This window comes from Pinus tabuliformis, chromosome 1_1 (assembly GCF_031772625.1).
Source record: "Pinus tabuliformis cultivar Carrire ecotype Pingquan chromosome 1_1, CPIR1, whole genome shotgun sequence".
In the NCBI taxonomy this organism is placed as follows: domain Eukaryota; kingdom Viridiplantae; phylum Streptophyta; class Pinopsida; order Pinales; family Pinaceae; genus Pinus; species Pinus tabuliformis.
The window spans coordinates 285,391,818-285,535,996 of NC_142297.1; the positions used below are offsets into that span (position 1 = coordinate 285,391,818).

The 144,179-nt window shown below is 39.6% G+C and overlaps 1 pseudogene; it reads left to right on the forward strand.

Annotated features, from left to right (window-relative positions):
- The first annotated feature begins 13,031 nt into the window (after positions 1 to 13,031).
- Positions 13,032 to 120,706, forward strand: LOC149212649 (putative cellulose synthase A catalytic subunit 1 [UDP-forming]; annotated as a pseudogene).
- The last annotated feature ends 23,473 nt before the right edge of the window (positions 120,707 to 144,179 follow it).

Sequence of the window (144,179 nt, forward strand, 5' to 3'; positions counted from 1 at the left end):
ATGGAATGCTTGACTTGACATTGCAGAGGAACCCCTGCGAGGGAGGTTAAGATGTCCTCGTACTCCTCCACGATCTTGTCCATCTCTAGTTGTCAGGCGGAGGGGCCATGTCTGGAGGTCATGGCCACCGTCTTCTTATTTCCTTGAGAGCGTATCATAAGGAAAACACATTTCCCGGTTTTGGAAATGTGCTTAATGCATTGTTTTGCAGTAACCAAAGAGATGGCAGTAGGTGGTGCTACCTCGGGTATCCTGTACAACTTATTTCCCAAAGTAATAATAACAACACATGGCCTTGATTCATACACAACATGTCGCTTCCACAAGTATGGTTGTCCTAATAATACATCACAAACTTCAAGGGGAGAAATGTCACACAATACCTCATCCGTGAAGAGCTTGATGTTGTATGGAAGGTGAGACTGCTGGCTCACGTGAAGATCTCGTCCTTGGTGAAGCCACCTAATGGTGTATGGTTGTGGATGTGTTGTGGTTGGTAAGCCTAGCCGCTTCATGGCCTCTTCCGAAATGAGGTTCTTTTGGCTCCCGCTGTCGACAATGAATTGTAGTGGGGAGCGCTTTACCCACATCTCGGAGTGGAAGAGACACTTTTCCTCCTCTGGATCTTCGGGTTCCTCCTTCTGGATCTTTATAGTGGCAATGCTGGCGTTGGGCTCTGCATCGATAATCTGCTTCCCTTTATCATTCCCCTTGTCGGGTTCTGACTCAGAGTTGGAACATGCATCTAATTCGGAAACCTTTAGCTTGGCCACCAGCGACTACTTCACCTGAAACTCACTTGTGTTGTGCGTGGAGATCTTATGGAACTCACACCACTTTCCCGTGTCCTTTTTTGGCTTCACGATGTTGTTCTTTGCTTGCAGCTTTGGCGGGTTGTCTTGGGCCACCCCGCCTTGGCTTTGTCCTTCGTTCTGTGGTTTGGGGCACCTTTCCCTTGCTTCAGATTCACAGATCCAAAGTCTCGCTTCTTCTGTTTAAACTTTTGCTCGACCTTGATAGCATATCGATATACTGTGCCGAGTGACGAGATGTTCAGGAATTCTATTTCTTCCTAGACGTACTTGTGCAAGCAACCATAGTATTTGAGTACCAAATGCTACTTCAAATCCTTGATACCCAACTTTGTGTGAAGGGTATAGAAAATATTGGTAAACTCTAGCACGTCTTGGTCCCTCCCCTGCCGCAGCATGGTCCACTTTATGTATTGATCCTCATAGCTTCTGACAGGGTAATACTGCTTCTTGATGGCATCTCGGAATGAATCCCAAGTGGTTGCAATTGAAAATAGTGAGCCTGTACTTTCATCCTTCTACTCGCAGTAGGTTTCCCACCAGTCATTAACGTGGGGGCCTGCTCTCAGAAGAGAGAAGATAATCTTTTCCCGACTGGAAAAATCATGAACACAAAATAACGCTCTAATAGATTTAACCATTTATCGACGGCATTTGCTTCCATTTGACCCTCGAATATGGGGATTCCAAAATTAACTTTTACCTTAAATGGTGTGGCATTTCTAGAGTAGCTATTGGAAGCCAATGCATCCCCCCTGGGTAGTTGCTGAAGGATATGGGAAAAGTTGTCCATTATCGCATTCATTTGTCGCTTGATGGCTTCTTTGAGCAAGATTTTGATAGGATCTTCTGCCGCCTCATTTTTCTTTTCATCTGCCATGGGAGGCCGTCGGGATTTGCGAGGCTGGTCTTGTAAAGGTTCGATCAGTTTAAGCCCTAACTCCTTATATCCTGACCTCGTTGGGGACATGCAATGTAAAACAGAGAAAAAGCAGACCGCTCTGATACCACTGATCTGGGTTTAAACAGGAACACAACAAATTACAAAGATAACCATAAACACAAAGATGCAGCAGAAATACTACTTCATTTCATTAATGTAAAATACTGAAATATGCTTACAAATAACAATGGAAATAGATTAGCTATGGCGATGGTAGCTTATCTCTGAGAAGAGATGTGGTAGCTATATGCTTCTGAACTATCTTACAATGAGGCTCAAAGGCTTATTTATTGTTGAGAAACAATGGAAAACCCTCAACATCAAAAAACCTAACCTTAGAAGTTGAAACACCAACCATGGGCCCCGTTTGGGTAAATTGGTACATCAACTTCCCGGGGTTGTAACTTTGGCATACGATCTCCATTTGACGTGTACAATATCTCGTTAGAAATATCTATCCAAGAACTACAACTTTAGGAAGATCAAAATCAGTCCATGGGCCAACGTTGCTCCTATTTTTCACAAAAAACATCGTTTACGACCTGAAAATGGCTTCGGAAGTTTAGGACCGAAAAATGCTAAAAATAGTAAACCATGCTACAATTAAGGAAACTGAAAAGTTGAAAGAAACAATGGTGGGGGTCCAAGTGGACTTGGCATGTGGCCACCAATATCCACCGAGATCAGAAAACCTACAGTAAAAATCAAAACCATTTCTTTTTCATTACCATTCAACTCCTTTTCTATGCATTTCACATGCCAAGATTTCGGACTACGTAATTCGCGTAGAGTTATAGGGAAAGTCGGTAAGTAATGAGGTTGATCATTATCCAGTCTTGAGCCTTCTCTCCATAATAAATAGCCCTCAGCACAAATTCCTTTTTGAAAACATAGGCCACATTGAGGAGTTTCCCTCATGGTTCTTGTGCTTCCTGAAAGTAATAAAGAGATTGATTTCATAATACTTTTTCGCCATGAATGTGCAAAGCAAATTCATCGAGGCATGTTGTGAAACTGGGGAAGATCGCTAGAAAATGGAGGAAGCTCGCTAGCGTCCGCAATGTGGCTCAGGCTCTGGCTGGGAAGTTGCTTTTCTCGCGGTCATGGCCAGTGACTTATGTTTCTGGCAATACATAGGTCGATATCATCGGGTTGATCAAGTCGACCAACAGGTATTGTCAGTCGTTGTCACCCATTCCACCATACATGTAAGGTCCCCGAGTTGTGCACGGTTGAGCTCCGAGTGAACGAGTGCGCACACACAACGAACGCGACCTACGGCAGTGCGACAGAGAGCGGAAATGTGACGATCGTGCGAACCATGTGCGACGAAAGCAGAATTGATATACGACACTTGGAAAAATAACGAAATGAAGAGCGTGGTTTATACTCGACTTGGAAGGAGGCTGCGTGAGGGCGTGGCCGACTTGTTAATGAAGCTTTGTGGGCGTAGTTGTGGGGTCGGCCAAGGGGTTGACACCCCCATGTAAACCCACATGAAGATGCATATAAATGAACGTGAGGAGAGCTCATTTGGTCAACGAAGACTTCGCTCATAAAGCCTTCACATAAGACAAGAAGGTGCGTAGTTTTGGGTGAGGAGATGCGCACATCTCATGCGCATCAGACTTGGAAAATTGCGCAGGTTATCTTGGTGGAAGGTTGGCAAGTGTGCCACAGGTTGAGGAGGTTTTAGTGTACGACTTTATGCAAGATTTGGCAAAAGGGTTTTGGGTGGCTTGGGTGAGCACCTCCCTTCGTGCAAGGGTGCAGAACATGTTGTAAAAGGCAGGTGGCCTGTCTTTTGTAAAAATTGGTTAAGTGTGAGACTTGGTTCAGCCAAGACACACTGTTGTATTGTAATCTGATATTCTTAATAAAATTGTTGGGCAGACTGTTCGGGAGTTGCCCCTCCCTTTATACTTGTTTGCAATTGTTGATGTTCTCAGTTAATTGCATATGGATAATGAATGAGTATGGGCTTCATTAAGTATAAAGGATAAATAAGTTTACTTGGTTGCAAAACACAAACTAAGTATGTTAATGAGTAAGTAGGCGTAGTCCACGAATGTTAGTATTGGTGAAAAGAACGCGTTCGGTGGTGCCGCACCTTGCTACAAGCGGTTGGAAGACTACCGCAGGTGTAGGGGCATGACAGTTGGTATCAGAGCTCGGTTGGAGCTGGTGTTAGAGCAGGGTTGCTCGTGACGAAGTGCAAGTGTGGGTACACTTGGAAACTTGACAGTTGATGATAGTGGAAGCAGGTTTAGCAGAGGTGAAGCTCAGTGCTTGGACCAAGCTGAACGGCGAGGCATGGCAAGTTTAGGAGAAGGTGGAAGGAAGCTCTTGCTTACCTTGGACAGGTTGAAAAGGTTGAAGGAAGAGAGGCCCTGAATCCGGAAAGAACTTGAAGCCTTGGAAAGGAATATTGAAGAAGAGCTTCTTCAACTTGGTTGGACAATGGAGCAAGATGAAGTTGCAGATTGTGCTAACAAGGAAGAGGAAACCGTGATAGTTGAAGATGTTGTTGACATGACCATGATGGAGGATGAACTTGAGGATGATCAAGTTGGACCAGGATCGTGCAGTTTGCAGACATGGATGAATGAGGAAGAGCCTCATGATGATGATGTAAGTACCATTGATACTTGTGTTTCATTTGGGCATTTGGTAGATGGACTGTATGCAGGGAGAGGCAAAGCCAGTTTGCCTATGCTATGGAGGATCTTACCATGGATGGCTAGGATGGAACCTTGTATGGAGAAGCAAGGATTGTCGATTGTTGCAGGACTTGTTGGGGCTGCTTGTGACCTTATGGTAGAAGGTACAAAGGCCCTTGACAAGGGTGGAACTTGATGATCGTTGTGAAGGATTGGGTCATGCTTTAGCCACATGGCTAAGTGCCCGACATGACTCATGGACAGTTGAAGAGGGCACACACTTGTGATGTTTTGGGTGGACTTCTCATGGCCGAGACCAAGAGATAGTCTTGGTGGACACTTTGGTGGAGGAGCTATGATGGAAGGGACTCGTGATGATGTGATGATGATATGGTTGAGTGACCGAGTTCACTAGACCGAAGATTGTAGACTTGGATGAGGATGACCGATGGTTGTGATGAGTCTACTTGGTTGGACTACATGGGCAACATAGTCATGGACATCAGGTTGGAGGCATGGAGCATGGCAGTCTTATGCAGGGACATTATGTGGGAGCACTTGTAGAGGTGTCATGGACATCCAATGAGGAGTGCCAAGGCAAGGATGTTGTGCAGATGGATTTGCTAGTGTGACATGGAGACTTATTACTTATGAGCCTATGGAGAGGTTGTACATTCATGTGCAACGAGACCGTGGACTTGGATGGAGTTGTGAGCAAGTTATGGAGCATTCCTACTACATGGAGATGTTGGTTGGAGATGACTCATGGAGCTCATGATGACATGAGATTGTTGTGACTTTTAGGGACTTCATGTACGGTGGACTTAGAAGATCTGATGCATTGAGGAACTGAGGTCAGGAGACTTTGATGCAGTATGGGATGCATACTTTCAAAGTACATGTATGGGCATGGCTTGGAAGAGTGACTTGATGTAGAGGATCGGTATGAGGCACTTTGGAGTGATGGAGTTACAACGATGATGATGATGATGCTTTGGTGATACACTTGAGCATGGGTTGAGCCGAGACTCAACTACTTTCTATACATGAGAGCTGATCTGATCGAGGATCATGGGCAGCACATGGATAGGTGAGACAAGTGCATACTTGTTTCTATGGAGACTTGAGGGATGGCACATTGCAGATGATGAAGAGGCTTCATGGACCTGAATGGGGCACATCGAGAGTTGGTTTGAGGAGATGGTCTCTTCACATGGAGGAGACACACATATGGACAACATGTTGCAGATGAGATGGATGGAGTTTCCATGGACCTGAGCATGGATTATGGAGATAGATTCTTGATGAGTCAAGGATGTGACAGGATGTTTTGAGAAACAACTGATGTGGGCATCGTGTTGGAGTATCATGGCAGCAGTTCACATGAGGACACATGGTGAGGACAAGAGGTCGGTAATCATGGATCGAGATGACATCTGATGAAGATACATACCTTGGTATGGTGAGCTTAGTGGCAGTGGTCATTAGGCCGAGACATAGTGGAGAAAGAGTCTCTACATATGTTGCAAGGATGTTTGCCTTGTGTAGAAAGGTCGACATCCTGGATGATGATGATCTTGGTGGAGAGCTACCAAGATGGTATGTTGTCGAGGACGACAACGATTTCAGGTGGAGGAGGATGTAAGGTCCCCGAGTTGTGCACGGTTGAGCGCCGAGTGAACGAGTGCGCGCACACGACGAACGCGACCTACGGCGGTGCGACGGAGTGCGGAAATGTGACGATCGTGCGAACCATGTGCGACGAAAGCAGAAATAATATGCGACACTTGGAAAAATAACGAAATGAAGAGCGTGGTTTATACTCGACTTGGAAGGAGGCTGCGTGAGGGTGTGGCCAACTTGTTAATGAAGCTTTGTGGGCGTAGTTGTGGGGTCGGCCAAGGGGCTGACACCCCCATGTAAACCCACATGAAGATGCATATAAATGAACGTGAGGAGAGCTCATTTTGTCAACGAAGACTTCGCTCATAAAGCCTTCGCATAAGACAAGAAGGTGCGTCATTTTGGGTGAGGAGATGCACACATCTCATGCGCATCAGACTTGGAAAATTGCGCAGGTTATCTTGGTGGAAGGTTGGCAAGTGTGCCACGGGTTGAGGAGGTTTTAGTGTACGGTTTTATGCAGGACTTGGCAAAGGGTCTTGGGTGGCTCGGGTGAGCACCTCCCTTCGTGCAAGGGTGCAGAACATGTTGTAAAAGGCAGGTGACCTGCCTTTTGTAAAAATTGGTTAAGTGTGAGACTTGGTTCAACCAAGGACACACTGTTGTATTGTAATCTGATATTCTTAATAAAATTGTTGGGCAGACTGTTCGGGAGTTTCCCCTCCCTTTATACTTGTTTGCAATTGTTGATGTTCTCGGTTAATTGCATATGGATAATGAATGAGTATGGGCTTCATTAAGTATAAAGGATAAATAAGTTTACTTGGTTGCGAAACACAAACTAAGTATGTTAATGAGTAAGTAGGCGTAGTCCACGAATGTTAGTATTGGTGAAAAGAACGCGTTCGGTGGTGCCGCACCTTGCTACAAGCGGTTGGAAGACTACCGCAGGTGTAGGGGCGTGACAATACATGTCGTTGGCACACTTGGTGTTTTACGTTGGATGGCATTGCAATAGGCAATTTGTAATCTGGGTGGCGTACTTCAACCACCCGGTGTTTAGGGCACTCCTTGAGCAGACCAGGTAGGAATTCGGCTACTCACACTAGGGAGTACTTGCGATTCTGTGCGACGAGTTCCTGTTCGAGCACATTTTATGACTCTTCAGCCGAAAAGGCCATGCCGCCGTGAGGCCTCGCGACCTGGAGGAAGTTAAGAACAATTTTTGTAACGAATGGAATTGCTCGTCTGAGGTGAATGGAAAACCATTGAATAATACAACTCTCGGGTGTAGAACATTGAGAGCTCGACAATGGACACTGTTGAGCCATAAGTAATTGATTCTTATACTGTTGCTGATATATCTATTCCACTGTATAAGGAATTATATGGGGGTGGAAGGATGAGAAATCAGCTCGAAAAACCTGCAATTGTTGTAGGCACTGCAATGATAGCTTGCAGAAAACTTGAGCAAATGCATGCTGGGTGTTTAGTTGTTTGGCTATAGCTAATTCATTTTCTATAGCTCTTGATATATGCATTCTACTCTATAGATAATTTATATGGCGAATAAAAGGGCACTCAGCTGGAAAATCCTTCACTTGTTGCAGACCCTCCAATGATACCTTGCAGGAATTGATAAAAGGCATCCTGGGGTTTCAGCCGTTCGGCTTTAGAACATTGTAACAGTTATCAGACAACTGCAAACACAAGTTGTATCAAATCTTAGAAAATACAAAGGTAGCACAAGTTTGCGTACCTAGTCGTAATATTAGGATGCGAATAACGAATACTATTCAGCTAGCAACTTTTGCACTCGATTTTGGAAGAAATCGAATATCTAAACGATTGTGGGCTTTTGAAAGCCTGCTTAATTTCAAACAGATCTCTGTATATCCTTGTGAATATGTGGTGAGAAATAGAAGCAGTACCATTTCATCCCAGCCCAACTTCTAAATGAATATGAGGGTATGGTTTTACATTTTAACTTTTTTCTATTTGCATTCTCATTTCACGTGAAATGATTAAACATTCGTTGTGTTACGCAATACCTTTCTCCATGAGGAAATTCAATTCTTGTGTTCGTATTTCGAATGATCCTCCTTTATTAAAATGTTCCAGAAGTTAGGCACAAACGCTTATAGCCTTCAACGTATCCTCTTCTACATTATAATCATTAATTAATATTATTTGATTTTTACAAATAAGTAGTAAGCTGGTTCATTATATTGATTTACTTGTCCATATTTATTTATCCATGGCCAACCATGTTAATTCATAGTAATGTACAATTAACTATAAATTAGTATGTTGAAAAAAAAAAAAGTTACGATGAGACAAATAAATATGAAGATCATAATCTACTAAAACAAAAATCAATATTACAATTTGATGAACAAAAATCACATCTTAACATAACACAAAAATTGATGTCACAAAATCGCATCTTAAAATGATACAAAAATTGGTGTTGCATGTAATAAGCAATATGATAGACAAGAAATGAACTTTGTAAAGTGACAAACAAAAATCAAAACATGTTAGATTATGGTTGGCCAAATTAATCAGAGTTGACTAAGATTAAATATAATTAGTTATAGTTATTCATGTCAATATTAGTCAACCATGGGCAATCATAGTCAAATATGGTCAACCATCCTCAACCTCAATCAAGCATGAACAAGCATAGTCATATTTGGTTAACCATAATAACCATATCCGCCTTTAGTTAAGCTTAGTTAATGTGATTAGCCATAGTCAACTATGGTCACCATGCTTTACTATGATCAACAGGGGTAAATCAATTATGGTAGCCCATATATAACTATGGTCACCATGGTCAACCATCATCAACCATAGTTTATCATAGTCAACCATGGACTTCAATAGTCAACTTTAGTTTTCAATAATTATATTATGGTCAAATTCCATGGTCATCTCTCTTCAACCATAGTCAACCTTAGAAAGTCATGGTCAATCCATTCTCAACCATGCTCAACATGAACCATGATCAACCATGATTAGACTGGTGAAGCATGCTCAACCAAGGTCACCATGGTTGAAAATGGTCAACCGTAATCATCTATTGTTAACATGGACAACTATAATCTATAATAGAAAACTATTTTCAATCATGGTCAAATTAGTCAAACCATGTTCATTTATGGTAGACATAGTCAACTATAGTCAATCATTATATGTCATAGCCAACTATAGTTAGTTGTGGACAACCATGGTCATCCATGATCAACTATATGTTAACTATAATAAACCCTCAACCATAACTTGAACATAGTTAGCCATAGTAAACCATAGTCTCAAAGAATATACTAAACCTTCCCATGCACCACAACCACCAACTACCAAAGCTACATTAATAAATGTAATTGATATACATATATTGAAATAAACTCATAAATTTATATTAATCAAATTTACAAGTATATTAAGTATTAATAATTATTTAAAAAAAATTAGAATCCTACGTATTAAATCAACGTTTTCCAATTTTCATAGAAAATAAAAAAATAAAGAAAACAAGCTTTAATGCTCTTCTTGTTGAATTGAAAAAAGATCTTTGGATAGGACATTCCATGTTTGTAAATATGTTCATGGTTATGTCCTGCGGAGAGGCGTTTCTAAGTACACTATGTTGGTAATAAATAAACGAAAATCGTTGTCGTGAATCTCTATTCCATTAATTGTAATGGAAAGAAATTGTAACGTAAGTAATGTGTTTCCTCTCCGCACTTCAAAGATGCATGAAATTGTGGCATATTCAATCTTAGATATACAGTTGGCAGTGCTCTTCTAAAGAATGCATTGAACTAAACTACTAAGACATTGAACATGAATCATTATGAAATTGGTGACAAAAGCTTAATGCAAATCAGTGTTTCATGTCACAGGTAAGACATCCATTCAACTGAACCAAGAATAAAGTAGGTGAGCCATCATCAAATGAGGCCATGTTTTGAAAAATGGTAATTTTAATATTTAAATTTTTTTATAAAGTATATGTATTATTATATTAGTAAATATGATTAATATATGTAAATAAATTTTTATCAAATATCTCAAAAAGATCAAATATAAAGTGTAATAATAATTATCAAAAGTTAATTATCTATAATTATTTAATTATATAAACAATAACAACCTCAACTCACATATTAATCTTATACTATATATTAATACAACATTATATTATTATATTATATGTTAATACAACACTATATTATATACTAAAATAGGAAAGAAAGGTGCACTTTGAGAATAGTGGATTTTCCTTCGGGGGGGAGGATGGCTTTGACGGCGTTCGTCAATCTAAACCGCGAAGGGTTAGGGTAGCCGCAGACCGCAGCTGCAGGACCATAGGCTGGAGCGGATTTCGGGAGGTAGGGCTTCGAGCTGCCGACAGATCGACTCCATCGACGGAAGGCTGCAGTCACTGTCCGGTATGGAGTGTCAACGTGAGACAGACCTCGTGGATTATTCCGAGGATCCGTTGGAAGGACAGTTAATTTTCCATAACCCTAATCTAGCTACCCCGGGTTTCGTTCCACCGACTACTGAAGCTTCACGCTCTCAGGTTTACTTGTCGGTGGTCTCCTTGCCGGATCCTTCTTCATCGTCCATCGGTCTGGAGGCACCGCCTCTCTCACCCGGTACAGCGTTACTCCTTGCCTCTCTATCGCCTGATACATTGGCTTTTGATCAGATCCCATCTCCGCGGCCTGATTCTCATCCCGCTCAAGAAGATACGAGGGTGAATGCGACTAATCCTCTCCCGGATAATGGGGCAAAACCCTCAAGATGCTTCGGTACTCCGGTTATCAACATAAAACCCTCAAAGCCCACAACGTCTAGGGACACAAGCCCGCTTGTTGAACATCCATCGGCGCCACGCACCAAGAAGCAGAAATCGAAGTGTGTTAGGGCAACAACGAAAGACATCACTGTAACCTTCAGCAACTCTTCGGATTTTGAGGAAACTATGGCTATAGCGCGCACAGGGTTGGTCGGACATGTGTGGGGGCGTACCTACACGGCGGAAAGACTGATGCGCTGGATGAAAGAAATCTGGGGAGCCCTGCTCACACAGATGTCGGAGGTACAAGTTCTCCCACGAGGGTGGTTCTCTCTCCATTTTTCAAATGAAGGGCACACGAATGCGGTACTTGAAAGATACTGGCATATTGAAACGACACCTGTGCTATTAAAGAGATCGAGCCCGTTATTCGACCCTGAGCGCGAACAAATTGCAGCAGGGCCACTGTGGGTGCAACTTCCGGGGCTTCCTTTACAATACTGGAGCGAAGAAGCTTTCACCAGGATCGGAAATGCATTGGGGACATATTTGGATCATGATCGATCCTACATCGACACTCAGAAGAGAACAGTGGCTCGAATTCCGGTACATCTGGATACCCAAGAGGGATTGGAGGAAAGAATCACTCTGCAATGGGGAAAGCACAGGCGTATTCAGATACTGGATTATGAAGGAGTCCCCTTCCGTTGCAACCGGTGCCATCAAGTGGGTCATCTCTACAAAGATTGCCCATTGATCAAACGTCCGGATAGCTCTCTGAAGATCTCCCCCATAGCATCCAGAGGGACCTCTCCATACATTCCACAACAGTCGCATGGATTCACGGTATCCCAAGGTGCCCAGGAGTGTCCAGAGATGAAAAAGAAGGACGCTTCTTCGCCTCCTATGACTCCGGCTCAGGCAGCTGCAGCAGCCGCACTAGCCACGGGTACAAATCTTATCTCTCCCTCTATCTCTATTGCACATTCATCAGAATTTGTTAATTCAATAACATGTTCTATGGCACATTGCATTATTCCCCCACCCCCATTGATTCCTTCCACTGCTCCACCCTCCCTGCCTCTCTCTTCGTCGCCTCCCTCATCGCCTCCCTCTGATCCTTCTATAAGGAAAATCCCCCCCCACCCATATTCCCTCCGTCCCCGGACCTCACAATCGGAATCCTCTGAATCCCAGATAGGGTTGGGCATTTTTCCCTTGGGTGCGGGATCCTCCTCCACCAGGGGAAGGAAACCTGATCTAAACAAGCCTATCAGACGTGCTAGAGCTGAAGTCGCATCAGGACGACAATCCACCATTGATGGGGTCCTTAGAGCAACAAACCCCCCGAAGAGGGGTCCCCCATGAAGTGCCTCTCCTTTAATTGCAGGGGTTTGGCTAGTTCCCCTAAAAAACTAGCACTCAAACGACTTTTTGAGGTCGAATTCCCGGATGTCATTCTCCTTCAAGAAACCCTAGGCCCCACTGAGTCCATCACCCACACCCTGAGTATTATATCTCCCAGATGGAAATACATAGCTATGGATGCCAATGGTAGATCGGGTGGACTGGCGATTGGATACAATCCAAAAACCATCAGATTGGACTCTTCCTGGGGAGGTCTTGGATTTATGGGGGCTGACATCTTCTCAATGGACCTGGGTCTCTCCCTTCGCATCATCAATATCTACGGTCCATGCCAGCAGAGGGAAAGCTTTTGGAGAAAGCTTCTCAGCAGGAGCCTGATGTCTCTGGATCGCATCATTCTGGGGGGTGATCTGAATTTCTCTTTAGGGTTTCGTGAGTCATGGGGCTCTATGGCGCAAGTAGATTCCATCACAGATTTTATGAGAAGCATACTGGAGCAATATGATCTCATTGACATCCCCATGCAGAACCCCCTCCCAACATGGAGGAACAGAAGGGTTGGGACAGGGGCACTGGCTCGCAGACTTGATCGATTCCTGATGAAAGGCTCTCTGATCCACTAGCTACACCATTATAAACAGTGGGTTGGATCCGGGGGCATTTCTGATCACTCTCCAATTTTAATGGAGATCATGGGCCCCCTCCCAAAGCCAAAAGCCCCTTTCAAGTTTAATCACCTATGGCTTCTGGATCCAAGCTTCTCCAAAATAGTCTCGGATTACTGGCAAGCTCATCCCATTGATAGAGAAACCTCGATGGCAAGGGGTTTTGTCAAAAATCTGACTGAGCTCAAACACATTGTGATTGAGTGGGCCAAGGCAAAAAAGGCAAGGGAGGATGAACAACTCATTATGGTGGAAGAAGAACTTAAATCCATCCTAGATGAGAGAAACCTGGGGTTTGTCTCCGGGGAAAACAGGACTCGTCTAGTAGATTTGGAGAAGCAAAAGAAAAATATTCTCAAGCTCAGGGAGGAATTGCTCAGGTTGCGGAGTAGGGCTTTGTGGCTAAAAGATGGGGATGAGAACTCAAGATTCTTCCATAATTTCGCTAAAGGAAGGAGAGTGGCAAATACCATTTGGAACCTCCCCCTCCCAGGAGGAGGATTGGCGGATACCTTTAATAAACTCTCTCAACTCGGTACGGCTCACTTCAGAGGGATATTCAAGAGTCCTGCTGGAACAAATCTAGCTGAAATCATCAATGTGGCCTCTCACTTTCCCAGGTTTGTAAACAATGAAGACATTGGCGCACTCACTGATCCTGTCACCATGGAAGAATTAGAAAGTACTATCAAGTGGTTTCAGAAGGAAAAGAGCCCGGGACCTGACGGATGGACCATTGAGTTATATATTGCATTCTTTGACATCATTGGTGGAGATATCCTGAAGGTGGTTGAGGAGCGTAGAACTTCGGGCCAACTCTATCATGCTATAAATTCCACCTTCATTGCACTCATCCCCAAATCAGACTCCCCTTCATCCTTTGATGACTTCCGACCTATCTCCCTGTGTAATGTCCTATATAAAATCATCTCTAAAATCATTGCTAACCGGATCAGGCCCATACTGTCTAAGAATATTGCTCCCCAGCAATTTTCTTTCTTGGAAGACAGACAGATCCACGAAGCCATTGGATCTGCCCAAGAAGCTATTCATTCCATATGGACCAAGCACCTCAAATGCATTCTCCTTAAGATCGACCTCTCCAAGGCTTTTGATCAAGTTAGTTGGCTCTTTATCAAGATGATTCTCATCCATCTGGGCTTCCCCCTCACACTCATTAATTAGATTATGGCATGCATTACATCCCCCACCTATAGCATCCTAATTAATGGAGCAGCCTCACATTTCTTCCACTCTGAGAGAGGGTTGCGACAAGGCTTCCCTCTATCACCTCTCCTTTTTCTCCTGGTTATGGAAGCTCTAAGCCGCCTAATTATCTCAGCAAAAAGGGAAGGTTCTATCAGGGGCCTTAAAATATCAGATGAGTGTTTTCTTACACATCTCTTGTTCGTTGATGATGTCCTTATCCTTCTAGACGGTAGCATACAAGATACCTCTACTTTCTACAGGATCCTAAAGCTATTTGCTCATGCCACAGGGATGGAGGTCAATCGGGCGAAGTCTACTATTACATTGGTTGGCACCTTTGTCAACGAATCTTACACAGCTAGCCAAGCTTTCCCTTACTCCACTCAGCCCCTAGACAGGGGGTTAAAATACCTTGGTTACTGGCTAAAACCCACCACCCAAAAGATTGCGGACTGGGTCTGGCTGGTCTCTAAAGTGGAAAAAAGGATAACCTGCTGGTGTTATAGATATCTATCCAGAGCAGGTAGATTAACATTGATCAAATCTGTTCTGGAAGCCACGCCGGTCTTCTGGATGGCACTCGCCTGGATCCCTCGAAATATCCTTTCAAAACTTCAGCAACTCTGCAACAGATACTTATGGGCGGGCAATAAAGAAAAGCACACATTTGCATGGATTGGATGGAACAAGATTGCCCTACCCAAGAAATGGGGTGGCTGGGGTTTGAAGGATCTCCCCTCTTTTGCTAGTGCCCTGGCAGCCAAAATGGGCTGGGCCCTGCTGACCTCTCATAGCTTATGGACGAATATAACCTACCACAAATACATTTGGCCCCTCAACATTATGGAATGGGCCAGACTCCCATCATGGAACAAAACTGGCATATCTCTCATATGGAAAGCTCTCCTACACTCTCTTCTGCTCATCAGGAACAACATAGTATGGCGAATAAGAAATGGAAACAGAGCACGTATTGGAATAGACCCTTGGAGTGGCAGTGATGGGAGACATCTACTTCCACAAGCTCTGGTGGAATTTCTTACAACTCATGGCATCAGGGTGATTGCACAGATAACGGATCAAGAGCAATCTGATATCTTCCATCAGGCTTGGAAGACAGCCACCCAACTTAACCTCCCGCAGAGATGGCACACAGCTTGGCGCGAATACTGTGCGGCCCTGATGGAGTCCCACATCAGAATAATTGAGGGATCAGATGAACTTGTTTGGCACTAGGCTGACAGCGGGATATACACTCCAAAGGAGGGTTACATCCAGTTAATCAAGCAGAGAAAACCTGAAGTCTTAGATAGATGGTGGCAGAATATTTGGAAGCTAACAGCCTCGCCTCGATCGAAACTCTTTACATGGTGTGTCCTTAGGAACAGAATCCCCTCGGGAGAAAATCTCATGCGCCGAGCCCAATATGGACTGACGAGATGTGTTCTGTGCAAAGCCGATAGTGAAACTACAGAGCACCTATTCCTGCGATGCAATTATGTACAGCTTGTATGGAACAATATAAAACCGTTTACTCACTTCACAGGGGAATGGGGCAGTACTGATCTAATAATTGCTTGGATAGAATGGGACAAAAGACACAAGGGTTCGAAGGCTGCAAACTTGCCCATTATAGTTAACTGGTCCATTTGGAAAGCAAGGAACCAAATGATCTTCGAAGAGAAGGCCATCCACTGGCCTCTCATCGAGGCTGGCATTATCTCTGCATTCAACGAGCTTCCGAATCTGCCTCCCCCAAAAATCCGCAGGCCAAATCCTCCCCCCATCATTGAACAGGGTACACCTTGGGCATATTTTGACAGAGCAGCCAATGTACAAAGCTGTGGGGGTGGTTTCATCCTGCACTTAACTGAAAATCACTCCTACGACATCAAAGCGGGATTGGGTGCTGGAACAAACAATTTTGCTGAGCTCATAACTCTGCGACACCTGCTACACTTTGCTTTAAGCCATCACTGCACTAGCATCAACATATTTGGGGATTCACAGATCATCATAAATTGGTTCAATAATATTTCTACATGTCACATGCACACACTCAACGTCATTCTTGATGAAGTTCTTCAGCTCAAAGAGGCATTTAACCATATCACTGTTTCACACATCTAAAGGGAACATAACCAGGATGCTGACAAACTTTCCAAGGAGGCCGCGCTGATGGAACAAGGATATTGGGAGATATCCGAGATTTTGGACCAACAGGAACAAAATTTTTATCATCGCCCATATATAGACCCGGGATATCCTACAGTGGGTCTACATGTGAATTAATTTATAACAGCAGTATGACAGCAGCGCTATATAGGACAGTTTTTTGTATAATATTTTTTGTAACAGACTGAAGGATGCCAATAAGGCATCAAAAACTCTACAGCCTACACAGCTCAAATCTGAGCGGTATAACAAAACAACACACTCATGCAATTTTTTGTAAAATGTACAGAGGTATCAGTGAACATGGCATATGCGATAAGCATCTACATATGTAATATTTCATATTAATGAAATGTTACGGATGTTTCCAGTGGAAAAAAAAACACTATACTATATACTATATGATATTATATAATATAATATTAATATATTAATTAATATATTTGAAATTATAAAATAATTAACATAACGTATTAATTTCATAATGTTATTATTATTAATACTTATTTATTTCTCACTATTATTTTGATAAATAATATACATTTATTAATATAATTATCAATATATTATATATAGTTAAATAATCTTAATATTATCATATATTAATAATAATAATAGATTACTATATTAATATGTATTAATATTGTTGAGCATTATAATATTAATATTAATTTAAAAACCCAAGGTATTATAATAATTCTATTATATTAATATTATTATATGTTAATGATGGTATTTGATACTTTGAATTTTCGATCTTTGAAGCTATAGGAGGCGCGGGTAGCGAAGGCGACTAGGGTTACAGTCTTCTACAGTGGGTTTCTCTTCATGGATTGGCGCAGAGGAGGGAGCTCCACTCCCTCCTACAAGGAAGCATTGGCCAACAAGGGTAAGAAGCCTCAGGAAAAAGAAAGAAGTGATGCGAAGGAAGGAAGAAAAAACAGGGAGGAGGAATCAGACAGTACCAAATCGAAGGAGAAGGAGGGCACAAAAGACAAGGAAGAAAACGAAAAAACACAGGGAGAGAAAGACAAAAATCAGAAGGGTCAATGCAAATCCAGAGCTGAAATTACTCCTAGAGTAGTTTTAAATGATCCAGCGTTGCAGGAGCATAGGGATCACATGTAGACTTACGCAATCATATCCAAATTCATGGGGCTATGGCCCACTGAAAAAGCTTTACAAATGTGGATAAGATACCACTGGAAACCCAAAGGAAGCATTGATCTACATCTGGGATCCAAAAGATTCTTTACTGTGGTGTTCACTAACATTGAAGATAAAGACAGAGCGTTTGAAGGCGGGCCCTACTTCTATGTAGTAGCAGGGCTCCATATGAGGCCATGGATGATAAACTTCGTTCCAGAGCAGGAAACTTTTACTTCAGTTCCGGTATGGGTAAGACTCTATTCTCTACCTCTTGAATATTGGAAAACTGAATCCCTTGCAGCCATAGGTAATAAATTAAGGCGGTACATCAAATCCTCTGAAGCCACAAGAAGGGGAAAATACACCCATTTTGCTAGAATCTGTGTGGGGATGGACCTTTCTAGAGCCCTTCCGGATGAAGTCATCTTGGAGGTTTTTGATGACGAATGGGTGCAAATAGTCGACTACGAACATATTCCATTTAGATGTCGCAAATGTCATGAACATGGGCACCTTCTAAGAGACTGCCCCCTTAGTAAAGCAGAGCACAAAAGAAAAATAAACACAATGAAAGACACATATAGCTTTCACAAAGTAGTTCATAAAGGGAAAAGCAGAAAAAAGGGCCAAAGCAACACCAAGCTGAAGGACAACAGATTAGTCAGAACCAGTTCCAAGTTCTTGAAGAGGATGAAGAAATATCAGTAGAAGATCAAGCAATGAATGAAGATTACGAGAAGAAGGAAAAGGAAAAAGAAAGAGATCAGACACAGGAAAACAAAAAATAGAAGGGGATCATGCTGAATGAATCAGAGCTAGAAATGGATCAGGAAATGATCGAGAGTGAAATGGACATGGAGGACAATGAGCTACAAGAGATTCTTGATAGAGAAAACCTGGATCTAGAAGGGTTCTTAGCTCAGGGAACAACTGGCAGGGTAGAATCACTACCACAAGAAGAGCTCGATCGAATACAGTAGTTATTCTTATGGAAAACCCAGGCAAAAGGTTTGGAGGGAGCAAACTACATAGAAAAATAGAGCGATGAAGGGGTGAAAGCAATAAAAATGACTCTGAGGTTAGCAGTGAGAAATCCAAGGGGGAAAGAAGAGGCAGGAAAAAACAAAACGAGCTACTAATGGAATGTGGAAAGCTTATGGTGGACTCAGGTAAGATGAAAGACCTAACCAGTTACTCCTTTACCAATCTTTAATTATGAAGTTCACAACTTGGAATATTAGAGGTCTTGGTTGCAAGAGAAAACAGAGAATGATGAATAATAGAATAAAACGGGCAGCTCCAGATATAATTTTTGTCTGAGAGACAAAATGCTCCATTCAGAAATTAAGGCAAATCCATAGTAAATGTCTCAGTAGATTTGAGTTTCTAGAAGTTAAAGCAGAAACTATAGTACGGGGTATCCTCACTCTCTGGAATCCATAAAAAATAGGAATAATTGATGCAGAGGCATCAAGGAATTATTTATTAGTTTTATATAGCCAGTAGGAGACAGGGACACTTACCTAGTCACGAATGTTTATGGCCCTCAAAGGTTAGATGAAAAGATCATGTTCATAGGTTCCTTGGTGGATCTACGCGCCAGACATGCAGGACTACCTTGGGTCTTAGGAGGAGACTTCAATATGATCAGATCTCTCTCGGAGAAAAAAGGAGGTACAAGAGCTCTAAATAAAGATTCCTTAGCCTTCGAAATCTTTTCAAAAAACATGAAGCTTGTTGACATTGAGACAAACAATGGCCTCTATACATGGAACAATAAAATAGGAGGGGACTCATATGTAGCCTCCAAGTTGGATAGATTCATGATCTCTGAGGATCTCATGCTTCTAGACAAGGAAATAATAGCAGGAATTCTTCCCTTTAGAGGTTCGGATAACTGGTCGATTCAAATGGAAATCAAGGGCATAGGTACCCTAAGAAATAGAGCTTTCAGATTTGAAAATATGTGGCTTTCTCACCCAAAATTCATCAACAACATTGAAGAATGGTGGGTAGAGGATTTGCAAACTCAAGGATCAACAATGTTCCTACTTCACAAAAGATTAAAGCACATCAAGCTGAAGCTTAAAGCCTGGAACAAGAATGAATTTGGTAAAAAAATTGTAGGAAAGAAAGCTGTAGAAAATAAAATCATGGATCTCAATCAAGCTTTGATCAAGGAAGGCTTTGATAAGGACAAAAATGACCAAGTAGAGAAACATCACCAAGAATGGGAAAAGTTGTGCAATCAAGAGGAAATCTTTTGGAAACAAAAATCAAGAGTTCAATGGCTAAAATAAGGAGAGTGAAATACTAAAATTTTCCATAAATCAACAATAGCAAATAGGACTCACAACAGGATCTCTTTGATCAAGGATGCAGATGCGAAGATACATCAATCTCACGAGAAGATAGAAGCAGTGTTAGTTAAGCACTTCCGAGGTATTGCTCAGGAAAAAACTTTAGACAGGGTTCCTTTCATCAAGGATCTAATTAAGCATATCCCCAAGTTGGTATCCAAAGAGGATAACGGGAATCGCAATAGACCTATAACCGAAAAGGAGGTCAGTGAGGTCCTCAAGGAAATGCAAAATGGTAAGGCTCCAGGTCTGGATGGATTCAATGTAAATTTCTTCAAAGCTTGTTGGAATATTGTCAAAGAGGATATTATAAGGGTAGTGGAAGACTCCAAGCTAAATAGAATTATTTTGAAAGCTCTCAATACCTCCTTTATCTCCCTAATTCCAAAGAAGGATAATGCCCAAACTCGAGAGAAGTATAGACCCATTGCTTTATGCAATGTTGTTTATAACATAATTTCCAAGGTTGTAGCCAATAAACTCAAACTTTTGCTGCCCTCACTAGTTTTGGGGGAACAATCAGGTTATATGGAAGGCAGACAAATTCTAGATAACACCATACAAGCTCACAAGGTGGTCCACTCGTTAACTAGTGAAAGGAAATCGAGTATGATCATGCAATTGGACATAGCCAAAGCATATGACAAAGTAAATTAGACATATATCGAGAAAGTGCTTGCTGCGTTTGGTTTTGATCATAATTGGATCAGATGGGTCATGGCCTTGGTGACTTCCTCTAGCTTTTCAATTTTAATTAATGGCTCTCCCTCTGAAATCTTTCTTCCTTCTAGAGGGCTCAGACAGGGAGATCCACTCTCTCTTTTTCTCTTCATCCTCATTATGGAAGGGCTGGGGTGGTCCATTAAGCATGCTAGAGCAACCGGAAAATTCATGGACTCCAACTTTCGGAGAATGGTCAGGTTCTGACTCATCAACAATTTGTATATGATGCCATGCTACAGGGAATTCCCATGGTCAAGCAAGTGCTAGCATACAAACAAATTTTGAAGGACTTTGCTTTGGCATCAGGTATGGAAGTTAATATTTCCAAATCAAAAATATTTTTCTTTAATACCCATATAGCTATCCAAAGAAATGTCTCCAGAATTATTGGATTTCAAAGAGACTCTCTCCGCTTTAAGTATTTGGGAGTTCCTCTAATGGCTAAACCTACGCTCAAAAGCATATGGGAACCACTAATCATTAAGATGCAAGATAAGGTCAGGAAATGGGTAATCAGGTCTTTAAATCTAGCGGGTAGACTGGTTCTCACAAAGGCAGTGCTCCAAGCCATCCATTCTTCATGTTATCATATCTTTCAGCACCAAAAGGAGTATTACAACGATTTATAAAAATATAAAGAGATTTTCTCTGGGGCAAAGAGGAGACAAGAAAAAAATGGGCTTTAGTCTCATGGGAAAAGATTTGTAAACCCAAGAACCAAGGAGGCCTGGGATTGGATGATATAGAGATTCTAAGTAAGGTTCTAGGGGCCAAACTATGGTGGAGGTGGGTTATGGATCCTAAGGCTCAATGGGAAAGCATCTCGAAGGAAAAATATGTCAGTGCCTGGCTTTCTCATGATCTAATAAGAATATATGGAAACATAAAGGGCTCTCCCATATGGAACAAGGCCTGGGAGAATAGAGAGGTTGTTCAGAAAAACAGTTTATGGGAGATCAAAGATGGAGATCTGGCACTATTCTGGGAGGAAAAATGGCAACAAGAACCAACTCTTTTGAGAGAGGAATTTTTGGGCCTCAAACAAGAGACATACAACCTAGGATTAGTGAAAGTAAAGGACTTTTGGGAACATTCTCACAATACAGAAAAATGGAGAACATGGAAAAAAGTAGATGGAAGAGAGAACAAGACCTTGAACAGTAGAGAAGAGACCCTTAAGAGGTTGTTGGGTCAGAGGATGATTTTAGTTACTGAAGGGCAGGATCAACTAAGATGGGGCAGCAACAAAGAGGGAAACTTTAACATTAAGGAAGCAAAAGGTATTCTACTTGGGCTGGAATCTCAAGCTACAGATAGAACTTGGCAGAAGTTATGGAGGCACAAGGGCTGGATGAAGATCAAACTATTCATGTGGCTGGTTCAACACATGATAATGTTAACCTCAGATAATATTAGGAAGAGAGGTATGTGGGGACCCTCTAGATGCCAGCTCTATGAAGACCAAGAGGAAACCATTGAACATCTTCTCAATAGCTGCATTTTCACCTCTAGGTTATGGGATTTTTTTGCTACCATCTTCAGACAGTCTGATAGAGACAAAGGAAGCATCACTAAAACCCTCAACAATTGGAGGAATAATTTTTCGGATTATGAGGTTCTTAACTCTACCTGGGCTCTGTTGCCAAGTTTCATCATATGGAATGTGTGGAAAGATAGAAATAGAAGAATCTTTAAAAAAGAGAAGAATACCTCTCTTCGCTTGTTGGAGAAAATCTCAAAACAGTGTAAGGAGACAGTCAACACTACAGTAAGGGATCTCCCCAAAAATCCTCCTTCAGAAGCAGAGTTATCAATTCTCAGGCAGTTAGGCATGCAGGGGCTTATTCCACAAAGTACAGACAGGAAAATAAACATGAGGGAACCAGTTAAATACTTCTGGAATCCTCCACCGGAAGGCTTTTTAAAGTATAATATTGATGGGGCTTCAAAGGGAAACCCAGGAATGGTAGGCTTTGGAGGGGTTCTTAGGGATGAAAACGGAAACATCATCTCCCTATTCTATGGCCATATAGGAAAAGACACTAACAACATGGCAGAATTATGGCTTTCGAACAATGTTTAGAATTTTTGAAGCAGAAAAATTGCCAAAATGTAATAATAGAAGCTAATTCAGAGTTAGTCATCAACGCGACCAAGATAACTAGTCATGGAACAGGGCCAGAGAATATCACAAAACATTAGAGATTATTACAGGTTCTCCATAAAATTCAGGGACTGCGCACACTAAGGTTTATCCATGTTCGTCGAAAGGCCAACAAGTTGGCTGATATTCTTGCCAACCAAGGTGTCAGCTGTGAGAACAACAGATTTTCGATGGATTGGCTCACAATGTCGCCAAGCAACCTTAAATAACTTTGCCAAAACCAGGAGGAAGAGGACAAAGAAGTGTATAAGAACAAAACTAAGGAAGCTAATTCGCAATGAGCAGATTACGGCAAGATTTATTTCCATGGTCTAACAAGCCTACGGTGGAAGACAGGTTAGGGTCAGCCTCTGCAACTATGGGAATCACTTCCTTGAATATCTCCGGTGTCGGGCGCAAGGTTATCTCGGTCAGAAGAGAGGTGGAAAGTAACAAACGATGGCTCCTATCGTGGCTGCACCATTTCTCAATTTTCAGTGGCGGGAGACAAAACTGCTTCCAAAGTGGTTTTGGTGTGATCGAACCGCTTTCAAGCTGGAGGCGGTATAATTTTTTGGGGCAGCGATTCCATTCATATCTTGACACGTGGATGAGGGTTGGACCTAAAAACCACCCTCATTGCATGCTTTTGTTCGTTCACTTCGGCCGCGCGATATGCAGATCCACCGTCCGATGGGATTTGGCCGATCAACGATCGGGATTGAACGTGCGGTTTGGTGGGGTCTGGGGGTTTTCCATCCTGCTTCTTCATGATGCAAAAAGGATCTCAGGCGTCGGATTTCTTGAGAAGTTTGGATGGTTGAAATTTAAAGGCATGTAAGGTTTTTGATGGTGCGGCTTTTTGCGGGGAGGGTTCTCGGACCCTGTGTTTATTTTTATATGTACTCTTTTGCTTAGTTTTTGTCGAGTTCGCTCCTAGCAAGCCTTAGACCACACAGTTTAGTGGCTTGGTGTAAATTTTGTAAATTATGCTTGATTTAATGAAATAGAAGGCACGACTCTTGCTTAAGCAAAAGAAATATATATATATATATATATTATATATATTAATAATGTTAAATACATATTGTATATTAAACTGAAATATAATATAATTATATATTATAATTATTATAATATTAAAATTTTAATCTTTTTGGATTAATACTATAAATGTTAAGATTAATATATCCAAATTAAGATTAAAATTATAAAATTTAAGATTGCAAATCTTAATATATTATTATTATTATTATGAATTAATATTTTAAATGCAAGACATTATTATTAAAAATCTTTGAGATTAATATAATAAACCGAAGGGATCAATAAATCCAACAAATTATTAATATTATAATTCCAAGAGATCAATATTATAAACCTAAGAGATTAATCAACCCAAAAAATTGATATCATAAACCCAAGGGATTTTATCACTGACCGTTCATAGAAGGTGTGTACAAAAGACATAGATTTCTCAACACTTACTATAATGGTTGTTATTTTGATGACATAATGCTTCTCCTATTTTTTTATCTCCTCTTATTCTCTTTTCTCAGCATATGTTATGGATGGACTCATCTTACATACTTTCAACTTCATTTTGGATGTAATTATTTTTTGAACAACTTTGTGTGGTTGCTCACACAAGGACTTAATATTAATATTAATATTAAAATCCCTTGCGTTTATAATATTAATATTATAAACACATGAGATGAATAAATCCAAGGGATTATTAATATTGTAAGCATAAGAGGTTATTAATATTAATAAATTAAAGGAATTAATAAAATCAAGGGATTATTAATATTTTAAACCCAATAGATTAATAAACCCTAAGATTAATATTATAAAACCTAAAATTAATATATCTAATCTAGGATTAAAATTATAAACTTTAAGATTGTGAACCCTAATATATTATTGTTCATGGATAAATATTATAAACCCTGAGGGATTGACAAACCCAAATGTTTATTGATATCATAAAGAGAAGGGATTAACAGAACCAAGGGATTAATAATATTATAAACCCAAGGAATTAAAAACCATAGGATTAATACTATAAACCCCATGATTGTAAATCTTAAGATGATGAACACTAAACTTAATATATAAATTAGAATATTAAACCCTAATTTATTAATTGTTGCAATGCGGCATTGAATAAATTGCATTATAATGTATCATTGTGACAAGTATTTTCATAATGTTGGTTTCCTTATGACAATACTTGTAACACTGTGATGTTGGATATAATTCAACACCTTTCCAACATCACAATATTAAACCCTAATGTTAAACCAAATATTATAAAATTCAACATTCTAAACCCTAATATTAAAATTAGAACCCTTAAGGTTAATATTATAAACCAAGATATTAATAAACCCAAGAGATTAATATTAGAAACCTAAGATATTAATAAACTCAAAGTATTATCAATAATTATATTATAGTATTATAATAATACTAAATATATATTGTGTATTAAATTGAAATATAACAAAATTATATATTATAATAATTATAATATATATATATTATAAACCCAAAGGATTAAAAACCCTAGGAGTAATATATCAAATCTAAAATTACCATTATAAAACATAAGATTATAAACCCTACTATATTATTATTCATATTAAGGTTCGCATTATAGATGGAATGGAATATTAATATTATGAGACCAAGGGATTAATAAAGCCAACGTATAAATAATATAAACCAAAGGGGTTTTACCATTGACCCTTCATAGAGGGTGTGCACACAGGGCCTTGACTCCTTGACTTCTAAACACTTACTATAATGGTTGTTGTTTTGATCGCACAGTGCTTCTGTTAATTTTTTTTTTTATCTATTCTCATTCTCTTTTCTCGGCATACATTATGGATGGACTCATCTAATATACTTTCAACATTATTTTTCGATGTAATTATTTTTTGAATAACTCTATATGGTTGCTCATAGAGGGATTTAATATTAATATTACTATTATAATCCCTTTAGCTTATTATATTAATATAATAAAACATCGGGATTAATGTTATAAACTCAACAAATGAATAAATCCAAGGGATTATTAATATTATAAGCGCAAGGGATTATTGATATTGTAAACTCTAATATTAATATATCATACCTAAGATTAAATGTATAAACCTTGATATTGTAATTCCTAATATATTATTATTCATATTAAGGATTTATATTATAAACCTGAAGGATTGATAAACCCAATGGATTGTTGATACTATAAACCCTATGATTATAAACGTTAACATTATGAACCCTAAACTCAATATTATAAACCAAAATATGAAGCCCTAATTTATTCATTGTTGCAATGAGTTATTGAATAAATTGCAATGTAATGTATCATCGTAACAATTTTTGTCACAAAGTTTGTCGCATTGCGACAATGCTTGTAATATAGCGATGTTGGATATATTTCCCCACCATTTCAACACCACAATACCAAACCATAATATTGAAACAAATATTATAAAATATAAGATTAATATTATAATCCTTAATATTAATATTATAAATCCTACCATAGATATTATTAACTATAAGAGTATTATTATAAGCCCACACTATTATTAATAATTTTATTATAGTATATTAATAAAATTAAATATATTTGGTACATTAAACTAAAATATAAATCAATTATATATTATAATTATTATAATATAAATATTATAAATCTAAGGGATTTTACCACCGGCCTTTTATACAAGTTGTGAAGACACGAACTTGATTTCTAACCACTTACTATAATGGTTGCTGTTTTGATGATATGATGCTTTTGCTAATTCTTTTTTTATATTCATATTCTCTTTTCTTGACATCTATCGTGTATGGACTTATCTTATATGCTTTAAACTTTATTTCGAGTGTAATTATCTTTTGATCAACTCTGAATGGTTGTTCAAAGATAGATTTAACAATAATAATAATAATTATTTTTTCTGGGTTTATAATATTAATATTATAAACCGAAGAAATGAATAAAACCAAGAGATTAATAAACCCAAAAAATTAGTATTATAAACCCGATGATTCAATAAATCAAGAGATTATTGATATTATAAACCCAAGAGATTAATATTATAAACCCATGGCATTGATATTATAAACCTTTTGTATTAATATTACAAACCCTTGGGATTAATAAAATAAAACAATTAGAAATATAAGCCGAAGGGATTAATATTTGAAATCAAAGATATTAATAAACGCAAGGGATTATGATTATTATAAACTCAAGAGATTGATAAACCCAAAGGATTAATATCATAAACCCAAGAAAATAATAAATCCAAGCATTTATTAATATTATAAACACAAGTAATTATTAATACTACAGTCCAAATTAATTAATAAACCCAAGGGATAAATGTTAAACTCTAGTATTAATATTATAAACCATAATATTAGTATTAAACCCTTGGAATATAAAATCTAAGATTAATATTATTAACGAAATATATTGTAAACATGAGGGATTACTATTAAACCATAGGAATAATATTAGAAGTAAGAGAGATTGCAAACCCTAGGATTAATATAAAACCCTAGGATTAATATTATTAACCCTCAGATTAATATATCAAACTAAAGATTAATATTATAAAGTCTAAGATTAATATATCAAAGAAAAGATTAATCTTATAATGTTATAAGCCCTAATATTAAACCATGTTATGCTCAAGCTATATTTAAAGAGGACAATTATGGATGGCTTTGGACTTTTATTAAATATGGTAAACATAGATTTAACCAAGTTTGATACTGGTCAACTTTTTAAGCACAGTCTATAAAGGTTAACTTTGTTTGACTATGTTTGACTATTAATACTAATGAATAGTATTAATAAGTGATTTTGTTTCACCCTATAATAATATAAAATGTATGTTATAAGCCTATATATTGAAGCCTTATATAAACCATAATATTAAACCTAATATTATAAACCCTAATATTATAAACCAAATATTATAAACCAAATGTATTAAAACCTAATATTATACCCAAATATAAAACAATCTTGTAATATAAGCCTCAAATGTTATGAATCCTAGCACAACCACATTCATAAATGTGGTTGATATAGATTGCAATGTAATCTAATATTGTGACAGTGTTTGTCTCATTGTGACATTTGATATATAAACCTTAAGATTATAAAACCTAAACACAATATTATAAATCGGAATAAACCTGAGACTCAATATTCTAAAATAGAATATTAAACCTTAATTTACTCAATGTTGAAATACGATGTTGAATAAATTGCAATATAATATGTCATTAGTGAGAATGGCTATCATGCTACTTGTCGCATTGTGACAATGTTTGTAACACTATGATTTTGGATATATTTTTATATCTCTAACGCCACAATATTAAACCCTAATGTTAAACCAAATATTATAAACCCTAATATTAATATTATAATCTCCAGTATTAATATTATAAACCCTACAATAAATATTATAAATAAATATTTATAATTTATAATATTATAAAGCCTATATGTCAAAGTGTACATTATAAATATTAAAGCATAATATAAATCACAATATAAAACCTTAATATTATATTTCATATAAATTGAACCCTATATATTAAACCTAATACTCTAAACACAATATTATAAACCTAGTAGAAAACCCAACATTATAAACCCTAATATTACACCCAAATACTAAAAACCATAATGTTATAAACCCAATATTAAGCCCTATTATGGTCGAGTTATAATGAAAGACGACAACTATGCGCGATTTTGGTCTCTTGTTTAATATGGTAAATATAGGGTTGACGAAGTTAGATCATGGTCAACTTTTTAAACATGGACTATAAAGGTTAACTCTGTTTGAATATGTTTGACTAGTAATACTAATGAATAATATTAATAGGTGATTATGTTTGACTTAAGTTGAAGACAGTTGAGTTTAACACATTGTCAAACATGATTGACCATGTTCTACCATGTTAGACGTAGGTTGACCTACAAATAATGGATGGAGAGATTGAGCATGGGTTAGCCATGGTTTTTAAACATTGATTATTAGAAACGAGAATAAACCCTAAATCATAAACCCAATATTATAAAACATAATATTAAACCCTAATTCATCATAGTAAGAATGATTGTCACACTACTTGTTGCATTGTCACAATGCTTGTAAGACTATGACATTGGATAGATTTCTATACCACTTCAACGTCACAATATAAAACCCCAATGTTAAAGAAAATATTATAAACCCTAAGATTAATATTATAATCCTTAGGATTAATATTATAAACTCTACAATAAATATTATAGATAAATATTTATAATATTTTAGATTTTCATTCTTGAAATATTAATGGAATTATGTTTTTTTTTTTTTTTACTACGGAATATTTTTTACAAGTATTATAAAGCATGTATTATAACACTAAATATTAAATCATAATAAAAATTGTAATATTAAATACTAATATTATAAGCCATATAAATTAAACACTATATATTAAACAACTTATAATAAGCACCCAATACTATAAACCTAAATATTAAACCCACTATTATAAACCATAATATTAAACCCAAATACTAAAAAACCATAATGTTATAAACCAAAATATTAAAGTCTAATTATAAACCCTATTATGGTCAAGTTATATTGAAAGAGAACAACTATGGGTGACTTTGGACTTTTGTTAAATATGTTAAACATAGGGTTGAACAACTTAGATCATGGTCAACTTTTAAACCATGGACTATAAATGTTAACTTTGCTTGACTATGTTTCACTATTAATACTAATGAATAATATGAATTATTTAAGAGTTTTGAGAATGATACATAGTCAAACATGGTTTATTATGTTGACCTAGGTTAACCATATCAATAATGGATGACCACGTTGAGCATGGGTTGACCATGGTTTTTAAACTTTGATTATTGTGACTATGGTTAAACAAATATGAGGATGATTAACCATGGTTGGCCTAGGTTTCCCATGGGTGAACATGATTGACCATGGTTGATGAAGCTCAACTATGCTGAATAGAGTAACTATTAATGAAATGGTTGACCATGGTGACCATAATTTACTATGCTCAATCAATGTAAACCATGGTGATGACAGTTGATGATGGTTGACAATGGTTAAACTATGGTTGACAATGTGTGACTATTATTAAGCATCACTAACTATCTTTTCACTAGGGTTAATGGTTGTTTGACTATAGTTGAACACGGTTGACAATTGTCCATGCTCACCCTAGAAAGGTCTGCTTGAGTATATCATCACATGGAATATTGTTAAATATGGTCAACATAGGGTTGACCAAGTATGATCATGGTAAACTATTTAAACATTGGTTATCAAGGTTTGGCTATGTTTTTCTAATGTGGTTGACTTTTTTCAACTATTAATATTAATCAATAATAATATGTGATTGGGGGAGAAGCATTCTACAACCCAGTATGGGGGTAGATCTCACGTAAAAATGTAAACATGTAAATGTAAACGTAAATGTAAATGTAAATGTAAGCGTATGTTTAACATTTAACATTTTTAATCTAATGTCTACGCTATTTAAAAACCATTCTAATTATTATTATGTATAAACACAATATAAATTTAAAACATAAAGAGGTTTACAAGCACTCAAAAATAGGCATGGCAAATAAATAAAAATATAACTACACTAGAGGTATTTTAAATAAATAAAACATTTTCTTATATTTATTACACACGTATGGTAAATAAATAAAACCTATTTTATATTTACACCATAAATACGAAAACTCAAAAAATAGGTTTTATTTAGGTGAAACCTAGGGGCCAAATACCATGGGACAAATAATTATTAATACCATGGGCCAAATACCATATTTATAAAACATGTATGGTAAATAAATAAATATATAATAGGTATAAATAGGTATGGTAAATAAATAAAAATATATCAAATATGATTAGAAATCAACATCTAATTATATATCAAGCATATGGGTCAAATACCATGGTAAATAAAAGAGATACGACAAAGAAATGAATATATAAATAAACGAGAGCTATGGTAAATAAAACTTGTTTTTGTATTTACTCCATAAACCTATTTATACTTACTAACACTCAAAAAAGAGGTTTCATTTCGGTGAAGCCTATGGGTCAAATTATTATTAATGCCATGCAAAAAAACATTATTAACCCTAATATTAAGATTAAGATTAATATTATTAATATTATTATTAAATCTAATATTCATATTAATATATTATAATATTAATAGTATTAAATTTAATAAGTTTGGATTAATACAATATTAAATTTTCTATATTATAATATATCATGATCTATATTAACTCCAGATATGTATGGGAGGGAAGAACAAAGAGAAAGAGTGATAAAGGTGTAGAGATAAGGGGAGTGGCAAGGGAGATATGGAGATAAACTAAAGGACATGGGAGAGGAGGAATGAAGAGAGAGAGAGAGAGGGAGAGGAGTGAGAGATATAGGGAATGGTAAGAGAGGGAAAGGGAGTCACAAATATGGAGGGGGGAGAGAGAAGGACAGAGGAAGGGATATAATGAGAGGCGAGAGGATTGAGAGAGGTAGAGAAGGGTAAGAGGGGGAAAGGGAGACACAAATATCGATGCAGTTGAGAGAGAAGGAGAGAAGGAGGGATATAGTGAGAGGATTTGAGGGCAAAGAGAAATATAGAGAGATGTGGGAAGAGGGAAGGAGTTAACATACAGAGGGAGAGAGAGGAAGGATGAGAGAGAGGATGAAATAGGAAGGGATAGAGAGATGGAGTTAGAGGGGAATAGAGGGAGGGAGGGAGAAAGAGATAGAGAGTGAGAAGTGGAGAGAGAGAGAGAGAGTGACAAGGGAGAGATGGAGAGAGAGAGTTTATGTTTAAGGGTGAGATAAAGAGACAAGGAAGGAGAGATAGAGAGAATGGTGGAGATAAGGGGAGAGGGAGGGATATAGTAACATAGTTGGAGAGAGAGAGGGAGAGATGCGGGAAGAGAGAGTGAGGTAGGAGAGAAAGTGAGAGAGGGGAAGAACGAGAGACATGACTTGAGAGAGAGGAGGATGGTGATGGGGGAAGAGAGAGGATTGAAGGGAAGAGAGAGAGAGAGAGAGAGAGAGAGAGAGAGAGAGAGAGAGAGAGAGTGGTGGGGGAAGAGAGAGGGAGGTAGGAGAGAAAGGGAGAGAGGGGAACTACTAGAGAGGACACTTGAGAGTGAGGAGGAGAGAGGGAGGGATAGTGGAATCGAGTTAGAGGGGGAGAGAGGTATGGAAGAATAAATACATAGAGAGTGAGAAGTGGAGAGAGAGAGGAAGTGACAAGGTAGAGATGGACAGATAGTGTGTATGTTTGGGGATGAGATAAAGAGACAAAGGAGAAATGGAGATAATGTGGGAGAGATGGAGAGAGGAGAGAGGGAGGGATATAGTAACATAGTTGGAGAGAGAGAGAGAGAGAGAGAGAGAGGATGTGAGAACAGAGAGAGGGAGGGAAAGAGAGTTGGAGTGGGAGAGAGAAGGAGTTAGGAAGAAATAAATAGAGTGAGAAATGTGGAGAGAGAGAGAGTGATAAGGAATATAGAGAGAGAGGGAGAGAGGAAAACATGAGGGAAGAGAGATAGAAACAAGGAAGAGGGAGAGAAGGGGAGAGAGAGAGAGAGAGAGAGAGAGAGAGAGGGAGACGAGGAGGGAGGGATAGATAGGTAGATTAGAGAAAGATATTGTATGTTTTAGGGGTTATATAGAGAGACAAAGGGAGATAGAGATATCGCTGGAAAGTGAAGGGAGGGAAGAGGAGAGAGATGGAGAGAGGGAGGGATAGATAGATTAATAGATTTGGAGTGAGAGAGCACGCGTGTTTGAGGGAGTGAGATAGAGAGACAAAGAATGGGATATGGAGGGATATATATATATATATATATATATATATATATATATATATATATATATATATATATATATATATATATACACATACATACATACATACATACATACATACATATATATATATATATGGAGGGGTGAGAGAGGGGGAAGAATATTTCTTGCACTAGATGCATTTATTTGAGTGTAAATTTTTTATTTCTAATCCTATTTGATTTGTTGCATTAGATGCATTGATTTTAGTGTAAATGTGGTTTTCTAATATTATTTGATTGCTCGCATTAAATGAAAATTGATTTAAGAGTAGATGTTGATTTCTGATTTGATGTAATTGGATCTATCATGGTATATTAATTTTAGTGTTTTTGGATTAACATTGTGCATTGTTTTCAGTGTAAGCACAAAAAAATATTGACAATGTATATTGCTTTTTTTGTTAAAGTAATTTAACCTATTAATATTGGAGAGAAAGAGAGACAAGGTATGTTGTTTACTATGATAGCTCGAGCTAAAGATTTAAATGGTTTATGATTTAACTTGTCCTTTGCATATAATCGATATGAAAAGATCAGAAAAGCAACAAGGGAGAAAATAAGGATAGTTGAATAAAATAGTTAGAGATTAATCACAAATATTTAGCATATTTAAAATAATTATATTAATATTAGAACAATTTACATATTATTGATAAAATTAATCATATGTTCATTAGATTTTCTTTAGGAGGACACCACTAAAACCAACCTAGATCCCTCTTAACTCTAGATCTATCAATCGCCAAGAGGGATCAAATCTCTCGAGGTGCAAACCTTTCCTCAAGTTTTGCACTTTAAAAAGAGGTTTCGACATTAAGAGATTTGATCCCTCTCGACCCTTGACAGATCCAGAGTTAAGATGGATCTAGACTGGTTATATTTTACCAATGTTGAAGAGTGTTGACTGTCAAACACACTCAGACATGGTTTCACTATGGTTGAGCATGGTTTGATAATTATTACATATGGTTGAAGATTGTTTGACTATCATTCACCATCATTTGGCCATGATTTGACTAGTTTCAACCACACTTAAGTATGATTGACTATAGGTATCCATCATTTGAATATGGTTTTAGTATGATTGACAATATTTTGACTATGTTCACTTCATAATTGACTGTGGTTTAATAATTGTTACCATTGCAGTATTGGTTGTTGATAGTTAACCATGGTTTGACTATGGTTAACCCAAGCCATCCACTACAGGCCTCCATGGTCCACAATGATCATCTAGTATGGTTCAATTATGTTTATTGTGGTTCACTCTAGGTCACCTACAAATAGACCATGATGTCGATGATAAGGTTGGTTAACCATGGTAGTGATGTAGACTAGTGTTGAGTATGATGCTCATGTTCACTATAGTTGACTAGGTCAACAAAATTTGACCATGGTCAACATGTGTTAGTATATACATTTATTTATAGTTAAGACATTATGATTGTGTAAATTAATGGGTAATGTGTTAATTATATATCAATGTACTAATATATAACTATTAATATATTATTATAAATTTATTAAGATATGAATATTATAATTAAAATTATTAAATTTTAATGTTAACATTAACCTTAAGAAACCTTTAATGTTATTGTTATTATTATTGTCGTTATGAAATTTAATATTATTATTAATATTAAATAATGTGGTTTACCATAGTTTGACTATGGAACTATGGTTAACCTTAACCATCCATTAAAGGTCTTCATAGTCGACCACGAATGTCTGTCATCGCTAGACCCTAATGAATTTGGTTACAATGGTCCACAACTATAGTCATGTTGACTATTGTTGACTATGATAACCACGTTGGCTATAATTGATTATATAAAAAATACGCAACCAGACTTAAATGAATTAATGTAATAATTAATTTATAGTTAAGACATTATAATTGTGTAGATAAATATATTATTAATGTGTCATTAATATTATATTAAATTCTAATTAATATTATTTAAAAATTATTGTAACAATTTGTCTTTAGTGATATTAGAGATGTTCTTTGGAAGATTTTCCTGTGGGTTTTTCTAGTCTAATTTCTCTACGAATTTATTGAGATCATAAGTTTGATGTGTAATCCCTGCGAAACCAGTCCCTAGGGGTTTTTCAGGATGTTGAATCCATATATAGACTCAAAAAACCATTTTAAATAACATATCAAGATTTTACCTCAAATTTTTCCACCAGATTCGAAAACTCGAAAATGTCGCACTAATGACAACTCCTTATTGTGATGTTATTATTGTGTTAATACTACTATATATATGTCTTAGTCATAATTAAATATTAATAATATGTTAATAATAAAATAATTTATATTAATTAATTAATAAACTAATATCAGTAATTAATTAATGTTAACTTTTATATTTTTTTTAATGACTAGTTTGTAAATAGATACTTTAATGATTAATATATAAGTATTTTGTATTAATCGTTTTATATCAATTATTCATTATGGAAGTACCTTATTAATAAACTAATTATGAAAAAATACAAAAGTTAGTATTAATTAATTACTAATATTAATTACAAAACTTATTAATATTAGAAACATCACTACTTCTAAATTTTAGGATAAGTTATGGAGCGATAAGGAGTTAGAGGGGAAAAGAAAGTTAAGATAGTATAAGGAGATAATCAACCCCATGCTTTCTAACTAGAATTACCTTTCTGTATTAATCAAGTGAATGAATATTGCAAGAAGTGAATGAATATTGAATTCGAACTAATTCTCATGAACTCAAGAGTGAAACTAAGCATTGGTCTATTCCCAAAATTCCTTGGGACCTTTCTATACCAAGAGTGTCTAAGAGGAAAAACACTTTCTCTTGGATTGCCTGACCCTTACTCATATCAGTTTTCATTTCCATAACATTTGCCCCACTACCAACCTCCTTGACTTGTTTAGCTAGGATAACTACAATGATGAATGTTTTTTTCCATCTTTTTTTATGGCAAAAAATAAAATATGAAATCATCTGAATTAACTACTTCTTTCTTTCCCCCCTTTTTTATCACAAAAATAAAATATTAAATCATATGAATTAACTACTTCTTTCTTAAGGTCCAATAAACAATATTGGTTTGACTCGATGTTAATCATCATCATCATCAATTATAAATAAATATAAATATTAATAAATTTAACTATTAATCAATCTATTTTTAATTAATTATTAATAATTATAATAAAAATTATTATTCAACTAAAAACATATTATATTAATAAAATCTAATATTAATTAATTACTCATATTTTTATTTTTTTTAACGAGATCGGTTACTTGTGTATTATAAAAACTTCAAACGGTAAAGCTTGTTACATATTGTAGGGGAAGCTGAGAAGGGAGGATCCAAAATGGGTGCGCAGACCCTTGATCCATGCTGGTGGACTTAAGAAAAACATTTTGAAAAAGATAACGGCTATATTGCCGTACAAACAAGCCTGTTAAAAAACAAAATTTACAAGACATTGAACAGATTACTGCTGTTGGTTAATAGAATCATCAAGCTGAGGTTCCTTTTTTGCGCTGACTTTTGTCGAGGTCTCCGCTTGCATTCTTTGGGTTATTGAACTGATATGAGCAATTGCTTCTTCCATATGGTTGCACTTCTCCTTGAGACTTTCAATCTCCGCTTTTTGCTTCTCCAGTTTTTTCCTTTTGGAGTTTCTGTCCGCATGGAATTCCTCCTTGAGTTCGTTGAAGTGCTTAACAAATATTGCTATCATAAAGTAGTGAGCTTTGCATAAGGTACATTCACTATTTGTAATGACGCACTCCAGAGGATTTACTGCTGGGTCACGATCTTCTGGGATCTCAGCCATTTCTGAGACTCAAATGGAGAGAGTTTTAGAAGATATTAACAAAGAGAAAGAATAGGGGGGCAAAAGGAAAGGGGAAGGGATGAAGGGTAGAACAAATAGGGGGCGCAGATCGGGGAGAGAACTGAAACTGCGTTGAGGGAGGCTGTGGAATGAAAGATGAGCTGCGGGATAGGAGAAATTGGAGTAGTGAAGGGGGTTGAAGGAAGATGGCACTGAAACAAGGAAACAGAGCAGGTAGCTGGAAAAATTAATAGAATGATACAATTGCAAAAATTACCCCTGATATCGATTGAGAGCGGCCTTCCGACTAAGCTGAACGAAATGCGGCCTCTGATACTATCCAAAGACTGAGTAAGGGGGGGCGATCCTTTGCTCTTATGCAAATGATGGATTGGAATTATGAGATGCGCTGAGAGGGGAGAACTCTGATTCTTATAATGCTGAGTGAGAGGCTGAACCAGCTGTTTTGCCGAGAGATACTCTGGGATTTGGCTGATTTTTATAGACATTTTTGTGCCTCGCGACATGGAGCATGAAATGTCAATAATTACAGGGATCCTCAGTCCCTAAACATGTTGTTCTTACCCCTAAAAGAACAAGGTCATCAAACAACAGCACTTCCAATCAGTTCTCCACCTGAAAACACTTCAAAAACAGGCTAATTTTGGATCATGTCAGCTGCTCCACTGAGCATCTGCGCTGGAATGCAACTGCTCCTCCTTGTACCTGCGCTGGAAGTCAAATCTAATGAAGGCTACCTGCGCTGGGCGAGATTGGCCAAGTGGCACTGTTACACAGTAATTTATCACTGCCTTCCTGTCAGTCACCCTGCTGTATCCAGAATTCACAATCACTAAGTGTTTGATCCCTGAACTGGCTTAAAAACCCACTTTTCCAAAGTTTTGTGCATCAGCGCGTCTGTTCCTAAAATAACCGCGATGACAGGCGCCTTCCAGTGTATGCTGTGCGCTGCCAGCGCGGAAGAACTTCACTTTTCCGCGATGGTGCACAGTGCCCCTTTCCCGTGTTCTTCTGCGCTGACGTGACTTGTCCAGTTACTGATATGTGCTGACAGCGCGGTAGTTTCCCTATAATACGCGCTGATCCAGTTTGGACGAATTTGTTCAAACAACCTGCCTTCCAGATCTCACCAGGCTTGGTTGTTAGCTTTGTGAATGTCGACTCCCTTCTATGGCATGTCTGTTCGACCCTTTCCAACAGCTCCCCTTGAAAACAAGCTCATCCTTCGACCTTTTTAGGAGACTCCTTCTCCTATATAAACTCTCACCATTACCATGAGCAGCTAGTTAGACTTAGCTTGGAATAGCTTGGATTGTACAGAGCTTGTAGTGCTCAGATTGCTGCTATAGGTTTGGTGTGCTAGGTGTGGAAGTGATTGATTGCTTAGGGAAGGTTGTTTGTCACATTTGTGTGAGAGAGAGAGAGTTGTTTGTCTTGGGAGAACCATCCTCAAAGGTGAATGCTTGAGATACATGCTGACTGATCCCTCCTGGGAAGGTTACCGACGTCAGAACATTTGGTTGTATTCTTCTCTTTTCTGATTAATAATAGATGACTGCTATTATTGTTCCATTCTCGTTTGTCAATGCAATGGGTAAATGTGAATTATGTCTTTTCTGACTGACATATGGTTACTTTTACTAGATTTCACGCTTGCGTTTGCTTTCTCTTCATGTGTGCAGGTGTCCGTTCGCGGGGATCGCGGAGGACTGTGACCAGCTGAAGCGAAGGAGCGAAGGCAACATCTCTTCGTCAAACGACAGCGCAGGAATCCAAGTAGGTGCTCTTTACTTCTTGTTTAATTGTAACTAGGAACATGCGTGGCAGCATTGTGTGATTGTTGCTAGACCCCTATTGGGCTAGTAGGGATCGCCTCTATCCGTAGAGGGGATTTACCTCTCCAACAATTTGGCGACTCCACTGGGGATGAGCCTTATTGTCTCTTGAGTCCACTTTTGTCTTGGTTTTGATTGACCTCTTTTCGAGTTTTTGGGATTGTCTTTGTTGCTTATGAACTTTCTGGGTGTTTCTGGAAAGCATTTTTATTATTGAAAAGCTCCTGCCTTTGGTTTGGGAAGTTTTTATTTTGGCTGTCCTTGTTTTTTGCTCTCAGCGCGTTTTATTTCGGAACAGTCGCGCTGACATCGCGACCCCGTTCTTTGGTTTTCTCTTCATCGCGCCTGTACGTCTAACAGCCGCGCTGACCTCGTTTTCAAGGGCAGCGCGCTTTATTCGTGTTCTTCCGCGCTGACATCGCGCCCCCTCTTCTTTGTGATTTCGGTCATCGCGTCTGTGTGCTTTATATCCGCGCTGACCTCGTTTTTTTGAGACAGCGCGCTTTTTCCCTGTCCTTCCGCGCTGACGTCGCAAAGTTGCTGAAGGCCTCCCCCTGTCAGCGCCAAGTTGCTGAAGGCTACCCGCGCTGAGCCTGAAAAACTCATTTTTGACCAAATTGGCCTCCTGAACCTCTTGCTGTGACTTTCCCTTCTTCTCTCCACCTGTCTAATGACTTGTTTTTCGCTGTCCGAACTTTGAACTGTTTGATTACAGAGCTTAGCTTCGTAGGGTTTCGTTTTGCTCAGTTTTGAGTTTGCAAATACCTTCCCTTCTTTTGCTTTCACTGCTTGGTTCGTGTTTCCATCCTTACTTTTGCAATTGCTGGATTGTGTTGAGTCTCTAATTGACTGGTTGTGACTCTGGTCCGTCGGGTGTTTGCTTTTCTCTATTGATTTCGCACTCTGAACCCTAGGACATCTAGTGGCCGTGTGTGTGTCAAGCCTCCCGTGAAGATCTCTGTTTGCTTGATTGACCAGCTCGTTCTAGACTCGTTTTCGCATTTGTTCAGTGATTGTTAGAGTGTGTTGGATTGTGCTTCCAAGTGGTCTTTTTCGCTTCCTCCTTGCTTGCGATCCTTGCTTGTTTTGCAGAGCTTAGATCACATAGCTCGTGCATTGCTTTGTTTTCTTTTGATTTCGAAACTTTGGTTGAGTGTTTCGGGAACTTTGTGTGCTCTCATTAAGTAGTTTACTTGGTGTTCAGGTTCCTCCAAATTCCTTTAGGTGCTTTATGTCACTAAAAAGAAATCAAATTAGTAGCTTGCTTTAAAAATTCGAAAAGGAAAAGAACATTTCGTTGACTTGCATTTTCAAAAGAAAAGTTTCCTTTCCTCGCTTTAGTTGCATTTAGCTACTTGTTTGTTTGTATTCGTTTGGTTTGGTTTAAAAAATTCTTTGCTCTCTCGTAGCTAGAATTCATCGAACGAAACGAAATTCTTTTGCATATAGATTGCATCTAAGTAATTGTGAGCGAACATACGATAGAGCTTGAAATCGAAACTTAATCTCAAGATCAACTGTAAAATGAACCAAATGAATCTAAAAACGCATTGGAACTAAACGCAAATATTTAGAGGTCTAGGTTAGAGACGTGTTCCGGCGTCTTAAAACATAGTCACTGTTGTTTCACATTAGGTTGGGTGATTCCTCCTTCTGTGACTCGATAGTGGTCTAACACGGACTGCGCTCCCACGTACCGTCGAGTATATAGGGAGACCCCACTAGGCTTTTATCCTTTATCCATAGGAAGCCGAGTCGGCCGCCCTACGATTCGCAATGCAGTGAACACAGCATTCACGAAGATTGACCACCCGTACCCTAAAAAGTATTCTGTGGTTTTGCGAAGAGTTTGGCACACCCTCTACCTAGAATTCCAGAGCAGTCGCTTTTGATCCTTTTCGGACTCCCTAAACGAAAAGGTGCCTGTGAGCGTCTTGTCACTTCGTGCTCATTAAACATTCGAAGGAGACTGGAGTCATCTTTGTCCTTTTCTCGACTCCTGAAATATGAAAAGGTCAAGTTTGGTCCTTGCGTCTTAAAATTAATTTGGCCACGATAACATTACCCTTTCTAGATCTTGTGTGCGATAGTTTTGAGTAGGGTTTTATCGGTAGTTTCCTTTAGGAGTTCTAAGGGGTCTGGTCATCCTGGCTGACCCATCAACCTCTGGTATAAGTGATCAAGGTTCTCCATCCTCTGTTGCTCCCGAGGTACCAGTTGTAGGCGGTACTCTTCCCATTGTTCCGAGTATCCAGCCTATCAACGTACGTTCCCCAGGCAACCCAGATTACTTAGAGGATTGGAATCCCGTCTGGGAGGAAGATTGGGATACCCCCCGTACCCCTTTAGGTATGTCATCTCCAATGGAGGGGGTAGCTTCCAGTACAGGTGAGACACCTGCGGTCACAGACATCGAGACACCCGTGGTCACAGACATCGAGACCCCGATCCCGGCTTCCTCTCCCGTCCCTTCACGATATCAATCGCTGAGGGATAGGTATGCCGCTAGAACAACTTCTACCACTATATGGGATCCTAGTCTCGCTGCCTCGATCGGCCCTTTTGTTTCGCAGCCCCTTTTTCCACCCCTCACGACAGAACTCAACCCTCCCGTCACCTCAATTCCCACTCAACCTACTGTTTGTATAGCACGCTCGGCTCCGGTCATCAGTGGTGTACCGGTTTCATCGTCTGAAGTCCCTCAAGCTGGTTCTTTTGTTGGAGGCATTCCAGGATCTGGACCGTATGATGCTTATGGGGAACCTATAACGGACCCAGATTACGAAGGTCTTGTCTTCTTCTACGATGAAAATGGTGAGTTTCTTGAGGAAATCTCAAGTCTCACTCGTCGCCCTTTTGAAGAAAACGAGGAATCTTTGAATGTCATGTATGACGACACTACTAAGTACTTTGGAAACCAAGACCCTCCTCGGCAGCCCATAGGACCACCCAATCAGGGCCCGCCATTCTACATGCAGCCCCCCCAGGGGCAACCACTGTATGGCCCGCCTGACCCAGGACAATCTGGGCACCCGCAAGGTCAACCTTACCAGGAACAACCTATGGGTATTGGAGGTCCGCCATATCCATATCAGAACCAACCTACTGGGCAGCCAGAGCAACCATCTTTTCAAGACCAACTTGGTTTCCAGCAAGGGTACCCCTCTAGACAAATTGGCTCAGTTTACAATCCTTCAAATCAACCAGCCGTCCAGCAAGGGTATCCCCTTGGGCAGGGTGGACAACCCTATGTTCAACAGGGCCCACCTGCCCCTCAAATCACGAATCCATCTGGGCGAGGGGGGCAACCCTCTGCTCAGCCCATATACCAAGGAGGGCAGCCTGCCGTACAGCAAGCCCAACCCTCTTCCCAACCCGGTTACGGTGGGGGACAAACGGGCCAACCATCTATACAGCCAAATCAACCCGGGGTCTTCCCTCATCGTCAACCTGGACAAGCTGGCCAACCTCGATGTCAACCAGCTATCCAACCAATTCGACCACCCGTTCCGCGAAGACAACCCTTGGTGGCACATGGACAACCTGGCGTTCAGCAAGGCTATCCTGCTAGCCAACCAGGTCCATCTCGAATCCGACCAAGTCAACCTTCGGGACGTATGGTCCAACCTCAGCCGGTTCAAGGACAGTACTCTGGGCCTCAGACTCAAACAGGTTATCAACCCTCATACCAAACGCAGCCTGCCTACCAGGCTCCGTATGGGACCCAGCAGTCACATGGCTACCAGCAACCCCAGGGGCAAAATCAGTATGCTCCTTACCAAAATTATCAGCAACCACAGGTCACTCCCTATCAAAATTATCAATATGGTCAACCTGGCGGGCAAGCTGCTAATTCATGGGGAGCTGGGGGGCAAACACAGGGACAGTCGTCCGCACATGGACAAAACTCCTACGGACAAACCCCCTATGCGCCAGGTCCTTTTGGACCAGGTCCATCGGGACAAAATTCCTACGCGCCCGGTCCTTTCGGGCCGGGTCCGTTCGGACAAAGTTCGTGGGGGCAACCCCAATCTGGGTGGAACCCTAATACCGCCTCGAACCCTCAGCCACAGATGTCCTTCAACCCGCAGCTACCATTTTTGGCTACGTTGGAACTACCCGATGTGTCCAAGTTAACAAACGATCCTATTTTGCATAACTCATATTGGCCACCGGTTCCGACCAAGATACCAGGTGACTGTCCAAAGTTCGATGGCAAAGCCGGAGAGGATCCTCAGGCCCACGTAATGACTTATCACCTTTGGTGTTCATCTAACTCATGGCTTGATGATTCTATCCGACTGCGCCTCTTCCAGAGGACTCTCACTGGTTCGGCTGCAAAATGGTACATTGAACTTAATCGCGGCATGTTTTCAGACTTTAACTCATTGGCTATGGCCTTTCTGACTCATTTTCAGTTACCCATTCGGTACGAGACTGGGACCAATTTGCTCACGTCTCTGAAACAGGATACGGCAACGCACATCTCCGATCATATACATGAATGGAGAAGGCGCCGTCGCTTGATTAAATTTTGGATTCCCGATCAACTCCTGACCGACTGGTTTACCACGTCCTTTGTCCCTAAAATTGCCAAAGATATTGCAATGGGGGCGTGTGTAACTGAGGAGCAAGCGATTGCGCGAGCTCAATACCTCGACTTAGTGTACTCTCAGTCAGGTACTTTGTATGACTATTTGCCAGATGCCCTGAGGCACGGACAAACCAAAGCTCCACCAAAACCGTCTGTTGACGGGGTTATTGGCTCCGTGAATTCATCAAGTAAGAAATCGACCGCGAACTCTGGGAAGCAGAAACAAAACGCCTCTAACGAGAACGCTTCTCAGAGCCCATCTATTCCTGGGAATACCTCCGAGGTAAATGCCGTTCAGTCCACCGCGGCAGACAAATCCTCGAAAGGCAAAAAGAAAGGAAAGGCCAAAGAAAAATCCGGACAACCTAAGCAGAATCCTCCTAAACCTCCCTCCGAGGAAGGAGCCAAGCGGAAGCCTAAGTATCCTTGTCTCATTTGTGAGGAGGATCACTACACCAAGGACTGCCCCAGGCGATCCGAGGTTAGTCGGCTTTTGAAAGGTGCTTCAGGGTCCCCTGTCGTGCTTAAAGAGCCTTTCCCATCCCAGCAGACGCATCAGGTGGCAGACCCTTCTCAATCCTCTTCCTCGTTCGGTTCTCAAGTATTCATGGCTGGAACTATTCCCGTCCATATCACGACTTGAGCGAAAGATTATCCATCTTCAGCCGGGAAGGAGCCGGAGGTCCCCTCCAGCGCTCCCGCGTCCAGTTCTGGCCCTCTTCACATTGAACAGCCCAGCACCGAGACGATCCCCCGACCCCCTCCCAAAGGTGTACTCAGGAAGTCATCTTATAACCCCAATGCTCGTGCCGCTCAGCATTATAGCATTGTCGAGGACTTAGCTTAGGCTCCGTCTGCTATGTCCGCGTTAGAAGTCCTCGAGAGCTGCCCCTCCCAGAGGAAGTCCCTGCTATCAGCGATTGGTGGCATCGACCCGGCAGATTCGGATTTAATTTCTTTTGACCTCGAAGGTTTCACGCAGAGATTGCCTCATCAGGTGGCTTTCCTTATACAAGTTCTCATCAAAGGCAAGACGATTCACCGTACAGTCATTGATGAAGGAGCCTCAACCTGCATCATGTCGGTTGCTTGTTGGAAGGCTATTGGTTCGCCTGCTCTGAGCCAGTCTCCCACCACCCTAGAGGCCTTCGACGGAAGAGAATCTCATCCACATGGTATCCTCCCGCGTTTACCTATCTCTTTAGAAGGGAAAACGGTAGAAGTCGAGGTTGAAGTCGTTGACGCTAATCTCACTTACAACCTCCTACTAGGACGAAGCTGGACTTATGCCATGCAAGCCGTGGCTTCCTCCTTATTCCGTGTCGTTCGTTTCCACCATCAAGGGAAGATCGTCACAGTGGACTAGCTGTCCTTTTTTGCTTCCTCTTCTGAAGGGAATGTACCATTCGTGGAGCATACCTCCAAATCGCTAGTGAGTGTGGGTTCCGGATTATTTAAAGATCCCTCCTTAATGGGAGTCTTTCCCCTCCCACCTCCAAATCTCGCCTCCGTTAATATGATCACAGCCCATTCTGATCCATGGGTTCTCCCCCCCGTGAATCAGGAAGACTCCTGGGGCGAGATGATGCCGTTGAGCCCCGCCGAGCTCAACTACATCGAAATAGTCGTTGCATCGGCTTCAACCCCTGAACCTGCTCTTTCAAGTAGCGTTCCCGGTTCACCTGACCCCTTCCCTTGGTTGGGAGAAAAGGCCACTTCGGATCCCCTGAAGGAATCATTTCCCTCCGACGAGGTTATCATCGAGACTATGTCTCCCGAAGAGCTCCCTTGGTCAGATCACCACCATCGCTCTTCGTTTCTCCCTCCTCATTCAGAAATGGCCACGTGTCTCGGAAAGTTTGCTTCATGTCTCCCACATATCCCTCTCCAAACGCCTATCCAGTTATATCAAGTGTCTTCGGAAGGGAACATGGGTAACATTACGCAGACTCTGGCTATCGACATCTCTGTCAAAACAGGGGTTGTCGAAAATATTCACATTGGAGTCACATGTACTCCTGAGGAAATTCAACTTTACACAGATCTATTTCGTGAATTTCGTGATGTTTTCGCATGGTCTTACGAGGAAATGCCCGGCATTGACCCCAGTATCGTGGAGCACGAAATCCCTACCTATCCTGGCGCTAAGCCTGTTCGTCAGCGCTTACGCCCAGTGCACCCTCGAAAGGCTGCAGCCATCAAGGCCGAAGTTGAAAAACTTCTTCGAGCTGGTTTCATTTATGCCATTCCCCTCACGGAATGGGTATCTAATATAGTTCCTGTCAATAAAAAACAGGGCACTATTCGGGTTTGTGTTGACTATCGCGATATCAATCGCGCCTGTCCAAAAGATAACTTTCCTACGCCTTTTATTGATCAGCTTATCGAAGATTGCGCAGGAAGCGAAATTTATTCGTTTATGGACAGCTTCTCTGGTTACAACCAGATCAACATAGCCCCCGCAGACCAGCACAAGACTGCTTTCATTTGTCCTTGGGGCACCTTCGCTTACAAGAAGCTACCTTTCGGTCTCAAAAATGCCGGCGCCACTTTCCAGCGTGCGATGTCGTATGCTTTTCATGATATCCGACACATCGTACAGCCTTACCTGGATGACCTACCCGCTCATTCAGCTAAACATCAAGACCATCCATCTCATTTACGCGAAATCTTCCTTCGCTGTCGACACTACCGTATTCGACTCAATCCGCATAAGTGTGTCTTCTGCGTGGAATCTGGCTGACTACTCGGGTTTATCGTCTCCCGGGAGGGCATCCGCCTGGATCCCCTTAAGGTCGAGGCCATTTTGAATCTTCCTCCCCCTGCCACTCTACAGCAGTTACAGAGCTTGCAGGGAAAAGCTAATTTTCTTAGACGATTCATCCCAAATTATGCCGAGGTGGCCAAGGGTTTCACGCGATTACTAAAGCGAGACACGCCCTTTCATTGGGACGCTATCGCTCACCAATATTTTGAGCGTCTTAAAGACCTTCTGGTCTCAGCTCCGCTCCTAAGACCTCCGAATTACCACCGTGACTACACCCTTTATCTGGCCGCTGCCGAGACCACCATTGGCATGGTTTTAGTGCAAGACGACGACGATGGCACGGAGCACGTTGTATATTATCTTAGTCGCAACCTCCTGGATACGGAGACTCGCTATGCATATGTCGAAAAGTTGGCATTGGCTGCTGTCTGCGCCGTCCAACGTTTCCGTCATTACATCTTGTTGCGCACGACGACCATGATCTCTGACTGCAACCCCATGACCTATATTCTGTCACGTCAGTTGCTGGGGGGCAAATACTCGAAGTGGATCGTAATCCTCCAAGAGTTCGACTAGGAATTCACTGCCGCCAAGTCTAAGAAATCACTGGTCTTTGCCGAACTGCTCTGTTCCTTACCATCTCAATCTGCACCATCTCATTCAGAGGAGCAGATTCCGGATGAAACGCTCTTTCTCATCAGCACTCTCGACCCATGGTACGGGGACATCATTGTATATTTACAAACGTCTTCGTTTCGTCCCAATACATCGAAAGATGCTCGACGACGAATCCGTCACCAAGCTCAACCGTATCGCATATTGGGCGACACCCTGTACCGCCTCGGCGTCGATTCTATCCTTCGTCGATGCTTAACCCTCGAGGAAGCTGAGTGAGTCTTGAATGACTGCCACTCTGGCGCTTGTGGCGGCCATATGTCCGGATACGCTACCGCTCAAAAGATCCTCCGCGCTGGTTATTTCTGGCCTTCTATATTCAAGGATTGCATCCTTGCTGTACGCGCATGCCATGAATGCCAGGTTTACCACCGGAAGATGCGTGCACCTATTGCACCACTGCACCCTGTCGTAACCGTATGTCCATTTGCCAAATGGGGCATCGATTATACGTCCTGTAACCCTCGTTCGGCCGGGGGGCATGGGTACATTATCGTTGCTGTGGATTATTTCACCAAGTGGGCCGAAGCGATGCCTACATTAAACGAAGACGGTCACACAGCGGCGCAGTTTTTATTCAATCATATCATCACTCGCTTCGGAGTCCCTCAGGCTATTGTTACAGATCACGGAAAGCATTTCCGAAATCATATGATGACAGAGTTAACGACCCAGCTAGGCTTGCGGCAAGATAGTTCGTCACCGTACTATCCTCAATCTAACGGTCAAGTCGAAGCCGTGAACAAAGTTTTGATCACCATGCTTCAACGCACCGTCAATATACACAAGTCGAACTGGCATCTAATGCTTTTCCCGGCCTTGTGGGCCTACCGGACTTCTGTGAAGGATGCCACCGGTTTCACCCCGTTTCAACTGGTCTATGGACTGGAGGCTACCCTTCCCGTCGAATGTGAGATTCCTTCATTAAAATTAGCTGTCGAGTTGCTTCCCAACACCACTCCAGTGGAGGAACGGCTTCTTTACCTAGAACGGTTAGACGAGACTCGTCGTTTGGCTTCTCTGGCTATCAAAGCACAGAAGAAGAGAGTCAAAGCTCACTTCGATCAGAATATTCATCCTCGTTCCTTTGTTGAGGGAGACTTAGTACTGCTCTACGATCAAGCTAAGGATAAGCTGGGGGCAGGAAAACTCGAATCCATGTGGTTGGGTCCCTACATCGTGAAACGTGTTTTACAAAAGGGCGCATATGAGTTGATTGATTATGAAGGAAATCCTCTTGACAAGCCCCGTAATGGGCTGTATCTGAAGAAATACTATGCATAGCTGCTCACATTCACTTTGTATATACGTGTGTTTTTTGAGTTTTTAGTGCATGAGTTTCTTTTTGCTTTGGTATGAAGGCGTGTTTTGCCCCTTATTATGCTTTCTCTTTCCTGCGCAGATGTCTCGTACCCCTTATGTTGGTTTCGCTGATGGTGCCTGCCGTAGCACTTGTAATTTGTCTTCGGCAGCGTGGGTGATCTACGATCCTCACGGAGAGTTGTTATACCTTCAGGGTGTCTGCCTAGGTCGTACCACTAACAACGTTGCCGAGTACAGAGCTGTAATCGAATTACTTGCCGAAGCAGTTGATCTCGGCATCCGAGAGCTAGTGGTGAACCTGGACTCCCAGCTGGTTGTCCATCAACTCAACGGACGATATTCCGTCAGAGACCAGCGCATATTAAGGTTGTACCTACGTGTAAGATTGTTGGAGCGGAATTTTGATTACATTACTTATCAGCACATTCCGAGACGATTAAATACGTTGACTGATGCATTGGCAAATCATGTATTAGATAGACATTTGCGAAACAGATAAACATCATACAGGAAAGCATAGATAGCATAGTAAGACCATAAGCATATGTAAATAAATCATTTCAAGCATAGTTTGCATGTGTGTGCTTTTAAGCTTGCATTAAAAATATAAAATCCATGAGTCAAGTGTCGTGCAAATTCATACATAAGATCACAAATTGTACTGAATAAACGCATAACATAAAGAACACATCATCACATGTAACAACGACTCATCCAAAAATCGGTATGTATATATATATATATATCGTGTGGCGCACTAAGGCGCTCAAAAATAGAAGTGCATGTCCCAAAATCTCAATACATCTGAGTCATATGTCTCAAAATAACAGTGGAAATAAAACCTAGACGACTAGTCAGCTGGATGGTGCTCTCTGTAGTACACAGCTGCTCGTGCCACCCGCCTCAGAAGGCGGTGCACTCTGGGTTCCACCCCCACTGTGTGAATCTGATGCTCCACGGGGACCTCCTCGACCCCCTGGTAGTCTGGCACCCCCTCCAGCAACCCCTCAAGGTTGCGAGCCACAGTCTCCGATGTGTTGGCCCCTGGAGGGGCTAAGGCCAAAGCTCCGGCTCCCGGGCCCTCTCTCCGTGCCGTGGCAGCCAGGCCAATCGGTCTAGTAGGCCCCACATCTGCATGACAAGACATTTATTAGGACATGTACATGAAAATTAAAAAACAATACAAAACTCAAAAAGACAAAAAGTGTCATACCTGCATCGTCCCACTGTTCACCCAGAGGCAGTACCAAATCAGGATCATTGCGGAAATCCATCCCCGCATATGGCCAATCCTGCACAAAGATCTCCTGCTGATCCAGCCAGTCTCTGAAAAATGCCCCCCAGCTATGTGGCCGGCCGCCACCCCCACGTGGCATGATACGAGCCCATCGTGAGGCCCTCATCTCTCGAGGATCCCTGGGGGCATCCACAGCCATAGACTACAGCCGCATGGCTGGTACTCGCTCCAGAATGAGCGGGACCAGGATCGATCCATAGCCGAACTGCTTCGTCTCCCCACGACGGCAGTTGCTCAATTGCCTCTTCATGTTGTTGGACACTGCCGTGCACCAATCAAACACGGTAGGCTCGAGGCACTCGAGAGCTAGTAGGAGATGGGTCTTGGACGCCTCATGATTCGCCATGCTACCCGCTGCCCGGGTCACCATGAACAGGATGGTGCGCAGCACTATGTCTCTCACTGTGGGGATCGAGCACTTCCCGCTCCGCGTTTTCACCGCCCCCGGGCAAACCTGAGCCATCAGGTCATCCAGAGTACCGCCGCTAGGTCGCTGCCCCTCCAAGATGGGCCTCGCACCTTGGCGCGACAACCCAGTCAAGAAAAAGATGTCCATGTGGTCAAACTCAATGTCATGACCACGGATGGTGAATTTCTGGTCCACCGGGTTCCATGCTCTGATCAGCAGCTCCAGAAGATCATGATGGGCCCTCAAACACGGCGTAAGGAAGAATTTCATGAATCCGCAAGCCCGCATGGCGTTGCAGCAATTCACATCTCCCCAAGCAGCTACATCTTCTACATCGTGAACTCTCTCTTGCCATTGAAAGGCCATGATGTCCTGCACAAACCATAAAAACAAATTAGAAGTGCTTCCATGAAAAAATTCACGTTCAATTTTCAAAAACAAAAATTTTTCCGCGCCAGCGCGGCTGTTTTAGAAACAGCCGCGCTGACAATGGCAGCTCTTTGTAAAAAATTCGAGGTCAGCGCGGAAGAACACAGCTCTTCCGCACTGACCCGAAGTTGGCTACGTTTGTTATTTTTCGGTCAGCGCGACCCCGTGGGCGATTTCCGCGCTGACCGAGGGCGCATCCATGCAAATAAAAAATGCCCAATTGGGCCAATTCGACCGTTAAAAACCTACTAAAATGAACCAGAATGCAGGGCAAGGGAACGAGAACCTACCTGGAAGAAGCAGATCTGAAAATGGTCTCCGTACGGGCTGGAAATCACTCCGTCAACTTTTTGGCTCCTCCACGTCCTTCACGTTCCAAAATAGTGAAATGGTAAAAATGACTTATTACTCCCCCCTATTTATAGTAAAAACTCCTAAATTGCCATATTTTTTGGGTTTTTACCATTTTTAACCATAACTCTAGCCCTGATTTTGTTTTAAGCATGTTTTAATGTGTTTTTTACGTATATCGAATGGATTTATGCGGGTAGTGCCCTTGTGCAGGTACAGGTATAGCAGCTTGGTCATGCCGGTCCACAATTCATGTGATCCCCAAAAAAGTGTCGTCTCTAAGCTCTTTTCCGACGTTAAACAAGAGAAGATAGCCGAGCTTCCTTTCGGCTCGTTAAAAGGAATGAGAGGCGGTCGTTTTTAAGCTCTTTTTCCGACCGTTAAACCAAAAAGATCACCGGGTGTTTGTCGTTTCGCGCTCGATATCGGCTCTGAAATGACGTGTTTTCGACTGCTTTTTTACTTTTTCAGGTTGGAAACACTATTCATGAAAAGTACTCCTCGGTTGTAATGACCGGGCGGTTCTTTCGGGCATAGTTTTATACTTTTTCGGGCTCGAGAGACACAACTATACGAAAAAGGACCCCCCTGGAGTCTCCTTTTCCGCGTTCTTTTCAGACTCTCGAAACAAGAAAAGAAGCCGAGTTTCTCCTTTGTCAGGCTCGTTAAACACTCAATGACATCGAATATTATCAACATGACACACATCAAGCATATGTTATCCCCGTCAAGCTTGTCATCCAAAAATAATCGGGGTACCTGCCTGCAAAGGTGGGGAAAATGGAACTATGATTACAGTCGTCTCGGCAGTACGTCGCTCTTGAACATGGCACTCCGCTGTTTCGTGTCTGGGTGGGGTCATCTCATCTCGTTTTCACTAGCCTCCATGGGTTTGGGATATCCTATTTGAACTCCCATCTGTCCATTGCCGTCACCATCTTATTCGCTGCTCATTTGATGTCAAGTACTGCCAAACCCGTCACAGTGCCGTTATATGGTCAAGAGAAGTTGTCCTCTGCCACAATGCAACCTCGTTCGCTATCTCATCACAAACTATTATACCTCTGTCTCGTGTCGATGATGTGGGAATCATCATGGCCCACCTTCGATCAAGGTCCTTTCTCGTCGACTTCAACTCATTATCCGGGAATGTGACTCAGAGACTCCTTCCAGGTGCCTTGGAGCCTGCATGCCTCAATGGCAGGTTCTTCGTGTTCGACGCAAGGTTTTACATCATTGACCTTCGATCGAATGATTCCGTGGGTGTTCGACACCAACTCATTGATTCACATGCCACGGATTGTACCTATAGTACCTTGAGGGCCATTGTCATTATTGGTGGTACCTCTCGCGTCTGTTAACGGTTTTCATCATTGACTGGTAATCAGACGATGTTCATGCATGTTCGACTTCAACCCACATATTCACATGCTTGGACTTGTACTCTGTTCGGGTCAAGATGGAGCGCAAGACCCTGGGTCCTTGTGCACTGTGGTCCAGGTTGCGATTTTGTGGATAATCATTACATGACTCATTGATGGATGGCTGCGCCCATACCTGAGTCTTCATGGATGGCTGCGCCCATACCTTGTCATTATTCTGGTCTCTTCAGCTGGGTGGCTGCGTCCATACCATAGACCATTCTCGCATGTCTTTTGGATGGCTGCGCCCATGCCTAGACTGCATGTACTTGATTGTCGGAGATTTTCGGTACTTCCTGGTGGTGTTCCAGTTCGGCGTGTGTTGTAAAGCATTTCACCCCTCCCACTCTCTCGGTCTTCATGCTTTAGGGGGCATCTGTTACACAGTAATTTATCACTGCCTTCCTGTCAGTCACCCTGCTGTGTCCAGAATTCACAATCACTAAGTGTTTGATCCCTGAACTGGCTTAAAAACCCACTTTTCCAAAGTTTTGTGCATCAGCGCGTCTGTTCCTAAAATAACCGCGATGATAGGCGCCTTCCAGTGTATGTTGTGCGCTGCCAGCACGGAAGAACATCACTTTTCCGCGATGGTGCACAGCGCGCCTTTCCCGTGTTCTTCCGCGCTGACGTGACTTGTCCAGTTACTGATATGTGCTGACAGCGCGGCAGTTTCCCTATAATCCGCGCTGATCCAGTTTGGGCGAATTTGTTCAAACAACCTGCCTTCCAGATCTCTCCAGGCTTGGTTGTTAGCTTTGTGAATGTCGACTCCCTTCTATGGCATGTCTGTTCGACCCTTTCCAACAACTCCCCTTGAAGATAAGCTCATCCTTCCACCTTTTTAGGAGACTCCTTCTCCTATATAAACTCTCACCATTACCATGAGCAGCTAGTTAGACTTAGCTTGGAATAGCTTGGATTGTACAGAGCTTGTAGTGCTCTTGAACAGTCGTCTCGGCAGTACGTCGCTCTTGAACATGGCACTCCGCTGTTTCGTGTCTGGGTGGGGTCATCTCATCTCGTTTTCACTAGCCTCCATGGGTTTGGGATATCCTATTTGACCTCCCATCTGTCCATTGCCGTCACCATCTTATTCGCTGCTCATTTGATGTCAAGTACTGCCAAACCCGTCACAGTGCCATTATATGGTCAAGAGAAGTTGTCCTCTGCCACAATGCAACCTCGTTCGCTATCTCATCACAAACTATTATACCTATGTCTCGTGTCGATGATGTGGGAATCATCATGGCCCACCTTCGATCAAGGTCCTTTCTCGTCGACTTCAACTCATTATCCGGGAATGTGACTCAGAGACTCCTTCCAGGTGCCTTGGAGCCTGCATGCCTCAATGGCAGGTTCTTCGTGTTCGACACAAGGTTCACATCATTGACCTTCGATCGAATGATTCCGTGGGTGTTCGACACCAACTCATTGATTCACACGCCACGGATTGTACCTATAGTACCTTGAGGGCCATTGTCATTATTGGTGGTACCTCTCGCGTCTGTTAACGGTTTTCATCATTGACTGGTAATCAGACGATGTTCATGCATGTTCGACTTCAACCCACATATTCACATGCTTGGACTTGTACTCTGTTCGGGTCGCGATGGAGCGCAAGACCCTGGATCCTTGCTCACTGTGGTCCAGGTTGCGATTTTGTGGATAATCATTACATGACTCATTGATGGATGGCTGCGCCCATACCTGAGTCTTCATGGATGGCTGCGACCATACCTTGTCATTATTCTGGTCTCTTCAGCTGGGTGGCTGTGTCCATACCATAGACCATTCTCGCATGTCTTTTGGATGGCTGCGCCCATGCCTCGACTGCATGTACTTGATTGTCAGAGATTTTCGGTACTTCCTGGTGGTGTTCCAGTTCGGCGTGTGTTGTAAAGCATTTCACCCCTCCCACTCTCTCGGTCTTCATGCTTTAGGGGGCATCTGTTACACAGTAATTTATCACTGCCTTCCTGTCAGTCACCCTGCTGTATCCAGAATTCACAATCACTAAGTGTTTGATCCCTGAACTGGCTTAAAAACCCACTTTTCCAAAGTTTTGTGCATCAGCGCATCTGTTCCTAAAATAACCGCGATGATAGGCGCCTTCCAGTGTATGTTGTGCGCTGCCAGCGCGGAAGAACATCACTTTTCCGCGATGGTGCACAGCACGCCTTTCCCGTGTTCTTCCGCGCTGACGTGACTTGTCCAGTTACTGATATGTGCTGACAGCGCAGCAGTTTCCCTATAATCCGCGCTGATCCAGTTTGGACGAATTTGTTCAAACAACCTGCCTTCCAGATCTCTCCAGGCTTGGTTGTTAGCTTTGTGAATGTCGACTCCCTTCTATGGCATGTCTGTTCGACCCTTTCCAACAGCTCCCCTTGAAGATAAGCTCATCCTTCCACCTTTTTAGGAGACTCCTTCTCCTATATAAACTCTCACCATTACCATGAGCAGCTAGTTAGACTTAGCTTGGAATAGCTTGGATTGTACAGAGCTTGTAGTGCTCTTGAACAGTCGTCTCGGCAGTACGTCGCTCTTGAACATGGCACTCCGCTGTTTCGTGTCTGGGTGGGGTCATCTCATCTCGTTTTCACTAGCCTCCATGGGTTTGGGATATCCTATTTGACCTCCCATCTGTCCATTGCCGTCACCATCTTATTCGCTACTCATTTGATGTCAAGTACTGCCAAACCCGTCACAGTGCCGTTATATGGTCAAGAGAAGTTGTCCTCTGCCACAATGCAACCTCGTTCGCTATCTCATCACAAACTATTATACCTCTGTCTCGTGTCGATGATGTGGGAATCATCATGGCCCACCTTTGATCAAGGTCCTTTCTCGTCGACTTCAACTCATTATCCGGGAATGTGACTCAGAGACTCCTTCCAGGTGCCTTGGAGCCTGCATGCCTCAATGGCAGGTTCTTCGTGTTCGACGCAAGGTTCACATCATTGACCTTCGATCGAATGATTCCGTGGGTGTTCGACACCAACTCATTGATTCACACGCCACGGATTGTACCTATAGTACCTTGAGGGCCATTGTCATTATTGGTGGTACCTCTCGCGTCTGTTAACGGTTTTCATCATTGACTGGTAATCAGACGATGTTCATGCATGTTCGACTTCAACCCATATATTCACATGCTTGGACTTGTACTCTGTTCGGGTCGAGATGGAGCGCAAGACCCTGGATCCTTGCTCACTGTGGTCCAGGTTGCGATTTTGTGGATAATCATTACATGACTCATTGATGGATGGCTGCGCCCATACCTGAGTCTTCATGGATGGCTGCGACCATACCTTGTCATTATTCTGGTCTCTTCAGCTGGGTGGCTGCGTCCATACCATAGACCATTCTCGCATGTCTTTTGGATGGCTGCGCCCATGCCTAGACTGCATGTACTTGATTGTCAGAGATTTTCGGTACTTCCTGGTGGTGTTCCAGTTCGGCGTGTGTTGTAAAGCATTTCACCCCTCCCACTCTCTCGGTCTTCATGCTTTAGGGGGCATCTGTTACACAGTAATTTATCACTGCCTTCCTGTCAGTCACCCTGCTGTGTCCAGAATTCACAATCACTAAGTGTTTGATCCCTGAACTGGCTTAAAAACCCACTTTTCCAAAGTTTTGTGCATCAGCGCGTCTGTTCCTAAAATAACCGCGATGACAGGCGCCTTCCAGTGTATGCTGTGCACTGCCAACGCGGAAGAACATCACTTTTCCGCGATGGTGCACAGCGCGCCTTTCCCGTGTTCTTCCGCGCTGACGTGACTTGTCCAGTTACTGATATGTGCTAACAGCGCGGCAGTTTCCCTATAATACGCGCTGATCCAGTTTGGGCGAATTTGTTCAAACAACCTGCCTTCCAGATCTCTCCAGGCTTGGTTGTTAGCTTTGTGAATGTCGACTCCCTTCTATGGCATGTCTGTTCGACCCTTTCCAATAGCTCCCCTTGAAGATAAGCTCATCCTTCCACCTTTTTAGGAGACTCCTTCTCCTATATAAACTCTCACCATTACCATGAGCAGCTAGTTAGACTTAGCTTGGAATAGCTTGGATTGTACAGAGCTTGTAGTGCTCAGATTGCTGCTATAGGTTTTGTGTGCTAGGTGTGGAAGTGATTGATTGCTTAGGGAAAGTTGTTTGTCACATTTGTGTGAGAGAGAGAGAGTTGTTTGTCTTGGGAGAATCATCCTCAAAGGTGAATGCTTGAGATACATGCTGACTGATCCCTCCTGAGAAGGTTACCGACGTCAGAACATTTGGTTGTATTCTTCTCTTTTCTGATTAATAATAGATGACTGCTATTATTGTTCCATTCTCGTTTGTCAATGCAATGGGTAAATGTGAATTATGTCTTTTCTGACTGACATATGGTTACTTTTACTAGATTTCACGCTTGCGTTTGCTTTCTCTTCATGTGTGCAGGTGTCCGTTCGTGGGGATCGCGGAGGACTGTGACCAGCTGAAGCGAAGGAGCGAAGGCAACATCTCTTCGTCAAACGACAGCGCAGGAATCCAAGTAGGTGCTCTTTACTTCTTGTTTAATTGTAACTAGGAACATGCGTGGCAGCATTGTGTGATTGTTGCTAGACCCCTATTGGGCTAGTAGGGATCGCCTCTATCCGTAGAGGGGATTTACCTCTCCAACAGGCACAGTCATTCTGCAAGGTTTCAACTGCCCAGGAAGCTTCCAAACTGACACTTGGTTCATGAGATTCGCCCTGTGATGAGTAAGAGGTACTTGATCACCATGTGTAAGCAAGGATCTCCAAGTGGACTCAAGAACTGAAGATTAACTGAAGAGGGAGAGGACACAAGGCAACTTCATGTCAGTCTCAAGCTGACTCATCCTCTTTTCTTCTCTCCTATATATAGAGCTCTTCTATGAGGTCTAAGGAGGCTGGAATTTTGTGTTAAGCAAGGAGGTGCTGTTGGTTTACAGTTAGAGCTATTGGGTGATTGTTTTACTAGAGGTGAAGAGGAGAGTTCTTGCTGCTGGGGAGGTGCTGCTGGATTGGAGCCATCTATGGTTGTAACCTTCTCAGAACCCTGTTACTTCTATCAATAAAGTTTTGCATGTTCTCCTATATACTTGTATTGCATTGATGTATTGTATTTACTTGTATATTTGATTCACTCTAATCCATGCATCAGTTATGAGTACATGTATCTTGTAGTTTCCTCTCTTCTTTTGTGCAGGATCTGTGTGTAGCTGGACCAGAAAAGAGAGCAAAAGAGCTGGGAACAAGAGACAAAAGAGAGAGGACAAGGATCGACTAAGCGAAAGACACCAGGTTGGTTAATCTTCTCTTCCTTCTCTCTGTACTTTCATAAAGGAAAACATCAAAGCTTTACTTTCAGTTGTTGCTAAAGACTGTCACCTTTAGAGTAGGGATAGGGTCATCTGCATCGGATACTTTTCCCCACAACAAACTGGCGACTCCGCTGGGGAGCCTAGTATCTTGTTGGTGTTTGTAGTATTTTTCTATTCATTTCTTGAAGAAAAGAGTACCAAATCGAAAAGCTTTTGACTATATCAAAAGCGAAGTAGAGGGACTGCTACTCTTGCTCATTTGTTGAGCAAATTCAAGATTTGAAGAGCTTATCTACAAAAGACTCTTTACTCTTTGTGATAGCTTTTCATCCTCTTGATCATCCCTTAGCCTGTACTTGACCTATAGCTTTTTATTTCAGCAAAAACGGTGCATTTTTGAGCTTTTTATGACCCGGAATTCCTTGTAAACGCAACTCTCGTGTCTCAGTGCAGGCTGTCCACAGGCAGTCTGCATTCCAGCGCAGGTACTCCCTTCAGGAATTGCGCTGAGAATCAAACTGACAGACCAGAGCCTGCGCTGATCCAGTTAGCCAGTGTCTTGCTAGGGTTTCCCTTTGTGTCTGAGCCCTGTTTTCACTGATTTTTGTTGATTGCTTGCTGATCATTGTACTTGCTGTAAACCATTCTCCTTGACATTATTCCGCCTCAGTTGTGTGATGAAACTGTGAATGTTCTTTTAGTATTTCTTGTTTCAGTTACAGTTTCCCATTGTGAAAAGCGAACCAGTATAGCTGTGGCCTCTTAGATCCTGAACTGTAAAAGTGTCTTTGTGATCTTAAGAGCTAGTTTTATTACTGTTCATAGTTGTTTGAGTTTGTTTGCTTTTCATTTTATGTTTTGAATTCATACATTTTTAGTGTCGAAACAAGTACCTGTAAAGCGTCTTTTGATTTTAGACAAAACTTGTTTGTTTACACTTCAAATTGAATTCAAAAATTATACAACAATTTCCTTTTGTCTACATCAACATTAAGGGAAAAGAAAAGAAATACATGCATCTTGCATTTGCATTTTTGATAAGTTTGTGTGTCTGATCTAGGAGAAAGTGCATTAGTTTGTGCTTTGTGCTCTGTGTGGAAAGATATTGTTTTTCTCTCCCCTCAGTAGTTAGGATTTTCAAAGCTAAAAAGATTGTGAAAGCTTGCTTATCATTTTAGCTGCATTTAGGAATTTGTACCAATACATCTCGTGGTGATCCTGAAAGACAAACTGATAAACAAGATCAACTTAAAATATATTGAATGAATCTAAAAACGCATTGTAACATAACGCTCACAATAGAGGTCTAGGTAGAGACGTGTTCCGGCGTCGTTAAACGTAGTGACTGTCGATCTCTACGAAGGTGGGTGATTCCTCCTGAGGGACGATAGCACTAATACGGACTTGTGCTCCCGCGTACCGTCGCGTATATTGGGAGACCCCTATAGGCTTTTATCCTTTATCCTTAGGAAGCCGTGTCGACCGCCCTACTGATCGCGATGCAGTGAACACAACATTCACGAAGATCGACCACCCGTACCGTAAAACGTATTCTGTGGTTTCGCGAAAGGTTTGGCACACCCTCTGCCTAGATCTCCAGAGCAGTTTCTTTTGGCCCTTTTCAAACTCTATAATTGAAAAGGTCCAACCGAGCATTTGTCACTTCGGGCTCGTTAATACATCGAAGGCGACTAGAGTCATCTTTAGCTTTTTCTCGACTCTTAAAAACATGAAAAAGCAAAGTTGTGTCTAAAAGCGTCTAATAAAATTCATTCAATACGGAAACATAATTCCCCTTTTTTGTATTTTAGTTGATCAAGTAATCCGCAACCGTGGAGGAAAGTCAATTAAAACTCCATCGTTCGGGGAGACTTGCGAGTCAACCATCTTTGTCTCCGGAACCGAGAGTAGTACGGGCAAAGCGAACTCGCTGGACCAAGTCAAAATCTCCTTTTAAAGTTAGAACGGAAGTTCCAACAACATCTGAGATTTTGGTCACTCCTAATATTTCTGGAATCCCTGCCTCTATTGAAGAAGTTCAACAGCAACAGAAGGACAGTTGTACTGATCCTAGTCTGAAGACAAGTACTTGCATAACTGAACCAGTTCCATCTGAAACCGGTCCACAGAGTCTTGTTGTTCAAACAACTGTCGCTGTTGAAGCAACCCCTTCTTCGGCACCAGAAATCTTTTACGGACCTGACGGTCTTCCTCTTCCTCCTGGTCTGATCGCAATAGAGGAAATCGTAGAGGACCAGCAAGCAAATACTCCAACTCATTTTGGAGTAGGCACCACTCTTTTTCCTTCTGCATCAGAAGTTTGTCCATCGCCACAGGAAGTTCCTGTAGAATCGATAGGCAGTTTATTGGATAGACTTAAAATGTCTGAACAACCGTCGACATCTAGAACTGTGCCAAACGACACAGCGACAGCAGAAGCTCCTGCTGCCAACCCAATGATGTTTTCCGGCATACCAGCCGTCCCGACTAGCTCTCATCAGCTAGAAGGAGTCCACCCAGGGGCTATTATGACAACTTGGTCTGTCCCAGTTTGTTCTTACGGTATAATACCCGGTAATTCTTATGTTGAAACTAGACAAATTGATCCCTTTGGGAATCAGTTTGGGCCATCCAGTCCTCAAAGGCCATCTACACCCTTGAGCTCCGGATTGTTACCGTATGGGGGGCAATATGCCCTTTCACTTCCTCTTTCGGGGGGATACCCATACGGCAGTTTTCAACCACATTCAGGTTTGACTGAAGTAACGACGAGTGGTTGGGTACCTATGTTACCCCAACAACCAAGAGTTGTATATTCCATGCAACAATGTGTACCTATGTCTAGTATCCCGACGACGCCAGCAATTGTAACCGTGTCGCAAGTTCAATCGATGCCTGTTGTATGTCAACCCCAAGTTGTAATGCAACAGCCTATTGACCCTGCAACACAACCACAATCGCCAACTGCCGGGAGGACACAGATACAAACGGGAACCATAACCCCGCATCTTGGTCCGTCGGTTAGTGTCGCACAGCAAAACATGGCTTCACAACCATGGATGGTGCAATACCAACAACCTCAGTTTCAACAGGTGTACCAGGGATCTGAGCAACAGATCTTTGCGAATAGTGGGCAACCCTATATTCAGAACGGCTTAAATCAACCACTTTACAGTGGCCAAGCCCACCAGCCGTATCAGTCATATCAACATCAGTTGCATTATGCTGGTATGCAAAGGCCTACTGCTCAGGCGATTCCATCGTATCCTGGGTACGCCTCGCCAAACCTGAATCAGCAGTTGCCATTCGTGGCGACCTTAGAATTACCGGACTTACATCGATTGACGAACGATCCAATCGCCTATGCCCATTGGTGGCGAGCGATTCCTCACAAACTTCCTTCAGACATTCCTAAATTCAATGGAAATCCGGGCGAAGACCCGTCGAATCATGTGATGACATTCCATCTGTGGTGTTCGTCGAATACCTTGAATGATGATTCGATAAGGCTTCGCCTTTTCCAGAGGACATTGACTGGTCCGGCGGCTAAATGGTATATTGAATTACCTAGAGCCTCTTTCGACAATTTTAGTTCTCTAGCCACGACTTTCTTAACACACTTTCAGTTACCTATAAGGTACGAAACTGGAACAGAGATCTTGACCAATTTCAAGCAGACAACAGCCACACATATATGAGATCATATACATGAGTGGCGTCGTCGGCGCAGAATGGTAAAAACCTATGTTCCAGATCAGCTATTAGCTGAGTGGTTTATAAAGTCACTTCTGCCTGCTATAACAGAAGATGTGGCCAAGGGAGGCGTCGTAACAGAGGAGCAGGTTATTGCTCGTGCTCAATATTTGGACTTAGTATATACTCAGTCGGGCACGCTCTATGATAAGATACCTGACGCCCCCAGACCAGAATTTTCAATCCCTCCTCCTCCCGGATCGAATAGTGACTCTCATGTCGGTGATGGCGTGATTGGAACTGCAAACGCTAAGTCGACAAGGGATTCGAATAAGAAAGCCCGAAAGACTTCGAATCAAAAAGCAAATCAAGAGATTCTTGCTTCGGAGGTAAATGCTGTATCTACGGATAAAGACAAAAACTCCAATCAACCAGGAAGCAAGAAGAAACAAAACAAAGGGAAGAAGAAGAAACAAGGTGGGTCATCCCCTCAAAAAACTTCTTCAAACCCTCCTGGGCAAGGGAAACAATTTTATCCATGTCATATATGCGATGAAAATCATTTAACAAAGAACTGTCCGTTCAAAGCTGAGTTAAAGAGGTTCTTTAAAAGTTCCCAAACTTCAGCTGTGTTGACTGATCCATTTCCCGCCCCAGGTCAAAATATGGTTGATAGTGGAAATGCTTCCCCGTCTCAAGTGCTTATGCTGTCGGTTTCTAAGCAAAATGATGCTTTGATCTCGACCAAGAATAAAGATTATGGGAATCCGCCGGTGTCGAACGACAAAGGGAAAGATCAACCCAGTAGTTCGACAACAACTTCGGCAGAAGTTGTACCCCCCCTCACGCATGAATTAACAATAAAGCCACCTAAGGGAGTAGTCCACAAGTCGACATTCAACCCTCGCGCCAGAGCGGCGCAACACTATAATATAGTGGAGGATTTGGCCCAATCGCCATCTGCTATGTCGACTCTTGAGGTACTACAAAATTGTCCATCCCAAAGACAGGCATTGTTATCAGCAATTGGTGGAGTGGATCCTAAAGATTCCAATCTTGTATCCTTTGATCACAAAGGATATGATCCTCAGTTACCAGCGCAATTAGCTTTCCTTATTCAAGTGAAAGCACTCAACAAAACTGTTCATAGAACGATTATTGATGAGGGTGCATCGACATGTATCATGTCGATGAGTTGCTGGAAAACTCTTGGATCTCCAACCTTGTCGCGATCTTCGACGACATTGAAAGCATTTGACGGTAGGTCGTACACTCCGTACGGTATCCTAAATAACTTTAAGGTTGAACTAGGAGGAAAAACAGTGGAAATTGATGTTGAAGTCATTGATGGCAATCTTGACTATAACATCCTACTGGGAAGACCATGGATATATGCCATGGCAGCTGTAGTGTCGACATATTTTAGGAAGATCGCATTCCCGTTTGAAGGGGGGATTACGATCGTCGACCAACAGAATTTCCTCCCTAATAGTTCACAAGTTACTGGAAGCATTCCCCTGATCCATGGGAGCGACCATTCGATAAAAGATATCGGAGTAGGCTTGCTAAAAGATCCCACAATGATGGGAACTTTCGCGTTGCCACCTCCTTTCCATATAGTGGATATCCCGTTTGTAGCAACATGCAACATGGTATCTTCATCGAAGGTCGCAGAAGACAAAGTCGTCATGGATCATCAAGTGGTATTGCCACCTAGCCCTATTGAAATATTGTAGCAATCAATGTTTCAGGCATGGGAGGCGAGCCCAAATGAACGCTCGTCAAGCGTTTGGGTAGATAGGTCCGAAGAATATGGTACCCCATTAGATCCATGGTCAAAAGTTCATGGGACTGACGAAGGAATCTTACAATCAATGATGATTGAGGGAGCACCATGGAATGATCACCACCATCGTTCCCTTCTTCCAGAGTGTGAAGAAGAAAATCATCACGACCTATATCACCCTTCAGTATTTGAATTCCTAACAAATACTGTAAATACGGTGGATTCAGAGCGAAACCTATCCAATATTGAAGAGACCGTAGCCGTAAACATCTCGACAAAATCTGATGTTGTAGAGAATATTCATGTCGGCAAAAGTTGTTCCCCTTCAGAACTGGAAATATATAGTGCTCTCTTTCGCGAATTTAGAGATGTCTTTGCATGGTCATATGATGAAATGCCAGGCATTGACTCGAGCATAGTTGAACATGAGATTAAAATGTATCCTGATGTCAAACCAGTAAGACAACGGCTTCGACAGGTACATCCGAAGAAAGCCACTGCCATTAAGGCAGAAGTTGAAAAACTTCTCCATGCTGGATTCATCTACCCGGTTCCTCTAACCGATTGGGTATCGAATATTGTCCCTGTTATGAAAAAGCAAGGGACGATAAGAGTGTGCGTCGACTATAGGGATGTAAACCAAGCTTGTCCAAAGGACAACTACCCTACACCCTTCATCGACCAGATAATTGATGAATGCGGCGGATGTGAAATCTTTTCCTTTATGGATGGATTTTCCGGGTATAATCAAATAAATATCCGCCCACAGGACCAGTCTAAGACTGCATTTATTTGTCCGTGGGGCACATTCGCTTATCGAAAATTACCCTTTGGTTTAAAGAACGCAGGGGCGACGTTTCAGAGGGCAATGAATTATGCCTTCCATGACATCAAGAACATTGTTCAACCTTACCTCGATGATCTTCCGGCTCATTCGCGGAAGAGGACTGATCATCCGCAGCATTTGAGAGCAATATTTCTACGTTGCCGACATTACAAGATAAGGCTCAATCCGCACAAGTGTGTGTTTTGCGTCGGTTCTGGTCGTTTACTTGGCTTTATAGTCTCTAAGGATGGGATTCGTCTCGACCCCTGTAAGGTTCAGGCAATCATTAATTTGCCTCCACCTTCAAATTTGCTTCAGATTCAGAAACTCCAAGGGAAAGCAAACTTTTTGAGGAGGTTCATTCCAAATTACGCAGAACTTGCCAAAGGTTATACTCGTCTTTTGAAAAAGGATGTACCTTTTGTCTGGGACCAGGTTGCGCAAGCTTCCTTTGACGCGCTGAAAGATTATCTAGTAAGAGCATCATTAATGTACGCCCCGGACTATCAAAGAGATTTTAACCTGTATCTAGCTGCAGCAGATACGACCATTGCGATGGTCTTAGTGCAAGAAGTCGATGGAATTGAACATCCTATTTATTATTTAAGTAAAAACTTAAATGACACAGAAAGTAAATATTCCTATGTTGAAAAACTAGCGCTTGCTGCTGGTCAAGCGATTCAAAGGTTTCGACATTATGTCCTCTTTAGGAAAACTACCGTTCTGTCAGATTGCAATCCCATGACGTATATACTGTCGCGACAGTTGCTTGGGGGCAAATATTCAAAATGGATAGCCATCCTTCAAGAGTTTGATTTGGATTTTGTAAAATCCAAATCAAAGAAAGCTCTAGTTTTCGCGGAATTATTATGTGATCTCCCATCGTCGTCCAACGATGAAACATCAGAAGAGTCAATCGTGGATGAAAATTTGTTTCTGATATCAATAAGCGATGAGTGGTATGGAGACATCATTGTTTATCTCCAAACCCAAAAATTCAGGTCTAATACCTCACACTCAGAACGGAAACGTATACGATACCAAGCAAAAGACTACATGATCGTCGGTGATACACTTTACCGTCGTGGTGTCGATACGGTTCTGAGGAGGTGCCTTACCCATGAGGAGGCCGAAAAAGCCCTGAATGATTGTCATTCAGGCGCGTGCGGGGGGCATCAATCTGGATATGCAACAGCACAAAGAATCTTACGAGCAGGATACTTCTGGCCAACTATGTTTAAAGATTGCATAATAGCTGTCAGAAGTTGCCATGCATGTCAGATCTTTGATAGCAAAACCAGAAGACCGCCCGCACCCTTACAGCCGATAGTTGCTGTTGGGCCCTTCGCCAAGTGGGGCATCGATTTCATGCAATGTAACCCCACCTCGACCGGGGGGCATGGGTATATTATAGTCGCTGTTGACTATTTTACCAAATGGGCCGAGGCGATGCCTACATTGGATAACACTGGTGAAACAGCTGCCCTTTTCTTTTTCAATCATGTAGTCGCCAGGTTCGGCGTTCCTCAAGCTATAGTGACAGATCATGGATCGCATTTTCGCAATCACATGATGGTTGAGTTAGCTGCCAAGCTAGGGCTATCTCATGACAGCTCTACCCCATATTATCCACAAGCCAACGGACAAGTTGAGGCAATCAACAAGGTCCTGAAGCGTATGTTGCAAAGGATGATCGGGGTTCACAAGAGAAGATGGCATCTAATCCTGTACTCAGCATTATGGGCTTACCAAACCTCGGTAAAAAACGCCACTGGGTTCACACCATTCCAATTGGTGTATGGCCTAGAGGCAGTATTACCGATCCAGTGCGAAATTTCGTCTCTTAAACTCGCAATTGACCTCCTCCCCGGAACCTCAGAAGAAGAGGCTCGTTTCTTGGAATTAATCCAATTGGATGAGAACCGTCGTGACGCCGCTTTGGCGAACGAAGCCCATAAGAAACGAGTCAAAACACAGTTCGACAAGAATGTCAAACCTCACATCTTCTCTGAGGGTGACTTGGTTTTGCTTTACGACCAAGAATCCGACAAATTAGGAGCAGGAAAATTTCAGTCCTTATGGATGGGTCCCTATATTGTTAAAAGGGTGTTACCAAAAGGAGCCTACGAGTTAATGGATTATGACGGAATACCACTGGCACAACCCCGTAACGAGTTGTACCTCAAGCGTTACTATGCCTGAATAGTAACCTGAGTGCTTTTGTTGTATTTTGTTTTCGCTAAAATGTTTGTTTCGGTTAAGTAATCCACCCTTCTCGTTTGTTGCAGATGTCGAATTATTCTAATACATATGTGGAATATGCCGACGGAGCGAGTCGTAGTACGCGGAATTTGTCCTCCGCAGCCTGGGCCATTTTTTATCCAAGCGGCGAGTTAGTGAGTTTCAGAGGTGTGTGTATTGGACGGTCAACGAACAATATCGCTGAGTATAGTGCGTTGATTGAACTCCTCTCTGATACCATCGCTCATGGTATACGCCGACTAATTGTTAGGCTAGACTCACAACTTGTGATACTACAACTCACTGGTATATATTCAGTCCGCAATCCAGCTATTTATCGTATGTTTCTAAGGGTTAAGATTTTGGAAAGAGAGTTTGATTTAATTCAATACCAACATATTTCCAGAAACTTGAACACATTAACAGATTCATTAGCAAACTATGTATTAGATAGACATTTACAACATATATAAAAAGAGATGCATCGGTGCTATGCAAGTGGATCACAAATAAACTGAAATAAACTCTGAAAATCAAAATATATAAAGCTGTTTATAGTTCGTACATAATGTGCTGTAATCAAAACAAAATTGGTCGTACGACCTAGAACTCAAAAAGATGCTAGGGGGCACCCTAGCCTAGTGGTGCTCATGAAAGTACGTCACGGTCTGTGCGATCATGCGCAAGAGATGAGTCCATCGTCTAGGCACGCCAATAGTGTGTCGCTGCAACTGTAAAGGTAACTCGTCAATCTGTACATCTGGAAGACCACGAGTAAGGCTCTCAACCTGCTCCTGCACAGCTGCAAGTATCTCAGTATCACCAAGGTCGCGAATAACAACTCTCCTAGCAGGCTCTGCTGCTGGGGCAGCAACTGGCGATCGTGGACGAGCTACTGGGCGAACAGGACCAACATCTGCATGCACCCAAGAGTTTGATCAGTTTTGAACAGTAACATCATGAATAAAAACATTAAACAGTGATATGGTCAGAGATTTTACCAATAGCGCCCCATTGCTCGCCATCCGGAAGCACCAAGTCCGGATCACCTCGGTAGTCCATACCTACATATGGATACTCAGAAAATGCCATCTCCTGACGCTCGAACCACCTAAAGAAGGACTCAGTGAAAGTAATATGAGGTTGACCAGCGTGCCGGGACATATGGTCAACCCACCTCTGCATGCGTGGCTCGGTCGGAGAAGGCAAATCAAGCATGATGTACTGAGGTTGCATCAATGGGATTTTCTCCAAGACAAAGGCAGTCAGAATAGAACCAAATCCAAAGTTCTTCAGCCCCCCGTCCTTTACCTTGGTCAATTGACTTTTCATCTGAACAAGTACTGCATCACACCAGTTAAACACTTTCGGTTGGAGACACTCCAAGGCGTGCTGCATGTAAGATTTGTTGGCAACATGTAAAGCTGCGCTACCGGCCATCCTACCAATGGTAAACAGAATGGACCTAAGAGACCTGTCAGTGATGTCACGGATATTGATCTTGCCGTCTTTGCTCGACTGTGAACCTTCCCTGCAATACTGACGAATGTAATCTCTGGTGGAATTAGTCCCTCGGACCGTACCTGACAAAGAAATGGGGGCACCCCGCCTTGACAACCCAGTCAAGAAGTACATGTCCTCTATGGTCAAGGGGATGGTTTTCCCCCTAATCTGGAATACGTGGTTAACAGGATCCCAAGCATCAAGCATATACTGCAGTAAAGAAATCTGTGCTCTCATGCTAGAGATACGGAAGAACTTCAGCAGGCCACAGTTCCGAAGCGCGTTCACCGTGACTGGGTCATGAAGTGCAACCATGTCCTCTGCTTCATGTTCTCGTTCTCGCCATGTAAGGGACATTTTGTTCAAAGTTCCCTGCAATCAAACAAGAGAAGGAGTAAGTTCCTGATTTTGATGAAAATCTGGCGAAAAATCATCAAAAAACTCATGCAAAATCAGCTTTTCTAGGCCCAGCGCAGGCAGAGAGTCTTCCCCTTGCTCTGGAGCGCAGTCTGCCTTAAGGCTGCCTGAAATACAGTGCAAGTTTCGAAAGGGGAACCTGCGCTGATGCCAGGGCGCCCTGATGAAACCCCTGGGGCCCAGAAATCTTGAAAAACATGCATAAAACTGAAAAAGGAAACCATGAAAGTGAAGGGCTAAGGTTTAGCTCCTACCTGGTCCAAACGGCGCCGAACATCGTCCACAGAATCTCCCGGAATCAACTGGTGAAAATCAAGGAAGAAGAGGCACCTCCAGAGCTCCAACAAGCAAAATGCAAATGAAATGGTAAATGAGAGGTAAAAACCCCTTTTTATGACTTTTTACACAGTTTAAAGTTAAATATTAGGGTTATAATCTCATTTTCATGCAAATATTGTCCATTTCTAACAAAATTTGTTGCAGCAATTGAAGATGAAGTACTACATTTGAAAAGAGAAAAGCTAGTAAAAGTAAAAAATTAAATTTGACCATGAATCGAGCAGTTTTACTGCAGTCTTCATGCTCGTTAAAAAATAAATAAAAGCAGTGAGCAATGTTCCCTCCAGAGTTTAAGCTCATTTTTATCTAAAAAAAGAACCTATCCCGGTAAATAACCTTTTGAGATTGTAAATTCATCAGCCATAAGAACCTTGATCGTGTTTTCATCCATCACCTCCACCGTTCCTTTGGCCGATCATTCACTTCCATTTGTGTGTTTACCTCTTTTGAGAAACAGCTGCGAAGAGTGATTTCACCTAGCCATCCTTGTGACACTGCCGTGATTGGAAAATTCCAACCTGTACCTGGAATCTGCTGCTATCCCTGTTTATTCCTCAAAAGACGAGTCTTCTTTGAGCTCTTTTCACTGACTCGTAAAATATGAAAAGTTTGCCGAGTTTTGGCCTTCCAGCTCGTTAAAGGACCGGAACGCTATCCCTCCTCTAGATTTTAATCTTTTTGGACCTGAGGGATTATTGCACAAAAAGATCGAGCGCTTGTCTTGTTCGGCTCGTAAAAGTACCGAATAGCCATCCCTTCTGTATTGTTTTATACTTTTTCGGACTTAAGGGATTAGATGACGAAAAAGGAATTTTGGAGTTAACTTTATGTACCTTTTCAGACTCTCTAAAAATGAAAAGGACCGAGTTTTCCTTGTCGTTAGACTCGTTAAAATGATTAAATAGCGACAAACTTGTCTTTAGACGAGAACGAGTTTCCCTATCGCTAGGCTCGTTAAATCATAGCGATGGGCTTGCCCGAAGGGCAGGTTATAGAACAAGCATATGTTATCCTCCTCAAGCTTGACAAAAATAAAGAGGTACTGGTCAGAAATGACTGGGGAAAAATTGGGAGAACATCAAAGTTTAAAGGTAGCAAGTCACTCTTGAACATGACACTTTTCCTCCGTACCACATCGGGTTGGGTTGTTTCATTCGCCGGTCTCATCGCCATGGTCCTCGCCAAACCATCCACATTTGGGGTAATGCTACCGATCCATCGCATCAGTGTCGTTATATGTTCAAGAGGGGTCATTCTGAAAGTGTCAACCATGTCCCATCCACTGCCATACATTATCCTTCATCCATTCATGATCGCCACCCTGAATCATATGTCACAGTTTGTTTTCACCTCCACTAAAATCATTAGCTCCATTCTGTGTCATTGATGTGGGATTCATTAAGGCCCTCCTTTGACGGATCGCTTCTTGTCGACTTCAGCTCATTATCCAAGAAGTTGATCTAGGAACACCCCCCCCAGTACTTTGAAGCTTGCATGCCTCAATGGCAAGTTTCTCACTTCCGGCGACAGGTATACATCAATGACCTTCGACCAGAAGATTTTGCGTGGCGTTCGACGCCAAGTCCTTTATTCACGCCACGTGAATTGTACTGCAGTACCTTGAGGGTCATCGTCATTATTGGTGATTCCTCTCGCGCTTGTTAACAGTTTTCATTATTGACCGGTAATCAAGCGATGTCTTTCCATGTTCGACTTCAGCGAAATTCTCACATGGATCGACTTGTACTTAGAGTGAAGATCGAACGAGTTTGAAGACCCCGGATCTAGTTTCATCCATCCGGGCTGCGATATATATTCAGGGAATATAAAAGCATTCGCCATGTACATCATTGCAGCAGATGATCATCCTATTCAAAGGATGATAATTTCAGCAGAAAATTATCAGTCTACCATCAGACGATCGTCTGTCATATGTACTAAAATGTATTTATAAAGCTGAGCATGGGAATGCCCGCCTCAGCTAGATCATGAAAATAGAATGAAAAATAATGTATTGTATTGTATTGTATTACAGGGCGCCTCCTCAGCACTGGAATGAACTTCGGACCCTCTAGATAAAGCATCTCACCCGATAAACGGCCTCATACTTTAGGGGGCAACTGTTATAGACATTTTTGTGCCTCGCGACATGGAGCATGAAATGTCAATAATTACAGGGATCCTCAGTCCCTAAACATGTTGTTCTTACCCCTAAAAGAACAAGGTCATCAAACAACAGCACTTCCAATCAGTTCTCCACCTGAAAACACTTCAAAAACAGGCTAATTTTGGATCATGTCAGCTGCTCCACTGAGCATCTGCGCTGGAATGCAACTGCTCCTCCTTGTACCTGCGCTCGAAGTCAAATCTAATGAAGGCTACCTGCACTGGGCGAGATTGGCCAAGTGGCACAGTCATTCTGCAAGGTGTCAACTGCCCAGGAAGCTTCCAAACTGACACTTGGTTCATGAGATTCGCCCTGTGATGAGTAAGAGGTACTTGATCACCATGTGTAAGCAAGGATCTCCAAGTGGACTCAAGAACTGAAGATTAACTGAAGAGGGAGAGGACACAAGGCAGCTTCATGTCAGTCTCAAGCTGACTCATCCTCTTTTCTTCTCTCCTATATATAGAGCTCTTCTATGAGGTCTAAGGAGGCTGGAATTTTGTGTTAAGCAAGGAGGTGCTGTTGGTTTACAGTTAGAGCTATTGGGTGATTGTTTTACTAGAGGTGAAGAGGAGAGTTCTTGCTGCTGGATTGGAGCCATCTATGGTTGTAACCTTCTCAGAACCCTGTTACTTCTATCAATAAAGTTTTGCATGTTCTCCTATATACTTGTATTGCATTGATGTATTGTATTTACTTGTATATTTGATTCACTCTAATCCATGCATCAGTTATGAGTACATGTATCTTGTAGTTTCCTCTCTTCTTTTGTGCAGGATCTGTGTGTAGCTGGACCGGCAAAGAGAGCAAAAGAGCTGGGAACAAGAGACAAAAGAGAGAGGACAAGGATCGACTAAGCGAAAGACACCAGGTTGGTTAATCTTCTCTTCCTTCTCTCTGTACTTTCATAAAGGAAAACATCAAAGCTTTACTTTCAGTTGTTGCTAAAGACTGTCACCTTTAGAGTAGGGATAGGGTCATCCGCATCGGATACTTTTCCCCACAACACTGATCTTAAGGTCAGACTTTAATTTTTTTTTGCAGTCGATGAGGATTATGAAGCGACGGAGGCCTACCTTCTCCTCGGAGGTGTCACGGGAGAACTGAGGATTATTGGTCCCGTACCTGTTCGTATTGACAAATGAGACATCGTTTGCATTATTCAAGGTGATGGGAGGCTCGATGTCAGAGATAATGTGGGCTGGAGGCGGCTTGACAAGCTTAGAATAGTGAGCAAGAGGGATGTTATGATTGCTGGGATGACTGAATTTCAGAGTTTTAGGAGAGTGATGGAACCAACTATGGGATCGACTTGTCATAGGTGTAATCATTTTCTCTGGCTTGTCCAGTAGGCCTGTTGGATGCCCTTGTGGCAAATGAGTCAGCTTTTGAGTTGTTGTCCCTTAGAACGTGCTTGAATGTTATGTCCCCCAAATGCCTGATGTTGTCCATAATTCTTGATTTTAGATTGTTGAGGGCCGCTTTTTTGAAATCTCCCCCTGAAGCCATAGCTGCAATAACAATAGCTGAGTCTCCCAGGATGATTGAATTCTGGATTCTCATCCGTTTCAGAATGGTAGTGCCTAGGAGGAGGTTGTAAGCCTCGGCCATGTTGTTTGACATTTGTCCCAGACCCCATTCGTAGGTTAGAAGAACTTTGCCATGCTGATCCTTTATAATTCCCCCTGCCCCGGCTTTCCCCGGATTGTTTTTAGAGGCCCCATCAAAATGTAGAGTGGTTCGATTTTGGTCAAGGATCCATTGTCTTATGTCTTCCTTGGTGCCTCTGAGCTTCCAATTATTACCTCTCTTGTCTGCTGTGGGATGGGTTTGCTTGTGCTTGGCATAACTGAGACAGAATTTGTTGAACCAGTCCTTCTCATCTTTGTGCCAACTGGATCGATCTGGGAGGAAGATAGTGTTGGCACTTATTGTTTTGGATATGAGCACCATTCTTTTTTCCAAGATGCGAGCTGGATTTGTCTTCTGGTTGTTGAAGATATAGTTGTTCCGAGTGAGCCAGATTTGCCAGCAAAGCGTTGCTGGAATGCATTTCCACAGGCGGATGATGGAGTTCTTGGATTTCTTGGGGAAAGGATAGCATTTCTCCCATTTTTTTTGTAAAGAGGGAAGCTGGTCAAAGGTCTCTCTAATTTTTAGAGGATTGATGAGCTGAGTCCAACAGCTTTGGTCGAAGGGGCAGTCAAAGAAGAGGTGATGACTGATTTCTTCCTTAGCATGGCAGAGGCAACAGATTGAGGGGCCAAGTATCCCTTTTTTCCTGAGATTCTCAGCTGTGAGTATCTTGCCTTTGAGGAGTGTCCAGTTGAAGAATTTGATCTTTGGCAGACACTCTGATTTCCACACTGCTGCATATAGATTCCATTTGCCTATTGTTGGATTTGCCTGAAGTAGTTTATATCCCTCTTTAACAGTAAAGTTTCCTCCGCTGGGGTCCCAAATGTACCTGTCGTCGATCACTTTGTTTGTGGGGCAGAACCTGAGAGAGAGGTTTTAAGATCGGTCCATAGGTCCCTGAGAGCATTTGGGATAGGGAGGCCCTTCCAATCATGCCAAATATTGTGATCCCATATGGAAATGTCAAATAGAGAGGTCAGCTTTTTTGCTTCCATCCAGGTTTGTAGAGGTCTGAAGTTCTGAATAAGGTTTCTTGGGTTTGCTCCCATGATTCTATCATACCAAAGATTTATTTCCTTACCACTGCTAGGCACTTTTGAAATGTGGTTTCTGAATTGAGGGAGGACTTTTTTTATGAGCTTCCAAACAGGAGTGCACGGTCTCTCAGTAATTGTTTCGAAGAGAATATTAGAGTTCGGACCATTGAGGTACTTTGTTTTCATAGCTTCCACCCACCAGGAGCCTTTTCCTATAAGAATTCTCCAGATCAGTTTGAAACCCATAGCTCTATTGGAGAGACTCGGGATTTTAATGGCTAGGCCTCCGTTTTCGAAAGGGAGAATAACTTGGTCCCATCTGACAAGGCTAAATTTTTTTGAGTCTTGCTTTCCTCCCTGCCAGAGGAAGCTTCTCATAATTAGTTCCATGTGCTTATGGGTGCTGGCAGGGGCCAAGTTTACTGCATATTGGTAGATGGGAAGAGCGGAAAGAATGGCCTTGATGAGGGTAGTTCTGCCAACCAAATTTAGCCAAGATAGCCCCCAAATTTGAAGGAGTCCCCTCATTTTTACTATGTGCTTTACCCAAATTTCGTATTTGATTGTTTCTTTTGCTAAGGGCAGGCCCAGATAAGAAAAGTGGCTCCAGTTCCTTTGCACTGGAATGTCCGAGATCAAGGAAATTCTTTGCATGATTTGGAGAGAGGTATTCCAAGTGTATATATTACATTTTTTATTATTTAGCTTTCCCCTTGAAGCTGCTAGGAAGGCATCCAAAATTTTCTTGAATCTTTTTGCCATCAAACTTGAGGCTCCCCCAATTAGTAAGGTGTCGTCCGCAAAAAGCGAATGATTGATTTCTTTAATCCCTCTTTTTATACTGATCCTGGTGATCTCCTTTTGCTTGCGTAGTTTCTCTAGATGGATGCTCAAGGTTTCCGCCATTATGATGTATAAAAAAGGAGAGAGAGGGCAACCTTGCCTCAGTCCCCTAGTGCTTCTGAAATAGCTGCTCGGACGACCATTGATCAGGGGAGCAGTCCAGGGGTTAGAGATGCATTCCATAATAATGCTTATGAATTTTTTGGAGATCCCGAATTTTCTAAGGACTTCTGTCAGGAAGTGGTGATCCACCCTCTCAAAAGCATTTGCCATGTCTAATTTGATGATCATACCTCTTTCTTTCTTGTTGATACTATTGTGTATTGCCTCCTGAATCAAAATGACGTTTTCTGTGATTTGTCTATGAGGTACAAATCCCCCTTGGTTCTTAGAAATGAGGATAGGAAGGAGCTTTTTAAGCCTGTTGGCTAGAATTTTAGTGACTATCTTGTAAGAAACATTGCATAGGGAGATGGGCCTGAACCGATCGAAGGAAAGGGGATTAATCTCCTTGGGAATGAGGGCGAGGTGTGAGGATTCAATATTTTCCCCCATATTGCAGTTTTTGAAAACATTTTTTACCATCCTTACATAGTCTTTTTTTATAGTGTCCCAGTGATTTCTGAAGAAGGCAACAGTGAAACCGTTTGAACCCGAGGCCTTGTCTGGTTGCATGTTGAAGGTTGCCATCCTGATTTCCTCCTCTGAAACGTCCTTGTCTAATTCACTGTTTTGCAGATCTGAAATTTTTCTCTCAATTGGTCTGAGGAATTCCATGCTATCCGAAGTCTGGGGGCCTGCTGTTAATAAAGATTGGAAATGTCTGAGTGCTGCCTCTTTGATTGCTTCTTGCTCATTGATCTCTTTCCCTTCTACCACGATTTTGTCGATTTGATTTCCGGCGCGTCTGAGCTTTACATTGTTGTGGAAGAAGGAGGTGTTTTTATCTCCAGCCTTTAGCCATAAACACCTCGATTTCTGCCTTTGTTCTTCCTCCTCCACTCTGTTTTGTCTATAAAGTTCCCTGTACATTTCATTTTCTTGTATTTGGTCCTCCTTTGTGTATTGAGTATTCTCTTTTTCCTGGTTCCACTGCTCCAACTGCTTATGAAGATCTGCTTTTTATTTTTATTTTCCATAGCTGCGTTTTCTCTTGCCCACTACTTTATGGCTATTCTTAGAGACTTTAGTTTGGTTTCCCAGATGTAATGAGGCGAGCCAATGACTTCCTTAGCCCACTGATCTTGAATGAGGTTGCGGAAGTCTTCTTTAGCGTCCTAGATTTTGTTGTATTTAAAGGGGAGGGGCCCCAGATTTCTTCCCTTGTCCAGCATCATGACCACTGGTTTATGGTCTGAGGCCGAGGCTTGAATAATTTTAGAATTGATAGAGGAAAAGCCTGCAACAGTTCTTTCATGAACAAGGATTCTGTCTAATCTCTCCTTGATGTTGTGGATGCTGATTCTTTTGTTCCTCCATGTAAATTTCCCATTGTAAGGAGGAATGTCTATCAGATTGTGGTTCTGGATTATTGATTCCAATGAATCTCTTGAAGGGTCTGCGTGGAAGTTCCCACCTAGTTTTTCCTCAGCATTTCTTATTAGATTCAGATCTCCTCCCAGTAAAATGTTCCTGTCTTGAGCGGACTGTAAATCTGTGGTTAAAGAATCCCAGCAGAGAGCTTTATCCCTGTAGTGATTCGGAGCATAGATGTTATATATAGTGTAGATTTCTTTTGAAATTTTGCTTTCGAGATCTTATCTTACCCACCAATTGCAAGAGTTTAGATTGATGGGGTCCCATTTTTTCTTATTCCATAGAGTTCCTATATCTCCTGATGCACCTGCTGCTCCTATTGATGTACCTGAGAAGTTTTTGTATCTTTTGATATGCTTTTGGAAATCGTGCTCAGAAATTTTGGTCTCCTGGATGAGGAGAAGGTCTGGTTGCTCCTGATTAATTATATCCCGGACTGCGTTTGCTTTTAAGGAGGAGCCCAACCCCCTGCAATTCCAAGAGACCACTATCATCATTTTCCAATTTTTAATTGGTGCCCGCTCCTCTCCTTTAGTTTTTCTCCACTTCCTTTTTGTCTGTCTAGATATGTGTCCATGGGTTGCTGGGTTCTGGTGGCCATTTCTTTCGCTGTTGTTTCATCTCTGATTTCTTTGTTTGACTTCCTGCCTGCTTTTCTCGGAGGGTCAGAGGAGAGGCCTGCTTCTTTCGATTTATTTCGAGTGAGTATTCGCTCAATGGTTGGGGGGGGGGTGAGGGTGAGGGTTTCGAGGGGGAGGGGATGACTGCAAGGGCAGTGTCTCGGGGGAAGGGGGGGATATGGGATCTTCAACTAACAAGGATTCAAAAGGGTTAGAGGAAGAGGGGAAGGAGGGGACTGAACTGAAGGGGGGAGGAGGAGGAGGGGAGGGAATTTCCGGAAGGGGCTTGGAGCTTGGTCCTTGGGAGGGGGTGGATTTTTTATTTCTAACTTGTTCCCAAGAACCTTCAGAGATTTTTGCATTACCATTAGACTCATTTAATTTTGACTTGCTACATCTATTTGTGAAGTGTCCATATTCATGAAATACCTTGCATTTGAAGGGCAGTTGCTCGTAATCTAGTTGTTGGATATGTGTCCATTGGTCTACCTTGATCTTGATGGCTTCCAGCAGGCCTTTCCCAAGGTCGACTTCGAAGCATATCCTTGCACATGCATGCATGTTCTCCTTTGGCTCAGATCTGTCAATGTATTTTCCGACTGCGTTCCCAATAGCCTTTACAGATTCATCTCCCCGGCAGTGAAGCGCACATGAGGCAGGCGAACCCAAACTGGGACTGCGTTTGGGATGTCCATTTCCGGATCGAAGTCTGGAGACCATCTGTTCAGATAGAGGCCTCTTGAGTCCATGAAATAAGGTCCGTTTCTGAAGATGAGGTTCCTATCCTCTTTTGATTCAAAAAGGAAGGTGAAGAAGCCCCTTCCACAGAATCTGATAGCTATTTTTCCTTGTATCATCGCATTCCAGTTGCGTTCTACCCATTTATGGATTGATCTGGGTGAGGGCCAAAGGCCAGTGAACTGGCCAACAAGGCCTCTTTCAGCTAAGGCGATTGTTGCCTTCCTCGAGAGGGTAGGAGGAAGAGAAACTTCAGGGATTTCATCCAATTTCTTGACTAAATTTGTCGCAGATGGACAGATTCTTGTTGATGCATTCTCATGGATAAGAGATGAAAATTGTTTTTCATAGTCTTCTAGATCTGGTGGGGGGGGATTAGACCCAACCATTAAGGCATTGATGAGCTAGAGTGCAGGCGCTTCAGGCAAAGTATAGAGGCAGAAGGGGAGGACCCCAGCGCTGGGGCCGGGCAGGAGGCCCGAGGGACGGAGGAAGTCTGAAAGGGGCCCAGAGGGGCGCAGATAGCAACGGGCCTACCAGGTAGGGGCCTGGAGCAGGGCCAAACAGCGGGCGCGGGAAGTTCTGGTTCAAATTGCCATCGCCAGCGCAGTCCTCAGAGCTCGGTCTCTCTTCTAGAAAAACTCTACTCTTTTTATTGATAGAAATAATTAATTACTCATATTAATTATAATTAATGCTAATCATTATATCTATTAACCACAAAACCTATTAATATGAATATTCACTATTAAAGCTAATAAATCTATTAATAATTAAAATTTAATATTAATTATGCTGAAAGGTCTAAAGGTTACAAATTTTATTGTCCATCTCACAACACTACGATTGTGGAATCAAAAAATGCAAAATTTCTTGAAAATGACTTGATCAGTGGGAGTGATCAAACTAGGAACATAGTTTCTGAGAAGGATCATTCAGAATATCAATATTCCATCTCAAATGATAAATTGGTTATTGTTCACAGCACCCCTCAAGTACAAACTAGTGTTGAACAACCAATTGTAGAAGTGCCACAAGTTGCTGATGACATTCCAGTAGATCGGGCAGTTTAAGAGTTGCCAAGAACTTTTGAACAACGATTTGAACCACATACTTCTTAGGAAGATGATGGTACAACATTAAGAAGATCTATTAGACTAAAGAGATCAACAATTCCTGATGATTATGTTGTGTATCTGCAATAATCTAACTACAACATTGGAGCCAAAAATGATCTCGAGTCTTTTTCACAAGCCATGAGTTGCAAAGAATCATAATTATGGTACGATGCCATGAAGGAAGAGATGAATACTATAAAGAGTAACAAAGTCTAGGATCTTGTTGAATCGCCTAATGGTGCAAAATCCATTGGATGTAAATGGGTCTTTAAGACAAAGAAAGACTCATTGGGCAACATTGGGAGATACAAGGCAAGACTTGTTGCTAAGGGATTCACTCAGGAAGAAGGAATCGACTACACAAAGATTTTTTCTCCTGTATCTAAGAAATATTCCTTGCGCATTATTATGGCATTAGTAGCCCATTTTGACTTGGAGTTGCAACAAATGGATGTGAAAACGAAATTTCTCAATGGAGATCTAGAGGAGGAGGTTTACATGAAACAACTTGAAGGATTCCCCTCTAGTGATGGTAAGAAATTGGTTTTCAAGCTCAAGAAATCATTGTACGGTTTAAAACAAGCATCCCTCCAATGGTATTTGAAATTCCATAATGTAATTTCTTCATTCGGTTTTGCAGAAAACATTATGGATCAATGTATATACCTGAAAGTCAATGGGAGTAATTTGTTTTCTTGTTTTATATGTGGATGACATTTTGCTAGCAACCAATGATAAGGGTTTGCTACATGAGGTGAAACAATTCCTCTCTAAAAATTTCGATATGAAGGATATGGGTAGGAATCTTATGTCATTGGCATTAAGATCCATAAAGACAGATTTCAAGGCATCTTGGGTTTGTCTCAGGAAACCTATATTAATAAAATTTTAGAGAGATTTAGGATGAAGGATTGTTCACCAAGTGTAGCTCCCATTGTGAAGCGTGAAAGGTTCAATTGGAAACATTGCCCGAAGAACGGCTTTGAAAGGGAACAAATGAAGAACATTCCATATGCTTCTACTGTCAGAAGCCTAATGTATGCTCAGGTATGCACAAGACTTGACATTGCATTTGTTGTGGGAATGTTGCGATGATATTAGAGTGATCCAAGTTTAGACCACTGGAGAGCTGCAAAGAGAGTATTGAGGTACCTTCAAGGAACCAAAAACTACAAGCTTATGTATAGACGAACGGACAATTTGGAAGTAATTGGCTACTCAGATTCTGACTTTGCTCGATGTGTTGATTCATGCAAATAAACATCAGGATACATTTTTATGATGGCCGGTGGAGCTGTGTCATGGAGGAGTGCCAAGTAGACCTTTGATTGCCACTTCCACTATGGAAGCTGAGTTTGTCTCCTGTTTTGAGGCTAATTTACATGCTGTATGGCTTAAAAGTTTCATTTTTGGGCTTAGAATTATGGATTCTATCTCTAAGCCATTGAGAATGTGTTGCGACAATTCAACTGCTATTTTTATGGCTAAAACAATAAAAGTGGGAGTCGAAATAAACAGATCGACATTAAGTATTTAGCTATAAGAGAACGTGTTAAAGAAAAGAAAGTGGTCATTGAGCACGTCCGCACTGAGTTGATAATCGCTGATCCTTTGACTAAGGGCATGCCACCGTTGAAATTCAAGGATCCTGTAATGAATATGGGACTTGGTTCCATTATGTAGTTTCTCATTGTATGAACAATGATATTTTAATGAAATTCTTAATTATTGTGATGCTTTCCTCATACTTATGTGCACCTTAATTTGATTCGAGAGAATTCATCTGTGTAGGACCAAGAATGAACATAAGGTTTATTCATTAAGAAATTGTTTCCACATAAATTATAATAAGAATAAATACATAGTAATACATAGAAGATAATACTCGTCATTAGAGGACTTATCGCCATGATTCATGTATCTATTACTTAATACAGATTATCAATGGGTTTTAAGATGAGACATTAATATTTGAGGTATGGACCAAGTGGGAGAATGTTAAACTCCCTCTCCCAATGGCCACCGATATTCTGGAAGCCAATTGTAGTCATTTCCTTAAATTATAGAAACCAACTGCAGTCATATCCTTAAATTACGGAAACCAACTGTAGTTAAATTAACTTCTTGTTGGGAGCTTTTGTAGTGGTCCATTACTCCCTCTGCAGTTATCTACCATGATCTGTGGAACACTTGACATATAGCCAACAGAAGCTTGATGGAAGCTTGGCTATAAATACTTCTGTTTGGTCCCCAAGCTCACTAACTCAATCCCCTTCAGCCTTATACCATCAAATCAGAGTGAGCAGAGCTTGGAAGTGCCACATGGATGAGTAATGAATCTGAGTGAGGCGAGTGTGTACAGATTGGTGCGTTGAGCAGTGTGTGTGTGGAGAATTTATATATATGTCTGTGTGGTGTAACGTTGAGGATTAAAAGCAGTTGGTCTGTCCTCTTATACATATATTCCTATAACTTATGAGGGTTGCTGCGTCTCTTGCCTATTTGGGAAGTTCTCATCTTAATCCGTGCTTCTCATCGTGTCATTGTCCAATGAAGAATCTCTGATTATATGAATGCAGGATTTGCATTCAGTTGACATTTCCAGTCTGCATGTTTTCTGTTGGTCAAGTTATTTTCAACAGTAAATCAATGTGCTTTTATTGTTAGCACTAAATGTTTTATGTTGATGCCTTCAACATCAATGGCTTGTGAGAAGTTGAGCTCCAAACCAGATGGATTTAAAAGAAGAGGACAAGCATGACTACCGGTTTTGATCGAGCCAACAACGCATGTAAACACAAGGTTTGGTTTGGAGTGTGAGTAGCATCAATGACAAGAGGTATGATTTCTTGGGTGTTAAAATTTTCCGATTCTTTTAAGTGTTTATTCCACATTATAGAATCGTTATTCAGATAACAACTTGGTTTTTCCACTAAACCTTATTTCTATTTATTTTATTTTATTCGAAAAAATTAATAATTTAAATGATTTTAAAAGCTAACAAAAAACCTTGACAACAAGTGTAATGAACAAAACTCCTTATAGACATTTAACTTAGAATTTCCATATAATTCCAACAAAATTTCAATCTAAATTTTCGGGAAAAAAGTGGTGACTCTATCAATATCAAAATAATTCCAACCAGATTTATAACTAAAATTTACACCAAATATTTCACGTTCATTTATTTTGTATTCTAGAATCATAACATTAGGAACGTTTGTAGATCACTGATTGGCTCATTCGCTGTGTATTCTAAAACCATAACATTATAAACGTTTGTGGATCATAGATTTCCCCGGATATTTACGTAAATTTTCATGTGAACCTAACCTATTTACTGGCCATCTTCCATTATCAACATATACAAGTCTCTTGGCATCTCTCCGCAACTCCCAATCTCAACATCCTAGATTGTTTATATAGACGTCTTTTTCAAATCATTAATAAGATAGAATACGCCCACAGAATACGGGCATCGGCAACAGCTTTTCCTCGGACTTCTTTCCGCTTTTGCTTTGTTAGTTATACACCACTCTTACGGAACAGCAGTAAAAAAATTAAAACCATAAAGTGTTCAGCCATGGTCCCTGTCAAAGAAACCCTCCGGTAACAGACAGAACAATTTGCGTTTTTATTACCGTTCTCTTCCTTTTACGTGAATTTCACATGAAAAGATTCCGGACTATGCAATTCGCGAAGAGATTTCAGAGAGAGTTGCTGAAGAGATTTCTGGCCTTCTCTCCATTATAAATAGCCCTCGTCACAAACTCCTTTTCAGCAACGTAGGCCGCGTTTAGGAGTTTCTCTTTTGCTTCATGTGCGTCCTGAAAGTAACCAAGAGATATTGATTTTGTTTTCGTGAGGTCCACTTTGTTTCATAATAGTTTTTCGCCCTGAACGTGCAAAGCAAATGCGTCGAGATCCGCCATGCTGTGAAACTGAAGCAGGTCGCGAGAAAATGGAGGAAGCTCGCCAGTGTCCGTAAGGCGGCTCAGGCTCTGGCTGGCAAGCTGCGTTTCTCGTGGTCGTGCCGTGTGATTTTTGTGTCCGGGGACTCACAGGTCGATGTAGCCGGGTTGAACAACTCGAGCAACGGGCATCGTCGCTCGTTGTTGGCCATCCCGCCAGACGTGCCGTTGGGACACGTGGCGTTGTACGTCGGGCCGAATTGCAATAGGCGATTTGTTATCCGGGCGGCGTACTTGAACTACCCGGTGTTTAGGGCACTGCTCGAGCAGGCCGAGGAGGAATTTGGCTACGCACTGCGCAGCGGGCTTAGGATTCCCCGCGAAGAGTTCCTTTTCGAGCACATACTACGACTCTTCCGCAGAAGTGGCCTCGCCGCCGTGAGGCATCTCGACTTGGAGGCAGTTAAGAGCGGCTTCTGTAAGGAATGGAAATGCTCGTCTGAGGTGAATGGAGTATCGTTCGGCATGGAATCGAGTCCTCTTCTTCATCCCTTCCCACAGAAATCCATTGGCTGATACAGCTTCCGGGTGTGCAACATTAAGTCCTGAGAAATGGGCACTTTTGACCTATAAAAAATTCTATTTGATACTGCTATATATGAATTCTCCTGGATAGCGAATTATATAGAGGAAGAACCGGCAGTCATTTGGAAAAAAACTGCACTTGCTGCATGCCCTCCAAAGGTAGCTTGCAGTAACCTTGGGAAAAGGCACGCCGTGTGTTCAGTTGTTCGGCTGTAGCTAATTGATTTTTCTTGTGCTCCAGATATATATATTCTACTATATAGATAATTATATAGCGGATGAAAGGGCATTCAGCTGGAGGAACCCTCCCTTGTGGCAGACCCTGAAATTGCACGAATTTTAAATATTTTATTATTATTATTATTATTAATTTTTATATTAAAAATTAGATTAATTACACATTTTTCTTTCACCAATTTATTATTTTTTCGGACATTGAAACATACTCCTAGATCTCCCACACATATTATATTCTACTAAATCCCCACACATATTATAGGTAATATAAATATAAATATTTTATTTTTTATATTGAAATATTTAAAAGAGAAATAGATTTTTATTTTTATTTTTTCTTTTAATTACTTTATCACTATAATGTTTATAGAAAATTATATTATAAAATATAAATTTAAATATTTAATAAAAGAATAAAGAAAAATATTTTTACTACATCTTTTATATTATATTAATATTAATAACCAATAAATACAATAAAATTTGTTTATTTTCATTTCCTCTTATACGATTACTCTTTTTTTTTTTTTTTTTTAAGTTTCATGTAAGGAAATATTTAACATGTAACCAATTACCCATCTCCTTCATGTTCATACTAATTTGTAGAAAGTGTCTTTCCAATAAAGAATATCTATACTCATATAAAGATATATAATTTATGGTGAATATTTTTTGAAAGGTCAACATTTTTTTAAACTAATATTTTTTTAAATTTCATATGTCAATTCCACATTAATTAGGGAAGAAATTATAGAGTGTAAATATAATTTATTTACTTATTCTAACTTTCAATTAATTTATCTCTCTATTTAAATAAAATTGATATAAAATTGTCTAATTTAATATAATCACTCATATATTTAATTAAATTTCACTCTAAATTAAATATAAAAAAAATCACACATCTTTCTTATAATTAATTGTAGAATATCTCTTAAAAATTAATAACCCTACAACGACCATATAAATTAAATAATTTAAATATTAAAGCCTAAAATATATATGTATATTATAATTTTGTTTTTATTTTAAAATATTATTAATATAAATCCATACCATGAAGGAGAAGGATCAACTATTTTGATTCAACACATTTTCTAACTCTTAATATATCATTGATCTATACTGGAATACTGGAATTTATATTAGTAATAAAAAATTTCGATAATTGATATATTAGAGTTGGGAGAAGGATCAAATATTTTGCTTCAACATATTTTATAATTCTTAATACATCATTGATCTATACTGGAATACTGGCATTTATATGAGTAATAAAAAATTTCGATAATTGATATATTAGAGTTGGGGTGAATTGAAGCAAATTTTCTATGAAATAGACGGTCAATAATCTGGCCAACAAGCGACCTGAAGTTTTGTTTCTTCAGGTGAACCAAAGAGGAAAAAAATTGTCACCCACGCTTATGTTGGTGGCGGTATTTAAGTTTATCACATTAAGAGAGTGGCTATGACATGAATTTCGTAGAAGATATTAGAACGTTCTCTAGTTAACACTACCTATGTGAGTGCAGATGCTCCATTGTTACAACATGAGAGTATATGTGTTACTATCGACGCTTTATCTTTCTTCTTTTAATGCCAGTTTTCTACAAATTAAAGACGGTACATAAAGGAGAAGTGCAGGCGGGGTCTTACATTAGCTGCGACAACGACGCTCAACGCCCGCGGATGATATTACTTATATTCCCAGGTTCTCCTACCCTACAGTAGAGTACATAAAGAAAAAGTGCACACGGGTTTTCCAAAAAATGTCCGCAACAACAACACTCAACGCCATATTGGGCCAGATACATCTCACCTATTTTCCTAAAATATACATCCCTGTTCGTTACAAGTTACTTCTTGCCGACACATCCTGAAGAAATTAATGGCGAAAGAGAAAAACTGTGAAGAGAACGTGTGAACCACTATCCAGTGTCCACTTCGACAAAACCGCCAGGATAAATAAAACGATTTGCTTTGTCGATTAGCGTATTTTTACGCAGTTGTCTATAAAGCGACTTGTTGAAAGTCTTTCAGGCCTGTTTTTTCGGTGCAGGAATTTATTGGTCCCAATAAAAACGGCAGGAAGTTTGATAGTTAGTTTCTGCAATTAGGGATTTTTCAGGGTGCTGAATTCAAATATGTAATTAAAAAACCATTTTAACTGCAACAAATTAAGATTTAATCTCAATTTCTTCCGCCGAATTCCGTCACTAAAATCTCCAAAAAATCGCATTATAGACAACTCCATTCTTACCATTCTTATATTTTAACTTGACGTTCGAATGGTGCGATTCTGGAACTCATTCAATTCGCGAATAGATTCATACAACCAATATTCTGTTTATTGGAACCTTGGAATGGTTCAGTTTCTTGAGTGAGTGTCTTATACTTATTTAGAGAAGGTCATTTCCACGGCCGACCAACGGAAGAAAACAAAATACTTCCTTGAAGTAGAACTGTGATTATATCTTTCGTATCTTACCTTCTTCACCACTTGAATTGGTGCAAAATACAACTACAATTAGTTGGAAATGGTGAAGAATAAAAGCACTATATAGGTAATGGGAAATTGTATCATTTTTCGCTATAAAAAGTAAAGTCGAAAGATCTAAATTTCACACGGGTGATAGAAGGCGGAGAAAATTTAAGACATGTAGGGTTGGAAATATTAATCTCAATCACATAGTTAATGCACTTAATGAGAGTTGATAAATATGTATAGGTGTAACTCTTAGTTGTAGTATGTAACCTTTATAAGTTTAGAAAATCATCTATTTTGGATAATCGTTTATCTAGTGTCTTAAATATTTGTTCTAACATAAATTAATGAGTGAAAGTTGTATGGTTGGATAAATATATGTAAAAATCATTTGCAAGGTTAAGCTAGAGAGAGGGTGAAAGTCTAAAAGGTAGTGATGAGAAAATCATGGAAAAAAATTTGGTGGGGGCCTGTTTTGACTATGGTTAACTTTAACCATCTATTAAAGGCTTCCATGGTGGACCACGACACTCCTACACCAAGGGCATTTTTGAGACATTTTTTTAAGACAAAATAAATATTTTGTCTCAAAAACGTATTTTTTATTTTAGTTATTTTACATTAAAAATTAATATCTATTCATTTGTCTTAAATATAGACTTTAAGACAAAAATAGGTTGAGACAAAAATATTTTAAGACAAAACTTTATATTTAAGACAAAAATAGTTTAAGACAAAAATATTTTAAGACAAAAGTAGTTTGAGACAAAAATATTTTAAGACAAAACTTTATATTTAAAACAAAAATAATTTAGGACGAAAATATTTTGAAACAAAACTTTATATTTAAGACAAAAGTGGTTTAAGACAAAAATTTAAAGACAACTTTATATTTAAGACAAAAATAGTTTAAGACAAAATTATTTTAAGACAAAAACAATTTAAGAGAAAATTATTTTAAGACAAAACTTTATATTTAAGACAGAAGCATTTTGAGACAAAAATATTTTGCAACAAAACTTTATATTTAATACAATGACCACTTTAGATCAAACCTATGTTTAATACGATATTTCACTTCGAATGAAACTGGAGGGCAACGTTGAGTTTCAGGGTGATCTGCACGCGCGTTTTGAACTAGAGCTCCCGCGCCCCTGCTACCTCGGCCCATGCGGCCCTCCGTAGGCCCCCTGCCTAGCAGCCCCTGCTGTTGGGCTCTCAATCCTTCCCGGCATCCCTACAATCGGGCTCTGCCTCCCTCGTCCGGCCAGTGCTGCTGTTGCCACAACATCCGCGTCTGGGTTTTGCGATCGCAGAGGAGCGTAGCCGCTGCCATGAGTGTGCCTGGGGGTGGGAAGCCTTCTCCCACCCCACCAATCTCTTCAGAAGAAGCATTCAGAAGATTTCTCTCGCAGAAAGGGAAGAATTGTTTGATTCCAGAAGTCCCGAAATTCATCAAAAAACTGGAGGAAATTCCTGAGATTGCCTTGCCTTTAAACCAACCGATAAAAATCGCCCTAGCCTTGGCTAACAGAGGGTTGGTAGGACAATTTATGGGACGCTGGCCCTCTACAAAAACGACAATGACTGAATCCAACGCAACTCGAGGCCCCAGCCGGAAAACAATGTGATCTGCTATGTTGTCGGAAGAGGGTATTTCATTTTCTAGTTCACCTCCAAAGAAGATCGAGATTTGGTTTTCAGAAACAGTCCGTATTTTATGGGAAATTAGGGTTTGTATCTTAATAAGTGGACCCCCGACTTTGATCCCTCAATCAATACCCCTAAAGAGGTCCCAGTCTGGGTCCAGCTTCCCAATCTTCCGATCCATTGCTGGAGCTATCACACCTTGCAGAAGATTGGAAATGGCCTAGGCCGTTTCATTGACAAAGCAGATAACAAGGGCCAATATACCTGCGTAAGAATCTGTGTGGAAGTCGATCTGGAAGCTGCACTGCTCAAAGTGGTAAAACTTACAGTCAGAGAATGGCATCACTATCAAAAATTGGATTATAAGCAACTACCTTTCAAATGCAGAACCTGTCACGAACATGGACACTTCCAACGAAATTTCCCAAAAGCTCCAACCGGGGACAAAGTGGACGAAGAAGGATGGAAAGAAATAAAAAAGGGCAAGGCAGTCCCAAAACCAACTGAGAAGAAAAATTCAGGGCCATTGGTGAAGCCCTGGCCTAAACCAAAAGCCAAAGAAGTTCCAAAAGAGGGTTCTTCCTCTGGGGTAAAGACAGATGCCATTGGAACCCAAGAGGAACTAGAAGACCCGTCGAAGAAAGTGAAAGAAGCAGAGGCAAAGTCAACTCTTCCTCCATCAGAGGATGAACAAGGGGAAAAAGAAGAAAACGAGGAGCACATCAGTCTGGGCTCCGATTCTGAGGGAGATTCAGAAGATGGAGTCTTAGATTCAGACAGCTCGCAAGTCACTCCTATCAAGTTGGCCAGGGGTCAAAAGTCCAAGAAGAAACAGAGAGAGGAACAAACTTATCTGGATGTTCTCCAAGGCTCTCAGAAAACTCTCAAAGGAATGATGAATACCAGATCTAGGCGCAAGCATGGTCAGGCTCCAAAAGGAGCCACAACCTTCCAAGCCAGTGAATAATGAAATACGTCTCCTGGAATTGCAGAGGGTTAGGCAGCAGGTTGAAAGAAGAAGCTCTGAAAGACATTGTAAGGATGTACTCACCTAAAATCCTTCTCATCCAGGAGACAAAACTAGAGGACCTTCTACTCCTCCAAGCAAGCAAAGCATTCTGGCATAAAGGCCAAGGCAGAACAGTCAGCGCTAGAGGCGCCTCTGGAGGGATTGCCTCCTTTTGGGACAGCTCCAAATATGATTTGATTCATGAAGAATGTGCCCCCCATTGGCTACTCACTAAGCTCCTCCATAAAGAATCTGGCCACCAAGCAAGCATGTTCAATCTTTATGCTCCGGTCTTACCATCTGAGAAAAAAATTTATTGGGACTCGCTCCAGTCCTATCTTTTCTTGCACAACACAAAAAATAATATTATTGCAGGTGATCTGAATGTTACGCTAGCTGCAGAAGAGAAAAAGGGGGGCTCGCTGGTCAGGGACCTAACTAGAGAATGGGTTGAAGACCTCATTTTAGATTGGGAATTGGAGGATATCAAGCCCACATCTAGGAAATTCACCTGGTCAAACAAAAGGATAGGCCCCGGCCACATTGCTACTCGTCTGGACAGATTTCTAGTCCAATCCTCCTTCTTGACTTGTGGTCTAATGGCCACCTCTAAAATTCTACCGAACTACGCCTCTAACCATAAACCCATTCTGCTTGAGCTCTCCTTGGATGGAAATCTTGGCCCCATTCCCTTTAGATACAATTCTCTATGGATTCATTAAGAAGGATTCTTGGAGGTGGTCTCTGAGGCCTGCAACCGGAAGGTTCATGAAGGATCCCCTTTCTTTGCGTGGGAAGAAAAAACTGAGGAGACTTAAAAGGGAGCTCAAGGAGTGGGCTAAAAGAATGAAAATTCCCACCGCCAAAAGAAAGGAAATGCATGACAGTTTAGCAGGCCATCAATTTACAATGGAGAATTCTGATGTAACTCAAATCCTTCTTAAAAAAGAAGTAGAGCTACAAAATGATCTCCATAGAGCAAGTAGGGATGAAGAAGAGTTCTGGAGACAGAAGTCCAGAAATCTTTGATTATAGGCCAGAGACAAAAATACAAGCTACTTCCATAAGCAAGCTGAAGCACGCAAGCGCTTCAAAACAGTAAATGAAATTCACTATCAAAACAATGTGGTTAAAGATTCTGAAGGCATAAAGCGAGCAACCCACTCCTTCTTCAAAGATCTTTACTCTGCCCCGGAAGAACCTCCTATCAATTCTCAAGCCTATCCAATTGATCCTATTCTTCACTGTGTTGAAGATTCTGACAATATTATGCTCACTGCTCTGATTAGTATGAATGAGATTAAAGAAGCTTTGGATTGCATGGATCCAGATAAAGCCCTGGGCCCTAATGGGTTCACTGCAAGGTTCTACCTGACTTGCTGGCCTACAATTAAAAAATACCTTCCGAGAATGATCCGTAAATCTCAGACCTCCACCAAGATTGGAGGCAGTACCAACTTGGCCTTCCTTTCCTTGATTCCTAAAGACAATGGCACCATCGATTTCAGAAGATTCAGGCCCATCTCTTTGTGTAATACAAGTTATAAGTTGATTACAAAAATATTAGCCAACCGTATTAAGAAAAATTTGTCGGTCATCATCCCTGAAAACCAAGGAGGATTCATAAAAGGGAGAAAGATTCTTGACAATATTGTGCTGGTGCAAGAAGAAATTCATTCAAGCTATCATCGAAAAGAGAAAGGCATGGTGATTAAGCTAGATTTGACAAATGCCTTTGACAAGGTGAGACATGATTTCCTGTTTTCTGTGATGGATAAATTTGGCTTCTCAAAAGTTCTCATAACTTGGGTGAAAGCCTGCATTGCCTCCCCTTGGATAGCGCCTCTGGTTAATGGTTGCTCAACGGAATTTTTCCAGGCCTCGAGGGGGCTAAGATAAGGTTGCCCTTTGTCCCTGCTTCTTTACGCCATTCAAGCTTCAGTTCCAGCTAGACTACTGTCAACAGATCCAATCTCTGCTAGGCCTGAGAATGGCTCACAATGTTAAAGACACAATTCATTCCCAGTTTGCTGATGATACATTATTGCTTGGAGGAACTAGCATAAATTATGCTAGAACCTTCAAGAAGGAGTCGGACATTTATAGGGAGGTTTCGGGCAACAAGATTAACTATCTAAAAAGCACGATATATGGATGGAATTGCTCGATCAAAGATTTGACAAACATAGCAAGGCTATTAGATATGGAAATAACCCTAACCTGGGAGTCATTTAAGTATCTTGGGATCCCAATCTTCAAATCAAATCCTAAGGTTGCTCACTAGATGCCCCTGCTAGATAAGCTAAAACTCAGAATACAAGCTTGGGGAGCCTCATGGTTGAATAATGCTGGGAAGGTAATCCTTATGAAATATGTTCTCATAAGTCTCCTAGTTTATTAGAACTCCATTCTACTAGCCCCTAAAACATTTATTAGTAAAGTGGATGGTCTCCTAAGAAGATTTCTGTGGGAGGGAGGGAAAAATAATGAAAGAAGGCTCCATTTAGTTAATTGGGACACTATTAAGAAGCCATACTTGGAAGGAGGTCTCCAAATGCGGGATCTAGCAGCCCAAAATCTTGCTCTGGGCTCCAAACTCCTTCGGAACATTATTTATGGGAATCCTAGTTGGAGCAAGAGAGTTCTGTGGAAAAAATATTTTCATGGATAGCGTTTGAGGTGCTTGGACGAGCCTCCTAGAATTTCCAAAGAATCACCAGTTTTCAAACTCTGTCTCACAGCTTTGAAACTTTTCAATCATAAGATTTATTGGATCCCAAATATGGGAAAAAAATAAAAATTTGGGAAGATTCAATTCTTGGAGATCAGCCGTTGAATCAAATGGCAGGACTGGAAAATATCAGAGCTTGGCTTCAGGCCAACAATCTGGAAACCCTTTGGGACATCTCCAATTGGAAAAATGATGTAGAAAGTCTATGGGATGGTTGGAATTTTGGGGAGGTCCCTTATTGGTTGGATGGTGAAGCCAATTTATTGTTGGATTTTCTCCAAGGAAAATCTCCCTTAAAGGCCTCTTCTAAGGACAAAAGAGGGTGGGGTTCTCTTTCAGGCTCTTACTCAGAAGCAGAAGGTTACAAAAGCATGATGGTTGTCCCTATCATCCCCCTAGAGCCAACTCAATGGAAATTTATTTGGTCTTTCTACTCTCCCCAAAATTGACTTCTTTTGTTGGACTCTGGCGCATAAAAGTATCCTCACTAGAGATAACCTGAGGAAGCGTGGAATGGAAGGTCCCTCCAGGTTCCGTCTTTGTGCATCATATGAAGAAAGGGATAACCACCTGTTCTTATTGTGTCCCTTTGCTCAAGAAGTTTGGAAGGGTTTCCTGATGTTAGGGCCTGAAAAAATAGAGCTTCCAGGAAATATTCAGGACCTGCTAAGAAACTGGGCCAAGTTATCCCTGTTCTGTCTCTCCAAAAAAAGCCTTCTCAAGACTGGTTGGATGTGGATCCCCAAATTCACATGCTGGAAACTGCGGTTGGAGAGGAACAATAGAATATTTAGGGAGGAGAGTTGTAACCCGGTCAGAATTATCACTAAGATCAAAGCTCTGTTGGGGGAGGCCTTAGAAACCAAACCCACCATAAGAAATGGCATGCTTATGGACAGTGAGGAAGATCAATGGTTAAAAGAGCTTGGTCCAAATCATCAGAATAGATCCATTCCTCCCGCTAAAGCCCCTTCTCATTGGGAAATTCGTCTGGAAGAACAGGAATTCATCAAATTGAGATCTACTTTGGATGATCATTACCTATTCTTCGATGGGGCCTCTAAAGGTAACCCAGGAAAGGTGAGTGGCAGGGGAGTTATCTTAAGCCCAGGTGGCTCAATTGAGTTGTGCTTTGCTTGGGGTCTGGGGCATGAAACAAACAACAGAGCAAAGGCTCTTGCTTTGTGGCGGGGTCTAAATCTGGCTATCAAGAGGAATCTCCTCTCCATCTCAGTCTTTGGAGACTCCAGACTAATTATACAAGCTATGAACTCTCAAAAGATCCCTTCTCAGTTGAAGTTAGCCCCCATCCTCAAAAAGATCAGACCACTGTTGCCCAAGATCCACAAAATCTCCTTCTATCATGTTCTGAGGAAGTTAAACTCACAGGAAAACTTGGCAGCCAACCTAGGCTCTCTTAGGAGCAGGAGATCTCTGTTAGTAAATGATGTTGAATCAGACTGCAACGTTCCTTAATTTTGGAGTTGTCTGGGCCTCTGTTCCTTTGAGAATTTCGCTGATTCAGATTCTCCAAACTTCGAGACTGAACCATTTTGAGCTGGCTGTTGTTAGGAAATGCGGACTCATCCACAAGGGAAAATTTAGAACACAACCATGGCATTTTCGATCTCTGTTCGTCGTTGGAACTCACTGCTGCATCTGGGTAGGTGCTGGGGAGTTCATGAGGGCCTCTTCAAGGCCAATTTACCGCTTTTGGAATTCTTGAACACTATATAACACTCCGCCAGACATTTCAAAATGAAAATGCAATGATTCTTGGGATGATCCGGCACTCTGGTGTGTTGGATCTCCTCTCTGCAAGCTAGGAAGCAGAGCCACGTCACGGAAAGCAAAAGCAGCGGAATTTCAAGGCACCATTCTGAAACCAAATCAAGTTATTTTTCAAGCCTCTATCTGCGTTCACAGTGTAACTCATCCAGCGGACTATTCAAAATCAAAATCTTCCTTCCCCGATGACTGTAACAAGGAAATACAGGGTTTCAATGTTAAAGTCCTTAGTAGCTGATTTGTCGAATTTCAAGTAAAAACTAACCGTTTATGTCAAAAAAAGAAAATGGAGAGCGGAGCGCTTAGAGTTTGACGCTACTCTGCAACTGGTAGACCTTCACAGACTGCATCGTTCTGCCATTAACCTTCAGCCATAAGGTAGCTACAGCACAATAAGGAACAACTATCGCGCAATGGAATCCCCTCAGGGGGAGGACATGATGCCTCCCCCTGCTGATATGGAAAACGGCCTGCGACACACTAAAAATATTAGGATGGACCATCCAGGAGATACAACAACAAAGAATGAAAATACGCCAACGAATAACAACACAAATGAAGAACCACGAGTGACGTCAAACACCTACAAGCCGGTAGCAGTTGACAGACCCAAAATCGAGCTCCCAAGTTAGCGCATCAACACTCAGATCCAGTTTATGAGGGATCATGCTTTGATAGGGAAGTTCATAGACCTTTGGCCAACGGATAAAGCTTTACACAGATGGATCACGGCAAAATGGAAGCCAAAAGGGCATATAACACTGTAGTTAGGGCCTAAGGGCTTCTTTACTACCATTTTCAATTGTCTAGAGGACCGAAACAGTGTATTGGATGGAGGACCATATTTCTTCAACGCAGTAGGGTTGTACCTAAGAGGATGGATCAAACGCTTTAACCCCAATAAATAAGATCTGAGCTGGGCCCTGGTGTGGTTGCGCCTTTATTGTCTCCCTCTGGAGTATTGGGACGAAGAGTCTTTGCGAGACATTGGGAATGGTTTATGCGAATTCATCAAAGTGGCAGAGGAGACAACGCTGAAGCGATACACCTCCTATGCGTGGATCTGTGTATACATGCACCTCAGAAAAGCTCTCCTAGACGCGGTAAGCCTCTACCATGATGATTATGAATGGTTACAAACAATAGATTATGAGCATGTACCATTCCGCTGTCGAAAATGCCATGCCCTGGGCCATTTATTCCGAGACTATCCCTCTAATATGAAATCCACGACCACCCCTTCAATGGACAAATCTGACCCGGATGGGTTCACAAAAGTTCCCAATCAAAAAAAGACCCATAAAAAGCCCTCTACCTCAGTCAAGAAACCTGTCACCAGCACCTCCTTGCCTTCAACAAGCAATAGCTTTTAAATCCTACTCCAGCCGAAGGTTCATATTTTAGATAATCAGAAACAACCTGAAGCCATTCCAAAGGCTTCTGCCCATTCTACTCCATCAAGCTCAAAGAAATCCCTCACTTCTAAGCAACCTGCGGACACCAAAACGCCCTCTCCCAGTAACATGCAGAAAAGGACTGCTCAAGATATGGAGGTATATAGCACTCAGATGTAGCTCACGATTGTAGATGATACAAAGGCAGAGCAGGAAAAATTAAAACAGATGGAAGAGGAACCGAAGAGCTTCGACATTGGAGATCTAGATATACTAGGACTTGAACAGGCTTGTAAGAAAAAGGAATATGACAAAATTCCTTAGCGACAGCTAGAGAACTTAGAAGTAATTCTCTCAAGAGCATAGAAGAAAAGATCATTAGGCGTCCAAACTTCTAGTCAGTGGGATGGAAGAAATATCTTCAAAGACAAGAAGAAACGAGGACGGAAAACCGATCTTCAGAGAACCATCCACATAGGGGAGATGCTGGTGGAATTTGGAAGATACTCCAAGCTCACCAAATACTATAATCCCCTTCCCAATCATGAATCATGAAGCTCATCTCATGGAACATCAGATGGCTCAACAACCCAGGGAAGGGACGATTAATAAAGAACATGCTACAATAGGAAAAGCCTAAAATTCTCTTCTTGCAGGAGACCAAGAGTAATTCCACAACGTTGGATCAGATCCTTGCCAACGCGTGGCCAGGAAGCAAAGAAGTGGCGATGGAAGCCATGGGAACCTCAGGAGGGCTAGACATCATTTGGGATGATAGAGCTATAACACTTACCAACATACATGCTAGTAAGCACTTTATTCAGGCCAAGTTTCATTTAACAGGGACAAATGTTCATGGACACTTAACTAATGTCTACTTCCCCCAAGAGGCAACAAACAAAGTAGATACACTGAACACCCTAACTCAGATAAACTCAGAAATATCCCACCCACTTTGGATCACAGGAGGGGACTTCAACATGATTACAAGATTGGAGGAAAAAAGAGGAGGATAGATCAAGATGGACTGTGAAAGAATGCACATAAAAAACTACATTCATAACAACAGGCTTATAGATATGGAATTCAACAATGGCGTTTATACTTGGAACAACAAGCGTGCAGATGCCCACCAAATTGCATCTCGGTTAGATAGATTCCTAATATCTGATAATGCAATACATCTTGGCGGGGATCTCTTGGCCTCTATATTGCCACTCTCTGGCTCGGACCATTCACCTATTAGGGTTCACTGGCAAAGACTGGGAGACAATGTTCGCAGGCCATTTCGCTTTGGAGCCTTTTGGCTGAATCACCCCGATTTTCATAACCTGATAATAGGGACGTAGAGAAATTTCACACCACCAGAAGGCGCAAAAATGTACAAGCTCCAATGTCAACCTTTTGATCGTGTGCGAGATTTTGAACCGGAGCTCTTGCGCCCCTGCAACCTCACCTCCTGTGGCCCTCCGCTGGGCCTCCAGTCTTCCTCCTCAGCACCCCCGCAGTCGGGCTCTGCCCTCCTCCTCCGGCCAGTGCTACGACTGGCTCCCTTCTAGCCTTTCCATGGCTGGGATCAACCCCTCCCAGATGCAAGACAATGAAGACGAGGTTGAGATCTTCACCTCTCTCATTTCTAAAAATGCTACCATCTGAAACAAACCCACAGCTTCAAATTTCATCAAGAAACTGGCTGACATCCCAGAAATCTCCCTTACCCCTAGTCTCCAAAGGAAGGCAGCAATCTCTCTAGTAGAGAGAGGTTTGGTTGGAAAATTTACTGCCCTGCGGCCCTCTCCCCAAGCTGTACAGAAATGGGTGGAGCGCAACTGGAACGCGAACATCTAAGGAAAAATCGCAATAAGATTCTGTGGAAGGGGTTACTACACATTCCTCTTTGAAACCAAAGAAGACCGGAATCTCATCTTCGGAAATGGTCCCTACTTCATGGATTCGAGAGGTCTCTATCTGAACAGATGGTCCCCTGAATTCGACCCAGAAATGGATATACCTAATGCAGTCCTGGTTTGGGTGTGCTTGCCCCATCTCCCTCTTCATTCCTGGGGAGATGAATCGGTCAAAGCCATTGGGAATGTTGTCGGAAAATACATCGACAGATGCGAACCAAAGGACAACATGCACGCATGTGAAAGGATCTGTGTTGAAGTTGACGTAGGAAAGGGCCTTCCGGAAGTAATCAAGATCAAAGTGGACCAATGGACCCATATTCAACAGCTGGACTACGAAGAAATCCCGTTCAAATTTAAGGTATGCCATGAATATGGTCGTTTTGCTAATAGGTGTAGTAAACTAAAAGAAAATGAAAGGAATGAAAATGCTAAAGCCAGTGAAGACACATGGGAACAAGTCAAAAAAAAGAAAGCAAACCCCAAATAGTCTGGCACAAAACCAAAGCCTCCCCCAGAAATCCAAGCTACATCCTTCTCGCCCCCTCCCATCTTGACTCAGCCCTTACCCTCTACATCAAACCCCTTCGAATCTTTGGAGGAAGAAGACCCCTCATCCCCCCACTCTCCTCTTAATCCCCAGGAGCCCCCTCTCCCTGAAAGCCAACGCCAAGACACTGTCGAATCCTCATTTCCTCTTACTATTTCCTCTCAGCCTCTTCTTGATCCTCCCCTCAACAGAATCACCAGAAGCTCATCTAAAGATCACAGGGGTTCTAGTGAACCCTCCAAGAAACCTGGCCCAGGCAGGAAATCTGCTAAGTAGCACAGGGATGAGAACGCACAAAAGGACATAACAATGGGAATGCAGACACCCATAGAAACTTATATCCTGGGGCAGCATGACAAAAAAGCAATCAACAAGGACTAAGGGGGGCGAGCACCTCCCCGCATACCGCATATCCAATGATGAAAATATTATATTGGAACATCAGGGAACTTGGGCACCCCTCTAAGGTAGTAGCCCTAAGGGATCTTATCATTTCTGAGAAGCCAAGAATTATTATGGTACAAGAAACAAAACAAAACCACAAGGAAATGAGTAAAGTCATTGAGCAGCAGAGACAGTATAGAGGAAGCATTAGTGAGTCAAGAGGAGCCTCAGGAGGAATAGGAACAATTTGGAATCAAGGTATATGGAATTGTATTTCAGAAACAATAAATCAACACTGGATCAAAACAACTCTGGAAAATAAAGCAGATCAGCAAGCCATTATCATCTACAACATCTATGTGCCGAATCATTGCATAGATAAGGATAGTTGTTGGCATGATCTAAAAGACATTCTGGACAAGTGTCGCCTTTATCCTCCCAAAGTCTATAATCGAAGCCGCACTTGTTGTATGCTGCCACAAAGGTTGTTGCATTAAGTGAAGTATGTGTTATATGTTCTAGATGGTCTATGTTGTATCGATAAGTTTTCATGTGTATGATCATAGTGAAGTTTTATCACTATTCACATAAGTTCCATTGATCCCACACTTAGCTAAATTTCAGAGTTTCCTTAGCAACCTAGCCTCATCCAACTTTCCTAAACTACACACTTCACATATGTAACCCTCAAGCTTTTCCGTTGCTTGTTCAAACCGTACAAAGTGCAAAAATCCCAACCTCCCTTACCATTCAAAAAAGCGCAGTGGTTTCCTCCAGTGTGCTTCCCTCAGCTGAAACCCACTATCTCCAAAAAATATGTAGTTTTGTCCCTTGACTACCCAGTCGCCTTGCATCCTGAAATTTCATAGATGTGTCCTCCTAGGGCCTCGTCCCAAGTAGTGCCTTACATCCTAAAACTATGTAAATGTGTCCTCCCAAGGCCTCATCCCGCAACAGTCACTTCCCATTGAAACTACACAATTATGTCTCTCATGGGCCACGAAGAAAGATGACATGATAGATGACTCTCAAGGAGTTGAGGAGAAAAATAAGCAGAGCAAGAAACCCAAGGTATGATAGAATATTAGGACCACATGAAGACTCCATCTGATGCATAACCCTTTGGAGGCTAGGTATGGAAAACAAAGCATGTCTTTTGAAATACACCTCTTAATGTAGCTTAAAAGTTTTCTTATCATTGTCGTATCATTCTGTCTTCAATGAAATTCATGGTTGCAAGAACCGAAAGTCATTCCATGTGTTTGATCTACGTGTCTTGCTCCATTTCACTTGTTTATTACATAGCTTAGAAGATGAAGAGTATTACCACTTGTTTATTTAAGCTACTGAGGTTGTGACCAACATGATCTTATGACTAACCAGGCACGATGCAAGGCATCCTAAGTGAGATGAAAGATGCTTGATGATGTGTATGTAGTCAGTACACTCCTCTACATTACTCCTTTGCATTAATCCTTGCTTTGTATCTTGCATGTACCCTCACCGCTTGTTATATTTGGCTACCTGCTGCCAATAGTCTCTTAGCTCTTTCCTGACAAAGAAGGTGAAGGAATTTCCTTCAACCTGATTTCTTCAAGGCTCTTCATAGAAATTATAGAGCTAAGAGAAGGAGATGTGGAATCGCACTATCAAACTCTTGAAAATACTCTACATGTTCGAATATATCCAAACAATTAAGCTACCACTCAACAACATTGTCTATCTTGGAAGACTAAAGAAAGATCACATCTCTAGATATTATAAACTTCTTATTCACTTCATCATGGAGATGGTATGCTTTGGAGGTATGAGTACCCAAAGAAGATACATTTTTTATTCCTTGCACTGAGTTTTTTTATCTGTTCCTTAGGTATGAAGGCATAATATGAGGAACCAAAAACCCTGAGATGCCTCACCGAAGGAATGTGGCCATACCACATTTCATAGGGAGTCTTATTTCTAATAGCAAGATTTGGACACCTATTATTTATATACACAACACATAGAACCACATCAGCCCAAAACCTTATGAACTTAACATGTGAACTATGCCAAGTTCATAGTGAAAGTAATACATTCCAATGAACTATGTGTTGAAAAATGTAGCAAGAAATTCTCAATTTTATTTTTCCTTGATTAAATTGAAAAAATTCAAATTTCCACATTAGCAGACAACTTGGATGAGGTTAGATTGTGTGAACTAACTTCGAGAGAGCAATAGAGTAGGTTTGTGTCTTGTGATTTTGATTAAAACTTCATAAGTAGTTGCAACTCTACACCATAATTTCTGCAAGGATGGTGGAGGCAAATTACAAAATATTTGTTAGTAGACAATATCCCTACTTAAAAGTATCTATGAAAACTTTTGCGAGAAGAAGACGTTGATGATAAAATATTGGATTGTGGAAGAATTAGTCACAAAATTCACAAGGGAAATAATTTTGGTTGCAGGTGTGGAGGTAGATGGATTAAATGTAATTGTGTAGTAGACAAGTCATAGCTACTCCTTTGATATTTGTCGATGATGTGTTACTATTTGGTAGATTGACCTCTTTTGATTGGTATCTGCACTCCTTATGAATAATAATAAATCTCATATGATTTTTGCTTACCGAGATGATGCATTAGTACTGGAGATTTATCATAATTTTGGTGTTATCTCCACTGCATTGGATGCAGATTTTGAAAATCTTAGATTTATGCTCCAACCTAATTGTTATGGAATTAAGGATTGGAGTTTACTTATAGAGAAAATCCACTGTAAACTTTTATCATGGGCACAGAGGTGGCTCTCCCTAGGAGGCAAGTTGACTCTAGTTCAAGCAGTCCTTCAGAGAATCTCTGTATATTGGCTTCATATTTTTGCTCTGCTTAAGAATATCAGTAAATGTATATTTTTGGCTTCATCTTGGCATGAGACAATGTGTCGTAAAGGACAGAGTGGGCCTGGTTGTTGTTTACTATGTATGGAGGCGATGGATAGCCAGACTCATCTATTTCTTTGATTCTCCTCAGAAAAATCATTTTGGAATGGTGTATTTAATATGTTGCATTTACAGGTAGATTATAACTACTCTTTTGTGGTTGATTGTATTCGAGACTGGATTATTGAATATAAAACATTTGGACCCTTCAATATCACTTACCACTTTTCGCTCGCCCAAAATACCACTTCCACTATTGCGAAACCACTTTTTTTTGCGAATTAACTTCTGTGCTCTTCCACCGTGCGATGACCGTCAATCTGTTCCATCAGACAGTTCTGATGGTTCCTTCAGGTTCCTTTGTATTTTGATCTGGACCATTGATCTCTGAGATCCAACGGATCCTGTGCATTCTCTCATTCGTCCGCCATTTGATGGATTCTGCGCTTAAAACACAGTTCTGCCACCGACTCTGTCTACACACGACACACCATATATAACAATATTTTCATTAATCAATGGATCGCCATCGATCGTTATAGTGATCGATGGTCGATCAACAATCTCGTAACATAGGAATTAAGCCATCATCGCATATATATACAGATAACATGAAAAGGCATTATTACATATACACACACAAAAATCCACACAATATCAACACTGAACACACTTTATATTATACACGATATGATTACAGATCTAAGGCATTTCAGCCTTGGGAGAAAATTCCCCTTCAACTGCATTTTGATCACTTTGTTCTCACAAATTTACTTTGTTCTCACTCTTTCCTATTGAACACGCAGGTTCATCATTTATAAACACATTGGATCAGATCACTGAAAGGATCCGATCAAATCCTCTCCATGAATCACTCAACTGTCCCTAATTCTCTCTACATGCATACATACATATGGCAGATTACATTAAATAAGTCTTCTAGAGACTTTATCCATTCCATCAAACTAGCTCTATTTTAATAGAAATGTCCCATGTTTACTCCGATGGTCCACGTCATCCTCCTTGCTCCGCTTTGGATTCCTTGTTTGATTAAGAGTGCTGAATGATCCTGCATTAGGCTCAATGATGTCATGTTTGTTCTAGGCCTAAAGAAAAATATCATCCTTGTCGCAATTTTGGAAGACCATGGCTGTGAAGTAATATTAATCAAAGGAAAAGTGTTCCTAAGACACATAGCCATGGGACAGGTGAAGCAAATTGGGGTTCGTGTGAAGAACTTGTATAATCTATATGTGGAAGACTATGTTGCATTAAGTACTAAGGCAGAGAAAGTGCAGGTCGCGATTTCGATGAACTTTGGCGCAAAATACTTGGTCATTTGCATCATGGTACCTCGAATATTATACAACAAATAACCACTAGCCTCCCTAAAGGAGCATTTAAGTAGTACGATGTATGTGTAGGTTTTAATCCGATACAGAAATTACCTACATACGAATTCTAAAACACAGAAAATAAATGATGTGAGAGCATAACACATAAAACACATATACACAGAGATTTTCCCCTGGATCAAAAAACCGGGACTACCAGCTTGATTTTTTCATTATGTTCCTTTCAATGTTATAATACATATTTATACATGCCGAAGCATCCAATACCATGTACCGAAAACCATCGCGTCTAATACCATGGACTGAAAACCATCACATCCAAAAACATGTGCGAAAATCATGCACAAAACCATAGGTGGGTCCGCCCATCCTAACATAGGGTCAAAAACCAAAATTTTCCAGGGCGCTGCCCTGGACCCCATAAAGTGGGGTTATAGGTACACCTCAAACCCCCTGTGACCGCCCCTACCCCACTACACAATCGGCGCAACGAAGGCGGGCTGCTCCCTCCCTCTGACCCCCCGATTAACTACGTGGGCTAGTCGTGGAAAGAATATAACACAACCCAAAAGTATGCAAAGGATGTACGTTGCCGAAGTACATAAAATCCACATTCCATGATCGTCACAACAAAGCACATGCAGTCCTAGAAAGGATCCACTATCATGTTTATGGACCTTTCTCGACAACCTCCACTGTAATATACAAATATTTTGTCAATTTTATTGATGACTTCTCATGGAAGTGTTGGATCTTCTTCATGTGGAAGAAAGATGACACATTATCCAAGTTCTTATAATTCAAGGCACTGGTTAAGAAAGAAGCTAGCAAGAAGGTGAAGGCTCTATTGTAGCAGCTGCAACACCCTCCAAAATTTTGGCCTGCACTTAAATATTGGAACCTACTATGGATATTGTGATCGATTGTTCCTTAGTCACTTATTGGTAAGTTTATGATCTCAAGCTCCCCTTTTCGATCTTAAGAGTCATTCATGCTTTTTTATTTGTTGGCATTATGATTCTGGTTTGGCTCTATGGTACAGGTGTTGTACTTGATGGAAACTCTCTTAAGTGGAAAAACTCTGTTCAAGCTCTCAAAATGATGGAAAATAAATAGGTTCACAGTTGCTTCATTCAAAAGGTGCGGACCCGTAGGTTCGTAGTCCAGGAAGTGTGGTCATACCTGCAGGCTATCCGTTCATAAGGTCCGGTCCCCCAGTTCACTCACTTCAAGGCAGAGAAGCACGCTCATGTGGGGTTTCTTATGTTTGGCCCGTGGTATTTAGCCCGTCGTTCATGATCCTATGGTTTTGGCCCGTGGTATAGGATCTAAATTATTGAACCCCGGTTTGGATCCCTTGTATTGGTTTTTGATGGTTTTGTCCCATGGTGTGAATAAGGGCTTGACTATAAAAAGGGAAGGAGATCACTTGGCTAGACACCTTTTGAAATTTGAATATCTTAAGATCTGAAATTTTGGGTTATCGGTTTTAAAAGCTAGATCTAAATCAAGGTGAAGTTTAAAGGTGAATCTATTGCTAAGTCGTGATCTCTCGGGCGCATGATCAGATCTGTGGATCTGACTGTCTGTGGCACATTGGAGGACTGTTAAGTTGGATCTATTCTGAGGTCCGCAGGCGATCCACGGCGTGAGTGCGGGGGTACGCAGCGCAGGCGAAGGCGGAGTGCGGGGGAACGCAACGCAGTAGAAGGTGCAGTGCGAGGTACGCAGCGTAGAGGAAGGAACAGTGTGGAGGTACGCTGGGAACAGAAGAACGCAGTGCGGAAGTTCGTTGTCAGATAGATAGTGCAGTGCGGATCTGAAGAGAAGTACGCAGGGAAGCAGAAGGAGTTGTTGTGGATGTACGCAGAGAAGAAGAAGCACTGAGTGCGGATCTGCGCATTTTAGACAGAGAAGAGCTACGGATATTCGCAGGCCTCTATTGGTGAAATTGCGGATCTTTCTTGAAACATTTGTTGGCTGTCTTTTATCTATTGCTGCAGAGTTCTGGGTTTAGATTTCTGGTATTACCTTTCTGTTTACAGCATTCTAAGAAGTTGGGTGATTCATTGGTTGATTGTATAAGGAGATTGGGTGATTTGCATGTACTTGATGATTATTTGATCTTCTTGGATCCAGTCTGAAAATTAATGAAATGTGGTCCTTAAAGAAGTAGAAGAGCAAAGGGGGTTGTAGCTCCCTTCCAGGAGAGACTGGAAAACGAGAGAGAGTTGTAGCTCTCTGCAGGTTGCAGCCTGTGTACTGGTAAAGGACTGCACCAGTACAAAATCATTGTAAAAGAAGTTTCTAATTGAAAGAAGATAGAGACATATTGCAACAGGTGGTTTTCACCCACATTGGGTTTCCACCTTATATCTGGTGTTCTTTGGTGTGACTATCTGTTTTTCTTGTTCTTGCTCATTATTATATGGTATTGACATACAAGTTAATCATCAATGTTTGAAGAATAATTTAAAGTATAAATCAGAATGGTATATTGAAAAGAATTTGATAATACTGATTCACCCCCCCCCCTCTCAATATTATTTCCAACAATATTTACATAGAATGTGTCATCTTTGGGCATGGGAGTTATCGCTTGTCATGCAAAAGGAGGTTTGCTTTTGTTCAAGGGGAAATATTTATGAGAATGGGTTGTCCTCACCACACAGACATGTTTCACTCTCATTTCACACACTCTTACACAAGTGTTGCCTTTATCCTCCCAAAGTCTATCATTAGAGTCACACTTATTGTAAGCTGCCACAAAGGTTGTTGCATTAAGAGAAGTATGTGCTATATTTTCTGGATGGTCTATGTTGTATCTCTAAGTTTTCAAGTGTGTGATTATAGTTACGTTACTGTTCACATCAGTTTCATTAATCCAACACTTAGCCAAATTTCAAAGTTTCCTTAGCAACCTAGCCTCATCCAGCTTTCCTGAACTCTGCAGTTCACATATGTAACCCTAAATACTTTCCATTTCTTATTGCAACTGTGAAATGTGCAGAAATTCCAACCTTCCTTAGCATTGAAAACTGCAAAGTGATTTCCTCCAATCTCCTTCCCTCAGTTGGTACCCACTGTCTCAAGAAATTGTGTAGTTTTGTCCCGTGACTAGCTAGTCTACCTTGCATCCTAAAACTGCATATATGTGTCCTCCTAGGGCCTCATCCCATAGTAGTGGCTTGCATCCTAAAACTATGTAAATGTGTCCCCCCAGGGCCTCATCCCGCAACAGTCATTGCCCGCTGAAACTACACAATTATGTCTCTTAGGGGCCATGAAGAATGATGACATGATAGATGACTCTCAAGGAGCTAAGGAGAAAAATAAGAAGACCAAGAAACCGAAGGTATGAGAGAATATCAGTACTGCATGAAGAGTCCATCTGATGCATAACCCTTTGGAGGCTAGGTATGGAAAACAAAGCACATCTTTTGAAATATACCTCTTAGTGTGGCTTAAAATGTTTCTTATCATTCTCGAATCATTTTGTCTTCAATGACACACATGGTTGAAAGAACTAAAAGTCATTCCATGTGTTTCCTCTTCATGTCTTGCTGCCTTTCACTTGTTTATTACATAACTTAGAAGATGAAGAGTATTACCATTTGTTTATTTAAGCTACAGAATTTGTGACCAACATGATCTTATGACTAACCAGGCATGATGCAAGGAATCATAAATGGGATGAAATATGTTTGATGATATGCATATAGTCAGTACACTCCTTTGCATTAATCCTTGCTTTGTATCTTACATGTACCCTCACTACTTATCATATTTGGCTACCTGCTGCCAGCAGTCTCTTAGCTCTTTCCTGACAAAGCAGGGGAAGGAATTTCCTTCAACTTGATTTATTCAAGGCTCTTCATAGAAAGTATAGAGATATGAGAAGGAGATGTAGAATCTCACTATAAAACTCTTGAAAATACTTTGCATGTTCAAATCTATCCAAACGATTACGTTGCCACTCAACAACATTGTCAATCTTGGAAGACTCAAGAAAGATCACATCTCTAGATATTATAAACTTCTTATTCACTTTATCATAGAGATGGTATTATTTGGAGGTATGAGTATCCAAAGAAGATACATTTGTGACTCCTTGCACTAAGTTTTTTTATCTATTCCTTAGGTATCAAGGCATAACAGGAGGAACCAAAAACCCTGAGATGCCTCACTAAAGGAATGTGGGCATACCACATTTCATAGGGAGCCTTGTTTCTGATAGCATGAGATGGACACCTATTATTTATATACACAACACATAGAACCACATCAGCCCAAAACCTTATGAACTTAACATGTGAACTATGCCAAGTTCATAGTGAAAGTAATACATTCTAGTGAACTATGTGTTGAAAAATGCAACAAGAAATTCTCATTTTGATTTTTCCTTGATTAAATTGAAAAAATTCAAATTTTCACATCAACAGACAACTTGAATGATGTTAACTTGTGTGACATGGCTTGTGTCACGTAGTTTACTCAGTAAATTTGAGTTGGAGGAGTTAGATTTCAGTTCTCCATATGTGATTGCTAGTTTGTAGCAATAAAGGTCGGCTTGTGTCACGTAGTTTACTCAGTAAATTCGAGTTGGAAGAGTTAGAGTTCAGTTCTCCATATGTGATTGCTGGTTTGTAGCAATAAAGGTCAATTATCTCAGGTTGTTGTCAGTTAAACTGGTTCTAACTTTTGGAGGAACTAGTGGAAGGTCATTTAAGCAGTGGGACTACAATCAAACTCAGTGATCATCTAGTTAAATGATTAATCTACCTAAGATAATTAGGGCATGTAGCGAAGTCGAGTTCCCTAAGGATGGTGGAGATTTCGAGGAAGTTTTAATTTCTTGTAGCTCACACAGTTGCAAAAACTTACTATAACCATAGTGGAAGAGGTAGCTTGAGTAGGAGCTTCTTGTGAAATTGGGGAGGGAATGATTGTTGGTACAATTAATAGCCTACGACCTGTTTGTTTTGCACCACACTTCAATGTTTTGGGCAAGGGTTTTGAGGGTGGATAAATTTTTTTGATACTTTTTGATCATGCATGTCCTCAATAACTATCTTGGGAGGTCTGTAATAGTTCGTTGCATGCACATCCTCACTAAATATGTTTTGGGATGTCTGTACTAGTTCCTTGAAAATTGTTGTTTGTCAAGGCTTAACTACTTATGATCTTAGGTGCTCACAACAGTCAACAGTTTATGGCACTCTCCAAATCACCATTCTTGAAAGGATCCAACAAAATGACTTGAGAGGAAGATGAGAAGCGCACACTCTTATTGGAACTAACCTAGAACTAGTGGAATCGGTTGATCCAAATGGTTTTAGAGTTGTACTATTCTAATTTGGTGGTTCAGATTGGCTAAGGTTGATCTTGTATTGAACTGACCTTAAAACACGAAAGTGACTAGTTCTCTACTAAACTGACTGATTCTAAAGAATGTAGTGCAACATAGAATGTAGTTGTGCATATTAATCCAAAGTTCTTATGAACTTTACCATGTTCATAAAATGATTGTTGTTCTCAACCTATCAATTTATCAATTTAACTTTGAGGACCAATAAGATAATTGATGGTCTTATTTGGCCTCTTCCCAAGGTAGGCAAACCATATCATTGATATTATTCATACAATATCTTTTTTCCATTCATTTATTTGATTCATATTTCCAAGATTTGAAACTAATGCTAGAATTAGTTTATAAACATTAAATGCTACCTATAACCATGAAAACATTGACCATAACCATGGAAACACTGAACAGGGCCAGATGGTTGTGTGCATGTTGGTGTGGTGTATAAGGAACAAGACACTTGTTAGTCTTCTTATTGCTCTCCTGAGAAAAATCAGTGACTACCTTCAGATTTAGTTGCAACTTCAGACTTCTTAGCAGGGTGCACAACCTCTCCTCTACTTTAGCTTGATAACCCAACTTCAACCAAGTATGCTGAGAAAATGTCATATTTTGATTCTTGTAACACTTATCCATTAAGTGGAGCACTTATTGGAACAAAATACCATTATGGGGATATTCCATTCTAGTTCAACAAGTTATATGATGTGGAACTATCCAAATAGAGAAAACAAAAGCTTTTTCACACTTATCAACTCTCCAGTTTTATTAACCCTTCAATCTTGTCTTCATGCAATAAAGCTTTAAAACAAAGCTAGACCTAATCCACTCCCATAAGGCATCATAGCCTATATGGGAATCTCTAAACCCACCCCATTGGAGGTGTCAATCCTGATTTCATGCATCTATTGGACTCAAGACAAGCTTACATATTGATTAGTCCACTGATATATCAAACTTATCCTCACGCAAGCAAATTGGAATAGACTAGAGGTCATGCAAATGTTGAAATGAAGGTCTTGGATGGTGGATTCCACGCACCAATACTATCTCATGTTGTTGTTTTTGGTACTTGCAGTATCATTTTAATGAAATGAACACTAACCTTCAAATAATCAAAATAACCATTTGTGATGTCAACCTTGTCAATATTATAACTTCATTTGTACTCTTATCACATGCTTATGTCTTTTCTTCATTGTTGTAATGCAATCAATTTAGTGTTTAGTTACAAGTCATCACCATAACAAAAACCATAGCAACTTTTAACCTTTAAGCCTAATTATTTCCAACACTAGGATAATGTTGTAATTTGCTCTAATATCATCTCTAACAAACCCAACACCTTGAGTGTTATCCAAGTGATGGGGTCAACTTCTTTGGAAACACACAAAGGGAGAGAGATATTATCACTTTAAAAATTAACTTCCTTACGATAATGACTATGGGTATCAATAGAGATGAACCCAACACCTTGAGTGTTATCGAAGCGATACGGTCAACTTATCTCAAAACACACAAAGAGAGAGAGATATTATCACTTTAAAAGTTAACTTCCCTGCAATAATGGCTACAGGTATCACTTGAAGTGTCATTTATGTAGTGATGTAGGGAATAGTGTCACATAGACCAAGTGATGTAGGATAGGGTTGAAAGGCTAGGTTAACTCAAGGGTTGGGCGCCGAGACTAATGGATTGGTTCCTGAGGGTCTTGTAGCACCTGAGGGAGGTCTGTAAATATTTGGTTAGTCGGTTCGACTTCCTTAACTGCACTTAGGGATTTTAATCATATCATAGTAACTCTTCATCACATGTTTACCCCGGTGGACCGATTATCACGGGTAAATGTGGGAGGAGGGCGTTACATAATATAAATCCTTTATTCAAGTAGAAGCTTGTGTATTTATTTGTCTTATGTTTGCATGCTTATAATTTCCTCTAACTAATAAGAACTTATCTCCACTTCGTCATGTAATAAAATTGTGTCCTAATTTGTGCAATGACGCACTCAACCATGCTAGACATAGGGTCATGACTCTTACAGATGCTTGTTTACAAAGGGAGACCCCTCTCGACTCCTTTAATGCAATTTCTACTCACAAGTGTATGAAATATACTGGATGACTATATGGATTACTATCAAATTATCACAATAGATTAACTTGATTGTGTGGATTTTTGTCTTCCACACTATGTTATTTGTCTTTACTGGACATATTATTTATATGCAAGATGGATATTTTATTTCCCCATGGTATGTTGGTTTCTCTTGGATGTAATTTCAATGGTAGTTTTGGTTCCATTGACAAAAAGTGTGGTCCTTGGTGCTCCTCCAATTGACCAACGTACTTCACTGGTTCCTTCTTTCAGACTTCAACCAAAAGACCCAATTACCAGGTTGTCGAACGATGTTGGTATTGGTACTATATTGTTCACTAAAATAACCTTTATTGCTACTATATTGTTGCAATTTTTTTACTCTTGGCTAATTCAATTTCTTTATTTCCTCTTGCCCCAACTTAGATACATATGTGTCACGTTTTCTTGTGATATTTCAATTATGAGATGAAGTAATAAACATACATATTTGTGAACACTAGGAAATCTATTGCATTTTGAAACTTTTTAGGTTGCAATTGTGATCAAACAATGTTGTGTCCAAACTTTATTTAACTTTCCAAAGATATCATATGCATGATTTAAAAGTAAAGACATATAGATAAACTAACTATGATATTCTAATATATTGTCAAATGTTCAGTGATGGTCTGTCTCCAGGGCCGATGAATAGTTTGAATGTTAAACATGCAACTTCAGTAGTGGTTGAACTTCTTTTATAGTTTTTTGCACTTGAATTTAATTGGTGGCAAGGAAGGACATGGATTGCAAAGGCTTCCTTTTGAATGTGTGATCTCGATTTAATTGGATGTGATCCAATGGCTAGGAATTTGTTTTTTGTTGATCCATGTGCTTTGATCTATTTTAATGGGAAATAGAATGGGTTGGGTGTCATTTATTGAAGTTATTGAGTTGGGTGTCATTTATTTAACACAGTGGGTTTAAATGTTATTGGGTTGGGTGTGATTATTGAACATAATGACTTTAAATGTTGAACAACACAGGAATTATGGTTGACATAAATTCACTTTTATTATGTGCAGGTATGGACATTTATTTGGGATACATAGCTTCAGTTCTCATGAGTGGGGGTTGACGTGACTGCTACTTTGTACTTCTAGAATAGACCATTTTGGAAGGATTTATGGTTTTATCTATTTTCTAGTTCGGTCAATATGATTTGTACTCTTAAGTATCAAGATACTATTTATGGATAGTTGTGGGCCCAGTCAATGTTTGGGGAAATTTTGGACATAAATTAAAACATATTTGCACTTAATATTATTTACTTTTTTTTAAATATTAATGGCACAAGTCTCGAATTGTGGTTTGGTGGGACTAGTACTATATCAATTACTGGTCCCTGCACAACATTAGACATCTCTCCCCTAGATGTGGGATACAAGATGGTTTTTCATGTGAAAAGAAAAACACTATGCTAGCCTACCAGATACTCGTGTTCATGTGAAAAGAAAAACACTATGCTAGCCTACCAAATACCCATGTTGATGTGTCACATTGTTGATCATGTGGATGTATGGGCAATGAGTTGTTTCATTGTTGAAGATGCAAAGGGTGCATATTTTCCACATTATATGTAAATGTAAAAAACATGTATTTAAATGTGTTATATTCAAATGCTAAATTTTCGTATATTAGTATCTATCTATCATTTTAATAATGTTTTCCCATTAAAGATTCGGAAAATTCTATTTATACATTTTTTTTAAAGTACAAATTCCTAGTGTTGTTTTGAAGTAACTAACACCAAACGTGTTTCAAAATTTACAATATATTTTTACGTGTTTCATTTGGTGATGCATTCCTTACCGTGACGAGAGACCTCATATTTTTCAGCCAAATCCCTAGCCATCATGATTTTTCACCCAAATCCCTAGCCCATTTTTCCATTGATACCTAATTATTCCATTTCTCTCACTCAAGACTAATTATACCAGCATAGATCCATCTTAACCACAAATCTAACTTGAGAAGAGAAGGATCAAATTTCATATGACTAATTATACTAGCACAGATCCATCTTAACCACAGATCTAACTTGAGTAGATAAGGATCAAATTTCATATTGTGTAAACTTATTTGAGAGTGCAAAAAACAACCTAATTCATCTTTTGTTATTGATATATTTTTAAATATATGTCAATATTAATTAATATTAAAATATTTTATTGATAACCTACATTGGATATTTCATTCTATACAACATTAAAATATTTTCTTTTAACAATTTTTTTTCTATATATAGATATATATGAAGTTGATATCACGTATTAAATATCTTGCATATTTTTTTTTTACTTCTAATTACTTTACATGAAATTATATTAGGTTATATGGACAATTAATTAAATAAGCATAACAGTTTTTTCATTTTTATTATAGTCGACATTGTTTTTCTATTTAGGAATGGATATACTTATACATTGCCTTCACATTGGATATTGGACTATCGAATGAGCATATAGACTCAACAATTTTTTTATTTATTAAATATTAAATATTATAAATTTCAAAGAGAAAATTAGATATATAATTTTGAATTTTCCACACAAATATTTTAACTTTTTATCTTTTTGGTTTATTAATTTTTCCCTTTTCATGATAATTATTCTTCTTCTCATGGTTTTTTTTGAAGGTCATAAATAAATATAAAAAAACTCATAAATAAATATTAATATCATTTTTTTCTTTAACTATGGAGGGTCTTTCATTATTCTTTTTTCTCATAATAATAAAGAAATAATATTTTTTAAGTATTATTTTGCTAAGGCGTAAATAATAATATCATTTTTTTAATTATTCTTTTTGCTCATAATAAAAAATAAATAATATTTTCAAAATATTATTTTGCTAAGGCTTACAATTTTTAAATTATTATTTTCCTCCTATTTAGTTTTTTAAAACATCTTAAATGAATACTAATATCATTTCTTTAATTATTTTTTTGTCATGTTTGCTTTTAAAAACATCTTCAATAAATACTAACACTATTTCTTTAAATTTGATTTGAATCACGTGTTTAAGTAAACATGCAATTACTTTCGCACAAAAAAATCCACGTCAAAAATATCAACTTAACACATGATAGAAAACAACATAAATATCGACCATCATCTCAAACCTCGCTATAACATCCACTTGGCATACCATAAGAAAAAAATCATTAAATAAAATTAACACAGCATTACATATTCCAATATTTCGTAACCACTACCACACATTAATAATTATTATATCAAGTACTTGGATTTGATTAACTGATGTGAGTTTTTCCCTAAGGTCTTAGTCCTGGTGATATTGAATGCATAGCCTTGAACTTGACAATTTGTAACTTTGTGTTTGGAACTTGGATTATTTTTTCGTGTTGGTGATCTGTGTTTTGCCAACCCAACTTGGATCTGATTCATTTACATAATATTATGCGTGGGTGTACCATTACCCGTTCTCAATTTTGCTAGAACCGAGGTGACCTACAACCCTTCCACCTGGTCACAATCATTGTTTTTTATTTCCATACCCTTAATCACACAGGTTGGGTGCATGGGAGGGGATTTAGGGTAACCAACTACCCCATTCCCTGCTACAGTCAGTCATTTACACTCCATCTGTTCGAAGGAGGAGGTTCCACTGTCGAGGGTTTGGTTTCCTGGTTTTTACACAGAAAATTATGCAATTCGTCATTCAGATATATTTCTTTGGCCTTGCTATCTCCTTTACATTGAGTCGAATGGAAGAGGTACAATGTTTCTGCAAGAAATTTAGTAGAATGGGTTCCAGTTTGGTTACAACAATAACCCAATTCCTTATGATATGTTCTTCCTAGATTTGAGTTTGGGCTAAGCTCAGTTGGAATGATGGAACCCGAAAAGTGCTTCCTCTGCTATGGCAACATAACCGACTCCCCTCAAGTAAATCCCTTATATTTTTCTGCTTTCCTCCATGATTTCGCACATATACTTCCTTTAACTATTCCTTACACATTTTACTGTCATTCCTTTCAATTGCAGGTTCTCTTGGACTGAGTTCAATGGGACTGGGAGGAGGCAGGGTTCAATGCTATTATTTCAGCTCCGGGTATTTCCTATTCTTACCTATTCAGCCACACTCTGTTGTTTGTAATGCCAAATGTTGTTAAATTCTGTAGGCTACATATTAGGGTTTCATCTTGCCCTTACAGTTTTATTTTTATTTTCCTCCTTTGTTCTTCTATCTGAGTATGAGGCTGGTCCCTTAATATCTACAGCTAGTATTATTAATGTATACTATAAGTTGATCAGATCTTTCTAGAGAAATTTTCTCCCTGAATTTGTTGCATGGCACATTTTGGCTTGTTTTGGTGTAACAATTTTATCTACAATCATAAAGATGTGGGTTTTAGCAAATGTAAGCGTTTTGTTAAGTTTTCTAGTGCTAAGGCTAAAAGTGTGCATTCCTTAAATTTTTGCTGTAATTCTTTTTTGTTTCAATCCAAGTTTTATATATATTTTAAATAATTGGTTCTATTTTATTTTGTTTGTGTGAATTACTATATTCTTTGCTCAAGACCCCATGTATATAGAATTACCAGGTCAGTTGTATATTCTTTTTTTCAGTTACATGATACAAGGAGGGAAAGCTTATGTTTTGATAACCCTTATTTTCTGTTTGAAATTAATTTATCATAAATAAATAAACCATAGAAAAATGTGTGTTTTTTATTCTCAAGTTAATCATTTTGAAGGCTTCAACGCATCTTCATTTTGGCTTTAACAACTACTAGTTTCCTTTTTCCATCCTTCCACCGTAAATAAGTTATTCATCTATGTTTATTTTCCCCTGTCTCTGGACTATTCCTTCGTAACTGACCCAGATTGATGACTAATTTGGTATAAATTACCGGCAGGTAATTTTTTTTCTGGTCATCCAATGCACTTTCTGAGTTTATGGTACTATAGAGGTTTACTTACAGGGAGTCTACCGACTTCGTTGTTTCAACAAAACTTTTGGATCTTTGTTGTTTACAGTCTCCCATAAACCCCTTTCCTCAGGTACTCGGTGCCGCTACAGATCATTCCTAAGTATGATAATTTTTTGACTAAATGAATTTAAAATACAATCAATCATAGATAAACATTTATTTTCAAGAAAAGAACACAAAATAACATTTCAGCTAGTTAAACTTCTCGAAAATTTAACTAGATTCTTGTTCTTTGACAAATTGAGCTTTTGTCCTGTTGAATTTTGTAGCAAAGAATCATTTTTAAGAACTCGTGATGAAATTACTGTTTCCTATACAGAGGAGCTCATGGCCTATAGGCTAATGCATTGTCTGAGCTCCTCTGCATCACTTTGACTAACAATGGCAGCAACTAGAACTTTTTCTTGTGTGGTTCTAGATCCCATTCTAGAAAAGGGTTTTGTAGGCTGCGAGTAGTTGTAGTTTGTTTGAACTATATTACTATCTTCTTTAATTAATATGGAGATATTATTCTGATCTGCTCTGAACTTATTGTTATCTCTGGTACCTATGTTGGTATGATATTTTCATCTGTGGCTTTACTAGTTTGTGATATACGATTATTGTTTTCTTACATCTGAATATAATACACATATTTTAGGCTTCATGGATACATGGTAATGCACTGGTTTCTTTCTTCCACAAGTCATTTATCTTGTAACCAATCTATTTATCTTGTAACCAATCTTTCTAATTCTTTTTGTTTTTCATTTTCAGTTTTGTAAAGTATGATTAAGAGAATGCTTGCATTCTCGAAAAGGGATTGTTGGGATTGTTTATGTTCACAGAATGTCTATTTTTGGCTAAAGAATATTAGTTGGTTGTGTACTTGTTAGGTATGGCCCGTTTAGACCTTGGACTCAATATATTTTGGCTAGAACTGGTGTTCGCTGGCAAAGAATGTGGTGGCAGTATGCTATAAATGCAGTCCTCGCTGATGTGATTGTTGCGTCGCACTTCTTGGATTTACTTTGGATCATGCCTGTATGGATCAACAAACTCATCTTTTGTTCTACTTATGGAAGTTGTTTGTTTGAAACCCAATGGTGTTGGTGGCTTATTTTGATTTCTAGAATGACACATTTTATGTGCTATAGTTATTGGTTGGATATGCTTCTTCTATGAATCTAAACACAGAGGCTAAAATTATCAGAAAGAATAACCACACTGTGCTGACCATAAGGTTGCAAAATTTTAACATACTTATTTACTGATACGTGGTGAATTACTACTCATAGACACACTTATCATCATCTGGCTGTCGGGTTATTCCAGATTTTGCATGTCTAGCTTTTAAATGATAATCCTGTTTATTCTATTCCATTCTTTCATGTGTCTGTTGTTATATTTCTCCCTTATTTAATACCATTTCCAAGGAAATTGTTAAGTTTCCCTTCTTATTTGAATTCTGGAGCACTGAGAATGACTATGGAGACCGTTCTAATTTTACTTGCTTATCATTTTCTTTGCTTGTAGCATTGAGTTTGACAATGGGTTGTCTAAGTACAGGAATGCTCGAAGAAAATACATTAAACTATATAGACTGAAGTTGGAGTGTCTGCAACAGGATCAGGTCAGTTGAAATGCAGGTTATATTGAGAATATATATATTTCTAAATTCTAAATTATTTTTTTGTAATTTTAAGCTTTAAAAAGATGTTGGTGAGTATCTGATGAGTTTGACTGTCTTGATAAAATCCAAACCAATTGTAAGTAATTATGTAGTATCTCATTTCAAACCTCTTTCATGTGTGTGGTGAAAAATGGCGTGGCTTTCTACTGAAACTCCAGTGTAACCATAGTGGCCAATTCAGTAAAACGAATGTTTCTACATGTTTTGATTAGGGATATTATTTTTTCTAAGCTATGAGAGTTGCAATTATTTTTTTTTAAATTTATATTTGTTATTATTATTTATTTAAAATATCATCAATCATTGATAAACATTTATTTTCAAGAAAAAAACACAGAATAACATTTCAGCTAGTTAAACTTCTGGAAAATTTAACTAGATTTTCAATCTTTTGGAAAGTTTGTTGTTCTAAAAATTATATCAAGTACATAGACATAATAAATTTCCTCAATAAATATTTAATCTATCAAATACATAGACATAAGAAATTTCCTCGAGAAATATTTAATTATCTTCATCTGAGAAAATATTCGCATATATTTTATCTGCTGTTATTTTTTGTTATTTGTTGTTATCTTGACCACAAATTTACAGAAGGGACCACTCTACCCTTCCAACAAGAAACTACCTATTACGCCCAGTCTTCTCCACCGTGCTCCTCAGTTCTAGAGCAGTCACAGAGTCAACAATTTTTCACAATAATTCACTGGCTTGAGGACTCTTGGTCCAACCCAGAATTATTCACAAAATCTCTCTGCATTTTTCTTTATAGATTTCCACTGGTCTCTCCAGCTCAAGAAATCTTTTTCCTTCCCCCTTTTTGACAGCGTCCTATCTTTTTTTTCTTTTCCAAAAGAAACAGGTAGGTATAACTGCCTTAACTGTCAACTTTCCGGTAAAAGAGAATTACCGAGGTTGCTTCTGTAAATTCAGGGACTCCACTAAATTCCAAAAACAGCTAAGTTAATTATTTTTTACTAATTCCCTTAGTGGTTAGCTGATTTACAAATTCTACCACCCTCATTGTAGTGTCAATATCCATCACTAGTTTTAAAATTCATAACAAATATAAATATAAATATATTTTGGTTTAGTTAATACATAACAAATATAAATATAAAATATATTTCGGTTTAGTTTACTAACTTTTTTTATATAGTTGATTAATTTATTAGGCCTTAGATGCTGAGGAAACTAGTTTTAAACTTCATAACAAATATAAATATAAAATATATTTTGGTTTAGTTTAGTTAATTTTTTTTTATAGTTGATTAATTTATTAAGCCTTGTAATTTTTTTTTTATTCATATTTGTTTTTAGATTTTTCTTGCATATTTGATTGGTTTAAGTTGTTTAGAATTTTTTAGAAATTTATTAAAATCACATGTTTGAGTTGAAAATTCTCTAAAATTCAAGTGCTCTGGAAATTTAGAAGATTTTCTAAAATATAAATCCATATATATAATTAAAAACTAATTTTACATAATAAAAAAAAAGAAAAAAAAAAATAATCAACGCAAAAGTCCAGAGACAACCATTCATTAGATTCATGTTATATTACTTAAATTTTAACATGTTACATTAAATTTCATGCTATTTAATTAATAGTTTTAATAGTTTTGTTGTCTTAATATTATTAAAAGATTAGTTATTTCCCATTTACAATTAAAAAAAAAATCAAATCATTTGTATGAAAAATTTCATAGAAATTATGTAAAAATGGTTTATTACACCACAAAAATTCTCCAGTGCACATAGACACACTTTGATATATATATATATATATATATATATATATATATATATAAACAAAAGACAATTTCGATTTTAACTTCTAGCCCCCTCCTACTCACCAAGTCTTTTCCCAACCAGAGCCAAAAAATTGTAATCTGTGGTGAAATTAATTAAATGTTGTTTCAAAAATTTGTAATCTCTTCTCAATTAATAAAATGTTGTTTCAAAAATTTGTAATCTCTGCTCAAAATAATAAATATGTTTCACAATCTTTGATTATTTCCTCTGTTTCGAGCTATACACAGTAAGTGAGAAGTGATAAGAAGCTAGTAGAAGTGATTGTTGAATCTGCTGTGGAGCTTTGTATTTGCAATGAATCATTACCACATTGAAGCCAAGAGGGCGTGTGGAGATGCTTAATCCCTTTCCCTTGGTTTTCTTTTTCTTTCCTTTAAGCATTTTTTTATCTTGCTTGCCTACATGCTACATAGTAAATTCTGTAGTAGAAATATGGAATTTTGAAGGAATTTTTTTGAGTCTTTTTAGTGAGGATGTTAAACAAGAGAAATGAACATAGATTTGTAAATTTTGCATAGTAAAAGTATACAGTAGAAGAGAAGGAGAGCCATCTCAGTTGGTCGGAATTGATATTTTTGTCAGTATAGTGGACCCTCTAAAGGAGCCTCCTCTTGTCACAATGAATATTGTTATGTCTATCCTTGTCGTGGATCATCCTGTCTATAAAGTTTCCAGCTATGTTTCTGATGATGGAGCAGCAACGTTGACTTTTGAAACCCTTTCAGAAACTTCAGAATTCACAAGGAAGTAGGTGCCATTTTACAAAAAATATAGTATCGAGCCTAGGGCAACAGAATTCTACTTTGCCCAAAAGATTGATTATTTGAAGGATAAAGTACAACCTTCTCCAGTGCACATAGACTCACTTTGATATATATATATATATATTAACAAAAGACAATTTCGATTTTAACTTCTAGCCCCTTCCTACTCACCAAGTCTTTTCCCAACCAGAGCCAAAAAATTGTAGTCTATGGTGAAATTAATAAAATGTTGTTTCAAAAATTTGTAATCTCTGCTGAAATTAATAGAGATGTTTCACAATTTTTTATTATTTCCTCTGTTTCGAGCTATACACATTAAGTGAGAAGTGATAAGAAGCTAGTAGAAGTGATTGTTGAATCTGCTGCCGAGCTGTGTCTTTGCAATGAATCATTACCACATTGAAGCCAAGAGGGCGTGTGGAGCTGCTCAATCCCTTTCCCTTGGTTTTATTTTTCTTTCCTACAAGAATTTTTTATCTTGCTTGCCTACATACTGCATATTAAAAGTCTCCAGTAGAAATATAGAATTCTGAAGGAATTTTTCTGAGTCTTTTTAGTGAGGATGTTAAACAAAAGAAATGAACACAGATTCGTAAATTCTGCATAGTAAAAGTATACAGTAGAAATATGGAATTTTGAAGCTTTGACTGGTTTGATAGAGAAGGAGAGCCATCTCAGTTGACTGGTGTTGATATTTTTGTCAGTATAGTGGACCCTCTAAAGGAGCCTCCTCTTGTCACAACAAATATTGTTCTGTCTATCCTTATCGTGGATTATCCTGTCGATAAAGTTTCAAGCTATGTTTCTAATGATGGAGCAGCAATGTTGACTTTTGAAACCCTTTTAGAAACTTCAGAATTCACAAGGAAGTGGGTGCCATTTTACAAAAGATACAGTATTGAGCTCAAGGCTCCAGAATTCTACTTTGCCCAGAAGATTGATTATTTGAAGGATAAAGTACAACCTTCCTTTGTTAAAGAGCGGAGAGCAATGAAGGAAAGTGCACATTAAAGTATCCAAATGTAAGAGCTACTTCTGTTGGTTTATTGGTTTTTCTTGCCCTTGACATCTTCCATCTTTGTGCCAATATCAGAGGGAATATGAAGAGTACAAGATCCGGATTAATGCTCTTGTGGCCAAAGCACAAAAAGTGCCAGAAGAGGGATGGACCATGCAAGATGGAACTCCATGGCTAGGCAACAACACTGGAGACCATCGTGGGATGATCCAATTATGAGATACTCATATTTTACCCCAGAGTCTTATCTTTCCTTTGTAGTCTATATGTAGTATCATAATTTTCTCTCCCTTTTGTTAACATGCTTATAAATATGTTGCAAGTAACGAAAATTAGTACTACTGAATTTTTCACTTTCAGCTTCAGGTATTATTAGGTCACAGTGGGGGAGTTGACAATGATGGTAATGAATTTCCATGGTTAGTTTATGTATCCCATGAAAAGAGGCCTGGTTTCCAACACCACAAGAAAGTCGGTGCAACTAATGCATTGGTATATTCCTAGCTCTGTACACATCTCTCTTTTTCTTCTGATTTCCTCATATCAAATTCATTAATTATTATGCTGACGCTAATGATTGCTATCCATTGCTCCACTTAGGACCGAGTGTCTATTGTCCTCACAAATGGCCTCTTTCTATTGAACCTTCATTATATAAACAACAACAAAGCTATTCGTTAGGCAATGTGTTTTCTAATGGATTGAGTTCTTGGGAAGAAAACTTGCTGTGTACAGTTTCCTTCGAGATTTGATGGCATTGATCGACACGATCGATTGTAACACTGTGTTCTTTGATGTAAGAAATTATGAACACCCAAAATGTTTTCTTATATGCAATTATGCAATTTTCATATAATTTCAGCTTGGCATATTAATTATGAAATCTTTGTAGATCAACTTGAGACATTTCGATGGTATCCAAGGGCCTGTTTATGTGGGTACAGGGTGTTGTTTTAATAGAAAATCACTCTATGGTTATGATCTAGTTCTCATTGAGAAGGATCTTGAACCAGCATGCTTCTTGAGATGTTGCTCGGGATCTAGAAAGAAGAGCAGAAAAGCAAACAAAAGGTATGATGACGATAAGAAGAGAACCAAGCGAACTGAATCTACTATACCCATATTTAGTTTGGAAGACATAGAAGAGGTTGTTGAAGGTGAGTCCAAGTCCAAACCAGTGATTTGTATTTTTTGACAACTCGTTTACCCTTAAACATTGTTTGCCCTCACCCTTCTTTGAAATTGCATAATGCAGGATTTGATGATGAGAAATCATTTCTCATGTCCCAAAGGAGCTTAGAGAAAAGATTTTGTCAATCTACCCTCATGGAAAATGGTGGTCTTCCACAATCTGCAAATCTTGCTTCTTTATTGAAAGAAGTCATTCATGTTATCCATTGTGGATATGAAGACAATTCAGAATGGGGAAAAGAGGTATGAGTAGAGGTGGATCTGCATCTATTTGATGATGCTGTTGATTTTTTTTTTAGTTCATCGAATTAGTTTTTTCTATAGTAAAGTTGTATAAACATTTTTCGTGAATGTGCATAAATTCTCTTTAGAATAAGCAACATTTTATTTAGGAAACCAAGCACCAGGCAACTGTTCTTGAAGCAAATATCTAATATGAATGGGTTCTCATATTTTGTGCAGAGTGGGTGGATTTATGGTTCTGTCACAGAAGATATTTTGATTGGGTTTAAAATGCATGCTCAAGGCTGGATTTCAATATACTGCATGCCTGCACGTCTTGCATTAAAGGGATTTGCACCAATCAATCTTTCAGATCATTCGAATCAAGTGCTCCGATGGGCCCTTGGTTCTGTTGAAATTTTACTGAGCAGGCATTGTCCAATTTGGTATGGCTACACCAATTGCAGAGGCTAGCATACATCAATACCATAGTTTATCCTCTCACATCCCTCCCACTGGTTGCATATTGTACCTTGCCAGCTATTTGTCTTCTTACAGGGAAGTTTATCATTCATGAGGTAAGATTGTCAACCCTTACTGACCTTAATCTTGTCAAGATTTACTCACCTCTAATGCAACCTGTCGTTTAGATTTTTTTTGGATTTTGTTCTCATACAATTCTTCACATTTTTCCCCTGATTTTTATATTTATTTTGATATGCAGATTAGCAACTTTGCAAGTGTGTTCTTCATATTTTATTTCCTTTTTTTACAACTGCTATTCTAGAGCTACGCTGGAGTACATTTGGCATCGATGAATGGTGGAGGAATGATCAATTTTGGGTTATTGAAGGTGTATCAACACGTCTATTTTCCGTCTTTCAAGAGTTACTGGAAGTTCTAGCAGGGATTGACCCAAAATTTACTGTCACATCAAAGTCTTCAGATGAAGATGGTGAATTTCCTGGTGAGTGGTCTTCTCATCCCTCCAACTACTTTTCTTGTGGTAAATCTTGTTGGTGTAGTAGCAGGTGTTTCCCAAGCTATCAATAGTGGTTATCAATCTTAGGGTCCATTGTTTGGAAAACTGTTTTTCTCTCTGTGGGTGATTGTTCATCTTTATCCATTCCTCAAGGGATTAATGGGTCACCAGAACTAGAAACCAACAATAGTTATTGTTTGTTCAATTCTTCTTGCGTCCATATTCTCCCTGCTTTGGGTGAGGATAGATCCTTTCACATCAAACACATGATCATCATCAAACACACAACAATGTGGTGTAAATTGCTAAAACCCCTGTTAGTGTTCGTTAGCAGCAAATGAGGAACTAAAAACACATCTGAGGGCCAAGAATATCTCAAATTAGTTTGTATCATCTGTAGATAATAATATTTGAGAGGGAGGGGCTTTAAGCATATTATTTTCTAGCTAGTTCCAGCATAGGGTCTAAACCTTGTACTTTGTCTTTGATTGATAGTTAAGATTGTACGGTGTAGTTGGTTCTCTGTTTCAACCAAGACAGCTGAGGTTTACTTGGATTCATCTTTGTTCTAGAACTGATCTGATGCCATAGAATAGTGGGCAATGGATTATATGGTTTGATATTGAAGAATGTATTTTTCAAATATTTATTCATTTTTAAGTGGCATTCCTGTCATGGACAAAATTATGGCACGTCTTAATTGAATCTCATATTTTTTAAAATGTGAAGTGGTCAATATCAAATAATTGTGTCATGTAGGAGCACTGGTAGTTATTAAGATTTTAGGCATATAAGTGCCTATGAAAATGGTAAATGTATGTTGTTTGTTCGTTTCATAAAATACAATTATAAGTGCCTAGGAAAATATTAAATATACGTTGTTCGTTTGTTTCATAAATTACAATTATAACTATGTTCAGAAATCATTGACCCCATCTTTGATGACTCCATTGCATCCAAAATGTTAGTTCTACAATGCGTTAAATAACATGCGTGTTTTGACCTAACCCTGAATCATCTAAATTTGAGATTTTTTTTAGAAGTCTTTGTTCTAGGTTTCTATTTAAATTTTAGTGAATGGCAGTTTTAACGTTGTTAAACTTTTCTATCACAGAACTTGCTTAGCACACGATTCATCATCTTTCTTTTGATACATTTAGCTGTCTGGTAATATTTCTCTGATTGTATAAAGAGAACATTACTGCTGGATGCCCAAGCTCTTCTTCTCAGACAATGTTGCGAGCTAAAGAGACAATGTCCCGGTCCCTTGTTGCAAAAGTTCCATTGGAAAGGAATTTTGATTGTTACGAGGTGTCATCTATCTCACCAAGAGAAGAATATCTTTTGTGCGATATTTGTAGATTGCCAGAATCTACTCGATCAAACACGATTTGTGTTTGCAATTACTACTCGGTAATCTAGTTATTCCTTCCTCTATTTTAATTTTATTTTTCTATTTACTATAGTATTGTTACAGTGGATTATAGTGGGTATCTTAAAATTTTCATGTCAACATTATATTGCAGGTAGCAGTTCACCAAGATTACTATGGTATTTTAAGGAATTCTTTTGGAGGATGGTATTGTCAGCCATGTGAAGCTTTAAACTAGCAATACCAACTCCAAGGCATGAGGCGTCCAAATGTAGCTAGCCATGGTATGCCAGGTTGTGGTATGAACTGTGCTCTATGTGGTGGTTTGAATGGTGATTTTAAGAGGACTACTGATGGCCAGTGAGTTCATGTATTTATCACTGAGGTAAAAATCACTGATTGAATGGTGTTCACTTCAATAAAATACAAGAAGTTAATTATGCAAAATCGTATTGTTGATTTTAGCTTGTGTGTTAATGATTTGTTGAGGAGCAATATATTTTCTCCCTTATGGTATCTTCATTTCCTTTGTGAACCTGCAGTGGATGTTGGAGAATACATTCAGGAGGGGTCAAATGGAGCTTGTTAAAGGGCTGGTATGTTTAAATTGAGATGTTGCTTCACTACTAGTGATGCATATAAGTTTGAGCATGCTGAACTGTTTTGTTTTACTTGTTTTGTGCATGATTGTTGCATTTGGATTCTGTCTAGTGAGATGTTGTTAAAGACCTCTATTATCATCCCCAAAGCCCAACCAGTCTTTCTGAGAAGACACGGGTAATGCAAAATTGTATTTTCTTGGTAGTGCCAGCCTTGGTGTTGGCAAGAACTATTGTTATCTAGTTTGATGCCCCATTGTTCTCTTTTATTTCTAGTATCTTGTTACCTAGAGATGGAGGACACAATTACCATTATAGAAGAAATTTTTTCCTAAATTTTGTTTCTTCTTTCTCTTTGACGAAAGGAGGGTCATCAACAAGCAGCAACGGGAACCACTAGAAAGCTCTTGAATACGTAAACTACATTCTAGAAATGTTCCGTGAGAAGAGTGAAGATAGAAAGACTAGCCAAGAAAACTAGTCCTCAAGGCATTGCGTTGCAGAACGAGGAGATATTCTCCTACAATGGGGCCAAAACAAGAGGCCTCAGCGTTATAGAGCAGAATACAGAAGCGTGGTTGAAGAATCTTCTATTCAGGCTAAGACAATTATTCAGATCGATAGAAATAATTGGTAGTTAAAAGTATTAAAGGAATTAAAAACTTAATTTTATGAATCTAGGTTTAATAAGCAAAGTATTAAAAGAAATAGAGATGTTTAAAAAAAGATATAATATTATCATAATTTTGATTTATTTATTATTATTATGTTTCTGTTTATAATTCTATGTTTCCCTAATATTATAAATCTGTTCCATCTAGTAAACTGCAAATGCACCTAACTACACTTTATATAATCAATAGAAAAAATATTTTTTTTTTGTGAAGGATGGTGGGTTTATAATCAGTTCCTATAGAAAACCCAGTCCATCATGTTGTTCAGTTTGTAGTTTTCTTATACAAATGATTCTGTCTTTGCAAATTTCAGTTTTGCTAGATAAATTGGTATTATGTTGAGAAAGAAAAGGTGCACCTTGCATTGAAATTGAGTATCTGAGAGCTAATTTTTTCTATATTGTGCTAGAATGAGCAAAATAATGCTTAAATTGTTGGTGGTGTTTGTAACATGAAATGCAACATCTCTAGCACTCTACTTATCCCCTATGTAAGTATAGGGCACCCTTTGCTACCAGTGCTATTGTTTCTTTTCTTTGTTTTTTCTTGTGGCAGGCTGCTTCCTTTTTGAATGTTTACTTTATTTCTGAGTGAAATTCTATGCAGTTTTGATTGATCTGACAGGCCTGATACTGAAATTCTGAATTGCAGGTCAACATTCTAGAGAATATACAAGTTCAAGTCCACAAAAGAGTACTCTGGCCTTCCTTATGTGTTCACCCTATTCAATTGCTGTGTTGGGCTACTCTATGGGAGCCCCTTCGTCAAACCCCACAGTACCATGATCCTCACAATCAACAGTGCAGGCTTTGTTCTGGAAACATTTTATCTCACGTCCTTTCTAACTTTCGCTCTGCCAAAGAGGAAGGTATAAATTTTTTTTTAGCACACATTCTTTGTTTCCTAAAATTTAAGTCTTTGGAAATTGCAAAAATGTATTATAAATGTAAGTCCCAACTCTAGCCTGAATTTTAATGTTTGGAATAGATTTGCAAATATTCTCACCCTTGTTTTATACTTCCCCTTTAAAGATCATTAATGGGGAACTAAAATTATATGTATGTATTGTGTGGAAGATTCCTGCTTATTATCTTATGAATCTTTTCTAGGTGAGAACGATACGGGCTAGCAGACATTCAAAATGATTTTATTTATTTATTTTTAAATAATTTTTTATATTGTATCTAGAGAGACAATAGTTTGAATTATGGACATTTATTTATTTTTAAATAATGTTTTATATTGTCTCTAGAGAGACAATAGTTTGAATTATGGACATAGTGTCTCTATAAAGACAATATGTTTTTAATCTCAACTATTGTCTCTAAAAAGACAAAAATGTAATTGTCTCTAAAGAGACACAAATGAAGTTGTCTCTAGAGAGACAAATGAAATTGTTGTCTCTAGATAGACAAATCAAATTGTCTCTTAATAGATAATAATTCTTGTCTTTATAGAGACAATAATAATATGTGTTCTATATTGTCTTTATAGAGACAAATTTTTGAGACATTATATTTTGAGACACCCACTTAGAGACAATATTTAAGACAATACACAAGTTTCTTTTTGTCTTAAGTTAAGACAATTGACTCAAATAATGTCTTAAAACCCCCCTACATGTAGTAGTGCGACTCTCCATCATCGCTAGACCATGATGCATTTGGTAACAATGGTCTGCAACTATAATCATGTTGATTATTGTTGACTATGATAACCATGTTGATTATAATTCACGATATAAAAAATACTCAACCACACTTAAATGAATTAATGTAATAATTTATTTATAGTTAAGACATTATCAATGTGTAGATAAATATATTATTAACCACACTTAAATGAATTAATGTAATAATTTATTTATAGTTAAGACATTATCAATGTGTAGATAAATATATTATTAATCTGTCATTAATGTTATATTAAATTTTAATTAATACTATTTAAAAATTATTGTCGCTAGTTGTCTTTAGAGATATTTTTCGGAAGCTTTTCCGGTGGGTTTTTCTAGTCTAATTTCTCTAAAATCCACCAGGAATTTATTGAAATCATAAGTTCGATGTGTAATCCCTGCACCATAAAACCCAATGGGTTAGACTCAAAAAACCTTTTTAAATAACACATCAAGATTTCACCTCAAATTTTTCCATGAGATTCTGGCACGGAAACTCCAAAAAGACACAACTCCTTATTGTAGTGTTATTAACGTGTTAATAATATTATATAATTGCCTTACTTATAATTAAATATTAATAACGTGTTAAAAAAAAAATTATTTTAATTAATTAATAAACCAATATCAATAATTAATTAATTTTAGCTTTTATATTTTTTAATGACTAGTTTGTAAATAGATACTTTAATAATTAATATATAAGTATTTTATATCAATTGTTTTATATCAATTATTGATTAAAGAAGTATCATATTAATAAACTAATTATTAAAAAATAGAAATATAATATTAATTAATTACTAATATTAATTATAAAACTTATTAATACTAAAAACATCATTACTTCTAAATTTTTGGATAAGTGGTGGAGTGATAAGGAGTTAGAGGGGAAAAGAGAGTTAAGATATTATAAGGAAATAATCAACCCCATACTTGCTAACTAGAATTACTTTTTTGTATTAACCATGTGAATGAATATTGGATTAGAACTAATTCTCATGAAATCCAGAATGAAACTAAGCATTGGTCTATTCCCAAAAAAAAATTGGACTTTTCTATACTCACATTAGTTCTAGTTTCCATAGCATTTTCCCCACTACCAACCTCCTTGACTTGTTTAGTGAGGTTAACTACAATGAGGAATGCTTCTTTGCCTCTTTTTTATCACAAAAATAAAATATTAAATCATCTAAATTAACCAATTCTTTCTTAAGGTCCAATAAAAAATCTTGGTCTAAATGTATGTTAATCATCATCATTAATTATAAATAAATATAAATATTAATAAATTTAACTATTAATAAATCTATTGTTAATTAATTATTAATATGGATAATAAAAATTATTATTCACATAAAAACATATTATATTAATAAAAAAATTATTAATAAAATATAATATTAATTATAATTAAAGCTAGTCATAAAATCTATTAATCACGAAACCTATTAATATGAATATTAACTATTAAATCTATAAATCTATTAATAAATCAAATTTAATATTAATTATTTTTTAATGTTGATTATACAACCTATTAATAACTTAATAAACTTATTAATATCAATATTAACGTAAAAACTATTCAAACCTACTACTAATATTAAATACAATACCAACTTTCAATGTACTTTCAAATCCGTGTTAATGATATTTGGTGACATTTTATTAAAGGTTCTTAAATGTTGTATTTTAGGGTTATTTGCTATTAACCAGATGCTTATGTTAACATCCCCTTGAAGAATATGGAAAATGCAGCATTTATGTTACCCTGTTGGTGATTCACTGCAACAAAGGCACCCGAAGATAATCACAACTATTTATAATACAGTCCTGGTAGGGTTTTTGTTGACACCTAATCAGAGGGATTGGGTGTATAGCTATAATTAATGAAAATAACTAATAGAGAAGATAGAGAGTCATCGGGAGATGAACCGAATAGTGACTGTCTCTTGTATATAATAATCAATAACCTGAATGAATATCAGAGTTTTGATTTGAGGAGTTACCTCCTGGTCTGACATGCTATTAGAACAGGCAACAATTTTTGGCTTCCTTTTTAATTTGTAGCTCCTATTCTATTTTTCCTTTGTTTTTTCATCTTTTGTAGGCTGACATATCTATCAAATCCCTACGAAATCTCATTTATCGTTTAATACATTCGTTGAAGTGTGTTGCATTGGAACTAGTTGTTGAAGCCGAAGGTGCTGTAATGACTTGGATTTCCTCTTGTTTTGAGTATGGTACATATACCCTTTCACATTGAAGAACCATATATCCTTTTTTGTATTCACATATATCCATTTTCATATTCCCTTGAGCCGGATATCAAGTGTTATAAAACTATATATATAAATATCATCGGGTCCATTTTTTAATAGCATATCGTAAATCTCTTGCCCCGATCAATACCACTGCATGTTTGCGACCATACCCTTCATTAAACCCGCTCAGACACAGTTCTCGAGGTTTCACTTTATCTGGCTCGTTCCCCACCATTGATCGCAACCTCCAGATTCGATGCTTGACATTAATTTTGGGGGGACCACTTGCATAGTGGTTACCCGCCTGAAAAGTGCCTTTTAATCTCCACTGTTGATCATAACCTCCAGATCCAATGGTTTATATCGATTTCGGGTGCATTAGTTGCACAAGAGTTACCCTCTCAAAATGAGGGGTTTCTCTCTCTCCCCTAGTCACTACGTGTCAACCATTTAGTGGAATCAGGCGCTCCCCTCTCTATACCATTTACTGTTTTTTATCCACCCGAAATCCCGCTTATCGCTTTAAAACTTCCCTTAGTCTTGGTTAACTCCCCGACTTGTTTTCTTGTGATAACTGTTGATTGCTTACCATCAAAGGCCCTCCTCCACCCATCTCCTCCACTCATCTCCGCTGTTCATCTCTACCATACATAGCAACAAAAGAACTACAACTACAGTGAAACTTTGATATTCGGATTTTACAATGCATTCAATTATATATATTGTGGGAATAGTTCTCAATGGAAAGTAGAATTATCTTGAATGGTCACGGAAAATCCAACACACTCTCATTTTTAATGAGCTATGGAAAGGAGTATGTGTTGGAGAAGGAGACGAAGTGCCAATGCAGCCTACCTCAGACAAAGAGCTCGCCATTTGGGAAAATAAGAACATCAAAGCCTATGCATTGATTGTAGCATCAGTAAGTGAAGAGGTGAGTTGACACATTTCCCCATTTTCAAATGCATTTGAAGCCTTACAAAAGCTAAGGGAACTCTATGACTCACACTCTGCACTTGAACTTGTTCAACTCATGATTAAACTCTTCACTCTTGAATTACAAAATAATGATCCTCTTGCTCTTGCATCCGAAGTAAAATCTATAATGCATGATATCAATGTCACTAAGGTTGAATTGGATATTCCTGTGATTGCTTCTCTCAAGGCACTTTATCCTACTTACTCCAACTATCTTGAGTCATTACAAGCAAATGGAAATCTCAAAGATATTACCTTTGACTCCCTTGTGAAAAAATTTACTAAAAGAGAGAAAGCTTTTGGAAAGAAGACATCCCCTGAATCTTCTGAAGAGGTTGTGTGTCTTGCTCATAAAGAAAAGAATCTTGCCCAAGATTCTTCCATAGGAAGAGGTGGTCGAAGAGGAAGAGGAAGATATTTCAGAGGTAGGGGGGGCAAACACTCTCAAGGAGAAAAGTTAAATTTGCACTGCATACACTGTAAAAGAAATGGATCACATGATGCCTCCACATGCAAGTTACCTTGGGACAAAATTGAGCAGCAAAGAAACCAACCCAAAGGTAAAACTAATGACACAGACAAAGGTAAAACACCTAAATCCACTCATTATGTTGTGGCACAATGTAATATTGGAGTCATGCAAGTTACCTTGGGACGAAATTGAGCAGCAAAGAAACCAACCAAAAGGTAAAACTAATGACACAGACAAAGGTAAAGCACCTAAATCCACTCATTATGTTGTGGCACAATGTAATATTGGAGTAAATGAAGACTTATTTAATTCTTCACTTGCTTCTTCAAAAAAAATGTTCGTTTGCTTGATTCAGGAGAAACTTGCCACATGACTCATAGAAAATATTTTTTTGAAGAATTTAATGACAATGTTGATGGAGCAGTATACTTTGTAGACCAATCAAAACTCAAGCCATCAGGGCTTGGCACAATAAGGCTTAAATTGCTTGGTCTTCCAGACATTCTTCTGCATCATGTACTATATCTCCCACAGCTGAGGAGAAACGTGTTGTCCTTAGTCCACATCCGCCATCAAGGTCACTCCATTCATATGTTTGATGGCAAGCTTGAGGTGAGAAAAGCATCTGACCACTCACATGTCATGATAAGGATAGAAGAAGAAAGGCTTCTCAAGTTGCAGGGTACCTCTACTCGTGAACAACATTTCTCATACAATTCTCATTATGGAGAATGTACACTTACATCAGGTTTACTATGGCATGCTAGACTTGGACATTTGAACTATGACAGACTCCGCTTGTTGAAGAAAAATGGTGTTTTTGGTTTTGCTACAATTCCTAGGAAGCTTAAGCAATGTGATGCTTGCATTCTAGGAAAGCATAGCAAAGAGTCCTTTCATGATTCACACTCTAGAGAATATAGAAAACTTGAACTCATTCATTCATATTTATGTGGTCCAATGCCTGTCCCTTCTAAAAATGGAAATAAATATATGATGACATTTATTGATGACTACACCAAAATGTGTTGGGTTTATTTATTAAAGAACAAATTTGATGCTTTTCAAACATTCAAGAACTTTCATGCATGGATTGAAAATGATGCACAATATCATATTGGCTCTATTCACACTGAATGGAAAAGAATACACTTCAAATGAATTTGAAAACTATTTTCGCCAACATGGGATCAAACATCAAACAATTGTGCGTTATAATCCCCAATAGAATGGTGTAGCTGAAATAATGCATAGGACAATCTTAAATATGGTACGCGCCATGTTGTTCTTCAAAAATGTAAAAATGATGTTTTGAGTTGATGCAATTCTATGTGTTGTATATATAAAGAATAGATGTCCATCTAATGCTATCAGAAACAAGACTCCTTATGAAACGTGGTATGGACACATTCCTTCGGTAAACCATCTTAGGGTCTTTTGTTCCACCTCTTATTGCTTGATACCAAAGGTACATAGAAACAAACTTGGTGCAATAAGTCGTAAGTGTATCTTCCTGGGGTATTCACACACCTCCAAAGCATATCATCTCTATGATGAAGTCAACAAAATGTTTGTTGTTTCTAGAGATGTAATATTTCTTGAATCATCCAAAAATGACAATGTTGTTGAAAGGAAACTTGATCGCCTGGATAGATTCACAAATGTAAAATCATTTCAAGAATTTGATCATCTGATTCCACATCTTGAACGAGGATCCCTATACTAGATCAACCTGTGGAATCTTCTTTTGAAGCACTCTCTCCCCTACATGAAACTCCAACAATAGATGATACTTTGAGTGATGTGATTGACAGAATTGGGAGACTTAATCTTGATTCAGTCCCAACTCAATCAACAGAGCAACCTGGACCATCTGAGAAAGGTCCCCCAAAGTGGTTGACAAAGACACTTGAAAGTGCTCATCTTGATGAGGTTGGAAAGACAAGAACTAGAAATTATAACTGGAAAAATGGAGGTGATGTAGATGACTCGTATTCACCTATTGATATGGATGTTTCTTATACTTGTGAATTGAATTTGTGTACAGATTTTAAACCAACTTCCTTCAAAGGAGCTGCTTCTCATGATGAATGGAGAGAAGCAATGCAAAAGGATTATGATGCCTTGATAAAGAATGGCACTTGGAAGCTGGTTAATCCTCCATTAGGAACTAAACCAATTGGCTGCAAGTGGGTCTACAAGAACAAGTATAAAGTTTATGGCTCACTTGACAAGCACAAAGCCAGGCTTGTGGCAAAAGGTTTTGTATAGAAGGAAGGGGTCGATTATGAGGAGGGTTTTTCCCCCACATCGAAATGGGCTACCATCCAAACACTCTTTTCCCTAGCAACTCAGAACGGTTGGAAAGTCCATCAAATGGATGTAAAATCTGCTTTCTTGAATGGAGACCTAAAAGAAAATATTTTTATGTCCCATCCTAAAGGATTTGCTATGAAAGGACATGAAAATAAAGTATGCAAACTCATGAAATCCTTGTATGGCCTCAAACAAGCACCACAAGCTTGGTATGAAAAACTGACTGAGCATCTTCTGAAACTCAATTTCAAACATTATGATCTTCATGATGCAACTTTGTTTGTTAAGAAAGTTGGAAAAATAGTTTTATATCTTGTGGTATATGTAGATGATCTTTAATGAAAGGGAACAATGAAAGCTACATTGCATCCATAAAGAAGGAATTGAAGAAAGGTTTTGACATGACTGATTTGGGTTATGTTCATTACTATCTTGGTATTGAAGTAACTCAATATCCGAAGTCCATATTCCTTTCTCAAAAGAAGTACATTGGAGATCTGTTGAACAGGTTTTGCATGAATGAATGAAATCCTCTGGCTACTCCAATGGAACAAAACTTAAAGCTCACATCCATTGAAGGAAAAGAATTTGAGGATGCAACAAAGTATAGACAACTTGTAGGAAGTCTCAACTACCTAACTACTACCAAACCAGACATTTCGTTTGCTATTGGAATCCTCTCTAGATTTATGCAAAAGACTTGTGGGGGACATTGGTCTACTGCAAAAGGAGTTCTGAATTACTTGAAGGGAACTCAAGACTTTGGAATCAAGTATACACAGGTGGGTGACTACAACTTGATAGGATACTCTGATTGAGACTTTTATGGAGACAAAGAAACTGGGGTATCTACTTCAGGTTATGTTATGATTCTTGGATTAGGAGTTGTCTCCTGGAGATCACGCAAACAATCAGTTCCAACAGATTCCACAACAGAGGCAAAATATATGGCATCAGCTGAGGCAACAAAAGAAATTGTGTGCCTCAGGAAAATTATTGAAGATTTGCAGGTAAAACAAGTACAATCGACTCCACTCATGATTGAAAATACCTCTACAATAAAGTTGGCCAAGAACCCAAAGTTCCATGATAGAACAAGGCACATCAATACTAAATATCATCTGATTCGACATCATGTTGAGGCCAAAACAATCCATCTCTGCCATTGTTCCACTAATGAGCAAATTGCAAATATCTTCACCAAAGCACTTGGAAGAGAAAAGCTTGAAAGGTTTAGAACGATGCTTGGACTCACCAACATCCCTTCAGATTAAGGGGGGGAATGTTGACACCTAATCAGAGGGATTGGGTGTACAGTTGTAATTAATGTAAATAATAGAGAAGATAGAGAGTCATCGGGAGATGAATTGAATAGTCACTCCCTCTTGTATATAATAATGAACAACCTGAATGAATATCAGAGTTTTGATTTCAGGAGCTACCTCCTGGTCTGACAATTTTAGAGTTTTGTGTTCTCCAACGATAAAGTCATTACAAAAGTAGGAGCTCATTGTCAAATCAATAATTTAGGTGTAAAATTTTTCCTTATTGATTCATGGAAATACACATTCATCATGTCAAAGCACAAGAGAATGGTTCTGATTTGGAGGTGTTGAACACAAATGTAGTTTATCAATTAAATAATTTAATATTAATATTAAATTAATAATAATACTCTCAATGTTTACTCTTAAAAAAGTTGTAGCCAGTCGTTTTCCACGCAAATTGTTGTTGGCAAAAGCTTTAACATTGAAACTTTCCTGTCAGTTGATCGCAGAATTTGTTTGGATTGAACAATGTGAGATAATATCGTTGCACATCGGTCTTGCAGGTTCAGGCTTAAATCATGGTATGAATGTGTGATCCAGTGTTCATTGAAAATTACTTGCATGGAAGGAAAATCAATTAATTGTGGACAATCTTTTGAAGGAAAGGCCAGGCATCTTGTATACCTTAATTTGGTCCCTCAACGATTCACATAATGTTGTTTTTAGAAAGCATATTGCTTTGCTACTCACTCAATAAGTGATATCCATAGAGCCACACCCATTCCAGACATCAATGATGTCAATTCAATCATGGTAATTTTAAATGACGTTCCTTTATGGTGCATTTAAGGAAACACTCCAACAATTGCAATATAGATAAATCCACCAGTCGTGAATCCCTCTATCCATGATGAATGTGTTATATCTTTTCCTATTGAAAGAGCCAACCAATGTAGTTCCTGCTAATGCTACCAATGTTGATGAGAAATTGAAGAAAAGTTCTTTGAATACTGTGAAACCTATTCGAAAATCCCCCAATCTGATGAGAAAGCTCATGTGTAAGAAAAAATAGTGTTCGCCACCAGCTACCAATTGATCCATGAAGTAGGAATGCACTTCCTAGAGCCATGATGTCATTGCATCTATAAAATTATGCAATCTATTGAAAATATATTCAAAGTAACCAATCACCACTCCAAGCATATACCATTGCAAAGTATATAAACCTCGCCTGCTACTCCCTACATACTCTGACCCAATTCCCAATTAAGCCACAAGAAAAAATGTAATAGCAAGCATCAGAATAAAAACTCATTCTATAATCTGTTTGAATGCATCATTGTCGTATGAGAATGTTGCGAAATTCAACCTAGTTGATTTGAGTTCGAGTATCGAAACATTAACACAAATACCAATCAAAAAACCACATCAAATGATTTTTGGTTTATCTGGGCAGTTTGATAAAAACAATTCTGCTTTTCATGACTATGTCTAAACAACAAATAAAATAAATATAAAGAAATGTGTTTTTTTCATCCTAGTGAGTCCATCAGCAAGGAAATTAAAATGTTACTGCATTGGCTAAACCTAAAGGTTAAGATTATTTGAAAATGAAAACCTAATCGACAATTTTTTTGTCATGCGGGAGTGCAACGAATTCCAATAATTTAACATTCTATTTATGGGTGTTTATATAAAATCCTGGCATGTTCTTCCCACGTGGTCCTGGAAACATATTAGGAACACAATAGATGCAGGAACAATTGAAGTTTTCATAGATGATTCTTTGTCGTTAATCAAAATCCACTCCCACAGGTTTCCACCCATTCAACACACATTTGAAATTTTGAATTCATGGAGTCGATTTGGACGAGGGGAGGATAATGCAAACCGTAAGTCATTTCTATCGTTGAATGCAACGATAAGTGGATGCATGCCAGCCATTTGGCATTTCATGAATGTGGCCATGTTTCACAAGCTAGAGAAAACAATGTTATATTGGAAAAACTTACATTATGAACTAAATTGGGATAAGCCAATGGACATGTGGCCGTGTTTCATAATTCAAGAGCCTTCCAATAAACATGACACTTTTCAAAATAAGTTATGCACAAAACTTATTTTCATTAATCTTCATAAGTGGTCAATTATTAATGGCATCAATAAATTTTTAATTATAGTTTGATAAAAAAATAATTTAAACATGGTTTAAATACTTGATTCAGATATCATTTTCAATTTCATTTGTTTATTTTTTTATAAGTAAAACTAATCTATTTATAAAAACATAATATACAGAGAGGCTTCTACCTCAGCGGCTCTGGGTCAACTGTATGACCATTCTATGCAAAAAGCCTTGAAGTCGTGACTACCCCAGATGGGGAAACCAGTCTGAGTACAAAAAAATTACTGTTCATTTTACCCTCGCAGGGGTTGTAGTTCCAAAATTCAAAATTTCTAGCCAAAAACAGTGAAATCCAGTACTTAACTCAAAAATTCCCCTGTGAATAGACAAATGGGAATAAAAAAGAAAAATTTTCTTCACCCGAGTTGGGGACAACACCAGAAAACAACCCGATAGGAAACAAGGTAAAAAGTGACAAGTATCAGAACTTATCAGAGATGGAATCAAGGCTCACCACGTAGCCTAGCCAGCAGCTGCAAGGTGTCTTCAGTAGGCTCTTCCTCCACGACCGGACACCATCCATATTCCTCAGAGCTGGCCTTCGCTGCATGTTTGCCACCTGCACTATCCTCAATTTGAATGCCCTTATCCTTACGGGTGGCATCGCTTCCCAACATTTGTTGTTTGCTACTAGATGGGTTGCTCTTATCTTTCGGCGGGTGGTAGGTGCTCGGCTCCCCTGGATCGAAGCTGGAAGGATGGACTTGGTTGATTTCTCGGCTGAGTGAAAGTTCAGGAGAGGAAGCGGGGACTTCCCTGAAATTCACCGAGATGGTGGCTATTATGAGCGGTTTGTTCAAAGCACTTTGAAAATGGAAGTGTGCTTGCTGAGAGGGAGCAGAGGTCGCTACTTGCTGGGGGATTTCTCCGGAACGACGAGCCTCTCTGGTGCTTAATCTGCCACGGCCGCTTCGAGTGTCCAGATATCTGCCAATGGAGCGAGAATTGGAGAGGCTAGGGGAAGGGGAAACAGAAGGGGAGGTAGAGATAGAGGGGGGCCGAGACACAAAGCGAGTGGCTCCCCCCCAACTTCCACCATGTTTTCTCCTCATTCTGTGACGTTGTCACATGATTATGAGAATGGAAGACTGTTGAGAGCTATTGAAAACAGGGTCCGGGGTCAATCCAAGAGCTGCAGAAGGAAAGAGGGAGTGGTTCGGGGAATTCACAGGTGAGCTAGCGGAAAGGGCAGAGACCTCAAAGCGCAGGTGGCAGAATGAGGACTGGGAGAAATGGTTACCATTGCCCAGGTCGACGCAGCAAAAGAGCCTGCAACATCTTTCGGTGGCTGTGCGGAGATTCAGCTCTGTAACAGTGGGATGGTAGGAGCAATTGAGAGGCTGAATGGGGGAATGAGGGGGATTCTGATCCATATCTCTGTAAATGCTGGGAATGTCTCGAATTTCCTAGCTAGTTAATGGCACCGTCCTGTGAGCTTGAACTTGTCGTGAGATCACACAAGTGAAAGCACAGGTGACCACACAGATAAGCCACCTACTTATTCGGCTGCTCATGCGCATTAAATTGCTATCTGCCACCCACATCCAGGGGATTTTCAATTTCATTTATTAATGGAGTAACAAAAATTAATTAACTACATAATTAAAATGCCTAATTCCAATAATGACATCCGTATATCGATGTAAATATAACTATTATTCCATTAGACCAATATTGTAATTTATTCCTGGGACGATATGAATATCTATTTATTCGGTTCGACCAATATTGTAATTTATTCATGAGATGATATGAATATCTATGTATCTTTGTCGACATCACCAGTTACTGTTCATCTAACATTTAATGTTTTTCACTATCAAAAGGCCCTGAACAAATGTCCATTGCAGATTTTCAGAATATCTAGAAATATAGCTGTTAGGAGAGGTGTCACACAAGTCAAAGCATCAGATTATAGTGTATTTCCCAAATTTTCAATATACAATCCAGATATCTTTGTTGATTTCTGAGCCGGACAGAAAGGGTGATCCATTGATCCCAATTTTTAATTCACTAATTGAAATAGGAGAGCATTATAATGGAGCAATATGCTTTAGATATATCGCATTTACAGTGCAGTAGTATGTTTTTCTAGTATATATGACTGTAACTCGATTATGGGTTTTGAAACATTTTAAAAATCTGATGTATATCGTATCTAATGGTAAATTCATCCATTTATAAGATTATATAAACCTTTTGATTATTTCACATTTGAAAATATTAAAAATCTGACTACATAATATCATATCACTTGGCCGAAACCCTCTGTGATTCTGGGTTATTGTTATCCACCCCTTTTATCTGAAAATGAAAGTTAAAATATCGAGTTGAAAGGTATGTTCCCACAGTTGTCAAAATATTGTTCCAGCTCACCACTTCAAGCAGAGTCTAATGCTTAGAATTTAGATTTCATCATTTTTAGTCCCTTCGTAATGGGGCTATAGTAATTTGTTTAGATTTTAATATTAGTTATTGTTTATTTTAAGATAAAGTTTTGTATCTGTATTTATAAAATACAGTTGTTTGAATCACATTGATACAATGATTTGATAGACCGCTCAAATAGTTTGATGATATTATTTGACTTCTTGTCGAGGTAAAAAGGCTAGATAGGCTATCTTCTTCATATAATTTTTGGAATTGATAAGTGTTTGGAATTTGTATTTTCAAAACCAAAACTAATAAATGTTAGTTATTTTTCCATAATATTTGGTTCCTATTATGGTTCATAAAACATTGGTTTGTAAAACATTGTCTGTGGTAAGTACACATGGAACACTACATGGTTGTGTACAAGTACTGGTGTGGCGGTGTCCATAGCTTGGCTTAACTAAAGCCATTCACCTTAGCTTTCAATCTTTGCTCTCTCATCTAGTGTATGCTCTTCACCTTGCAGGCTTACTGCATGCTCTTCACCTTGCAGGCTTAGTGCATATGCTTTTTGATCATAGAGGATACGCTTTTTGATCTTAGTGAGCCAAAACCATGGTGCTTCTTCCCGTTGTTCCCCTTTGTTCAGCCATATTTATCTCTAACATATCCATATTTATCTCTAACGTATCTATGTGCCTTTATGCCTCTCTATTCTTTGTAGATTTGTGTCTCTCTCTATTCTCTGTATGCATGATGCCCATAAATAAACATCTTTGTGTATTTGTCCCTTTCGCATGGAAATAATGGTGAAATAACACATTCACCGTGCACTATGGTACAAAAACACATAGACCCTGCTCTGGCTCATAATATGGTGGTGCCACCCGAATACTCGAATGAATAGCCATCGTTGTTCCATTGGAAATCTAATAGTGCCACTTGAATTCTTGAATGAATAGCCATCCCTATTCTGTTGGATTTGTTTTTTTTGTGTTGATATTCCAACCTCTTCTTCTTATCATTAGCTTTGTGAAAATAATTTCCCTTCGCTTTTTTCAACAACATAATTCCTTTGCATCGATTTTTGGAAAACATGTTGGACAAGTCCTTGCCTGTTGATGTGAGTAGCGACAAATTTAAGGTTGAGGTGTTCAACATACAGGGAACGCAAATAATGTGTCAATTTTGGTACGAAAACTATTGTAACTAAAAATATTCAATGACATAAAATACATCTTTATATATCGATAATATCAATTTTATTTACATTTTTTATGCAAGGATGGTTTGATTTCTTGTTGGTACAGTTGGTCTTGCTGGTGCTTCATGATCGATTGTTGGGCATGGAATCCCTCCAAGTCATGTTTTGGGGCTTAAATCCCATGTTTTGACCAAGTCTTTTGCAAAAGCTCCGCGAATTGCGGGTGCGGAACGCAAAGTTATAATAGAGTCACAGGGTTGTTCGCCCTAGTTTTTGTAATGTAATGTCGGCTTGATAGACCTACCCATGGCCCGTGGACCATGGGATTATATAAATAGAGTGAGGCTCTAAGTGTAGAGGATAACGAAGAATAGAGGAAGATGAAAAGTCTAAGTGATTGAGTCGAAGTGAAAAGTGTGTCTGTGAGTCGTAGAGTAGGAGAAGGCTCTACAGCTGAGTGCACAGAGGCCTAGTAGTCTGCAGCTGAGTGCACAGGGCAGATTGAGTCTGTAACCATTGGAAAAATCAATAAAGAGAAAGTTTACCATATCTATGTGCATCGTTTCTTGTTTAATATAAATGATTGGGTATAATTTGCAAGTTTTATTGTTTATATGCTGCACGAACTTATTTGAATGTTTAGCTAATTATAACATAAGACATCCAAGTACACGAAGGTAATTAATTGGTATAAGAAGATAAGTAAGATCGCACTGAGTGTGTTTCTAGCAGTGCAGAAGCTCCACTGTCCCTAGTTAGGGCTGCGCGAAGACAGTATATCACGGCGTAAAGGACAGGGAAGTGTGCGGAGTGACTTGTGCATAGGGATACCTGATGAGACCACTCGAACCCCTTCAGACATCTCAAGGGTATGAAAACCTAGTTCCAGCACCCTCCCATACTACTTCGGGTGAGACCTCAGTCTGTAGTCTGTGGAATGTTGCTAAAAAGGGCCAGTAGTACTAGGATTTGTTTGGCTAATTAACTTTGAACTTGGGTCAGGGCCCAACAAGCCAACAAATGGTTCTATTGTCGGGATCGGGATCTGCATAGAGATGTCTGATGTTGTATCACTAAAATTCGAAAAATAAAGGAATTGAATATTGGTTGGACAGGAAGACTCACGAGTTCGTGACGCAGGAAAATAGGAATTTGCGGCTATCAAAGGAACAGTGGTTAGAATGCTACTTATATACAGAGATCCACAAAATTTCTTTGTATCCTTCCCCATTGAGTTATACGAGTGGATCGTGAAGCTAGCAGGTAGCCAACGAAAGTGTAAACTCGACAAACCTGTTGTGTGGACTCTAGATTGGTACGCAGACTGGAAGTATCAGAAGATAAGATCATGTGTGTTGTCGATCACTGGCTCGATCGAATCATAGGACGATTCATCACCAAATTCGTCGTAGATACTTCAGTCAGTTATAGCGAGGTGGAATGACGCTTCCTCAAAGGACCGCGACATAAGTATGTTAACTCTTTAAACACTTGGATTAAAATTCTACTGTGTGAAAAGAGGGTTGTGCGAAAAAATTGATGTTTGGGGCTACGCAAAGGTGGAGAATTTATAGAAATGAGGGTTTCACAGAACTAGAAACTAGACCCTTCATTTTACCTCCACGAAGGGATGAAGAAGAGTTCATGCAGGTCTCACCAAGAAGTGCAATCAATCTAATAAGACAGAGAATTATGTGCATACTCCCCCATCCACGCCACCACTAGTTTCACCGTCTTCACCCCTGTCTTCGCCCATACCACCCCCGCCATTGCCGCAAATTACTATGGCAAGTGTGATAAAGCTACCGATGTTCAAGGGAGTAGGGAATGAAGATCCGGACCAATTTTGATTTGTGATAAAAGTTATATGGAAAGCACAAGGTGTCTGAGATGACAATATAAAGATGGCAACATTGGTCACCACCCTGCACAATCACGCGCCGAACTGGTACATTAATCATTCTAATGACAATCCAAATGTGGGGATCATAGATATCCAAGCGGCGTTGAACAAAGAATTTAGCAGGCCAAATTCAAAGGCACAATTAATCATTGCGTTCAAAGAAATCACAATGGTACTAGGCGTAACCCAGTGGGAGTTAGATCAAAGACTGAAGTGTACAATTCGCAAAGCAAACATGACATTAACAGATGGTAAACATTGCGAATGGTTTGTAGCATGATTAACGCCACATCTACAGAACACGCTGTCACAACAAAGGTTGACCACTTGTTGGGTTGTGTTATATTATTTCCACATAGTTAACAGGGGGTTTGAAGGGCACTCGTAACCCCACTTTATGGGGTCCGGGGCAGCGCCCCGGAATATTTTGGTTTTGGACCCTATGTTAGGTTGGGCGGACCCACCTATGGTTTTGTGCATGATTTTCGCACATGTTTTTTTGGACGCGATGGTTTTCGGTCCAAGGTATTGGATGCTTTGGCATGTATAAATATGTATTGTAACATTGAAAGGAACATAATGAAAAATCAAGCTGGTAGTCCCGATTTTGGGATCCAGTGGGAAATCTCTATGTATATGTGTTTTATGTGTTATTCTCTCGCATTGTTTATTTTTTTGTGTTTTAGAACTTGTATGCAGGTAATTTCTGTACGGGGTTAAAACCTACATTTAGTATCAGAGTTGTTTTGGCTTCAAGGGGATGCCTTGGTTGCTGAGGGATTTTGCTCGGGCCTATGGTAGACCCTGTTCAGTGGGAGATCTGTGAGATTGATTCATGTGGTGAAAGAAGATGGTGAGCAGTGGAAAGATAGAGATCGAAAAATTTAATGGTTAGAGTTTTGAGTTGTGGAAACTCAAGATGGAGGATCCGTTAGTAGATAAAGACAACTGTATTGCGGTAGATCCGGGTACTAAACCAACGGAAGTGGTCGATGAAGAATGGAGGAAGTTGGATTGGAAGGCAAAGAGCACAATATGATTGTGTGTCTCAGAATCAATATCGCTAAATGTATCAAGGGAAGCTATAGCGAAGGCTTTGTCGGACAAGTTAAGGACTTTGTATCAATCTAAGTCTCTAGTGAACAAACTATTCTTGCGGAAAAAGTTGTATAACCTAAGGATGAAAGATGGAGACTCGGTGATAGAGCATATGAATGCATTTAATACTGTGGTAAGTCAGTTAGCATCTGTTGATATTAAAATTTCAGATGAAGATCAATGCATTAGTTTGTTGTGTTCTCTACCAGATTCATGGGATAGTTTGGTTATTACAATAGGTAGCAATGCAACTACCTTGCATTTTGATGAAATAGTCTCATCCTTGTTGACGGAGGAGATGAGATGGAAAAATATTGAGAGCCAAAATGTTGATGCCTTGTCTGTATGAGGGTAGACCCAGAACAGAAACAAAAATAATCCATCGAGTGGGAGATATAAATCTCCAGGAAAACCTATAAAGGTGGTGTGTTGGAAATGTGGAAAGGAAGGGCACTACAAAAGGGATTGTAAATCTAAAGCTCCTGACAAAGGAAAGGGATCTGATGAGACTCCTTCTGCAGAGGGGAAAACCACCTCAGATGAAGGTGTGGATGTGTACTTGGCTTCTTCAAGTACACATGTAGATCATGAGGCATGGTTGATTGACTCAGGTGCATCCTTTCACTTCACTCCCCATAGATAGTGGTTCTGCGAGTATGAGAAATATGATGGTGGTCATGTCTTCTTGGGGGATGACAAGAAGGCTAGAATCGTTGGTCGTGGAAAAGTAAAGTTGAAATTGCAAGGTGGAAGGGTTAGAACGCTTCCAGGTGTTCTACATATTCCTGCATTAGCCAGAAATCTGATTTCTACTAGCAAGATGGATGATGCAGGTGTAAAAATAGTGTTCGAGAAGGATACCTGCAAGATGGTTCGGGGATCACTGGTATGGATGTGGGGAGTTCGGATTGGAACTTTGTACAAGCTACAAGGTAGAACTGTTATTGATGGGTCCAATAGTTCTGTGGTTCCTGAAAGTGGAGTAGAAAATCTAGTGGTCTCTAGAGAGAAGACCATGCTGTGGCATCAAAGGCTTGGACATATTGGAGGAAAGGGCCTTCGGATACTTCATGGTAAAGGTATGAGTAATAGCTCTCTGGATTTTGATTTCTGTGAATATTGTGTATATGGGAAGCAAAATCAGGTGAGTTTCCCCTTTGGTAGTAAGAGGGCAAAACATATATTAGAACTTGTGCACAGTTATGTGTTTGGACCTGTGAAGGTTCCATCATTGGGTAAGTCTATGTACTATGTATCATTTATAGATGACTTCTCAAGGAATACATGGATATATTTCCTTAAGAAGAAATCTGAAGTCTTTGATAGGTTTAAAGAATTTAAGGCTCTGGCGGAAAACTAGACAGAGAAGAAGATAAAAGTGTTAAGGACAAATAACAGTGGAGAGTTTTGCAGTAAGGAATTTGAAGAATTCTATAAGTGTGGTATAGCACGAAAGATGACTACTCCATATACACCTCAGAAAAATGGAGTTGCAGAAAGAATGAATAAGGCATTGATGGAAAGGGCAAGAAGCATGCTCAGTGGTGACGGGTTAGGACAAGAATTCTGGGCAGAGGTGGTGGATACTGCATGCTACCTAGTCAACAGGTCACCTTCATCAGTGTTGGAGGATAAGACTCCACAAGAGGTATGGACTGGTAAGAAACCCTCTCTTTCACATCTGAGGGTATTTGGATGTGATGCATATGTACATGTTCCAAAGGAGAAATGAACTAAGCTGGATAGTAAATCTGAAAAGTGCATCTTTATTGGGTATAAGAATGGTTTAAAGGGTTATAAGCTTTGGGACCCAGTCACACGGAAGGTTGTGTACAGCCGAGATGTGGTGTTTAGAGAGGTGAAAGATGTTAGTAAACATGAATTCCAACGAAAGGAACCTGAGAACATAGAGTTTGAGCTAATGGAGGAAGAATCAAACTCTACAGCAGAGGAGGAATCAGAAGATGAAGAGCCACAAACTCCGGTTGTGAGAAGATCAGTTCGAGAAAGAAGGTAGCCTGAAAGGTATAGTCCATCTGCTTTCTGTTCAAATTTTCTTTATCTACTACTAACGATGATCCTAGAACTGTGAAGGAAGCAATAGATTCAGAGGATGGAAAACTCTGGAAGGAGACCATGGTTGATGAAATGGCATCTTTGCACAAAAAAGAGGCTTGGGATCTGGTGGAGTTGCCGGCTAGAAGGAAACCCATTGGCAGCAAATGGGTGTTCAAAAAGAAGACACATGCAGAAGGAAAAGTGGAGAAATACAAAACTGAGTTGGTAGAAAAAGTTTATTCCCACGTGCCGGGAATTGATTTTGGTGATATTTTTTCTCCTGTTGCCAAGGCAATTTCTATTAGATTACTTTTATATGTTGCTGCTGCTTTTGATTTTGAGGTAGAACAGATGGATGTGAAGATAGCATTTCTTCATGGGGATCTGGAAGAGGAAATCTACATGAAGCAACCTGAAGGCTTTGCAGCGAAGGGTAAGAAAGAATTGGTATGCAAGTTAAAGAAGTCTCTGTATGGGTTAAAACAGTCACCAAGGATGTGGTATAAGAAATTTGATACATTTATACGAGGACTTGGCTTCACCAGAAGCAAAGTAGATCACTGTGTGTATTTTAAATTAGTTGGTGACCATGTTATTTATCTGGTCTTGTATGTGGATGATATGTTGTTGGTTGGAAATGACAAAGAAATTATCCAGGATTTGAAGATCCAATTGTCCTTAAAATTCGACATGAAAGATCTTGGTGCTGCAAACTATATTTTAGGCATGGAAATTAAAAACGATTGGGTAAAGAGGAAGCTCTGGTTAAACCAAAGGAAGTATGTTGAGACAATACTACAGAGGTTTAATATGTAGGACAGTAAACCGATGAAAGTTCCTATTCCTGTAGGTGTGAGGTTATCTACTGAACAGTGTCCCAAGAAAAAAGAAGAGGAAGAGGACATGTACCATGTTCCATATGCAAGTGAAGTCAGTAGCCTAATGTATGCAATGGTCTGTACTAGACTAGACATTACACATGCAGTGGTACCCTGAACAATCGTCAAGTGACCGTCTTCGTATCTATCACCAAGCCCGGCACTACTTAGTTCTTAACGATACTTTATATCGCAATGGTGTTGATATAATTTTTCGATATTGCCTTGCTCATGAGGAGATGGAACACGTTTTAAATGACTGCCATGTTTGGGCATGTGGCAGTTATGTTTCTGGCATATCTATTGCTCAGAAAATTTTGCGCAAAGGCTACTACTGGCCAACCTTGTTCAAATATTATACCAATGCTATCCAAAAGTGCCACCCTTGTCAAGTGTTTACAAAGAAAATGTGCATTCCTTCGG